This window comes from Larus michahellis, chromosome 19 (genome assembly GCF_964199755.1).
Source record: "Larus michahellis chromosome 19, bLarMic1.1, whole genome shotgun sequence".
NCBI classification, from domain to species: domain Eukaryota; kingdom Metazoa; phylum Chordata; class Aves; order Charadriiformes; family Laridae; genus Larus; species Larus michahellis.
Window position 1 is genome coordinate 8,133,379 of NC_133914.1, and position 124,547 is coordinate 8,257,925.

At 49.2% G+C, this 124,547-nt stretch overlaps 7 protein-coding genes across 13 annotated transcripts; 3 read left to right on the forward strand and 4 right to left on the reverse strand.

Annotated features, from left to right (window-relative positions):
• Nucleotides 1-1,311: 1,311 nt before the first annotated feature.
• RPA2 (replication protein A2) lies at nucleotides 1,312-5,918 on the reverse strand. The gene is made up of 9 exons (XM_074563078.1): nucleotides 5,714-5,918; nucleotides 5,403-5,515; nucleotides 5,218-5,319; nucleotides 5,018-5,131; nucleotides 4,025-4,099; nucleotides 3,340-3,453; nucleotides 2,928-3,038; nucleotides 2,679-2,773; nucleotides 1,312-1,945 (listed from the first exon to the last, which is right to left on the reverse strand). Exons 1-9 carry the CDS (start codon nucleotides 5,898-5,900, stop codon nucleotides 1,861-1,863), a joined length of 996 nt encoding a protein of 331 aa, XP_074419179.1. The 5' UTR covers nucleotides 5,901-5,918; the 3' UTR covers nucleotides 1,312-1,860.
• Nucleotides 5,919-5,921: 3 nt separating this feature from the next.
• On the forward strand, nucleotides 5,922-13,825 carry SMPDL3B (sphingomyelin phosphodiesterase acid like 3B). 3 transcript variants are annotated; one of them, XM_074563076.1, is made up of 9 exons: nucleotides 5,922-6,116; nucleotides 6,231-6,450; nucleotides 7,868-7,965; nucleotides 8,490-8,633; nucleotides 9,217-9,389; nucleotides 9,537-9,717; nucleotides 10,291-10,424; nucleotides 11,521-12,277; nucleotides 12,554-13,825. In XM_074563076.1, the coding sequence occupies exons 1-8, from the start codon at nucleotides 6,053-6,055 to the stop codon at nucleotides 11,911-11,913; spliced, it is 1,407 nt and encodes a 468-aa protein (XP_074419177.1). In that variant the 5' UTR covers nucleotides 5,922-6,052; the 3' UTR covers nucleotides 11,914-12,277; nucleotides 12,554-13,825. The 3 variants fall into 3 exon arrangements, with proteins under 3 accessions (XP_074419177.1, XP_074419176.1, XP_074419175.1); XM_074563075.1 differs by having other exon boundaries at nucleotides 6,005-6,116; nucleotides 11,521-13,825; XM_074563074.1 differs by having other exon boundaries at nucleotides 6,053-6,450; nucleotides 11,521-13,825.
• Nucleotides 13,826-16,185: 2,360 nt separating this feature from the next.
• On the forward strand, nucleotides 16,186-19,134 carry XKR8 (XK related 8). The gene is made up of 3 exons (XM_074562788.1): nucleotides 16,186-16,525; nucleotides 17,227-17,423; nucleotides 18,136-19,134. The coding sequence occupies exons 1-3, from the start codon at nucleotides 16,245-16,247 to the stop codon at nucleotides 18,873-18,875; spliced, it is 1,218 nt and encodes a 405-aa protein (XP_074418889.1). The 5' UTR covers nucleotides 16,186-16,244; the 3' UTR covers nucleotides 18,876-19,134.
• Nucleotides 19,135-23,324: 4,190 nt separating this feature from the next.
• EYA3 (EYA transcriptional coactivator and phosphatase 3) lies at nucleotides 23,325-83,252 on the reverse strand. 5 transcript variants are annotated; one of them, XM_074562576.1, is made up of 18 exons: nucleotides 83,148-83,252; nucleotides 62,132-62,226; nucleotides 55,968-56,011; nucleotides 53,620-53,699; nucleotides 51,774-51,840; nucleotides 50,834-50,976; nucleotides 44,727-44,864; nucleotides 40,122-40,204; nucleotides 38,439-38,622; nucleotides 34,714-34,853; nucleotides 32,617-32,700; nucleotides 31,931-32,020; nucleotides 29,618-29,676; nucleotides 28,576-28,736; nucleotides 26,917-27,031; nucleotides 26,381-26,502; nucleotides 26,000-26,100; nucleotides 23,325-23,911 (listed from the first exon to the last, which is right to left on the reverse strand). In XM_074562576.1, the coding sequence occupies exons 2-18, from the start codon at nucleotides 62,162-62,164 to the stop codon at nucleotides 23,831-23,833; spliced, it is 1,725 nt and encodes a 574-aa protein (XP_074418677.1). In that variant the 5' UTR covers nucleotides 62,165-62,226; nucleotides 83,148-83,252; the 3' UTR covers nucleotides 23,325-23,830. The 5 variants fall into 5 exon arrangements, with proteins under 5 accessions (XP_074418677.1, XP_074418679.1, XP_074418680.1 ...); XM_074562578.1 differs by lacking the exon at nucleotides 83,148-83,252 and adding an exon at nucleotides 82,732-82,866; XM_074562579.1 differs by lacking the exon at nucleotides 83,148-83,252 and adding an exon at nucleotides 82,772-82,834.
• Nucleotides 83,253-83,371: 119 nt separating this feature from the next.
• On the reverse strand, nucleotides 83,372-91,808 carry PTAFR (platelet activating factor receptor). Its single transcript, XM_074563245.1, has 2 exons — nucleotides 91,525-91,808; nucleotides 83,372-87,727 (listed from the first exon to the last, which is right to left on the reverse strand). The coding sequence occupies exon 2, from the start codon at nucleotides 87,667-87,669 to the stop codon at nucleotides 86,617-86,619; it is 1,053 nt and encodes a 350-aa protein (XP_074419346.1). The 5' UTR covers nucleotides 87,670-87,727; nucleotides 91,525-91,808; the 3' UTR covers nucleotides 83,372-86,616.
• A 12,425-nt stretch (nucleotides 91,809-104,233) lies between these two features.
• DNAJC8 (DnaJ heat shock protein family (Hsp40) member C8) lies at nucleotides 104,234-114,396 on the reverse strand. The gene is made up of 9 exons (XM_074562747.1): nucleotides 114,231-114,396; nucleotides 112,961-113,062; nucleotides 111,490-111,546; nucleotides 109,665-109,731; nucleotides 108,914-109,008; nucleotides 107,960-108,031; nucleotides 106,712-106,803; nucleotides 105,672-105,747; nucleotides 104,234-105,017 (listed from the first exon to the last, which is right to left on the reverse strand). Exons 1-9 carry the CDS (start codon nucleotides 114,309-114,311, stop codon nucleotides 104,895-104,897), a joined length of 765 nt encoding a protein of 254 aa, XP_074418848.1. The 5' UTR covers nucleotides 114,312-114,396; the 3' UTR covers nucleotides 104,234-104,894.
• A 206-nt stretch (nucleotides 114,397-114,602) lies between these two features.
• ATP5IF1 (ATP synthase inhibitory factor subunit 1) lies at nucleotides 114,603-115,425 on the forward strand. The gene is made up of 3 exons (XM_074562748.1): nucleotides 114,603-114,738; nucleotides 114,828-114,940; nucleotides 115,134-115,425. The coding sequence occupies exons 1-3, from the start codon at nucleotides 114,646-114,648 to the stop codon at nucleotides 115,273-115,275; spliced, it is 348 nt and encodes a 115-aa protein (XP_074418849.1). The 5' UTR covers nucleotides 114,603-114,645; the 3' UTR covers nucleotides 115,276-115,425.
• Nucleotides 115,426-124,547: the final 9,122 nt, after the last annotated feature.

A 124,547-nucleotide genomic window follows, 5' to 3' on the forward strand; every position in this document is an offset into this window, starting at 1 on the left:
CCAGGCGATGAGTTTTTCCTCTCCAGTCACCTCACAAGAGCTTTGTCTAGTCACACAACTACTCTCTTTACTGCAAGCAATTCCATTCATCCTCACTTCCAAAAATCATCAGGGATTTTCTTCCTAACCTGCACGCCCCCTGCAAAAGGGGAATGACGGTATTTTCGGCTGCTACATCTGCTGGGCTCCAGAGCCTGGAAGTTCACCTCTTCCACACCTACAGCACAACTGAGGCCCAGCAGCGCACCGTGGGCTACGGCTGCACCACTCTCGGAACCGGAGCAGGACATCTGGGTTTTGCCCCAGCACTAACGCCGGAAGGAGACGCCCTGGGCCCACCAGCCAGCCCCACAGACGTGCACACAGGGGAGAACCACTTCTTCAAAACCAGGTCCCTTCACCAGTCCCGGGTAACAAAACCCCCACAACTTGCAGCTCCCACAGCACCGGAGTCAACCAGCCCCGGCTGCACATGCTGTTTTTCCAGCAGGCCCCTGGGCACTCACAGGCAGCAGTCAAGGGACAGGTCAGTGCAGCAAACCAGGCTGCCATCTGGCAGCAGCAAGCGCATTTCGGTGTCTCAGCATTCAGCTTGAAAGATCCCGGGTCCTGCTTTTTGGCAAGCCCTTCACCACGAGAGCTGTGGTTCCTCCTGGGAGAACAACTACATGCCTCGTGGGGTCAGGGCAAAAAATACTCCTGAATATCTGTGAACCGCTGAACTGCTCCCATTAACAAACGCAAAACAGTTCCCAGAAGGTAGTTTTCAGCTTCACGTTTTATACAACAGGAAGCATATCATGACTAAGAGGACAGAAATAGGCTGAAGCAGTTGCCCGCGGCACGCTGCCTCCCCAAACAAGGCAGGATTGTGCAGAGAAACAGCAGATGCAAATCTGGTAACTCCACCCTGAGACACCGCCAACATCAACCCTGCTGTTTCCCAACCTACTGTCTTTTCTGTTATTCTTTAAAAATAGTTTAAAGAAGAAAAACTTGTTCCACGCAATGTAATTCATTTGCACTTCAGCTGAAGTACTTTAGGTGGCAGGAGTGATCCTGGCTGTATTTGTAACATTGATACAACACGTAGATTTCTTCAGTAGTACAATTATTTACTTTCTTAGTGTCCAGGCATTCACTTCAGTTTGACCTTTTAAAGCAATTTACTTCAAAAGCTAAGGGAAAAAAGTAACTATAGGTAAAGAAATTCTGAAAGCAGGGGCTCTGTTTTTACCCCCACGGCTACATTCCGTCCAAGCAGATGATATTCTTTTTTAGGGAACAAAAGCCTCTAGAGCCACACGCATATGCCAGACTACCCATGTTAAAATTTTATTGGAAACATTCAAAAGCTCTAGTAACAAGATCACCGTGCAGTACAAATATAGATTTAAATGCAAAAACTAAACCACTTAAAAATATATTCATGATTACTGTACATTAGTGGAATACTACTCTTGGCTACCCACTTTGTGAATGAAAGAGAATGAAAGCTGAGTTAGGAGAAACAGCTCTAGAAACTAAAGACAATCTGCCCACGGCAAGATTCGAAAGAGGTGGTTCTTTCTAACACCGGCGTCCTCTAAGGAAACAGAAACCAACTGAAAGCTTGGAGGATTTCGGTTTTCCCATGTCTGCTTATGCTTTCAGTCACATGGTCACAGCATATAATCGAGTCCAGTTCACAGAATCTATACGTTCTGCTTGTCCTTGAATTCCAAGGAGGCACTCACAGAGTAACTGGGACTTCCACAGGCTAGAAAGAGCAAAGATCACCTTCCACGTCACAAAGCTCGGCAGGATAACTTGATACAGGGACAAGCATTTGCTTACAGCTAAATCCAGCTGGAAGTAACTTCACTCAGCATCTGTTGACTTGTAGTGATCATCATCCACAGTGGAGTAGATGTGTCCCTCGCTGCTAAGGAATTCAACTGCTTGCCTTTGAAGAAAAAGAAAAAAAAGCAATTGTTCACTAGTTCACATTAACACCTTTCTCTCAGGGATTTCCCATTTACAGACTCCACCCGGTGGCTCCCTCCTGTGAGCAGTTCTACCACTCAGGAGGTACAGAAAATTCCTCCAAAACTGGGGCAACGTGCTCCCCCAGCAGCTCTTAGACCCCGCCTGCCACAGAGGGGAAGGCACCGCTCTCGGTACTCGGCAGGTAACAGCGGTACCTGGCTGGGCTTCAAAGGGGACAGAACACAAAGACAACGGACGTTAATTACTGCCTTTGGGCTTCACTCTTTCTCTAAGTCTCAGGGAGGGGGAAGCTATATGAGATAGTAAAGGAGAAAAGAAACAGTCTATTCCCAAGTGCTGATCGTGTGCAGAGAGCAAGGTGGTCCTCGAACAGGAGAAAGTCCTGCTGAGGCACTGCAGTACTCCCAGGCACCTACTACTTTGCTACTGAACTGTTCAACAGCTTGTTTCAGAAATAGGGCGCGAAGCATTTTATCACATCAACTGATAATGGCTCATTTTGGGCTGCTGGAAGATTTCAAACGCTCTAGCTCACTACTGCATCCTACTGGGAACATCTGAAATTACTAGCGCTGTTGAACAAGCCAGGACCTGGGGCCTGCCCACTATTTTCCCCTCTGCCTCCTTTTATCAGACACCAGGAAGGACTGCCTGAATTTCCAGAATATCCTTCGTTTCTACACACTTACTTGATTGTTGACATGCTCATATTGTGGAGCTGAACTTTCAACTCTTGAAGACTCATACCTTCTGGGACATGGCAGTTTTTAATCAAGTTCAGCACCTGGAAAAGCAAGAACCACCATTAGCACACAGATAAGCTTCTCTGTCGTAAACGACACCAAGGCTGAGGAACTATCAGTCTTCAAAGAGCAACTGAGCTTGCGTTTCTTTGTCCTACGTCACGCCACAGTCCCGGAGAAGCTGCTTGCACGTACCTGACTCTGATGCACTGTGAGTCCGTTCACTGGCAGGCTGCCACCGCCTCCATAGCCCCCCATGTCACCAATCCCAGCAGAGGAAAACGACTGAGGCGCTCTTGATGCTGACTACAATTACGAGAGTAAAATTGCTGTAGTTACACAGGCTGCCACAAGCCCACGGCATTAAAGACTCAGTGTTACTCCACAGAAACAATGATTAAAAACAGATTCCCAAAAGAAACCACTGGAAACGGACTGCAACACACTCTCTCTCCAACACAGCCAGGACTCCTGTTAGACCTTCACTGTAGCCCTTCAAGCTTTCCAGCCCCACAACTCGTGTACGATCTCCCAAAGTCCCTCTCTTTGGGAGATAACCAGTAACCCAGTAAGGGCCAAGATGGAACCAGGATCTTCAAGTACATACCGTAAGATTTTTTCTGAGGATCATATGCGCGTTGACAATCTCTAGTATGTGTGTGGTGAACTCATTCATATTTTCCAGAGGCATGATCTTAAATGCCACCAAGCTTTTCTTATTCTTTCAGAGGGGAAAAAAAAAAAAAAAAGAAGAAAAGAAAAAAAAAATTAACATCACAGCAACAGGAACACGCATAACAGCCAGCCCCACCATTCTCTCTAGGAAGAGGGACAGTGGCAGGTAGGGAGCTTGTCTGCATGTAACAAGTCCACAGTTTTCTGACTTACATTTTCATATGTGATTTTGCAAGACAACACAGACAGGGTAACTTCTGTTAATCAATTGCACTTTTCTTTAATGCCTGCACCATTATTTGAATGTTTATTCATGTATTTAGTTATAATATTTAGTTATGAGGCAACCACATCACATAATATGCTACAAGAAGCATCCCCATTAACTAGAACCTGGTCTAAGCTCTACAGTACAAACACCCAAGAACCTGGCGGCCAGTACTCTGTTCTGCTGAAAACAACATGTTATTGAAAACAACAATTCTGTGATTCTATAAAGACCACAATCAAGTGGATGTTCTAAAAGGAACCCACTAACACTGTGCCAGATCACCAATCCTTCACTCTGCTGCTCCAGCCTTGTGACTTGGAGTCAGACACGTGTAACATGATCTTACCTGGAAAGAACGAAGATGACCAGCTACTTTCACGTAAGTTCCTGGAGGTACCACAACATTCTCACTACCTGCCTCCTAACAGAGAGGAAAAGGAGAAAGGAAGGTTTTGCTGATTCGTGTTTCCATTTCTCAACTATCACAATAAATGACTTAGGAAAAGAGGCTTATCGCAAGCAAACACAAATGGCATGCATTCCTACACCCAGTAAGAGCAGTCACATAAACATAATTATAAGTGAAAAACCAAGAAAAAATATTTGCTTGTTGAACTTGACAGCAAAGCCGTCTGTCTGCTCTGCTCTCTCTATACACCTCTCAGGAATTTTCACAGAGCAACAAAAGGAAAGAACCCTCAAATAATAAAAAAAGCAAGTATACAACTACATAACTTGCCTAGAGGAACAGAAGCAGGCCAGAACCTTTTTTGAAGTTATGCAAAACTTGCAGCTAAGCCAACTGAATGTCTGCCTAATTACTCTCCCGAAGTTGTTCAACTGAACTCAGCTGTTCAGCCTCAAATACACGTCACAATAACACGGGCCAGCTTTAAAGGCTGCTATACCAGCAGTGACAGTTATCAGCACTTCAGGAGGCATGCATCAGAGAATGAGACAACAGTCATCAGTACATGTCTTCGTCTCAATCACCGAGCCACACAGAAAAGTCTCTGTTCACTCCCTCTCCTTGTGTTTCCACACAAAGGTCCTGAGCACGCACCTCTCAGTTCAGCTCTGAAGTAACAGTTGAGCTTCAGCAGCTGCACTCTGAACAACTATTCAAAGTGATTCGATGTAGAACCACACACGAATGACAGAACAGAAGAGCCACGTACAGCACCAGTGATCTCTGCTACAGCAGCATCCCCCTTGGCTTTCAGGGGCACGTTACTCTTAAGAGCTTTCAGAACAACCACACCTTTTTGATATAGGTTTTCTCTCTTCACCACTCCCAAAGCTTATAAAGAAACGCGCTCATAAGGAATCTGGTGCTTACGTCAGTATCAACCCACTGCCTGACATCCATCGGGGCTGCTGTCATGTCGTCCACTTTGTAAAGGATGTTTGTCGGTGCTTTCTCCGCGTGCCGGACGATGCCCATGATGGTGACCTGCGGGGGAAGAGGGGCGGTTCACCCGGGAAGGCGCCGGGAAACGCGCCCGCTCCCCCCGCTCGCCGCACTCCCCCCACGCCCACCTGGGAGATCTCCACGTCGCGGATCCGGAACGTCTCGTCGACCTGCTCGGCTGCCAGCAGCTGTGACACGGTGCAGGGCACGATGTTCTGGGAGCGGATCCTCTGCAAGAGGCGGCGGGGCCGTCGTCAGCGCCGCTGGGGCCGCCCGCCCCGCTCCCCCCGCCGAGGCCCCGCTCCCGGCCTACCTGCTTCTTCTCCGCCTGGGTGCCCGTGGGGGAGCCGAACCCGCCCGGCGACTGCGTGTAGCCGCCCGCAGGCCCCGAGATGCTCGTGGTGCCGTATCCGCCGTCGAAGGCGCCTGAAGGGGGGGGAGAGAGAGAGAGACCATGAGGCGCTGGCGGTGACGCGCCCTCCGTTCCTGCCGCCGCCGCCACCACCGCCATCACGGGGCGCGGCGGCGGCGGCCTCGGGCCCCTCCGGCCCCCCCGTCTCCGGGCGCCCCACACCGAGCCCTCCCCGGCCCGGCCCGGCCCAGCCCCGGCAGCCGCGGCCGCACCGTGCCCGCTCCACATGGCGGCTGCCGAACGTCGGGCGCCCGCCGGCCCGCGCGCACCGCCCCTCCCCGCGCCGCCGCCTCCTGCCCAATTCGTGGACGCCGCTCCGCCGGCCGACAGCCAATCACGGCCCTCCGTCTTCCGGCTCCCGCCAATGGGGGAAGGTCCCAGGGAAGCGTCCGGCGCCATTTTGAGTGCGGCGGCGCTGAGGTGAGGGGGGCGGTGAGGGGGGCGGTGAGGGGGGCGGTGAGGGGGGCGGGCCGAGCCGCCCAGCCCAGCCCAGCCCAGCCGAGCCCAGCCCAGCCCAGCCCAGCCCAGCCGGAGCCGATGTACAGCACCTCATGCAGCGCCTTATGCAGCCCGTCGCGCTCCTCCTGCTCTGCCCGCTGGCCGCGGCCCTGTCAGGTAAGGGGGAGACGTCCGCCCCGCTCCCTGGCCAGCCGGGCGGGGGGGCCCTGAGCGGCGCCCGGCGGCAGCTCCGCGCCCCCCGCCCCGCTGAGCCTTGGCGTCTCCCGGCAGGTGCAGGGCGCTTCTGGCACATTACCGACCTCCACTGGGACCCCGACTACGAGGCGGCGGCGGCCGCCGGGCAGGCGTGCCCCTCGGGCAGTTCCCGCGTCGACCCCGCCGCCGGGCCCTGGGGTAGCTACCTCTGCGACGCGCCCTGGCGCCTGCTCGCCTCCGCTGCCAGCGCCATGAGGAACCGCCTGCCGCGGCCGGACTTCGTCCTCTGGACCGGGTGAGGGGCGGCCGAGGACCGGGCCGGGCCGGGCCGGGGTCCCGCCAGGAGGGGATGGGTGGGCTCTGAACCCGCTCGCTGCTGGGGCTCTCCTCAGCTCACCGCCTCCGTCCTCCCGCTGCAGCCCTGGGGGCTGAGGGACCATGTCTGTCTCTTTAGAGAGCTGCTTCTCCGAGGAGAGAAACACCAAACACTCCAGGAATTGTCACTGGGTGTTCTGGGCTTGTGCGTAGTTCTTGGGCTGGGGTGCGATCCTGCCTGTTCTGGGGCTTGCTAGCGTTTGGAGGGGAGAAGGGGCATCTGGAGGGCCAGGCCATAAGGAGCTTGTGAGGGATCCAGGGCTCTTTACATGGTAACAATTTTGGAGAGGTGAGATACGGATGTGTTTTATAATGCAAAATGGAGGCTTGGGGGAGAGTATAACCATGATGAGGCCTCTTGACACCTGCAAGAGGCTCCCAACAAGCTCCAGCAGTGAGAAACAGCAAGGAAAGGAAAGGATCGCAACTCTCAGTCCTTCCTTTTTTTAATTGTTGACAGCCCTGCCTGACTTCACACAAACTCTGAGTACCGAAATGCTGGGGGGAATCGGATGTGCTCTTTCTCTTGGTGGACCAAGCCCTGCCTGTTAGAGGCAGTGGCAGGAGGGCACTGCAAAACAGACCTGTGGCATTTCTTCAGCCTGCAAAGAGGCAGCTGGGAGACTTGTCTCAAGAAGGGGCTGTTTTGCTTTAGAAGTATGAGGAACCTTGCCAAATGAAGCATGTTTTCTCCTAGTGTGTCTCCAGAAGCGGGTACCCTATTCCACAGGTCTCATGTCACTTATAGGCAGTAAAAGCTTTATTTTGCATTATTATTGTAAGTATATATGTCCTATTGTAATGTTTGCTTTTTTTCTAGCAGTGCAACATCAATGTTTAATTTGCTATAGCCTCCAGAAGTCTGCCACGCTTTTGGAGGCAGGCCTCAATGATCACTGCCTTACTGGAGGCATTCCTTTTTTTTCATTTTAATGAGTTGTTATCCCGCTGTTCAAACAGCTGTGCAAACAGCTTTGCTTCCCTATTGCTGATCAGATGTTGACCTGAGATTGCAAATACTATTCCTTGCAATATTTCCAGTCAGCTTTAGTGCCTATTAAACGCACTGAGGCAGAGTGAGCATTCACTTCTAATGCTTGTTCATAGGTTTTTTCAAGGTAAAATAAAGTGCAGACCGTTTTCACTTTGAGCAATTCCTTGAAACTCCTTCAGTGCCTTGGCCACCCAACATGGTTCTGATTACTGCTCACAAAAGCTTCAGCTTTATTTTCTAGGAGGCACACGGAGAAGCAAGCAAGTTTCTCTGCCTTGCTTATCCCTTTAGGCATATGCCCTGTTAGTCACAGACGGTGACTGTGATGCTTTTATTTTTCTAGAGATGATACTCCTCACGTCCCCAATGAGAAGCTTGGAGAAGAGAAAGTTCTGCACATAATAGAAAATCTGACTTCTCTGATCAAAAAGACATTTCCAGGTAGGATTTGAGGGGATGAGAAGGGGAGAGGGGCACAGAGTCTCACAGGTAGAGCTTACCAGGGTGGAAAAATTGTGAAGAGGAAAGGCACAGAAGGGCTGTGGTCGCTGGGACTTGTTTGTCTTCTCCCTAGTTGCTGTATGGCATGAAGCATGTCTGAATTAAGGCGTCTGATGCATACTAATTGTTTCAGGTTAGCTCACTCAGAAGAGGAAAATAAATGTTTCTGTAATTAGTCATTAAGACAGAAAAGGCTGCAAGATTTCCTCACAGTTAATCCATGTCAGCAGTGGGAGAAGGAGCATTATTGATGGTGAAAGCTCACTGATTCATCTGTAAAGCTGTGGCTTGTCTTTGCAGTGTTGTACTCCCAGTCAATGCAACCACATGGCTGGGGTGTGGATGATTCACCTTTGCAAAGCTTTCAAGCCATGCTGTGTCTGTGGGTGCCTCGGGCAGCTTTGGTGCTGAGGAACTCTGAAGCAAGCGTGGATTCTTCTGTGCCTCCTTTTCTCTGTCTTTAGATACTAAAGTCTACGCAGCGATGGGCAATCATGACTTCCACCCCAAGAACCAGTTTCCAGGGAAGGAACACAAGATCTACAACCGAACAGCTGAACTGTGGCGTCCTTGGCTGAATGATGCTTCTGTTGCCCTTTTCAGAGCAGGTATGGCACCACTGGCTCATGTTGGCAGCACTCTGGGGAGATGGGGTGGTTAGGAGAATACCACAAATAGTTTTCCCTGCTTCTGTGCTCAGAGCAACAGTACTTGTAGGGTATTTGCAGCGGAAGGGTACAATTTAATGCTGATTTCTGGCACTGAGTTCTCCTGCATGGGAGAAAATAAATTTATTTATGCTTTATTCTCACCTGCTTTCCTTGAGTTACTGGGAACAGGGAATGCAGCATGTGAGCTCAGTGGAAGGAAAAAAAGATCTTTTAAGAAAGCTGCTGATGCAGGCCGGTACTGTGGCTCTCTAGAGCTGCCCGGCTCCTGGTGCTGCATGCTGTCCCCATGCAGGGTCTGCCTTCACCCAGAGAGGCATAAGCACGACGAGGTACAGAGGGGGGAGCATTGCTCCAGATCCCCAGCCCGGAGCATTCAGAGCACTGCTGGCACCTTGTCCAGACAGTGACTCTGTCGCTATTGCCAAGGAAAGCTGAGAGGGGTGGAAGCAAAGGGATCTGGGGTCACAGCAACCAACATGAGCAGACCTCCAGCTCTTTCCTGGCCGGTTGCATTTTTCAGGAGCTTTCTACAGTGAGAAGCTGCCCAGCCCAACGACAAAGGGGCGAATGGTTGTCCTCAATACCAATCTGTACTATGACCAGAATGACGAGACAGCTGGTGAGGAAGATCCTGGAGGGCAGTTCCAGTGGCTGGAAGAAACACTGACCAATGCCTCTAGAGCAGATGAAATGGTATTGAAAGAAATAAATAAACAAACTTTGTAGAGGGCTTCTCCCAGCCTGGAAGCTCTTCTCGCTCCTGCTCTCCACTCTGTGCAGTCACAAGCCTGCCCTGGGAAGTGTGGGCTTTGCATTTAGTGCAGCTCTTCGCTTTTGTAGGTCTACATCGTGGGGCACATCCCTCCTGGCTTCTTCGAGAAGAAACGAGGCAAGCCCTGGTTCCGGAGCAGCTTTAATGAACGATACTTGAAAATTGTGGAGAAGCACCACAGAGTGATTGCTGCCCAGTTTTTTGGGCACCATCACACGGACAGCTTTCGAATGTTTTACAGTGATACAGGTACCAGTTCTGGCCACCCAAGCATTTGTGTGATAGCTCTGCCAACACCCAGAAAATCACTGTCAGTGAGAGGTTTCAGTGGCTGAATGCAGCTGGGAAGCCAGAAAAGGCTTGTGAAATGCTTTGATCAACAAGAGACAACAGTGGTTCTGATCTCCACCCCCAGCCTGTAGCTCCACCCCTCCTTCCTTTTTACCCTCAAATTTTGTCATTTCCCCTCAATGCCTTGCAAATTCTTGCCTGCTCTCCCTATTGATATGGTTTGGACATCAACTGAGACATAAGGGAGCAGTTACGAATCTTTGCGTTTGGGTTACACATAGTGCTCTGGGTCTCTTGCTGAGCGTGGTTCTCTTGCGCACCATCACTACAAGAGTCTTCAACAGCAGTGGAAAGCCGGTTCTTAGCCGCAGCAGTCCCTGATGCTGTTCGATGTGCTGATTTATGCATTCACTATTGTGACAGAGCTGCTGTTGCAGCGTGATCGGTTCCCGCGGTGCTCACTGCAGCGTGGACAGGGGGTGATAGAAGCCAGGGTCTCCCATTCATGGGTTGTTTTGCCTTTCTGTTAAGGTTCTCCAATCAATGTTATGTTCTTGGCTCCTGGAGTGACTCCCTGGAAAACAACATTACCTGGAGTGAACAATGGAGCCAACAACCCTGGGATCCGGGTGATCGACTATGATCCAGACACCCTTCAAGTGTTGGTAGGGGATCTCCATGTGCTGCACACTTCAGTTCTAGAAGAGTACTTTAATTCTTCCATGTGGTTTTAACAGGCAGGATTACAGCAGCCAAGCAGCCGTGTAGGAGAGGACGTCAACCAAGATATTTCAGCTTCATGACTAGCACAAAGATTTAGTAAGAGTGTCAGTGAGTAAAAGGCAAGGCGACTGCAGTCAGCTGGCCCAGGCCATCTGCTGGGTTGAGTTCCCCAGTGCAGGACAGGCTTTGCCATGTTCTTCATGTCTTTATCTAGTCTCCTTTGACACTTGCTTTACTACCCAGGTAACGTGGATTGCAGAACTTCTCTTTGGGGACCAACAGATTTGTCAGCTGTCCTCCAAAAACATTTAACTGCCTAGAAAATTATTTGAGTCCCCCGTACTTGCTAAATTGATTAATTTGTAGTGGATCTGAATTTAGGTGAATTGGACGGGCTGCATCCGTTTCCTTAGTCTCTTATCTGCTAAGAGGTAGAGGATGGGGTGTTGGTGCCATTCTTTGCAATCGATAAAGCATCTCTATAGATGCTCTATTTACATGTTTAGAGCATGAGAAATGAATGCTAAAATACTCTGCAGAAGGCTAGGGAACTAGTGAAGGAGAGAGAAATAGAGCAAGAGACTGAGCACAGAAGTTAAAAACTTTATTCTTTAGTTTGCTCACAGTTGAGAAAATGATGTCACTCAGTAACTAACACTACTCCAACCCTTGCTTCTGCCGGTGGACAGTGTTGGTAGTAAATAACAAGTATGATTCTGAAGCAGGCTCAAAATTCCTGATGTTTGGAGATCAAAGTCAAGCAGAGAAGAGCCCTCCCTTTATCCCTTACCAAACAGGATGCATTTGTGGTGAGCTCTGGAGGCTCACCACAGGTTCACATCTCAGTAGGAAGCACCTGTTGGGAGGCAGCTCCCCTGTCACTGGGCAGGGAGATGCACTGCCCATGGTGAATACACGGGTCTGTGGTGCTGCCCACCAGCGCCTGGGAGAAGGGGCTGATCACATCCTAGCCAAACACTTCACTCAAGGCCTGGTCCTTTCCTGATCTGTCCTCCTTCTGGTTTTCTCTCCCTGCAGGATATGGTGACTTACTACTTGAACCTAACTCAGGCCAACATGATGGCCCCGACACGGGAGGAAGAGTTCCCAACATGGGAGGAAGAGTATAGGCTGACAGAAGCCTTCCAAGTCCCGGATGGCTCTGTGGGCTCCATGCAAACGGTGCTGGAGAGGATATCAAAGGATCCACACTATCTGCAGAAGTACTACGAGTTTAACTCTGTCAGATATGACCTCACCCCGTGCGAGGAGGCCTGCGGCATTGATCATGTTTGTGCCATCAGGGAAGTTGATTTTACAAAATACGACGAGTGTGTTAAAACCAGCAGCTCTGCCTCTGCCGTCATCAGGGTTTGGCTTTTATTATTCTCCTTGCTCTTAGGACTTCTGAGTCCCCAGCAAGTGCTGTAATGACTGAGAGCAAGAGAAAACGAAGAGGGCACAAGGTCACGACACACATGAATCAGCAATTGTGAATGCTTTTGACATTGAGAACTTAGTCGGAAACCAAGACAAAATCAGTGACTTTTAGTAAAAGCTCTGTGATGTTGATTTGAAATCCTCTGGAAAAGCTTGATGTATCGGGAAATGGCGGTGGTTGCTACAAAGTCTTTTTGTGCCAGACTGACCTGCATCAGGGAGTCTGTCTCCCTTCCACTGTGACTTCTGAGATAGTCTCACAAATCAGATGAAGACCAGGCCTCCCCGTGGACTTTTAACTTACCACGGATGAGAGTGGTGGGCTCCCTTGTGTTCCCTAGGAGTCTGCTGCCAGGTGAGTTCCTCATGTTGGTACACACTTCTCCTCTGGAAAGAGCACACAACCAGCAACCTGAAAGGTCTTGTTTCAGTGGCCTTGCACCACAGCAGCCTTGCCTTTGGCTTGCGAGCAAGACAGGTGGGATTAGTTCTTCCTTTGACAGTGTATGAACTTCAGTAAGTTTGGGCCATGATTTTCACATGTGTAGGGTAAGAAGCTTGATTATTATCTCTGATAATAATTGATTATACCTCTCTGATAATAATCGATTGTACCTCTCTGTCTGGCAAGATCACGGAGCAGATCATCCTGGAAACTACTCAGGCACATGGGAAATAAGGAAGGAGGTGATTGGTGACAGCCAATGTGGCTTCCATAAGGGCAAATCACGCCTGACAAATTTGGTGGCCTTCTACAACGGAATACAGAGTTGATGGACAAAGGAAGAGCAACTGACTTCATCTACCTGGACTTGTGCAATGCATTTTGCACTGTCCTGCACGATATCCTGGTCTCTAAATTAGCGAGATATGGATCTGATGGATGGACCACTCAATGGATAAGGAATTGGCTAGATGGCCACACACAACAGGTTGCAGTCAAAGGCTCAATGTCCAAGTGGAAACCAGTGACAAGTGGTGTTCCTCAGGGGTCAGTACTGGGACCAGTGCTGTTTAACATCTTTGTCGGAGACACGGACAGTGGGATTGAGTGCACCCTCAGCATGTTTGCCGATGACACCAAGCTGTGTGGCACGGTCGACACGCTGGAGGGAAGGGATGCCATCCAGAGGGACCTGGACAGGCTGGAGAGGTGGCCCCGTGTGAACCTCATGAAGTTCAACCAGGTCAAGTACAAGGTCCTGCACCTGGGTCAGGGCAGTCCCAGGCACAAATCCAGGCTGGGTGGAGAATGGACAGAGAGCAGCCCTGAGGAGAAGGACTTGGGGGTGCTGGTGGATGAGAAGCTCAACACGCCCCAGCAACGTGCACCTGCAGCCCAGAAACCCCCCACAGCCTGGGCTCATCCCCAGCGGCGTGGGCAGCAGGGCCAGGGGGGGATTCTGCCCCTCTGCTCCGCTCTGTGAGACCCCCCTGCAGTGCTGCCTCCAGCCCTGGGGCACCAGCATGAGAATGACATGGACCTGTTGGAGCAGATCCAGAGAAGAACACGGAGATGCTGGGAGGGCTGGAGCCCCTCTGCTGGGAGGACAGGCTGAGAGAGCTGGGGGGGTTCAGCCTGGAGAAGAGAAGGCTCTGGGGAGACCTTCCAGCCCCTTCCAGTCCCTAAAGGGGCTCCAGGAAAGCTGGGGAGGGACTCTGGATCAGGGAGGGGAGCCATGGGACGAGGGGGAATGGTTTTAAACTGGAAGAGGGGAGATTGAGATGAGATGTGAGGAAGAAATTCTTTCCTGTGAGGGTGGTGAGACATCTATTTATTTGAGGCCCCTTCCAACCCAAACCATTCTGTGATTCTATGATTATTATTTTTAAATTTTTTATTTATTTTTTTCCCCAGTTGTTGAGCATGCATAAACAACTCTTCCCTTCTGTGCTCTCTTAACTTGCCTCTGCTTAGTTTCTTCCTTCAGCTGGGCATTGCAAGCTGACCTTGACTGCTTTGCCATTGAGAAACCCTGAACGGTTTGGTGATTCACCAGCCTGGGGCTTTGCTGGCTTCTCCGGAACCTCAGGGGAACCAACGCAAAGTGTTGGAAGTGGGGCTGGGACTAAATGATCTTTAAGGTCCCTTCCAACCCAAGCTATTTTATGATTCTGTGGTGTTGGACCCTTTAGAGGTGGGTGAGGGAGACAGAGAAGGAACATTTGTGTTGCAGGGGTCTGGCAGGGGGCTGCGAAGCTCAGAGCACGCAGCCTGAGCAGACCCCGGGTGGGCAGCAGCGCCAGCGGCTACACCTTTCGCCAGAGGGACCCGGGCAGGGCTGCGAGGCGAGGAGCCAGCCTGCGAGTGGAGCAGCATGCCCTGGGCACACCAGCGTAGTGGTGCGCCCAGCTGAGCGGCCGCGGGGAATGGATGTCTTGTGTTGGAAGAGGAGCGAGGGCGCAGGAGGAATTTACAGCCGCAGTTGGTGTTGGAGCCCCTGGTACCACCTCAGAGCATGTGCCGGAGCCGTGCTGCTGGTGCCCGGGACTCGGGGCCTGTGTCAGGTGTGTCACGGATAGAAATATTTGACACGGTTATGATTTAATAGCAATTTAAAATTTATTAATTACTTGAGGTAGATCAAGAGTTGAGTTTTAGCAGCACTTGATCGTTAACTGATTTAAGGATTTACAAGGTCATTTAATAAAATAATTGAACAACGACCTAATTACAGATTCAAAGATGGCAAGATTCACAGTAACTTACTATATGGTGTCCTAAATCAATGCATATAGGTATAAGCACGAACATTCAAACACACAACACTTAAGGGGTTGAGCACACACCTACACCCGAGTTTTAGCTATAAGGACTAAAGGTTCCTTCACAAGGGGCAACTCCTGTGAGCCGACGGGTGCCCCTTTTACACGTGCACAGGCAGAAATTTGGATGTGGTAAAATATGGGAACACCCGCGTGTCAGCTAGTGTGCGTCGAGAGGTGGGGGAGCAAGAGCCTGGCCTAGAGTTAAAATTGCCCTCTTCCAGTTAGGAGTGAACGCTCCCACCGCATCGACATTGCTCAGCGGGCGATAACTGGGGCTGGAGGGGGGTTGGCTCACCCTGGCTTTTCAGTCCTCAAGGTGCTTGCCTGAGCGGCTCCCGCCTCAGGGGAGGTGCTGGCCACAGCCCCCTGCGAGCCAGAAGAGCTCAAAGGGTCTCAGTAGAATCCCTACTTATAGGGTCTAAGATAATTAACTTTCATCAGGTATTTTTCCACTCTGTCCCATCTCGGACAATGGGATATTCCGGTACTTTCCACCAGCTCGCTAGATTGGCAAGTTCTGCTATCACCTGGCTTTGGGCCTTGACGCGGGCACAGATGTACCGGGCGGTCAGGGGGTGATTGTCCCCAGCGATGGGGGAGGCAGCAGTCAGGCACATTCAGGGGTGCCTCAGCCCTGCACCTTTGGCGAGCCGTGCCACGTGCCCTAGGTTGGGATGTGGCCCAGGGATGGGGAATCCCACAAAAGAACCAAAGGGGGGTTCCCAGCTGGCTCAGAGCCCAGTAATGATGCGGCTCCCCTCCTGCTCCTTGCCCTGCAGGGCTGGCTGGCAGGGGGAGACACTTGGTACTGCTGGGTTTTGCTGTGGCTTGGAGCATTCCTGTTTGGTTTGGGTGGGCTCATCCCCAGCAGCGTGGGCAGCAGGGCGAGGGGGGGATTCTGCCCCTCTGCTCCGCTCTGTGAGACCCCCCTGCAGTGCTGCCTCCAGCCCTGGGGCACCAACAGCAGAAGGACACGGAGCTGTAGGAGCAGGGCTGGAGGAGGCCCCGGAGATGCTGGGAGGGCTGGAGCCCCTCTGCTGTGAGGACAGGCTGAGAGAGCTGGGGGGGATCAGCCTGGAGAAGAGAAGGCTCCGCGGAGACCTTCCAGCCCCTTCCAGTCCCTAAAGGGGCTCCGGGAAAGCTGGGGAGGGACTCTGGATCAGGGAGGGGAGCCATGGGACGAGGGGGAACGGTTTAAACTGAAAGAGGGGAGATTTAGATGAGATCTCAGGCAGAAATTCTTGGCTGTGAGGGCGGTGAGCCCCTGGCCCAGGTTGCCCAGAGAAGCTGTGGCTGCCCCATTCCTGGAGGGGTTCAAGGCCAGGTTGGACGGGGCTTGGAGCAACCTGGGCTGGTGGGAGGTGTCCCTGCCCAGGGCAGGGGGTGGCACTGGATGATCTTTAAGGTCCCTTCAACCCGGATCGTTCTGCCGTTCTCCGGCAGTGCCCGCCCTGGCTGGGTTTTGGGGCGGGGCGGGGCGGTGGGAGGGAGCGGGGGGGCGGGGCCTGGGGCCGCGTCACCTCTCCCGGTCCGTCCGTCCCCTCCCGCCGCCGATGGCGCCGCGGTTCGGTCCGCTGCAGCTGGGGCTGGCGGCGGCGGGGACGGCGGCGGCGGTGCTGGACGTGTGTGTCGACGGGTGGGTGGCGGCGGAGTACGCCTGGGGAGGGCAGCCCGGCTTGGCCGCCTTGGTGCTGGCTTTGCTGGCCATCGCTTCGGTGGCCACGCAGGCCTGCAGCTGGCTCTGGCTCCGCTCCGACCCGCCCGCTCTCCGCCCCGACGTGCCCCAATGGCTGGTCGCCGTCCTCCATCTGCTCCAGCTCGGCTTCCTCTTCAGGTACGCGGCGGCACCCGGGCACCCCCCCGGTACCGCCCCGCATCCCCCCCCCCCAGGCATCCCCCCCGGTGCCTCCGCCCCGCCCCGGCCTCTCCCCTTCCTCCGGCGGCGGGGGAACAGGGGCTCGACCTCCTGCCGCCACCGCTCTGCGCGGGGAGACTCTTGGACGCCTCCGGGGGCCCCTCGCCCCCATCCCTGGGGGTCGGGTCCAAGGGGCTCCCCGGACAGAGCGGTTTGGCCCAGCCCTGGGCTGGAGCCAGCTCGGAAACGTTGTCGGTGGGAGCCACCCGCGTCCCGAAGCGCCGGGTTTGCTCCGTCTCCCGCTGCCGCCGCCGCTGCCGGAGGCCAAACCCTCGGGGCCGGGTGTCGGAGCCCGCGGGAGCAGCGAACGCCCTGAAGCCTCGGCTGGGCCTCGGCTCTCCCGGCTGTTCGGGGGAAGCGGGCGGCTGCGCGGGGCCTCCCCTCCGGCGGGAGGGAAACAATCCGTCGGCTTCCGCCGAGGGGGATGCTCGGGCTCACCTTTGGACTTGAAGGCTGAGCGTCGTGTGGACGCTGCGGTGTGTGGCTTGGGAAGGGGCAGGGAGAGGGTTGAGCGTAAATGGGGAGCGGTCTCACCTGTCCCGCCAGGGCGGCATGGGGACCCAGGGGTGCGCTGCGTTGGCACCCAGCAGCCCCTCACCCCTGGCCGGGTCCCCCCACAGGTGCCTCCACGCTCTGAGGGTGGGCTGGAAGGTGTGCTGGGAGAAGGCGGAGGAGGAGGAGGAGCAGAGCCGTATGGCCTTCCTCTCCCACGACATCAGCATGCTGCGCCTCTTCGAGACCTTCCTGGAGAACACCCCACAGCTCACCCTGCTCCTCTACGTTATCCTGCAGACGGACAAGGCGGAGCCCTCCCAGGGTGAGGGGTCTGGGGCAGGGGAGGGGGGCTGTGGGGGCACAGGCTTGGACGGGACAGACCAGATGGGCTGTCCGGGGCCCGCAGGACCCAGCAGGACACTGTTCGTCTGTTCTTGCTTGAGGTGTCATCCTTCTCCCATGTCACTCCTTCCTTTGACGTAACACACGGGAACGTGGACCCCTGTCCTGCGCTCACGTTTCCCAATGGACTATGCTGGGCCTGGGGTGGGAGGGTTGAAGCTGGGGGACCTCTGCGATCGTCCCCAGGGGAGGCTGAGGGTCAGGAGAGAAATCGGGAGCCCGCTGGGGAGCGGGGAGATGCTGTTGTGGGTGTGGATGGAGGGTGGAGCGCAGGCCACCCAGGAGGTGCTTTGGTGGCCTGGCGTGGGCAGCAAGTGTCACTGCGGCGACATGGGGAGCCCAACCATGCGCCAGCTGGGTGGAACCAGCACTCACCTCCTGCCCGCCTGGGAGACGGGCTCTGCAGAGCCGCTCTGTCCCGTCGCTTCTTCCCTATCTCCTGTGCAAGGCCGGGCACCAGCCTCCTCCTCCTCCTCGGGGAGGGAGGAAGGCCAGTGGAGACACAGGTGCTGAGACTCTGACCCTCTGCAGCTGGTGGGAAGCTCGTTTTAGCAATGCCGGGCAGGGGAAGGTTTGAGCCAGGCTGGGCCCCCCTTGGTCTGCCCTCAGCATCTCCGCCGCTGTGTTTGCAGGACTGGGGATCTGCACTGCGTTCCTGTGTGTGACCTGGTCTCTGCTGGACTACCACAAGTCCCTCCGCTCCTTCTTGCAGGACAAGTACGAGCTGAGCCGGCACTCCTCCATCATCTACTTCCTGTGGAACCTCTTCCTCATCTGCCCCCGCATCCTTGTGGTCGCCCTCTTCGCCCTGCTCTGGCCCTACAGTGTGGCTGTCCACTTCCCACTCGTGTGGCTGGCCATGTTCCTTTGGGTCAGTCTCCAGGGCACGGACTTCATGGAGTCGCCCGGCCCCGAGCAGCTCTACCGCGCCATGGTGGCCGTGATCCTCTACTTCAGCTGGTTCAACGTGGCACAGGGAAGGACGCTGTACCGCAGCATCATCTATCACGGCTTCATCCTGGTGGACAGCACGCTGCTGGCCTTGTCCTGGCTCTGGTGCCAGTACCCCTCTGAGGAGCACTCGTACCTCGTCCCGCTGGTCTCTGCTGCGCTGCCCTGCTACCTGCTGGGGCTGGCACTGAGAGTCGCCTACTACAAGTGGCTGCACCCCAACCTGCAGATGCAGCAGGAAGGCAGCTACGACGTGGTGGATGCCAACGGCAGGACTGACGGGCTGGAGTTCCGCTCGCTCTCGGTGCCGGACCTCGTGAACAGGCGGATGCAGTGGCTGGCCCAGGCCCAGTTCCCCATCTCCCGGACAGTGGGGATTCGCTTCCTGAATGTGGCTGCTGCTCTTGAGTCTGCTGTCTGAGGCCGGCTCCTCCAAAGTGACTTGCTGGGGAGATGATAGATTTGTTAGCCCTGCTCCTGCTTTGGCCCCCCCAGGCAGCTGGAGGGACCTGGCAGAAACCAGGGGTGATGCGCAAGCACCCAGCGAGTCCCACGGCACAGCTCCCGTGGCTGTGCCCTCGGGGAGAGCCACAGTGTTCATGGGGGGTCCAGCATGTTGTGGTCAGCTTCTCTTGTTATTTATTATTAGCCTTTTTAAAAAAAAAAAAAAAAGAGCAACAGTTTGTTCTCCCTGTGTGTGCCTCTCTGTGCCGGCTGCCGCCGTTCCTGCTCAGGGAAGTGGGTGCTGGTGGGGAAGAGCTTGTTCCCTTGGCGGCAGCAGCTATCTGCTATTTCTGTTTCCAGCCAGGATTTTCCTCCTCCTCCTGTTTTGCTGTTAAGGTCCAAGGTCGCCTGTTACAGCCCTGCTGAGGGAGGGGAAGGCAGCCGGGACTCCTCTGGGGGCAGGCTGGGCTGGGGGGTGCCTGCAGGGGGGGAGGATGGTGCAGGGTCAGGATGGGTCGAGGCTGTGTCCCTCCAGAAACCAGGAAGCACGGTCCAATGTGGATTCTCCGTGGACAGAAGTGTTGGTTGGGTCCCTGCCTGCCCTTCCCTCGCTGCCGCGGGCTCAGAGAGGGGCAGAGCTGAAGCTTCTTGCTTGGAGCTGGGCCCGGGGTCCCCCCTTTGCTGCTGCCCCAGACCCTCACTTTTCTCCTTCCAGCAGCTTTGGTGTTGGTGAGGGGCGGGCAGGGTGCCCGGGGCCCCCGGCCTCCCCAGGGCAGCGGCTGTGTCCCAGCGTACAGCCGCAATGTGGCTCAGCACCTTTGGCTTATTATGGCCACTTCGCAGGGCCTTCGCTGGCATTCCCACTGCCGCACCCCGGGCGGTGCTCGCCACGTTGTGACATGGCTGGTGTTGGCCACAGCCAGTGTCTCAGCTGTACGTGGCTGTAGACATGGCCAGTGTGGGGCTGAGCTGGCTCCTGGGCACAGACACCTGCTGCTTCCCCGGCAGGGCTGCCCCTGGCTCCATGCCTGAACCCCTGCAGGCCCCAAGGTGGCCCCTGCCTCCTCTTGCTATGGCCCAGCCAGCAGCTGTGACGCCTCCTGGCACTGGCCCTTGGCCCTCACCTCCGACCCCCCCAGCAGGATCCTGTCCCAGGGTACCAGGGCGGCAGTGGGACGCCGCTGGAGGTGCGCCAAGGATGTGGCTCCGCAGCCAGCTGGGAGGAGGGTTGTTTGTCGGCCTTGTGCAAAAGGGAGAAGGGGGGAGGGTTGTGTGAGACAATCCAAGCACCGTGGGCTCCCCTGGGCGCCACAGCAGCGCCGCGGAGCCAGAACTTCCACCGCTGGCTGCCGCAGGCTGCCCCAGGACAGTGGGGTCTGCGCCAGCACCTGTGGAAGGGACCTGTAGCACCATCACCCTGAATGCCATCAGCGCCACCAAACCCAGGCCATCGCAGGGGACAGGGAGTGACTGCAGGGGTGTAAGAGAGCAGGCTGAAGCAGTGACTATAGAAAATAAAGATTTTATTTTTTTTTTTCTTTTTCCAGTTCATAGGACAGTTCCCATAACACAGACCACGACCGGGCAAAGGCCCCGCAGCGCCCGGGGCTCACCGCGCTCCTGCTGCCGCGGGGTCGGCAGCGCAGCACAGGGCTGCTGCGGGGTCCTGCTGCTTTCCGCGAGCGCCGGCACAGACATCTCCCCCAGGGCTCTTGGAGGCAGCAAACATTAGTGGCTCAGGTGGGTTTTTCAAAGCCTCCACAGCTGCGGTGGTGCTGGAGGGGAGCCCACGGCCAGCAGCTGCTGTCGTTCCGGCGTTGGGGTTTGTCACCAGTTCAGCTACAGCCAGGTCAGGGGAAATGGGAGAGCACAGAGACAGATGCAAACCGACGTGCAGCTAGAGATGCTGTTCCTGCCACACGAGACGGGAAAAGTCTTAATTCAGCCAGCAGAGGCAAAAATAAAATAGCCAGGTCAACCTTTATTAAACATAAACACAGAAATGTACCATCAACCTCCTATTATAAAAGTATTTTACATACATTCAAGGAGACATCGTATAAATATCAGTATGAAATGTCACTGGCTGCAAGAGTTCCACACTCAGCTAAAATTTTGCCATCTTAAAATTTCCTTAAAACATTTTAAAGTAAACAAACACAAAGCAAAGCCAGCCAGCTGCCGGGCTGCTTGGTACCTTGGGTCCAGCACTCACCGCGAGTGCCTGGGCAAAACACGTCCCACCTCCCGCCGCGGGCCAGCACGGGCCCCTCTCCCACAAGCCTCTCTGGCCACTAGTGAAGCCAATGGGCCGCTTGGCCACGCCGGATGGTGGAAGGTTAAGGCACAGGTTTTAATCCCAAAGTTCAGCCGGCCGGAGCACGAGATGTGCCCCGAACAGGCTGTTTCACAGGCTGGGACACGTCCCAAGCCCGCTCACAGGAGACCTCTGGATGGGCTGGGGACCCGCCGAGAGACGGTCAGGATCCAGCACAGAGTCTTCTGTGACTGCAAAGAAGTCCTGATCTTCTGGAGACATTTCAGACCCTGGGAGCAACGGGGCTGCTTCTCGGAGCGGCTCACTTCCTACCAGATCCGCCCTGGCTGACGCGGTAACGACACGTCGCAGGGACCCCAGATGAACCGGGCTCTTCACGGACCCAGCAGTCACGGAGCTGTAGCCCTGCAGCGGCTCTGCCTTCCCCGCACGGGGGCCCACACCGTCGTGCGATACCACCGCACGCACCTGGGCTGCCCCCGCCGCCGGGGAGCACCCAGCAGCACACCTGAGCCCTCCCCTCCGTGCACACGGCAGGGGGGAGAACACCCCCGTGGGCTCCTGTTCCCGCTTCCCTTCAAGCCCTGCTGCTGCGCAGGACACGCACGGCCCCAGCTCGCCGCGGGGGCTCTGCTGGGCCAGCAGCTGCCGGCAGAGCGGCCGCTGGCAGCGCAGCCAAAAGACACCCCTTCCCCTACAGAGGGACACCCGCAGCAGAAATCGACTCCTCGCATTTTTCTAACGGCATTTTTCTCACAGGCAGCAGCTTCTCCACAGATGACGATGCTCCTAAAGCGGAGTTCCTGGGGAAATAACGCAGATCCAGAGCGTCTGCCTGAGATCAGAGCACAAGGCCAACACCCAGGAAGGCGTCGGATGGAAAGCGCGCTGCTCCCAACTCTTCTGACCACCTTGGAGAAGCTCCTCTGATTTTAATTTTTTTTTAATAATTAAAACCAAAACTGGAGCTAGGAACATGGGAACAGAGACCTCTGTCTCCAGCTCCGTTAGCTCCGGGGATCCAAACCCCTTGCTCTAGGCATCTCCTCTACGGTGCTGCCCAAGGAACGCTCCCGGGGCGCAGCAGAGCAACGCCCCCGGCACTGACGGAAATTATTCCTCAGTAATTAATGCCACGAAAGGAATGCAGCGAACACATCACCTGCTTCTGCGGGCACAGCCCCAGGGGGGCAGAGCGTCTCCCCTGAAGCAACACGCTTCCAGACCAGCCCCCTGTGGGTCCCAGAGGGTGACGCTGGGCTGGGGACCAGCGACCTGGCAGGGTTTGGGTGCAGCTGCGGTTGCAGAGGAGCGCAGCGGGGCACAGCTGACGTCTCCCCCGCGCGGAACCCCCCAGCACCTGCTGATTTGGTGCCGCCGAGGTACGGGCAGGAGGCAGACACGGCTGCACGCGGCCTGACCTGGCACGAAACCAGCGCCTTGCGCCAGCCCCCAGCCTCCAGGGCAGCTTCTGCCCGGCGGTCCTGCAGGTCACCGACTCCAGCCTTTTTCTCTGAGACGGCGGCAGAAAAAACGGCGTAACCATCACTCCCAAGGCCAGTGTGCTCCAGGCTGCCAAGTCACAGTGTCTCAGAAAATTAAGTCCCTCTTAACAAGGGTTTTGTTTCTAACTATGTAGTTAGGCTAACGCAAAGAAAAATACAAGAAAATCCAATCTGATTCTACTAAAAGGAACCTACTCTCACAAATGGAGTCAGGAAAGCAGAGGTGAAGGTTAATGAACACACCCTTCTTTGTAACATTCATGAGAATTTAGTTCTCTCAAATTACTCCTAGTCCAGACGAGGACTCCATTCCCATCTGAGCAGTTCGCAATAGCATTGTGCCGTATCTAATGTTCCAGGCAGTTTTGTTTTCCTTCAGAGGGAACATCTGTGGGATCTACGCGCTGGGTCACGGACAGCTGAAATCCAACGATCTCCCGCTTGTTAACACGGCTTGTGCACGCACTGACTAGAAGCTGCCGGATCAACTCCGAACAGCAACACTGTCCTCTACAGAAATCACGTGTCCCAGAAACATTCCCTTAACTTTCCATTTTCCAGTAATCCCACGCTGAGGAAATAACATAAGGACATTGTAATAAATAAAACTGCTTTGAACACCCGGGGAAGGAGAGAGGACACATTTCACAGCAATAGAGGTATTTTTGACATTTTCATTAATATTTCCTATGGAAAAAAAAAAAAACCACATAGCTTTTCGGCTTTGCGAAACAAGGGAGGTTCAGCTCTGCCATCGGTATTTTTCTATAAAAATAAGGTTTTGTGTTTACTTGGGTTCTACAACTAAGCTGAACAGAAAGGAGAAGGCTCTTCCAAATACTTCCGCTGTTGTATCACCCCCTCCCGCTGGAGACTACCTGCTCCAGGAGTTCAGCTGGCTTCTGTAAATCCCTTCTCCAGAGAAGCTCTAGCTCTGCTGAGCCTGGTGCTCCCTGACGGGACACCTCTGCGCTGGCAGGGCCTGTGCTCCTGAGGAAATGACCCGCTGTCGTGTTCTACTGTACAGTTTGCATTAGGTATGTTTTCTTCATCAAGCTGAAAAGTGAGTCCCCAAATGTACGAGATTCCTGCTTCCCCAGCGATGGAGAGGGCTGGAAGGAGCCGCGGTCAGGCCTTCGCTCCGGCTTCTTACAGGAAGTCTAACTCGAGGGCTTGGTGAAGGGACACGAGGTCTGCGTGATTCGTGATCCTCCAGAAGGGCATGTTGTGCTGGAACAGAGAGACGACAAAGTCAGGGCTGTCGGGGTGATTTTACAGCTAGGCGGGAGCAGCCAAGGTACGCCCGGGGGGTTGTGCCATACGGCCCTTGCGAGAGCAGCGCCTGAGCGTGCCGTGTTTGGGAAGGACCTCGGCCCTGCGCACATCGGTACCATCGGTTCAAGAGGGACAGGGAACTGCTGGAGAGGGGACGGCAAAGGGCTACCAAATGCTGAGGGGACTGGAACACCTCTCTGATGAAGAAAGGCTGGGGGACTTGGGTTTCTTCAGTCTGGAAAAAAGACGACTGAGGGGGGACCTTATCAATGCTTCTCAATACTGAAAGGGGGGGTGTCAGGAGGATGGGGCCAGGCTCTTCTCAGTTCTGCCCAGCGACAGGACAAGGGGTAACGGGCACAAACTTGACCACAGGAAGTTCCACCTAAACATGAGGAGGAACTTCTTTGCTGTGAGGGTGGCAGAGCCCTGGCACAGGCTGCCCAGAGAGGTGGTGGAGTCTCTGTCTCTGGAGACATTCCAACCCCGCCTGGACGCGTTCCTGTGCCACCTGCTGTGGGTGACCCTGCTCTGGCAGGGGGTTGGAGGGTGATCTCCAGAGGTCCCTTCCAGCCCTGTGGTTCTATGAGTCTAGGATCTTATCTGCACATCTGTTTACAACGGGCACCCGCGCTATCAGCTGCTTCGCACACTCATGATGGAAACCTCAGCGCTCGGCTGTGAGCTGCTGCTTCACCCAGGAATGCCCTTCCAGGGCTCCCAGGGAACCCGCGGAGGTGACAACTCCGGCACACAGCAGATTGCGTGAAGCCTGCAGAGATGGTGTCCTGACAATGATCTGTTCACTTTGCTGCCTTTAATTAACATGACCGAACAACCTACTCAGGCCTGTCCAAATCGATGGAACCGTTTGCTCCTTGTCTGTAACTCACACTATCGGTAGATGCTGTGTATTGATCTGATCGCTGGCAACTGAGTCCTGACTCCCTCCGTGCCTCTGAGAAATGCCATTACCCCAACTGACCACTGCATGCTGTCACCAAGACACGCTACATCAAGATACTGTCTCACAGGGCCAAGGTTCATACACAACCCTAAACAAGAGTAAAACAGAAACTTTAAACCCTGAAGAGCCAAAATACTCCCCATCTTAACACAGTGAAAGGAAAATCTCTTGCATCCAAGGCAAAGTTTCCCCCTGGCTGCCCCTGGCTTGAAGTTCAGCCCTGGAAAAAGAGTCCCCGCAGAAAGAGACGGCTGCGGTAACTTCCCTTTGCGTCCTGTCCTGGTTGGAGGTAAAACAGAACCAATTTTCTGATTTGTAATTTTACTTTTCAGCTGGGCCTCGTCTAGCTGACTAAAGCCTGAAATTAACAACATATTGTTCAGACACTGTTCGCTCTCAGGGTGATAAGACCTGATTACACCACGGAACGGTGCGCACAGAGGCTCTTGCTTAGACTTATTGCCGTAACAATCAAGGTCGGCTAACTTCGCTGTTTGCCCCGTTGGAGGGTCAGAAGTGGAGAAGCGCAGAGGGGTCCCACCTGCAGGGAGGAGCAGATGGGACAGGGGACCCCAAACTGACCAACAGGGTGTTCCATCCCATCTGCATCACGCTCAGTGTAAAAGCTGAGGGATCAAAGGAGCAAGGGGGCTCTGGCTCGCTCTTTCTTCAATGGCCGACGTCTGAGGAGGACCCTGTCTGTCCGTCTGCCTTTGATCCCGGTCCGAGCGTTCCTGACTCTAGTTACGGAATTCAGCTCCTGTCCGTTGCTGACTCCGGTCTGGGACTTTGCCGGTGTCTGCTGGTGACACGATCGTCATCCTGGGAGCTGGATATGGTTTTTGTATATCTTGTATACTTTTTTTTTCTTTGATTTTTATTATTCTATTATTATTTACTAGTTTCTTATTTATTATTGTTTTCATTAAAGTAGTTTAGTTCTTTTTTGAAACTCGTGAATCTCCTTATCTCTTCCTCTCCTCTCTGAGGAGAGAGGGCCATCTGTTGTCCTGATCGGCCAAAACCACGACACATCCGCCCACCCACAGCCCACCTCTGCAGAGTCAGAAACCCACCTGCTTGGCTGCAACCTCTTCGTCGCGCCCATCTCCAATTACCACATAGGTGACTTTCTTTCCAAATCGCGACACAATCCTCTCAAAACAGCTCTCTTTACCTGCCAAAAGACAATCCCACTATAACGACCCTCAGGCAGAGAGTAACAGAAGCCTGAACCAGGTCCCTTTTTCCCAGTACAGGAACACGTTCGTGTCTTACTGGGAAGGGGATAACACCCAGTTCAGCTTCTGAGGCCAGAAGCCACCCCTATTACATGGGCAGCTGGTCCACAGCAGCCGTGGGGGCTGCTCGGATGCAGAAACTGCATTTCCTGTGCAAAAATCCCAGCTGACCTGCAGCAGATGTCTCCGCGCCAGGCACCCAGCACCACCCCTTACCTATTTTCGTAGCGCTGTAAATATTTTCGATGGGAAACACCTCGCCCAATCCATACAGGAGAACTTTGGCAAGAGCTGGCACCAGTTGGGTGGTTGTGATCAGGATGTTCACACAGTTTTTTCTAAAAGACAAAAAACACTTATAAAAGCACCTCGATGGCCAGCGGCACCGAGGGCTACTCCGGGGAGCTTGCTCGCCTTTCCGAAGTGCCACATGCTTCGGCGTCCTGCTTGCAAGAGGCTTTTTAGGCCAGGATTTTGACGTGTGGTTTTTGCTTTTTTGTTTTAATCAGAAATTCTCTGACTGAAACGTGATTTTGTGAGGACAGCCCTATTAAGGGAACCTTCTTAACAACGCATGTTGCAGCAGAAAAATCCCAAAGGGCGCTCCGGAGCGGAGCTCCTGCACTCACTCACTTTGCTTCCCGGCACCTGTGACAAACAGCAGCAGTAACGTAGCGCAACACAGCACTGCACGCACATCCCAGCGAGAGAAAGGGCCGAGAATGCAACGCGCGCGTTTCCAGTTTCCGCACCTGGACTGTATGAGCAGCAGGGACTTCAAGGCAGTTTCCAGCCAGGAATCCGTTAGCACTTCTATGTCAGTCCTTAGTCGCTGCAGAGCTTCCCTCTTCTGCGGGCTAAGGAGGCCTGGAAGGCAAGTCAGTGTTCCAGCTGAGCTGGCAAGTCTAACACAGAGCGCGCCCTCCCTCAATTTAACAGCTGCCTCTTCGGCAATAAATAACCCGGTCTTGAAGGCACCCGAAAGGTGAAACTGTCTCGGGGCAACGGCAGAAACCAGCTTCCAGTGACACAGGCACAGGTGAGCCCAGACACCCATCTGCGACACCGACCATGGGGAACTGGGTAAGACGCTTTCTCCGATTATTTCAAACCATTTCTCAGGATACGCCCAACAAAACGCATTTCTCTTGTACGAAGCACCCACAGCAACGGGTGTTGTTCAAGGCCCCAGACGGCAGTCCTGCAGTCGCCCTCTTTGACTTCCTCCTTCCCAAGCACCCTTTCCACTTTAATCCCTTTTAGATATCTTTTTTTAACATCCCCCCCTGCCCGCCTTTTTTTATCCCTGTACTTTTTGTCTCTTTTAGATACCACGTACTCAAAGCACCCGGGTTTGAATTAAAAGCAGCCAGCAACGGAGTCCATACGCTCAAACCTGCTCCCCTCAGTAAATACAAGAGAGCAGCACCCTGAGTCTGAACATCTCTCCGCCCAATTTCCAGCCATGGCGTATGAACCCCCCAACTTCGCTCCAACCCTGAACTACGCGCGTCCTCCGACAATGAGGCCATGGAGGAACCCACTGTGGGCTGCACTGCCAACTGCTTTACCAGGTGGCTTTAGGCAGCTCCTGAAAAACTCTGCATCCAGGTTTCCCACGTGCAAAATACGGAATAACGGCCTGATCCCTACCAGGAATAAGGTAATCGCAGGATACTGAAATGCAGACTGAAAGTTACAGGTTTGAACACCTGGTTTTTAGAAAATATGTCCAAGAAAACCTTCTATCAAGGCTTTTTTTTGCGTAGGCAAAGGGTACCCAAACCCACACCCCACCAGGCCGAGCCTGCTCCAGCAGCACCCCTCTCCCAGGGATGGCAATGCCAAGGCTCGGACTAAAAAGAAAATATATCTACATTTGATATCTGTGGTTTGCAGCATTATTACTGCTTTGGCATTGGAAGGGAAACAAAACTGGGAAGATTGCAAGTGACTTTGTGAAGAGATGGTAGAGATGTCCTGTCAGACTATGAGCACGACAGCCGAGAGGGTGAACACTGTATTTCTTGACAACAGCGTGATAAAAGACAGACTTCGTGAAGACAGAAGTGAAGAGACCTCCTAAGCAGCATGATATGGACGTCATTTAGGCCCGTTCTAAGCAGGGTGACAGGCAGCCTTTCATACAAAATTAGCAACAGGACACTGTCTGCACCAAAATTGTCTCTGACCACCCCTAGCTACGTAACTCCCAGACTGCACTGGCATGCTGTTCAGTGTTGGAAGACGGACCCTCTTAGATTCCATGGAGATTTGATCTCGCTTAGCACTAGGAGAATGGTTACTTTTCATGTCCAAACATTCAGAAAAGCAAAAGCTCTGAGAAGGACGGAGTGCGGCACCACAAACCCTGTTCAGTGCCCAGATACTGGATGCAGGTGAACACTCACCTCCAACGTTAGTTTTGTACTTGTCGTAGATCTCTCGTACCCTGCGATAGCGGAAGGCCAGTTTTCTCATCCAGTCCACTCCACCCTGGACGCCAACTGATGAGCTGTGGTTTGCGTTACTTCCTGAGCCGCTGAAGCCATCCGTGGAGAAATTGTAATTGCTGTTTCAGAAAAGCAGACGCGTTAACGTGTGCCACAGCAGCAGAATCACTGCAGCTTTCCTGGCGGGGTTGCAGACTTCAGCTTGACCGCAGCCAGAGAAGCACCTTGGAGGGGAGCTCTGCGCAACCACCACTGCCCCCTGCCAGCAGAGACCGACTTCTGTTGGCAGCACCCTCTGATACCCAGCTACACGTGCTGCAGGATCTGAACTGCCCTACTGCAGCGTACCGACTCAACTCTTCTTCCACACCCTCCACTACCATACCTGCCTTTGCTCTTTGCCTGCTCGCTCCTCTGTGATACAGAGCATCCTTCCCACTAACCCCTTTCTCATCCTGCAGTGGTAAACCCCCAGGATAGGACCTTCCAAACATAACGTCTGTGTCTTTACATCGCAGCTGTAGCTCCACAAGCAGACGAGCTGCTTTACCAGTCCATGACCGCAGGAAGCAGGTCGTGCTTCACCACTTTCCCCGTATTTCTTTCTCCCTGACAGACAGGCACTTCTCAGACCTTTCCATGAGCCATCAGAAAACCTACCCTCACCCCCCCGCAGTATGCACAATCCACTCACAGAGGGATGCAAACCACAGGGAGACTTTCAAAGGTCAGATCGTGAAGTCTGGAGTGTCGGTTCTCCAATCGCGACATGGCATCAAGCACACAGGCAACACTCAGCAGCGGACAACGTAATTCACATTATCATTCCCAAAGCCTCAAGGTTTTGTAGGCCTTCAAAGAAATACCACCCAGCAGACAAACACCGTTTGCCAAGTTTCATCCCCTGCACAATGCTGCCCTCCATCCCTTTTGGGTTTGAAGACCCCACCAAAACCAGATTACATTAGCTACACATTTCACGCATTCATCAGTACACCACCTTAAATCTTGGCCATTGTCATCAGATGCCACATCTTCTATATGTACCTGGTCACACTCCTGTTTAAGAAAAAAAAAAAAAAAAAAAGTCACGCTGTTGGAATCCAGAAACATACTGAAATTTGCAGATAAAGGAAAGCGTGATATAAAACAATCCCCTCCCGTTTCCCAACAGCAATGAGCCATGCCATACTGCCTCCGCAAGCCTATACACAGCTTCCACTAGCTTCGTCTTCCAGTACTAGGTTTAACTTCTCAGCACCTACAGGTCCTTGCCAAGACTGGGATTCAAAGCAACCAGAAAAGTCTGAAAAAAGCATGTTTCTACGACATTTTGAGTCGTGTGCAAAAAAAGGAACTCCAGCACTCACTAAACAGGTTGGACTCAGAGCTCACTTCTCGTTGGAAACCCTTTTGCCATCTCATAAAACCAAACCAAACAAAACCAAAAATAGTCCCAAACCACATGAGCGGGTCAAGTATGGATATTCCATTTCATCAACCCAACCGCCAATTCTGTCAGAGAGCCACAGCACAAACCCTGGAGTTCAGCGTCAGCGTAGCAGCACTGCCAAGACCCTGGTGCTTCCCACAGCCGGTTTAACCCGAACTGCCAACACCTTAGGACAAGAAGCGAATTTTTGCCGTTTCAAGAATTTCCCCCTGCTGCTGCTAAACACCACCGACAGCAGTAAGTGCTGTTGCTGGTCACATAGTTACCGTATCAGCAACCATCTTTCCAGCACAAGAGGCTGTATTTGGGGTTTGGGATTTGGGGTTTTTTTTTGGGTTTGGTTTGGTTTTGGTTTTGTTTTTTTTTTCTTTTTTTTCTCCTGGGGCTGGGAGGTAACTGTCATCATCACCCTTGCAAAGTTTACAGCTGCAAGTAGTCACAGCCATGAAATGGAAACTTCATTTAAGTTTCTGTTTGCAGTAACAAAAACATCTCGTTTTCCCACAATTTGCATCAGTGATGCACCTACAACGAATGGTTCACTGTTCATATTCAGCCTTCCTAAGCTTTAAACTAGTCCTGTAAATTCCGCAAATTAGGTTCATGAGTCCATATTTGTGGACTCATATCAAAGAAGACATGAGTGAGGACATTTGCTATTTCCAACCATTTAATTCCAGATTCTGACCTAACTTCACATCTCCCAGTATAGACAGAATCTTCACCTTCATGGAATCTTCATGGTTGGAAAGGACCTTTGAGATCATCGAGTCCAACCATACACACACACCAAAAAAAAACCAAACCCAACAAAAAAAAAAACCCCAAAAAACAACCACAAACAAACAACCTACAATCTCTGTCACTAGAGCATGCCCTGAAGTGCCAAATCTAGACGTTTCTTAAACATCTCTAGGGATGGTGACTCAACCCCCTCCCTGGGCAGGCTGTTCCAGTGCCTGACCACTTTTGCAGTAAAGTCATTCTTCCTAATATCTAATCTAAACCTCCCCTGCCGCAGCTTCAGACCATTTCCTCTGGTCCTGCCGTTATTCACCTGGGAGAAGAGGCCAACAATCACTTGGGAGAAGAGGCCAGAGATCACGCTACTGTGTCCACTACTACCTGACAATACACAATAGCAAAGCACAGAGCATTGCCGTGATTAAAGCAGAGATTTATAATCAACCTCTGTGGAAGTGGTGCATAACAGTGAGATGTATTTATTTTGGCAGAGAATACTGTGCATGAAAAGAGGACGGGAGCTGAGCAGAAGTCCGTGAGGCGGGATGGGAAGGGGAGAGCAGCAGCAATAGCTTGCAGGAAAGAAAAACCGAGGGTGCTGCATGACCTCCCCGTGTAGAGTGTGCTTGCCGATGGAAGCAGGTCCTTCTGGGTTGTTACACAGACAAGGTAACCTGCTGAGACACCGGCTGAGATGCACAAGTTGTGTTCTGTCCTCGGCATGGTCAAAGCCCCTGAGAACTGACATTCTCAAGGTCACCCTTTCCCCACATCTCCAGTCTCCATTTCAAAACAGGATCAGTGAAAGCAAAGTGCTTACCCGTCCAGAATGAAAACGTAAGACAAAGCAGACATCACTCTTTTCATTTATACGGGTTCAAGCAGAAACCCACAGGAGAGCTAAGAGAGCGCATGACACTAGAAGTCTGCAGAATGCCTGTCTCAGACAAAAGGGTACACCTCTGATTCGGCTGTGCTTAGAACCGCTTCGCTTTTGGCAGCCTGTTACGTTTCAGCACAAAGTGGCTCTGAAGCACGACAGCCCTCACAAACGGCGCTGTGTAATTTTAACTCGGTAACGTGGAATTTTGCCTTTCAAAAACATTTGCCACGTACCTCCAAGTCATTGAAAAACAAATGAGTATCAGCTACTTCAAAAATCATCTCCTCCATTGAGAGACCCGAGCCAATCACTAGAGTTGGATCCTGGCAGAACAAAAAGAGAGAATGTCAATTTACCGGGGTTACAAGTAGAAGTAAATTGTGAGAGAACTTTCATCAGTTACACTGCACAAAGTTTCTACTGTACATCAAGCCTGAGGTAATTCCAGCTGCACTCAATGGTGTGAACAAGTTTCCCTAGTATTTTAAACAACTCAAGAAAAAAAAAAAGGTACTCCAGTGACCCAAAATTTAACAAAACACTTCAGTACTGCATAGCAGGGACCGATGCATTTTCAGAAGCAACGAAACAAGATATTCAAAAATCTTCAATATGTTTTGAAGGAGAAAAAACGCTTCCTTTCACTACGCGCTATGACCTCAGTAATTCCCAATGATGATGACAACAGGCAGGCACTGTAAGACTCGTGTTGTTAGAAGGGAAATGTTTGTGATGTCCATATGCCAGCTCTGCACAAAGCCAAATTTAGTGTTCTTTCTCCACCCCAAACTGCCAACAAGTTAAAAATATCACCTTATACGTTTAAAACAAAATATCGTTTTCTATTCCTTTTCCAAAGATTAACGTTTACTGCTGCGTGATGGATAGGGTTTTCCTTCCACACAAAATACAATATTACCTTGCCGTATTTTTGAGCGTAAGACCCTGTGAGAAGTGAATGGAAGATTATGATGGTCTCATCCAGGTCCCAGAGAAACACTCGCTGCGTAGACAACAAAAGCAGGTTAGAGCTGAGCTACTCCAAGCACTAAGCTTTGACAAACGAGCAAGTTTTAGCGTTAATTTTGTGGCTAGCTGCAGTATGCTTTTAACAGGTATGAACAGTATTTAACAGTATTTGTCTTACAGGCTGAACACATTATTAATTAAACTCTTTCAGTTTAATGCGGTGGAGTTTATATATCGTACAGTGCAACCATATGCTCAAAATACGGCTCTCTTGGTCAAACTCTTTCCAAAGCTTCTCTTCCTTTTATAGTTATAAAGCAAAAACTTAAGAGTGCTGGTGAACTTTAGAGCCCTGCGAGGGTAGTTTACCGTCTGTGATCTTGCAGAGCACAGGTAAATGTCCTCGGTGTTTATCAGAGACACCTTTGTTATGATAAACAAGGGGGACTGGCTGTCACGAGGAATAGCAGAGTTTCAATACAGACGGACTTTGATAAACTTGAGAACTGGGCCAACAGGAACTAGAAGTTCAATAACTGCAGATTGTGCGCATGGGGTAGGGTAATCCCTCGTGTTGGCCCAGGCTGGAAGGAGCTGGAGGCTACGGCGCACACCAGGTGCAGCATGAGCCAGCGGCGCTCTCTCCCCGTGGGTAAGAGGAACTGTGTGCTGGAGAACACCAAGTGTGCCTAGCTAAGAGAAGCGAGGAAGGTGCTGTCTCACCTACCTGGCACTGCGTGACCTCAGATTGCGTCCCCACTTCCAGAGGTACGTGAGCAAACTAGAGAGCAGCCAGCAAAAGGCTGTGGAGATGGTCAGCAGCCTAAAGGAGAGGCTGAGGGAGCTGTGATGGTTTATCTCAGCAAAGAGGAGAGTAAGGGTGACCTAATAGCAGATCACAACTAATTGAAAGGAGACGGAGACAAATTCTCCTCAATAGTGGCAGATGGAAAATTGCCACGGACAAAGAAGGGGAAATTTGTAGCTTGGGAGATCCCAGCTGGGGACAGAAAACCTCCTTCCCTGGGTGGACACAGCAGTCATGGGACAGATCACTAGACAGGTACAGGATCTCCAACCTTGGAGGTTCTCAAGACTCAGCTAGACAAAGCCATGTCTAGTGCTGGGGACAGGCCTGAGCAGGAGGCTGTACTGGAGACATCCAGACTGGCTCCTCCATTGACACCACTATGATTCCAAGATGTGTTTGAGTGATGCTTGTCAAGAACCACTGAAGAACTCATTTGGGCCAGTTCTCAGATAACATGGCTCATGGGAATTTCCCAAATTATCTCTCAGTATGGGAAAGACATGGACCTGTTGGAGCAGGTCCAGAGGAGGTGACAAAAACAATCAGAGGGATGGAACACCTCTCCTATGAGGACAGGCTGAGAGAGTTGGGGTTGTTCAGCCTGGAGAAGAGAAGGCTCCAGGAAGACACTGCAGCCTCTCAGTACTGAATCATGGAATTTTTCAGAGTTGGAAGGGACCTCTAGAGATCATCTAGTCCAACTCCCCTGTTAAAGCAGGATTGCCCAGAGCACATTACTCAGGACTGCATCCAGGCGGGTCTTGAAAGCCTCCAGAGAAGGGGGCTTATGAGAAACGGGGAGGCAGACTTAAATGGGTCTTATGAGAAAGATGGAGGCAGACTCTTCAGAAGGGTTTGTTGTGATAGGACAAGGGGTAATGGTTTTAAACTAAAAGAGGGTAGATTCACTCTAGATGTAAGGAAGACATTTTTTATGATGAGACTGGTGAAACACCGGCCCAGGTTGCCCGGAGAGGTGGGAGATGCCCCATCCCTGTAAACATTCAAGGCCAGGTTGGACACGGCTCTGAGCAACCTGATCCAGTTGAAGATGTCCCTGCTCATGGCAGGGGGTTGGACTGGATGGCCTTTAAAGGTCCCTTCCAACCCAGACTATTCTATTATTCTAATGATCTTCTTCCATTTCCATGGAGATAGGATGAAAGAAAGAGAGGAGGCCTTTTACCATCACGCTATTCTGCGATGCTACCTGTAGAAAACAAGATTCCTACTTACCTCCAGTTCACTGTCCTGTGAGGAAGAGGTATCTGCTTTCCTCTTCCCCCTGTTCTTCCCAGGCATGTTTTTTCTTGCCTGCTCATCTAACTCTTTACTTGCTGTTGCTCTTGATAATGAAGGGCTTGTGGATGCATCTCCTAGAAGAAAAAAATCACACAGCTCTCACCCCCTTATGCCTCAAAACACATCAAGATAAAGCTTTCAGCATTTGGCCACAAACCTCCTTTGCAAAAGGTAAGATGTTATCTTGCTTTATTGATGCAGTAGTAGTTGAACGCTTATTAGAACATAAAACATGATTTCTTTGTCCCACTGTTTCAAAACAGCTCCGTGTCCGCAATTCAGTCCAGCAGGACTGAGCTACTACAGCTACAAAGCCAACGACAGAGCACCCTCCATCCTAAGCCCTGTAACCCCTCAGATGTCTCACTACCCTGGAACTGCTTTATTACTCAATTGTTTCTTTTTTAAGAATTAGTGAAGAGTAACAGGGATGATCTCAGCCCTGAAGGCGCAGAATTGGCCAAGCACCATGGCCATGACTGATGGGGACGGAGCCTATTCTGTGACTGGTAAGAACACCCTTCCCCAGGGAAAGAGTAAAGCACCACCATGAAAAAAGAATTAAAAAACCAAAAATCAGTGCTTTGATGTGCAGAATATTACGACCCTAATGGAAGATACTTTCTGAATCCTTTACTAGCAGGCAAAAGAGTTAACCAGCTCAGAAACAGGACCAGAACTGTACTGGGATGGCAGAGGGCACAGGGAACTTGAGAGCTTGAATTCAGTCTGGGTCTTGAAGATGAGACCTTGCAATTCCTATAAAAATTGATGCAGAGCTGTGAACTTGGAGAATTCCTGAGCTAAGAAAATGGCACTGAAAACATTAACAACCGGGCCATTCCCTGGCCAGTGCCCTTAAACAACAGGTGAATTCCTTAGGTTTTCAAGATCAAATAAGAACAAATTCTCATGGGTAAATCCACTGTTGCTCACCCCAACTAGAGGGCAACTGCTTCCTGAAAGAGGACACGTGCTTGAAGCACCATGCTTCTTGGTTTACATGTCACAGCACGGTGTTTGTCATCCCCTGTCTGTAGCATCCCATAATGTAAAGGTGAGAGAGGTATGGAACTTCACTGGGTTCAAGACTATCGACCTGTGTGCTTTGCTCACTGGCAGCCACCCATCCCTGCTTTCAGGTTGCAAGAATGAGTTTGAGGACCTGGCATAGCTCAGGTACTACTGATGGACTTGGGGAAGACGCAGAAGGCAAAGCGCCGCAGAGGCAATCACCAACCTCCCACAAGCAGGATGATGTCCAGCAAATCTCCAAGCCAGGGCCACCTTGGAAGCTAAACCCCATCCCACCCCTTCTTCATCTGCTTCAGTTTGTATTGATGAACATGACATGTTCTGGGCTCCCCGGGTCAAGAAGGACAGGGAACTGCTGGAGAGGGGACAGCAAAGGGCTACCAAGATGCTGAGGGGACTGGAACACCTCTCTGATGAAGAAAGGCTGAGGGATTTGGGGCTCTTCAGTCTGGAAAAAAGACGACTGAGGGGGGATCTTATCAATGCTTCTCAATACTGAAAGGGGGGATGTCAGGAGGATGGGGCCAGGCTCTTCTCAGTGGGGCCCAGCAACAGGACAAGGGGCAACGGGCACAAACTGGAGCATAGGAAGTTCCATCTCAACATGAGGAGGAACTTCTTTGCTGTGAGGGTGGCAGAGCCCTGGCACAGGCTGCCCAGAGAGGTGGTGGAGTCTCCGTCTCTGGAGACATTCCAAGCCCGCCTGGACGCGTTCCTGTGCCACCTGCTGTGGGTGACCCTGCTCTGGCAGGGGGTTGGACTGGGTGATCTCCAGAGGTCCCTTCCAACCCCTGCCAGTGGGATTCTGTGATTACACGGTATGGGATATCCCTTTGGTCAGCTCAGGCCAGCTGTCCCAGCTGTGTCACCTTCCAGGTTGTTGTCCACCCCGAGCCTGCTTGCTAGGGCTGGTGTGGAGAGGAGGAAGCCTTGACACTGTACAAGCACTTTTCAGCAGTAGCCAAAACACTGGTGTGTTATCAACACTGTGTCCAAAACACAGCACCAGCGGAGCTGCTACAAAGAAAGTTAAGTCCACCCTGGCCAGACCCAGGGCACCAACAAAAATCAATGGAATCTGTATTTTTTTTCTAGCCTACCGATCCGTAACAGGCAGCAGATTTCAGTTTAATACTGTCCAACATCACAGGATGAATCTCATACCTCCTTCCGTAAGACACTGGAATAACCACTAAGTCTTTGCTCTTGTTAAGTTTAGAAACCTGTATTTTTGGTGAGGAAATTTTAGCCAACGCCACTGCGATTGATACATGACACGACAGTAGTGGAAAGGGCCAGCGAAAGATGTGACGTCTTTACAACAGTCAACGAAACGCTTTCAATCCACTTTCTGCATCTCTTCTCTTACCAGCTAAAATCTTCTCTCCACAAGTGCCAGGTAACGTAATGCTATGCAGATGCAGATCCGCTCACATGCACAGCAGAACAGGTGTCATTTCAAAACCGGATTACACAATGAAGCAGACGCAAGGAACTAGGTACTCCTAGGCACATCAGAGACCGACGCGTCAGGAGGCGATGGCTGAACTACAGCTCTTGAAAATGCATGAGCAGTCCCGGAGGACTCCCATAACTGGGACTGGCAGCTCTGTCATGGCTGTCAGGTAATCTGCACACCTGCCTGCGGGAGGGAAAGAGCTAGCAGGAGCTACTGAGACTGGGTATCACCAACTGGCCTGAAGCACAAGAGAACACCCAGCCCCGACTCAGGACAGAATCAAGGGTCCCCAGGGAGCTGCTGTTGGCAACTCTTAAAAGTCAGCCCTGGAATTCCATCTCCCTAGGGCATTCAGAGCATGTGGTAAGTGTCTCCTGAATCGCAGCAGCTAAGACTTCCAATATGGTAAGTTTGGCTGGTCCACCATAACACCAGTCTGACAATGGAAGGTAAATGCCCTGTCCGGGCCAGCAGGCAAAGATGCTGCAATTACCTTTGGAAAATAGTTTTCCCCATTAGAAATAGTGTGACCAGCAGAAGCAGGGAGGTGATTGTCCCCCTGTACTCAGCACTGGGGAGACCACACTTTGAGTATTGTGTCCGTTTTTGGGCACCTCAATACGAGAGAGATCTCGAGGTGCTGGAGCGAGCACAGAGGAGGGCAACAAAGCTGGTGAAGGGCCTGGAGAATAAATCTGATGAGGAGCGATTGAAGGAGCTGGGACTGTTCAGTTTGAGGAAGAGGAGGCTGAGGGGAGACCTCATCACTCTCTACAACTACTTGAAAGGACATTGTAGAGAGGTTGGTGCTGGTCTCTTCTCACAGGTCATTAGCGATAGAACAAGAGGGAATGGGTTCAAGCTGCAGCAGGGGAGGTTTAGGCTGGACATTAGGAAAAAATTCTTCCCAGAAAGAGTGGTCAGACACTGGAATAGGCTGCCCAGGGAGGTGGTGGAGTCACCATCCCCAAATGTGTTTGAGTCGTTTGGATGTGGTGTTGGGGGATATGGTGTAGGGGAGAACTCTGTAGAGCAGGGTTGGTGGTTGGACACGATGATCCCAAGGGTCTTTTCCAACCTGAATGATCCTATGATTCTATGTCTGCACACTGTACTGTTTAACACAAGTGTTTTGCAGCCACCCTGTTCAAGATTCAACCATTACCGGAGGAATGTCTCTGCACTGTCCGCGTAGGCACCATGGCGTTTGGTTTTTCGGTTGGGTACGTAGCTGTTGCTAACGCAGTACTCTCCGTGTTGCTGTCTGCTGGTGTTACAACTCCAAAGCCAGAACTTGGGTAACATGTCTGGTACTGACTCTGGCCAAGGATCGTGTAGGTAGGGTATTCCTGTTAGAGGAAAGGATTAGTAATGACAGGACACTTCTTTCCGAAAACACTCTACATTAAGATGACTTTTACGCTAGAATATGCCTGCCAGAAAGAAACCCCAGCAAGAGTGCAGTCTGATGTCAGGCTGTTTCTTTCTGCATATGTTAGGCACCTCCAAACAGGGTCAGGAGATCTGACTTCCCAATGGCCCCCACACAGGCCGGTTCTGCAGGCAGGAGGCCAGCGGTCACAGAGCCCCTCCTCTGCCTCCAGTTTCTTCAAAAATGAGTTCATTATGAACGGTGTGGCAGTAACAGGGGAGTATCGAGCGGATGCCACGGCATCAGTCCACACTGTCTGTTCTGGAATTTGTGGGTTTGTCTTGTGTTTTACTTTCTGATACCAAACATACTGAGAGCAACAGACGGTGGTCCTGGCACTGGCTGAGGGTGCAATCCCAGCCACTAGAGCTACAGGATAAGCTGCCTTTACTCATGTCCTGACTTCACCAAGCAATTATTTCGCACGCTGTGATGAAAGGTATCCACTTACGGAGACTATTTACTCATTTAGGAGGAGATCACTGAGCACCTGAAGCTGTGCTTGAGGATTTTGATTTTCACTATCACTCCTGATAGTGAAAAAAGCAGCCCCCCCCAAACGTCAGGTCACAGCCTTCTGGCACACTGTGCACTTCTGATTCCCTCAAAGAGCAACCTGGACTTGTGAACCAGGTACCTTGATCTGCACCACTGAAAGAAAATCTTTTTTTCCCCTTACAGCTTCAAGCAAGTTTATGTTAATTAAAGAACCTTAAAAAGCAACAGCATAAGCATACAAGGATTTTGGTGCATCCACTGCGTTTTCCGCCCTTCCTATATTCTCTTGCTGCAAAGTTGTGACATTGCAGGGTTCCTTTGTGTATCTAAATATTCAGAATAGCCGTTAACCACTGACAACAGTATGTATTACCCACAGCAGGTCACAGTCAGGGCGAAGGGCTCTGTCCTAGCTGCAGGAGTTTTTGACTTTGTTTTATTCCAGCACCATCAGGATGCCTCTCCTACTTTACTGGGGTGGTTTTGTTTGTTTTGTTGGTGTAATATCTGTTTTCCTTTTCTTGCTGAGGGAGAACAAAGGCATTCAAAAAATATCCACCTATAGTTCTCCCCGGAGGTTTGACTCTCAGAACAGTTCTACTGTTTCTTCTCCAACGTCTCTCAGAGATCTCAGCACCCTGTTTAAGATTCACCACACAACCTGCAGGCAAGGGAACAGCTTTGAACAAATGAAGTGAGTTCGTTGCAAAGGCCAAAGGGAAAAGCATCACAGTCAGAGAGCCCGCAAGAGTAATTTTGCTGACTTTGAGTAACATACTGAGCCCTGTAACTCTAGTACCGGTTGTGCTCCATCTGAAGTGATGCAAGTATTTGCCCTTCCTTTCTTAGCTTTGGGTAACATGTTATACAAAGGTGAAGGAGATGGTGCACATAAATATAACAAGGAAAAAGTTTTACCTGTGAGATGGTGGCTACTGCCGACGTGGAAATATTGACAACAGTTGAGGATGTAGAGACTGGACTGGCATTGGTAGTCGATGCTGTAAAATTAAGAATTACTGCATTAAATGCTTCTAGAAAAGCACAAGAAGTGAGACCAATCCAAGCTGTGAAATAAGTACTTACTAGGCTTTTTTTGTACTTCCAGCAGCACTCTGCTTCTAACAGCCAAAAAAGAGCTGGGATGTATTTTGAAACCAATTACGTTTCAACTGGGCTTACAGGGAAGGAGAGCTAGCGTATCTTTTAAAACAATACTTTCAAATGTTTCAGAAACCTTTTCCCTCCACGCCTGCTAAGCAACTGGAGTATAATTAGAACGGTTTCGCATCTTTACTATAAGTTTTGAGAAGGCAATCACATTTTCATGTTCAATCAGTAGCAGCCGAAAATCAATCCGAATAAATCAGTAAAATGGATATGAACGTGTTTAAATCATCTCTGATAAAAACAATTCTCTCTGCATTGCAATCAGCACATTTAGTCTAATTACAGAAAAAAAATTAAGGAAACATACAAATATTTCAAATAGTATAAAAAGGGTGCTTCCTACTGGAGAAAGCACACGTATCTCCCCACGTTTCTATCAGACTACAACTGTTTTTTGGATGCGGCTTTTTGAAATAATTTGTCAACAGCTTGTAGGACAAATTGTTAGAGACGTGGAGCCGTTAGTATGAGTTTTAAGAATTTTAATAGCCTTCATGGCACTGCATTTGGTTCTTCCAAAACACAGCAGAGGCTGCTAGAGCACCCCCTGGGAACACCAGTCATTAGCAGATGCGGTGGTTTTACAGCCACGGGGCCGCTCCATTAAACGTTGCTCAACACGGGGCTTTGGGATTCTCAAGGATTAGTGAAAAAAATAATTTACGAAATCAGCATGAACAAAATCAGGTACTAAACCTGGTGCCACCAAGAAACATTTTCTTTTGTTAAACCTTCCTTCTCTGCACACAAATAAAACCAAAAATCACTTTTAGATGCTTATGAAAAGACCTGCAGAAACCCACAGTATCACCTACTTTACCGTCCCTCTGAGAAAAGCCCTCACTTTCTGCAAATCACACCCACGCGGAATCACCCCGGGACCGAGGAACTCAAGCTTCTGAAGGCTTCAGTCTTTCTAGCCCAGGGAAACAGACCCACCGCGATCTCTTAATCAATGTACGACTGTTGCGTTACGGCAAGCACAGACACTACCTGGTGAACAGCTCCTGGAAAGAGGAATGGATCCAAAACATGCCTCCAAAAAGATGAAAAACAAAAGAAATATATCTTAAAAGAGTTGCAGAAATACACAGTATTTACAAGAGGTGAGAAATGTGAACGGTGGCATCTCTGTGGAAGCAGAAACGAAGGCAAGTAATTAGCCCCGGGGAATCCCCTCATAAATAGGAGCAGTAGTGATCAAAAACAGATGGGAGAGAATTTTGGGAGAAGAACATTTAGGAAGAGGGGAAAAAGGCTGCACTGAACAGCAATAATGGTAATGAAGACACTCAAGTACCTATGCAGCTACTAGAAGCACAGCTGTGAGAGTAAGGTATCTATCAAGATGCTCCTCATAAGCAACTGCTAGAGAACAAGGGTTAGTTTCCAAATAGAACTCCTTCCAACTATACACGTTACGGAAACCATCAAGGCTGTCATTACCTTAAGAAAACGTCACTTCCTCGGGCACTGCAAAGAGCAGCTCTCCAGAAAAGATCCTTGCTAACGCGGAACAAACCCGCTGCAAAGCTGGAGGAGATGAACTACCTAGAGGGCAGATAGCTCATCACCTCTCTCAAGATCATCACAAACAGAAGGCGCTCTTCATTCGTGGTGACCTGAAGAGGCTGCTTCTCCACTGAGATAGGTAACAGAAGTTAAGAAATCATAGAAAAAAGATTCCAAGTGTTGGGATTCTGGTAATAACACAGATTCCCTCGTATGAACTTCTTTCTTTATCTTAACTCTGGTCTCCTTCCAAGATTTCTTTTTTAATTACCCTTTATCTATACAGTGTTACACACCAGATCTTTACAAACAGCTCCCACTACAGAGATTAACCAGTTCTTTCCACACTGTGGGTCAGCTCCTTTTACCTGGGAATGGGCCAAAAGCACGCAAAAAGTGTTTGGCACGGATGTGCCAAAGGGACCACTTGCTGGGACTATTTCATGGCCTCAGCAAACACAAGTATTGCCTTGAAACTGCTGTGACTCTTTTTCTCTTCTCCCCTCTTTCTTCCCTACTTCCAGATCTCCTCCTCAGACCTTGTATCCCTACCTCCCCTGCCTCAGTCACCCCATTTGCTGTTGCTTCAGTTGTTTTCAAAGATGTTTCAACCTGCTTCGTGTGCTAGGAAGGGAAATTGCAATTAATGCATTTTATGCTTCACTTGGCTGCTTTGCTCTCACAGGGGAGGAAGAGGCAAGGCAAGAAGCAGCCATTCCTCCCACGTCGCCCCCAGTGCTTCCAAGTGCCCCTGTGACGTACCACCATGGCCATCGCTCGGGCGAGTACAAGAAGCAAGGTTCTCAGTCACTAAGTGCATCTGACCATTCACCAGGGTTCAAATATGACGTTACTTCGGTCCAGCATCTGCAGACTAAACTATATCCGTGCACTGCCACGCACGCTGGTGGGACAGCAGCACCGTACAGCTGTGTGTCACCCTACTGTCTTGACTGGAGAGAAAAGACAGATTTTCAAGAGATTACTCATAAAGCACCTTTGTTGATCCTTCCAGCTCCTGCTCCCCACCACCTCCAAGTACTGACCTGACCCCTCAGTGGGCTGATTGCTAACTTGACAAAAAGGAAACGTAGCAAATCTGAAAAAGGAAGACCTTCCTGCCACTTTGCAAAAAGTTTTTCAAAAATCAATAGCATTTACACAATTCCAGTGATTTTTTCACACTTTCAAAGGGCAGCCTGCAGGGAAACTCACACGTCCTCACAGCAGTGTGGACCAAATGGTTTAAAATCCTTCCGCAGAGCAAGGCCTGACGGTGGCTCCGTCACCTCCCCGATCCCCAGGGATTCACACGTGGTACATCACTGGCAAACCTGCCCGCAGTCACGTTATGCAGATCCATTTCTGACCCTTGGCAGCTAAAGCTATAAAACTATACTGCACTCTGCCCGTCGGAGTACCTGGAGGAGAGTTATGTCTGAAGGAAGGTAGTATTTCCAGCGTCGTACTGCTCATTTATGAACGTGAAAAGTGAACTGAGGATAAACATTACGCTGGGCCATTTACTGTCACAATGATGCAAGCATGACATACTGCATGGCTTTTAGCATATTAGATATGCTAAAACCCACTTATTGGGCTAAAACCCACTAATTTTAAGAGTTATTCCCCGTTACTTGGCACCCGTTAGACCGCATCTGGATATGGCATTCAGTTTGGGGCCTCAAGCACAAGAAACATGTTGATAAAATTCAAGGAAAAAATTCAGGCAAAGATCCAGCAAAACAGCTGGAGAGCTGCGGCACGTGCCCCGCGAGGGGCAGTGGGACCGTCCAGCCTGGAGAAGAGATGGCTCTGGGGGACCCGAGAGCAGCCTGCTGGTACCTGCACGGAGGTTATCGAGGAGTTGGAGCCAGGCTCTTTTTGCAGGTGCACAGCAGGAGAAGGAGAGAAACGGTCACAACATGAAAGAGGGGACGTTCCAAGTTGACAAAAGAAGAAAAGTTTCACCATGATTGGGCACCGGAATTAGCAAAATCTCCATCCTTGGAGGTTTTTGACACCCAACTGGATAAAGCCCCGAGCAACCTGGTTCTGAGTTCAGTGTCAACTCTTCTTTGAGCAGGAGGCTGAACTAAAGACCTCCTGAAGTCCCCAAGTTAGTCTATTAAAATATCACATAAGAAATAGATTAAAAATCCCTGAAATGCTTTTTAAAAACTACAGAGAAAGAAACAAATTTTCCCCACTCATGACGAAAACATAAATGGCAAAATTCCTGCCAAGCAAAAAAGTATCAATCTGCACCCATTTGCCATAAACACCAGTACTGCGTTATTCAGCTAAATTGCTTTGGAAGCTGGTGAAATTCAGCACCCGGCTCCATGTGGCACTTCCAGCAGCCGGAATACTTGTAGGCCAGTTCTATACCGAGAGTCCCACTCTCTATCAGATCTACCAACCCGGGCTGTGCGTTTAACATATGAGAGCCATCTACCTCCAGAAGTAATTAACAAAAAAATTTAAAAAAATCCAATGCCAGTCAGCGTATTTCCTGACATCAAGCTAAAGACCACCGACAAAGAGCTGGAGCTGGAACAGCATTCCCAGTAAAGGCATGCAAGAACGTAAGTCTCCTCTCCCCTTCCCATTTGCTCTTCACCCCGTTAAGTCCATCAGCATGGCACTGCCAAGCCAGCCTGGTGCATACAGAGGTACGTAGCAAATACGAAACCAAACACATACACACGCACAAAAAGAAAAGAGGCAAAGCATAAAGAAGCATGCACAAACCAAGAACAAACGTGCAAGTCTCTCTACTTGTGGTATCTGGACTCGATTAGGTGGAGAGAGATGCAGATAAAAACCATGCCAAGTTACCTTCAATGGAATAAGAATAATGTGCTGGGCTGGGCTGGCTTGTGGTTAACCCTGTAGTGCAGGTAAGAACACTGTGCTGACTTGTAGATGGAGTCTGAATTAAACCACTTTCAGGTTTCATACCTGGCCACAGTGCACCTGAATCAGATAAATTGGACCAGTTACAAACAAATATGCTGGGACCAAACAGCATGCTGCTACCTCAGATTAAGGTTGTTGCTCATCACAAAAGCAAGTAACAAATCACACACGGAAAATGTTTAATTTCTGCAAAAGTGCTGACTGTCAGGCTGTGCGTGGATTAGAGCTGCTGACAAAACGGCTGAAAAAGAGAAAATTAAAAGCACCAACAAGACCCATTTCCAAAGCTTTCAACTAAAAATCTGTGAGTGTCACAGTAAGACTCGCTGCCACATCGGCACAAAGGAACTGCTAATCCCTCTTTGCACGGCACTGCAAACGACCCCAGCTCTTACACAGCCAGGCTGAAGTCACTGTCTGTTAAGGTCAAAGTCAACACTTCCACTCCTTCACTGGGATTTGGGCTGAATATTTGAAAACAAGCTACAAGTCAGTAGCTTTCATAGACTGACAACAGTGAATGTAGAGCTCAAAAAAGAATGGGGAAAAAAAGTATAATCTAAACGTTTCTTCTAGATGTCCTGCCATTGTGGAAAGCATTTGTAACAACACTGGGCAAAGCACAGAGACAGCAGAGCGTCTGTAAGTCGTGTGTGTGCAGAAGGCGCACGTCAGCAGTGGGGTTTCGACTCGGGCGCTGTGCTAAGGTCTAGCCTACTGCGCTGCCGGGGTGAAAACAGCACCTGAGAGAAGGAGCTCAGCTCAGGCCTGGGTCTTCACAGCTCTCCAGGCTTTTGTTTAAGTGCTTCCAGACCTACAGCCAAAGTCAAAGGCATTTCTCCCGGGCCCTCGTTGGAAAGCAGGAATCAGTTGAGAGGATCTACTTAAAAACAAGCAGGAGCGTACAAAGCGGAGGGATAAAGGACGTTTGGAGCTAGACACAAAGTTCAGGGCCAGCAGAAAGACCACCCTCTTCTTAAGCCCCAAAAAATCAGTACCAAGGCTGCGAAAGCCACCTGCAGCCTTTCACCTGCTCTAGCAGGATGAGCCATGGGCTACGAGCTCCAAGTCTCTTACCAGAAGACACGGGAGACTCCACAGAGCCGGACAAGAGCTCGCGCCATGCTGCGTCTTTGTCAGAATTAAATTCTGCAATGGCTCTGGTCTATTTATATACCTGATCTCAAACTGTCACCTATGAACCAAATTAAGTCACTCGCCTATCGGTACAGCCACACCAGGGCTTTGGTTCTTTGACTCTCAAGTTGCATCTTTGTTCCTGTTTCAAACCTCAAGAACTGTGATAATTAGCAAACAAAAGGGAAAGACTGATTTAAGAAAGACTGTAGATATACTGCAGAAACTCCAGAATAAAATGTATGGGAAACACATCCTGTAAGGAGAGGGGGAGTAGCTGCATTTGTTTAGTCTGGAAAGGGAGTGCCACAATTTTCAGGTGAGCAGTTTTTAGAGGGGACAGTAACCAACAGCCCCTTACAGTGCAAGACAGATGGACAAGGAGCAGACAGCAACATGACGAGAGGGTCCCAGGACACACGGAAGTGCCAAATGGCTGTGACAAAGAAACACAAACCAACTCCAAACGCTGCCGGGTAACACCAGGTCAGACGCACGGGGCAGAGGCGCTCACAGGGCGGGCTGTAGGCAAGCGTGGGAGCTGGCTCAGGTCGCGCGTTAAGGCGCCTCTCAGCCCCTGCTTTCCATGACCGTCTCCGCCATCTCCCAGGACAGACACGTTCTGCTTTCCGTGCAGCAAGGCACACTCTCGGCCTGCTGGCACACCTCCATCCCTCTCACTCTGCCAGGCAGTGCGCATAAGCTGGCAGAGCCGCAGGGATGACAGAGGGGAAGCCAGGCGAGGATGGAGGAGACCCCTCCATGTCCAACGGCAGCACCGCAGCTGGGGCAGCAGAACACCACAGGACATGTGTACATACGTGGGAAGGCCCCACAGGGGATAGCCCATCACCCGTAGGTTTTTCCTGAGTTCGTGTAAACTATCACATCCACGGTGTTTCCAACACCAACTTACAGCCGCCCGTATGCAGCTTGTATGTCACTACTCCTATTTTAGTGCTTCTTTAATAAAATCTCTCCAGACCACAGGCAAGTCCTATGGAGAACAATGCACTGAACGCCATCAAAAAAGCATTACAGCACAAGGAGAGGAGACAAACTGGCAAGAACATAGGTGATCTCTTCTCTGAAAGCAGCATTCCGACCTGAGCGATCTCAAGACTACGCTTGTTGTCAGCTTGCTTGAAATTCGTACTTAAAATACATCTGCTTTGCTCCGGATAGATAATCCATGATGCGTTCTTTTTGGCATAGAAACAAATACACAGCAGAAAGTCGCGCAAACCTCTGGAACAGGCCCTTTGATGTGGGTGAAACATTTGGCTAAGCTGCCCGAGTCCTCGCCTGCTCAAGGGAGATTTTGTGAGCAGAAACAACTTGTAGAATCTCCCCTGCACTGTGCGTGGTCAGCCCTCCACCCTCCACCTGTCCATCACACCAGGCAAGGTCCATCTTCTCAGTACGATCGAGCAGGTACCACCCCAGGATGACTTCCATTACTGGAAATACGACTTTTAACATCTTCCTAACACTTAAATTCAGACTAAAAATTTAGGTATTTAATAATAGACCTCAAAATCCATACCAGTAACCGATCACATTTCAGGAGGTGTTTAACAGACAAAAGTTCCTATGAAGTCAGCAGAAAACGCCGATCTCTTGCCTAGGTCTTCAGAAGAATTTTTACTGTTACATTGAGAATACAACACTGAAGCAGTTAAATATCCCTGAATTCCAAACCCTTTCTATTAAAAAAAGCCAAACACCCACACCCCCCCACCTACACCACCAAAACATCCCCCACACACAAAGCACTAAAAAAAACCCCTACCTCATCCGTCCCCCCAAAAATTTTAGAAGTCTAAAACACCTTTGTAAAGATCTTGGCCCTAACACTTCAAGGGAGCATTACACATATTACACATTTTTTAAAACAAAAAAAAAGTCGACGTAGGCAAAATACCAAGAACATACAAAGCAGCCTTGGTGCGCCGTCCTCAACAAACTACCAACGAACACCAAATAAATGAAGTAAAGGAAACTACCGGCAGCTGTTCAGATACAGCAAAAACCAGCACAACAAAGCATTGAAACCGAAGCGCAGGCACCCAGGGAACAGAATTACACTCCAGCAACCCTTACGTGGGGTTGGGCACGGTTCGTAGGTAACAGACTGTTGTGAGAACACCCGACACTACAGCGGGACAAAAAGACGAGGAGCAGAGCGTTGAGAGAGACAGCAGACAATCCGCGCCGGCAACCGCAGACTTGGGTATGGACACAGAGACAGGCTGCTCCGCACCGGCTCAGCTTTCCAGGAGGAATGAAGGGAGCTCCGAAAACACAACAGGCAGAGCAGGACACGTCACACAGAGTCAACTAGCTCCTCGCTCGCTAGAAATCCTGAGACCGCCGTCATGCCAGGTGGTGATGGGGAGGGCTGGTTATTTTTAAAAATCTCTGCACCGGCAGCCTTCCCTGAACCTTATTGGCAGGGGCTGAGCTAGAAATGCAGAAGCAGCAAGTTCCAACAGCCACCCAGATGACCCTATTCTCCTGAAGAGCCCCAAGTTGCCAATACAATAGCCCTGAGTTGCCAATAAAACAGCCCAGCACTCACACCCTGCAAAGCTCCCACTTTATGGCATTCGAGGGATCAGGCACAACAACATATCTGAGCATTAACACAGGGTAAATGAGATCTGGGAGATGCTGTTTGATCAAACCCTTGTGTCCCAGTTACTACAAAACCATCGTTTCCTTCCTAAGGATCCCTCAACCACAAGAAAACTCCTTTTCATGAATGCCAGGTGTATATATATTAAAAAAAAAGGTATGTAGATTCATTTTGCATATTGACCTCTCTCATACGGGTAATAATTTGTGCCATATTACTTTAAACAGAATTAATAATGTAACTTATGTCTAATAAAACTGAACCTAGTTGTGTCATCTTTTCTACACCACCTTTCAAAAATACCATGACAAATCAATTGTTTTGTAATTTATATAGAAGTCTGTCCTGGTTTGAGGGACACAGGACTAATTTATCTTCTAATGCTTGGGAAAACTGCACGTTTGTAAGACTCTAGTGTCTGAATTCGTGAAAATATTTACTTTATAGCCAGCTAGGCTATGTGGGATTCAAGGTCTCAGTGTTTTTGAGCTCACCAGGTGCAGGGATGAGGAGGAGCGAGACCCGGGCACTTGATCCAAGCTGCCGACTGGATTATTTCATTCCATGAACGTCACATTCAATATAAATTAGAAAGTTTGCCGCGTGGTGCTCTCTCTCCCTTGACGGCTGCCATCCTGAGCACTCCTCGCCCCGGTGCCGGACCCCCGCGCCCTTCCCTTCCTCCCGCAGCCGCAGCGCTCGCAGGGTCCCACATCGGCTGTCCCTGCTGGAGCGCACGGCTTCTGCTGATGGAATGGGCTGGGTACAGTCCTTGTGTATTTTACATTGGTATCAGGATCAATACTGATTCTTTAGTATTATTAATGTTAATTAATTAGTCTGATCCTATTAAATGTACTTATATTTCAACCCTCGTGTTTCCTTGTTTTCCCTCGATTCCCCTTTCCGGGTGGGGAGGGGTCATTGGGTGAGAGAATAATTGTCTAAACGACAACAAATTGTTGTGGGTTTCTCAAGCCATACCAAAGTCCTTGCTCTGTCAGCAGCTAACAAAAGCCATAACGTTGCTAGTTTTACTCAAAGACATCTAGTTTTCCAGAGAAGGGAAAATTCATCCTTTTACATTTCAAGATAGGAAGATTTTAGCACTGCAGGTAAATCTGCAAGAGGCTCTGTTCCTTTTGTTACACAGCACGCTGACAAACCCCCAGGGCAGAGCCTTCACGGCGATCTCCCAGCTGCGCCACTCGCAGCCGGCGCGCGTGGTGCTCCCCACGGGACCGGCATGGAAGGGCGATGATCTCCCCTCGTTACAGCTGGGTGCTGCGAAACAGCCTCTGCCACCATACGCTTTTGAGAGCCGGCAACAACATTTACATACGAAACCAGGCAGGTATCACCAAAAATGATAAAGAAGTTAAAATGTTAATTTTTAATAATCAGTTGTAAAATTTCACACGTGCCGGGGATAGTCAATCCTGTGGGTTTTCTCCCTAGTGCCTGACGCTAACATACGAAGGGAAGACCAGGCAGCTCCTCGCACCAGCTAACCCGCCCACAAGCTAGATTTTTTTTCTGTCTGCACTACTCATCCTCAACTCCCTTTATCCAGGATGGAGAAAGACGGCCATTAGCTTCCAAAACGGCCCAGCAGCCCAGAGCGTGTCTCTCCCTCCCTGCAGCCCAAAGGACGCACGGAGTGACTCACACCCTCTCCCGGAGCGTTACCTGCTCAGTACGACGGGACTCTTACACCTTCCAATCATTCGCAGAAACTGCAACGGCTAATAGATGGCTCAAGCAGTAGAGCGACTTAAGCAAACTTATTTGCCTAGTAAACTTGGGAGACATTTTAGCATAAAACCTGTATTAGGTGAAAGCTGAGATAACAAAAAAGTCTTAATCCTAGCCAGGAAAAGGAAAGGAAAAACACCTTCAGCAGAGACGCTGTAGTATGGGGTCTTGTGTGATTTCACTGCCAAGGAAACTGCACAAACACAGCTATACCACGACTGGAGGAAATAATGACCCCAAACTAAGAACGATCTGCCAAAGCTTCGTGGGGAGACACCCAAACTAATGGCCAGGAAAACAGCTTGGAAAGAAATAATACGTTATAATATGAAGTCCCATCAGTTCTGTAGACACCGATCTACAATTTAAGTTAGTCGTGTGCTCTCCTACGCGCCCTTCTCTCCAACACACCTGGTTAAGCTTAACATTGGCTTTTTAATGAGACATAAGACAATAATTGCAGGCACTGAGAAGACTTTGAAAAGTTCCTTCTTACCGAAAGGAGGTAGTCCGTAGGTTTGGGTGGTCTGGGGGTAGATGGTGTAGGGCTGCGACTGCTGTAGTGCTTGGTACTGAGTCTGACCTGGGTAAGGGCTCATTGTTTCCGAGACAGGTACAGAAAGGATATGTGCATATGGCCTTATTAAAAAGAAAGAACAAAAGTAAAAGAACAATTTACATTATGCATCTTTCGGCCTCCAAACCAGAAGACAGATAAAAAAATCACTTTAGGAAGAAGAACCAGTACACACTGACACGTGCTCTTAGTGTAATACCTGCCTGTGTTTCTCAACACGACAGGCGCTGGTGTTACACGCGCTGCCTGTTTCTTGCCACGACACCACGGGAAACTCTCTCCTCCACGGTGCCGGAGTGCTTATTCCCAGGACTGGGAGAACAGGGTGGGAGGGGAAGAACAAACTCCCTGTTCTTACAGGCACGAGCAATTAGTCTCACTCATCATGCCTGACAACACCAAATCCTAAAGCTAACACAACGTAGTAGTACGTGTCAAAGCTACTGCTGCACACAAAGAGACGACACAAAAGCAAGCGCGGGGGATTAAGGCCTACTGTGCTGCAATGGGAAGAACTCGTAAGACCCCCAAACATGGTAAAGGAGCAGAAAATCCTATATTCCCCTTATATTCCTTTACGTCTAGTTTGTTTATTCCTCACACATTATGGGCATTATTCAGCAGGATTATTGTGGTGTTAATTATTTGAAGTGTCTCATTTATCCTTGTGATCAAAAGCCAACAGCCACCGAAGCCAAAGGGTGACTTCTATCAGCTTCAGTGTCCGCAGCAACGAGTATCTGTTGCCAGAAGATACGAAAGCATGATTTACAGCGTTACAGAAATGCATAAAGATGCAAAAAGATAACTTCAGAAAGAAGTAAGAGTTACAGAATTTAGTAACAATTGCTCGACTTACTTTGCAGAATACATTTGTGAGGTATAATCATTTGATGACCTTGGGATATAATCAGTGCATGCCATAACTGAAAAAAAATAGTTTGTATAATTACACAGGCAATTTCAAACCCCAACAAATAACGACAATAAAATATCAGCAGGCATAGTACATTTTAACCAACACACTGGACTTACAGAGGTTTTTTAGTGCCTTGAATATCTGTTTCAAAGTAAATTCTCAAAACCCGCACTGTTAAAACACCACAAAAATGTTTTTCTTGCCAGTTCACACCAGGTAGATGATTCAGGCAAGACTATTTCTCCCTTTCTAACAGTGTTCTTTCTCTTTACCAGCTGGTACCATCATCTCAAAGGAATCACAGAATAGAAGCATAGAACCATTTGGGCTGGAAAACCCCTTTCAGATCACCAAGTCCAACCGTTAACCCAGCACTGCCAAGCCCACCACCAAACCACGTCCCTCAGCAGTACGTCGACCCATCTTTTAAATCCCTCCAGGGACGGCGACTCCACCACTCCTGGGCAGCCTCTTCCAGCACTTGAGAACCCTTTCAGTGAAGAATTTTTTCTTAATATCCAATGTAAACCTCCCTTGGCACAAAACTTGAGGCCGTTTCCTCCTGTCCTATCACTTGTTAGTTGGGAATTTGCTCCAGATGCCAGTGATGTGCTCCAACAAGTTGGGCTTTCCCTATCTGGAAAGGCCCTACATCATTATTGCTCTTGTAGTTAACTTTCTTACCAGTTACACCCGCTGAGGGGAGCAAGTTAGTTTGCACAGCAACCCTGACTGTAACATTTGCATTCTGCTACCCAAATAACCTCCTCCGCGCAATCTGAGCGTAAGCGGCTGAGAAACACAAACCATCAGCCACACGCTCCAGACCTTCTGAACATTCCAGGAACCACCCCCCGCCCCGGTCCTCAGTGTTTGCCTTTCCTCATGGTGTGAAGCCCACCTAGCGCACGGATACAACAGGAAACACAAACTGGGAACTTCTGGACCTAAAGGCTTTCACTGAATGTATGTCAGATATTCCCTTATCCCTCCTCCAAAAATGTCCCCCGCCCTTTTTTTTTTTTTTTTTTCCAAAAAGAATGTCAGTATTTCTAGAATTTGTATTCTTTAACATAGCACATAAAGAATTAGGTAATGGCGTGAAAAATAAAAAAACCCACACCACAGTATTACTGCATCCAGTCGCACAGCAGATTTTGCCGGCTAAAACTTCTGGTAACTCCTGCAACTGCAACATCATCGCACGCTGATTAGAACAGCAAAGGTGCAAGCAGTCAGCAATGAATGGAAAGTTACACGTTACATATTTTCCATCAAGTTGAGCTGATTTACACTTATAAATAAGTATCGGCAGTCAAAGGTGTTCTACACAGGAATCCTACTTTCCTAATAATCCCCAGCCCTCTTTTTCCAGAAAAAAGGACACGTTCCCCCTCTCACTTACTATACAGTCTTTTTATTTTCTGCCTCAGTTTCCCCTCCATTTATTTCATAAGGAATTTCTGCAGACATTCAATACAGTTCAGAGTCTAAGATTAAGACCCTACTAGCTCAACCCCTTCCCTCGAGAAAAATCAGGTAGAAGGTGGATAAGACATAGCAGTACCCAGGAGCAAGCTGGGGGGTAGTGACACAAAAGTGTTTGTTAGAAAGAGATATCTGGTTACCACCAGGCATTAACGCTTTGTAAGCACCACCGCAACCTTTCACTCTACAACCGACAGGCTAAGTATTACAAGGAGAAGACAAAGCTTGTGCTTGATGAAGCAAAGTAACGAGATGAGTGGAAGAAAAGAGGAAAGACAGAACTCCAGAAGATACTTACTCTCACTGGACATGGGAAGGTTTGAACCAAGGCTTGAAGATTCAGGTTTCTGATCGCTGACTTCCGTGTTGCTCACGTGACTGCCAGGACAAACAAAGGCTAATCATTAGCACCATGAACTCTTAAATTAACATCCTTGGGCATCACAACCCCTGGGTTCAACCTTCCTAACCGAGGCAAACTGACTCTTAACAGAAACTAGCTCTGCACTCTTTGATATTTCACACAGCAGCTCTAATTAGACATTAAACTGTCGCCACCTCCAGCATGTTTACTCACCACCAGTCTCTCAAGATAAGGCTGTCGCTTCACTGAGAGCTCAGCAGACCCCAGCGTGGCACGGCCACCTGCAGCAGAAAGCACCAACCTCCTTCCCCTTGCCTGGGCACGGCCTCCTGCTCCCCTGCCTCAGCTCAGCCACCCTTCAGCCTCTCCAGCAGAGTTTATTTTGCGCGTCCAGCACAAAAACTGCGCTGTTATTTTTGCTGGGATGCCGAACAGACTCAGCTCACGGAAGGACGCAGCAAGCACCACGCGGAGTGCACACCAGAGCTGCGCGCAGACCTGCCCTCTGCAGCAACAAGCAGTTACACCGGCTCCTTCACCCTGTAAAACTGCAGCCTGAGGGTATCAGAATAACACACAGATGCCTCAAAACTTCATTAAAAGCTGTGTTGCAGAACTAGCAACAACAAAACGAAAGCCAATAAGGAGGCGCAGCTCTCCTAGGAGGGGGTATGGGGGGAGCTGGCTAGTGAGTGCCACGGGTTTGGTTATAAGGCAAGTGATTTGCCTTCCTTTGGCTGGTGAGAGGGAGCGAAGCTTAACCAAAATGCATATTCTGGCGTTTTCCCCCTGAAAACCTTTACAAACAAAATCCTTGGAAAGCTTTCTCAATACTAGTAGCTGAACCGACTTCCACAATAAAGCGTGAGTTTTGCAAGAAAATAAGACGTTCCTACGCAGACTCGGGGTTACTCGTGTACTATTCTCCTTGGTGGAAAAAACGGCCGTGATTCTGTGGCACGGACAGTCCACCTGCGTCTGTTAAATGGCATGCGGTTTGGGAGCAGGTTAAGAGCTGCTCGTTGTGATCCTTTCCTGCAGAAAACGCAACAGATAAAAAACCCTTTCTGCCCACAGCATACCAGCCCGTGTTTCTGCTCTCCTCCTCACCGCCACTCTCAGCGCACCCACCTGCGGCTCTTGGGACACATCCATCCCAAGCGCTCTCATCCTCCATCATTTACAATTTTTCAATCCTCACGGACTCGGCAGAAAATTCTCACTTGCCCTGGGGCTGCCTCGCACTGCCGAGGGCATCCCCAGCACGCTGTAGTCACAAAAGTGTTAAGATCCTTACGGATGCTTAATGCTCCCAGGAGAGACGACCCTCCCTGGGTACAGCTCTTCCCTTCCCCACTTCCACGATCCAACTAAAACAAATACAGCCCGAGTATTGACATTGGCTGAAAATCACCTTGGCTGAGGAGAAACAGGTCTAATAAATTATTTTAAACTCTTCCTGTAGGTCAAACTTAAACTCATATATAGTTTTATCAAAACAGAGCCAGAATATTTATAGAGAATATTTAAGCAGGTTAGAAATGCGATTTTAACCCTCCTCTCCATTCTATTTTTAAAGACTATATAAGGATGGTTACACTCAAATCTGGAGGCTACGGGAGCCTGTAGGGAAGCTGTGACTGCACTGGAGCAGGGCAGCGCACCAAAGGAGCATCAGCACGTTCATCCAGCGCGTTCAGACCTGCCCATACTGCCCTCAGCTCCCGGGACACCAACCGAGAGCAAAAACCCTCCAAGGACGTGGATCATCTCGCCTCATACCGGCTAGAAAGGGGGCTTGCAAGGGCTCAAATTTCTAACTTTTGGACATAGAACGGATTTCACACGCTGTTTGCTCACCATTTCCTGGTAAAGTAAACACAGAAAAGGCTATCAATTTGAGAGGGTTTAATTTCTCAAAACAGTTACCCACACAGTTTTGCTCAGCACAGATATTATTAAAATATTCTAAGCTGCATCAGAATAACTGCACGTTATGTGCAGTACGCGACGGTCCCACCAGAGTCGGTGAAAAACAGGATGCTCGATGAAGCAATTGAGACTCTTTGTAGACACTTTGATAAAAGCTTCATACCAAAGGGCCAGTTAATCTTTTTTTATTGGGAACTTAATCTGTAAATTATATCAAATACAAAAGTGACTTATATTTGCCGTATCTCAGTGAAAAATAAAATAACACGCAAGCTTCTAAAATGGAAGCTTATAACGATAAAAGAACATTAAAACCGCTCCACGCTAAAACCAAATTCAAAATTACGTACCTCAAGCTTTGTTCTCCGGATTCCTGCATTTTGGCTTTTTTCACCTGCAAAGACAAAAACGTTCAGAGACACAAGTGACGAGAGCCGTCCTTGACAGCACGTGTGCAGGCAGAGCTCCCTCAGCGGATCACCACCGGTTACAGCAGAGCGGGCGCTGGTGTTCAAACTCAGAAAGCCTTGCGCTGAACTCCAGAGCTAACCCGCGCGACCACCGGCTCTTCATCTCAAAGCAGGCTTTCTCCTAATTAGCAAATAAATGTTAAAAGCAGAACGCATTAGCAAAATTGCCACGTTATTTAAGCAAGTAACAGATAATGGGATGGATACAGAGCTATGAATGTCCGATAAGGACAATTTCATGGAAATTGAAAAAAAAAGAGCCACAAATTTTAAGAAAATCGTACTCTGCAGAGATTCAGCACGACTGCCATGAACTCGGGTCCCTTGTTTTTTCCCCCATATATTTAAATATTATGTAAATATAGGAACTCGAATATTTTTTCTGCAATAAATTAGGAGTTCGACTTTCATTTCTGAATAAAAACAATACAGCATGTATTCTGGTTTTGCAGGTGGCCAGCTGGACCCAGGTCCTGTACAGGATCTCACACAGCAGCAAGCACTGACTTGAGCCCAAATTCGGTTTTCTGCATGCAGGCTACAAGCACCGCTTTGAAATCCCGGGCAGGGTGACAGGGCTAGTTTCTGTAGCTTGTAGTCTTTTGAGTGAGACGTTCCTGTGATACACTGGCTTTTCTTTCCCCCGTCTTCTCCCTCTAGCAGAAGGTTTTGCAGCCTCCCGCATTCCTGGAAGATGTTTAGATGCCAGACTTGCTGCTTCGGTACCCAGGCGCGCTCACGGTTCATCCCGGTCTCAGCATTTGTCTTCTGCGAAGGGGGCCTGGGAAGGTCCGTGTTGGTATCGGGCTGCAGGGATGACACCCCCCGACTCGGGTACCGCGGTTAGAGAAAGCCTGCTGCCACATGTGACAGCCGCTGGCATAAATGCCTCACCATGCGATTCAAGTTTGTCTCTCTCAGGTGAGTACAAATAAAATGCCAGGAAAATGCGATTTGAGTCTGAGAGGTCAAAACGTGCTCAAAGCTTTTAAAAAAAAAATAAAATTAATAAACCACAGGTGAATTCCTGATGGGTAGGGGGAGATGGAGATGGGAGGCAGAGACACAAAAAAAGGATAAAGGCCCAAGGCAGCAGCAAGGGGAAAGGACTAAGTAAACAGTAAGGATGGAAAGGAGAAAGCTGAAAGGACAATTTTCTCTCCCTCATGATTAGAGCTCAGCCTGCTTTCCCCCCTGTGCTCATCCTGCCAGCAGCTACTCCCTCACGCAGTTCCCAGCAGAACGCTACAGACTTCATCAGCACTCACCATACACACAAAAACGGCAAAGGCAATGACAAAAGACCGAGGCAGTACAACGGCCTCGACACCACGTTGCCTCAAATCTGGCTTTCATCACTTCAACCTAAGCAAAGAGCTGGTAACGCTGGCATTGACATGAACTCCTCTTGAGGTTCTTCAGCCCCACAGATTCACAGGCTTCTCCAGAGCCCCTCTCCTGCCTGGCTGGGAACACACACTACTTCTGGTCCCCACTGCCAGGAGGTCCAGGTCCTAAAGGAGCTGTACGAGTCCTCCCCGCCTAAAGATGATGGGGAAAGCAGGGACAGGGAAAGCAGACTAGTGTCCCCCCGGCTGCCTCGGGCACAGAGCTATCGGTGCATGACTGCCGCCCACCCATGGTGCCCTTCATCTCCTGTCGGCATCCTCCTGTCCCACCGCAGGTGCTCCAGCTCCTCACTGGGACTCTGCCACCTGCCCCTAGCAGGGACCTCAGACACCGACACTGCACCAGACAGCTCAGGGTGCCAAGCTGCCCGCAGGGCTCTTAAGGACAGGAGCCAGAAAAAAAAAGAATCACATCAGAAACAGCTTCAGACCAAAGCTACACTGAGGATAAAAATAAAAATTAACTTAAGAGCTGGCAGCTTGAATTTTAGATTTCACAGGAGGAATGCCGCTGTTTCCAGTCAGGTACTCTGTAAGATCTGGCTTCTTCAGTTCAGTAGGTTGTTGTTTTTTGTTTTGTTTTTTTTAATATGGGAGGTGGACAGAGAAATCAGCTCACTTACAAAACAAAAAACCCAAACAACAACGCTTCCCCCCAAAAAAGCAGCGAGGTTTTGCAAGAACACATCAGTTTTATTGACGTTTTCATCACAACCAGAATGGAACAGTTGTTCCTAAACCACTCCTCCATAGTTAGGGCTCAAAGCACTGCTCTGCCGCCCTCGCTCCCTGGGCTGGAGCTCTGTGTCGAGGAGTATCTGCACCGCCAGGCCATCCTGCCTTGTCCTCCTCTGATGGGAGACCTTCCCTCCCTCTGCCAGAAACGTGCCCTTGGTGGTGTACAGAGAACAGTATTTTTACTGAGTTTGCCTTTAATAGTTGATTTCATCTAAAAAAATCAATAAATATCTGGAGAGAGCTTCACAGTCTCTTTAAAGCCTCTGGAACGGGGGATCCGCAGTGCAAGGATGCAGTCAAGTCAAGCAAAACAGCAATTGCCAATTTCAGTCTATCACATCCCTGCCTCAACTGACTAGTCCCCATCTCTGCAGGCTTTGAAAAGAAATTCTAATCTCTTAATGCTAAACAATAACATTTACAAAATCTCAAAACTTTGGTGGGATTCAAACCCTGTCTTCTACCCATCACTGATCCCTGCAATTTACGCTACAAGTTTAAGTGGGAGGGAACAGTTTTAAACAGTCTTCCATGGGAGTGGAAAGCATTTTCTCTCTCTCCTGCCACATGTCATAAAACAGATCATCTAGTAACGATAATTCCAGGATGCTGCTCGGGGCACGGGAGAGCTCAGCCCTGCACTATCACACTCCAACCCCAGGCCCTCCCTGCGTCAGTCTCTCCTGCACCAGCCTCAGCAGCGGCTGCCGAAACCTCTCCAAATGCCTCCTCTCAACACACGCTCCCCTCCGAAAACCTCCGGAGAGACGCTGCCGGGGGGCGGGGGGGAATTCGTCCCCTCTCAAGTGACAGGATCAGAGTTTGAAGACTTTTCATGCAGGAGAAGTGAATTCATTGAGTTTTTTTAAATAAGAAAAAAAAAAAAAGAAAAAAGAAAAGAAATTAAAATAAGGAAAAAGATGTGGTCTGCCTCGGTGATTCAAGTTGCAGCTTTAGCAACTTCAGCCATTATCTCACTGAGCTGTTCTGCTGCGCTACGCTGAATGATCTCCCGTAAGGTACATATTTGCTCCTACCTCCATCTTCTTATTTCACTAGAAGTTTTGGGTTTATGCTGGGTTAAAAAAAAAAGGGCGGGGGGGGGAGAGGAGAGGCAAGTGATACATACTAGCTGATCTCTGCCCCCAAATTACAAATTTTTACAACTGGAAAATCCAAATTATTCTTTGTGCTGGAAAACTCTGTTTCTGCCCCAGATCTAACAGCGTCGGAGTTCAGTTGTATTTATAGAGTCAGAATCACAGCAGAAATAAAGTTTTCCTCCTGACATCAAGGGAAGAGTTGCTCTGCGACTGAATCCAGCTCTCAGGCTGATCTTCATGGACTCATTTCCTAGCCCGAGCAGAACCAGGAAAGCCCCGCGCTCGCAGCCAGCCAACAGGTCAGGCCGTGCCTTGTTGGAGCAACGGCTGCCAAAGCCACTGCAGCCCGCAGCAGCGCCGTTGTGCACGGATAACTGAACACAAGTCAGGAACGCAGAATTTTGTGGCAAAGCCTTTGCAAATTTCGATTAAGAAAAATCCGCAGCCAAAAGACGGGACCGTTGTTTTTTCTCTAGCCTTTTGGAGGTGTTGGGTCTTTCCGTCACCGCGCTCTCCCTACCACTGACCAGCTTTGCCCTGGCTGTCCGACAGAAGTCATTCCGAACGGAGAGCAACCCAGTGGGTGTCTGCAGTGAGTCTAACGCAAGTTCACCGTCCCTCATGAAAAAGGAGATTTTTCTCATTTTCTAGCATTAAGGATTACATAAAGTATCGTGAAAATCAACTACATGCATCCAAAATGCGTTCAACAAGCGAGAGAGACATGATTACTTCTAAGAACTGATCCAGCTTAAGAATTTACTATAAAACAATAAATTTTTTGTTATGAAAAGATCAGGGGGTCACTTCTGATCATTTTCCCCCAAAACTTCCCTTTGCTCTCTTATTTTCCACATCTGTTTCTGGTTTCTAGCACTGCAGTGTGCACAGAAACTTTTCCCTTCTTATTCAGGCTTGAAAAGGGAAGAAACACTCAAAAACAGGGACAAAAGAGAGGGCTGTTTAACGTGCCAGGCGGCAGCACATGGGGTAAGGGAGAAGTCTAACACGCCTTTCGAAAAGACATGCTGGATACATTTGGACCAATTATTACCATCAGTCGACACCAATACAAGAAAATGACCCAATTTCTTTTTTTTAATTATTTTTCTGGAAGTAAAATACATTGAACTCAAAGCCTGATGAATTCTCTACAGGCTCATTTCTGGATTCAGTTGTCAACAGTTTGCCATAAACATTATTTTCTGAAGTAACATACTAATTTTGTTCCCACAATTAAGAAAAGCAAAATTATTTGAGGGGAAAAAAAAAAAAGTTTGTACAATACCAGTGTTGGGCTACTAGGCAGATGAGCTCTTGCAAAGCTGACGTCAATTTTTTTTTTTTTTTTTTTTTAATTAGGAAAATTCACTTGTTTCAGGAACGGTCTCACTACAAAAACCAAAAAAGGTTTTTCTTTTCATTTCCTCCCCCAAGAATGTGCCCCCATACTCAAAACACCGCCTCAGGTGCTAGTTGTGATCAATACAGTCTCAGTTTTCTGCCTCGGAATGACTGTCTGGCATAAGATACTTGGAAGAAATTACCAAGAAAATCTTCAGCTGAAAATTACAGCAGAACCTCCTCACAGCGGATGCTGCCACGTACTGAAAATTAGCTGCACCCTGTCTCTCATGCCCTGAAGAACAAAATTTTGTAAAGACAGTTTTTCATCATATGAGGATGCAATTACAGAAATTTCCTTTTTAAATACGCACATTTGATTAATTTGTAAATCCTACACAAAATCTGACGTTCAAATTATATGTTTTTGCTGATTGGTTTGACGTTTTGTGCATATTGACTCAGGCGCCTAATCTGCATGTTGTGTCAAGCGGTATTTCGAGCAGTTGTAAATTTACATTTCTGTTCCATTCAACGTTGTTCCTAAGTCATAAAATTGCATACGTGACACTACAATGTATTTTCTAAGTAGTTAAGTGAAGAGCATAAAATTCTCACATTAAAAAAACATCAAAATCCTTCCAATGGGAACATTACCAAATTGCCCTCGGCCTGTTACTCTTTTTGTGTGCATGTGAGACGGTCTGCAAAATTAAAATAAGCTTCACTCTCAAAGTAACTTGGCAATTTCTTGCTGAGTTTGCATCAGGTTACATTTGGGAATATAGCATTAATGCAAACCTTTTTGCTTAATTCCTACACTATTAGATTTTAGATATACAAATTTAACTTCATCTCACGCTGTATTAATAATTGCTCTACCCAAAACTTCTGTGATGTGATATTATCAGTTACTGATGATACAGACAGTGGTGCAAATATATAAGACGTCTGGACAGCAGTTTTTAACTTAGTCGAACACACTGTTAAATTAAGAATTTAAAAAAAAAAAGCTGTCCACCTGTGGAGATGACAGACCATGGGACCTTTTCAAGATCTTAAGCGCAAGAAGAATTAAAGACTATATACACTGTAATAACCGGCATGCTGATTCTGTCATTAAAATAGTGAATTTTAATTTCTCTAGAACAGGCTTGAAACGGTCTGGCTTTCTGAGCATAACAAATAATTATTAGGCATAATTTTGCCTAGAAAGATTGTAGAGTTTAAGCATAGATAACTATTCCTTTTACTGCTATTGCCTGTATGATTATATTAAATTAAATGTACAACGCATTTTACTAACAGCAAAATGGCTTTTTCACCTCTAGGTAAATATACTAAGTATAAGCCTTATTTTCCATTATTAATTAAAATAACCGTATACTGAATTTGTGAGATCACCAGTTCGTTTTATATGTTCATTTTTAGCCTTTTTAAATGTACTTACTGGTTGTTCGGGTAAGTCTTGTGGCTCTTCCATGGGTATTATTATTTTAATGTTTAAATGAGTCAAATCGAGTGTTCCTCGGCAGTCTTCAAAGCCTGTCAAAAAAAGGTGTTCATAGCTTTATGTACTTTTTGGGGGGGCTTATCATTTAGGCTATCAGAGAATATTAATTGTTACATATTCCACCCACAAGCTTTCTAAACTCGTGTTGCCATCTCCCAAGTAAAAGACGAAATTCATATACGGAAAGATTTCATAAACAAGGGATTTAGCTTTAAGCTTCAAGATACAAACAGACTTTTTCACGCACGTGGCACATTTCTGCATCATTCACTTGTACCATTCCAACTACAGAAGCTAATGTATCCATCAGACATGTGCACCATGATTTTAAAGACACTTTAAATGATCAAGTCGCGTCTACTAGGTCAGTAAACAGCGTGATTCAATCTAACCTGTTTTAATTTAGAACATTTATATAACGAACAAAAAAAAAAAATCAGGACAAGACCGTACACCTAAATGTATTTACACACAGGACTGTTCATTGTCAAATTCACAAAGGAAGTTCATTATTTCGATTGCACCCTTCAAAAAGAGAAGTTTGATGAAAATTCATAAAATAGTTTTTATTTTGGAAGCTAAGTAACCCAGTAGCATTTAGCATTGAGACCTTGGATACTATACCAAAGAGCTGCTATCCCCCCAGGGTTTTAAAACCACAAAAAGGAAATTTTGGAGATTGCCTTCACAACCTGATTAATTTTTTGCAATTTGCTGGGCAAAAGCTAAGGCAGGTGTCCTCCGTGGCATCCCCCTCTGCGCGACCAATGCTGACGAACAGCCTGACCCGGGCATTTGATTGCTGCTCTCATCTCAGAACCAGGGAATTAAAATCCAGCCCGACCCTCTCCGGACCAGTCCCGTCCCAGCTGCACCCCGAGCCCGTGGGTGCTTTGTCCCCCCCCAGCAGAGCTGTCCGTCCATACGCACGTGTGCGGCGCCGCACATGGAGCAGAACGTAAGTGGATCGCACAAATCAGAAGAAATGCTGAAAAAACACTTAGTGGTTTGGAAAACATTCGATACAGCGACTGTCTGTGCCGAGGTACAACCTACTCCTGCCTCCACGGCCATCAAGGTTTCGCTGCAAATCCCAGTGGAAATGCAAAAGGCCGTTTCCCCGGCTCTGCCTTCTCCGTGCCTTTCTGTTCTCCCACCCCGTCAGGCACCTTCACATCACGAAAACTGTCCCCGTGCAAAGTGACTAAACAATTCACAGAAACAACTTTTCCCGCATCCTGAAAACAACTGCCATTTCCCCCCCGGGGCCCCTGCCAGACCTACTTAACCCAGCAGCACGTGCAGCCAGCCTGCGGCGGAGCACCACATGCCAAGCACGGGGGCGCTTGGCAGCCTGCAATAATTTCATATTAACCATGAAAACACAAAGGATTTCTTCTCCCTCGTTTGAGGGCAGGTAAAGGTCTTACATACCGGGGTGTATCATATTTGCCAGGGTAAAATTTCACAAAGGGTTTGAGTATTTTCCGAGGCCGCCTCCCCTAATCAAAGCCACTTAAATGTAAATCAACTGAATTTATACTAAGTCTCTTCAATAACTCAGGGTCTTTTGAAATGCCCCTATTCCCACCACACACAAGAAAGTATACGATGCAAAGTACTACTGTCGCTGTCATTTTAAGTATAAAAGCTTATTTCCTTTTTACTTTTTTTGTAGGAATAACAGAAAAATCAAGACTTAAGAGAAACTGTGGCATTCAAAGATTATGAATAGGAGCGTAGAGTACAATAGCGAACAGCAAGAATGCTTGAAATTGATACCAACGGGTCCTGTCCTGTCCCTTGTCCTTCATTGTTGCTATTTGACACTGTTTCATTGTGTAATTTCTTAGAAAATTACCAAACTAAACTCTTCAGTATGGAAAAAAGATTCCAAACGACACTTTGATCCATGCAGCAATAACTTCCCATTCCACGCTTTGCTTAAAAGCTGTGAGTACTTCTTTAATGTTGTTTTTGAGAAGGATCTAAGTAATTAGAAAGACAAAAAGATTCCCAGAGTCATGTCAGAATATGTTAGTTACACTTGTCAACAGAACTGTCCTCCCAAATGAGCAGGGCATCTCCTAGCACCTGGAAGCAAATGAAAGCAGCAAAGCAGGCGAGCAGCAACCATGTGCCAAGATGGAAAGTGAAAACTTGACCTCTGGTGGCTTCATGCTTTCTTCTAGAGAACGCTCCATACCTCCAGAAACAGCAGCGTGGGGAGAAGACCTAGTGCTCATAGCTGTCGTGACATGGCAGGGGGCAGAACGACTAGAAGGAGCAGCGTGCGTTGGTAGATGAAAGGGATGTAGGTAACCGGTACCCCGGACTGCCCGGGAGTCAGCAACGGCCTCCTCCACCACCACCAGCCTAAGCTGCTGCTGAGGGAAGAGCTCCTGCCCCTCCGTACCTCCAGCAACCCGCTCTTGCTCGCCTGACACCCCTTCCTCTGTGGCCACCAAAGTGCTGGTGCGGCTGACCAGCAGTCTGGATGTGGGACCTGACCTTCTTCTAAGGAAAAAGAAAGAAAGGGAGGAGGGGAAAAAAAAAAAAGAGGCACCCAAGCACAACCTTTCTGCTGAGCTGCTGCAAGCGGGACCGGCTCTGGGCTCACCCAGCCCCACGCCTGGGTAGCCACCAGGATGGGGACCAGGCAGCGCACGCTGGCAGGGTAGTAGGATGCCCCTTTTCAGTGGCGGCTGTAGTAAATGAATCCATAATTTTACCATCTTATTTATGTTTCACTTTGGCAAAACAGAAGATGTAAGTCACAGCGGTATACACACAGCTCCGCAGCCTTTCAACCCGTATCACTGTCCACCCCATCTCCCCGTTCTCCTCTAGAGCCGCCACACGGCCGCTCCTGGCTGGCCACGGAAAGCAGTGGGACACCAAGCAAGGCCAGAGCCTCTTCCAGCCATCACCTGTGGAGCGCGGAGCCAGGCAGGGAGCTGCCTGCTCTCTCCTCCTGCAGGGAGAGCGGAGCAAAGCTGCTGACAGCTTCAGCGCCAGGATCCGGGCAGCAGCTGCTCCGGCCACGCGCGTTTCCTTAACAGCACCATCCACGACGGCTGACCCCCCCCCGCTGCCCACCTGGCCCCGGGGCTGGGGTACCCTCAGGGCAGCACCCAGGGCAGCAGGCCCAGCCGGGGCGGCCACCACACGCCGCCTCTTCGCCCGGGAGCAGAGGGACGCACGACGCAGCGCCCGGGTTTCCAAAAAACACACGCCGCCTCTGGCACCTCCTCAGCTGGAGCCACCCCAGTGTATTGTCTTACTCAGCACGCAGCTCACCATGAACAAAGGTGATTTTTAAAAACTGAAGATAAACAACACTGATTTTTTATTTTATTTCCCCCCCCCCCCCCCCCATCTCAAAATGACGTTTTTAACTTGTATAAAACTCAAGGCGACTGTGCTTCAGCTAAGCTTATCTCACAGTTTCTATCATGGAACGCTTTAAAACCGTAAGTGACTGCAATGGAAGAGATATCGACACAGATCTTCAACACCCTCAGCTCCACAGAGCCCACATTGCTGCAGCTGCACTCGGGACAGGGGCTGCCAACGCAGCCGCCATCGCTCTCGCTCCCCATCCCAGGCAAACCACAGCTTCCAAATGGGCACCGACGCGCCTAACCTCGGAAGAGATCAGTGATTAACAGCTTTGGGAGCAGCGGGGGTTTGGTCACTTCTTCCATCTATAGATCTATTTCTAATTATTTTTTTTTTCCTGAGAGGGAGGTCTGAAAAGTAGATTCCGGCAGTGAGAATATTTCTGTGGGCCACTGGCCTTGTCAATGAGAACACCAGTACAAAACGTAACCGAGCGTGCAACACGCCATCACGTGAGCTGCCGCAATGAAAGAAACATTCAGAAAAAGGAGTCAAGTGTTACACTCATGAAAACCAGCAAATTACCATATTTTTTTCCCATTATGAGGTGGTTTTCATTATTTACCTGATGAAAATTATTTTGTAATACCTGAATTAAACAACATTTTTTATTTAAGCTAGACTGGTTTTGAAAGCCATCCTGGTCCAATTCCGACTTGCACAGAACACCAACAATGTAAAACTATCAGAGATAGGTGTTTTGCACGTCTTTTCATTTTGCTTGCTCAATTTGTGGAGACACGGTATCTAAACTCCAAAACAGAAGGCATCAAAGCACAGGAACGGAGTGCAGAATCGCACAGATCAGCTGCCTGCCTTCTGTTCCACGCGAGACTGCTACGCCAGTAATTCCCTTTTAAAAGCCCTGGCAAGCTATGTACAGTTTCTTGCTCTAAATCCTGTTTTAAATATCCTAAAACGCAAAGTCTACTTTGCTAGTCTAGTCATAGCGATACTATGGATATAATTTCTGAAAGCCACCCGCTGTTAGCATCAGGCCAGACTGCTATTTGCTTTCATTCTGCTCTTTTCGAGCCCGTCTGCCTTGGCTTGGAAAATTTCGGCTCAGTTCTCCCAAGCTGCAAATAATTAAAGTCAAGGATACTGTGATAAAACCAACAAGCAGTAATTATACTGCTGAGAAAAAAAGCTGTTTGAATATGGTTTTATGTTACTTTAAAATAGCCACTACTTAGCTAAGAACAAAGCTTTCGTTAGTGTAGTGAAAACCCATTTATTAAACAGAAAGTTAAAATAACTGTGCATACTTGTATGCACCGTAACGTAATCTATACGGTTATTTCCACTCCTTATTTACTCAAGAGCCAGCACCTTACCATGAAGGGCAATGGATATATGAATTAAGCAGCAGCAGCAGCAGTGTCTAAGCTTCCTATATTTTCCAGTGGAGCGTTCCATGGTAATCTCTCCCATGCTGCTACGCTCCACGCACACAGGATCAGAGAGTGCAGCCAAAGGGATCCAAGCCATCGTCAACTGGAGCAGGGTTTTTCCTTGCAATATGTTTTCACGCCGGGCCGCTCACCATGTGACAAATTGCTTCTTTCAGAGAAGAGCAGAACTTGGCACAGCGGGATGTGGTGGGTCCACCCCCACCCTTTTTTTTTTTTTTTAAATTTAATTAAAAATATCCCAATAAATAAATACAAAAAGTGAAGAGAGGAGAGACACGTACTGACATTACTACGCACTGCACAGCTGCTGAGTGCTTTTTTTATTCTGAAGGTTTATGAGTTAAGTTTTAATCTTCAGGCAAAATACGCCATCAGCCATCTCCCACGCCAGCAGTGACCCGTGCCCCTCCACATCAGAGTGTGAGCCGGCTTATGGATATCACAGAATCATAGAATGGCTTGGGTTGGAAGGGACCTTAAAGGTCATCAAGTTCCATGGCACAAGCAGGGACACCTCCCACCAGCCCAGGTTGCTCCAAGCCCCGTCCAACCTGGCCTTGAACCCCTCCACGGATGGGGCAGCCACAGCTTCTCTGGGCAACCTGGGCCAGGGGCTCACCGCCCTCACAGACAAGAATTTCTTCCCCAGATCTCATCTAAATCTCCCCTCTTCCAGTATAAAACCGTTCCCCCTCGTCCCATGGCTCCCCTCCCTGATCCAGAGTCCCTCCCCAGCTTTCCCGGAGCCCCTTTAGGGACTGGAAGGGGCTGGAAGGTCTCCCCGGAGCCTTCTCTTCTCCAGGCTGAACCCCCCCCAGCTCTCTCAGCCTGTCCTCACAGCAGAGGGGCTCCAGCCCTCCCAGCATCTCCGGGGCCTCCTCTGGCCCCGCTCCAACAGCTCCGTGTCCTTCTGCTGTTGGTGCCCCAGCGCTGGAGGCAGCACTGCAGGGGGGTCTCACAGAGCGGAGCAGAGGGGCAGAATCCCCCCCTGGCCCTGCTGCCCACACCGCTGGGGATGAGCCCAGGCCGAGGGGGGTTTCTCCACTGCCAGCCCACACTGACAGCTCATGTTGAGCTTCTCATCCACCAACACCCCAGGTCCTTCTCCTCAGGGCCGCTCTCCATCCATTCTCCGTCCAGCCTGGATCTGTGCTTGGGATTGCCCTGACCCACCTGCACTTGGTTCCCCAATGAACCTCCTTGTTCCAGAGGGAAGTTTCTTCACAATTTCATCCTTCCCCATATCTCAGCATTCCCATATCCAACTGTGATAATATTTCATCAGCCAAGCTGCTGAAATATTTCCAACTTGGTATTCAACACGGCCAAACCAGCATCCTGCCAACACCGAGGAAGCAAACCCAGTTCGCTGCCTGCTCCTGCAGGATCTCTCATGAGGGTTTGGCAAAAACAGGCATTCTATAAACTTTTGAAGAATCTCCCATTTTGTTTTTAAACAGCTTGATTAAAGATCACAGGAAATGACAGCGTCAGCCTGGTTCCTGGTTTGGTCTCTGTCGAAAAACAGCCCCTTAAGGAGCTGTCAGGAATTAACAATTTTGTGTAGTAAGCTTCATTTTTCTTCCCTTCAGGCAAAAACAAGATAATTGGAATTCTTCATGAAGATGCATCACAGTGATGCAAACAAAATGAGTGAGTAGATGCCTGGGTGTGTAAAATGTTCTATCTGGGGAGTCTGAATATAAACTCAAAAAACTTTAAAGGTACCTTAAAAAAAAAAGGGGGAATCACGGTATTTAATATGCTAATGCAACTCCAGTGACAGGCGAAGAAAGGCGCAGGAGAGCAAAAGAGGAGGGGCCCATCCAGCCTTCCTCCTCCACTACAGAATGAAATACTTAAATCATTTGCTTTCACAAGTAGACCTGCAAGTAACACAACCAATGATCTCCTTCCCAGGGTGCTCACAAGTTCATTTATAAATATCACACTAAGGCTGCACATTCAGTATCTGCCAGTCATCCCACGGCTGCCAAGCGGATGAGAATAGATGCACTGCTCCGGTGTTTGACAATACATACGGAGTAAGAGGGCAAAGGAACTCAAGTTTCCAACTTCAAATTGTGATAGCCCCAAACCCTTCTTTCAAACACTATCAACAATCAACTCCTCAGACAACAGACTCGCTCTCCAAAACAATTCTTAAAAATTCCCTCTAAAATCCATCCTTAAGGTGCCATACCTCAAGCTTTGTTTTGTTTGATACCCCCTTTTTGTAAGTACAGTTCTCTCCTATTTTCCTTTTTCAGCAGCAGAGAGCGGCCGTTTAAAAAAACCCACCAGAACCGAGTTAATGAATGAAAGCTGCACTACACTCCAGCCTGCTGATTTCGTATCTTTAACAAATCCGGTGGATCTCACGGCAAAGATTTATACTCTGCTATTCTTTGCTTTTTCCTCACTCTCCACACGCACACCCACACACCCAGATACACACATGGATATTTGCAAAATACTATGAAGAATATCAAAGAATAAATCTTTGCCGTTATATCCGCGGGATTGTTTACCGCTCTCTAGCCGTGCTCTCTCTTCCCTTCTTTGTTAACCGGGAAGGCTCGGAATAAAACACTATAGAAGTTACGGGGAAGGCAGATTGTATGCCCTATTTTTGAAGGTGCGAGTGTCCATGACGAGCCTGTAAACACAGCCCTGTGATTGAAAAATCACGGTTTGATTAAAATTTCATAATCTTAAAATGGGAAAAAAGAAAAAAAATTTCATTAATAGGAATTTTCACATTATTTTTACATCCTGGAAAGGTTATCAACGTTAAGACCGTCTGCAGTTCACTTCGCTTGAACAATGACACACACGCAGCTTGGCTTTCCAGTTCTTATGCAATTCTGTTAAATTCGATTTTGAAACACAGCAGGGAAATTTTTAATGGGGAAAAGAACTGTTTTCAGAAAAGGAAAATTTGGAAATAACAGCTTCATCCGAGAAAAACAACTCCCACTGAGCCCAGAAACAAGTCGGCAATTTCTTCTAGATCTAACATGCTCGGCTCACATGGCACAAGATGACAAAACTGCTATTAACCTTTTAGTTACAAAACAAAGACAGTAATTTATGTAAATGTAACAAAAGCAGAAGAGTCGGTTTCCTCCTCTGTTCATGAGGATTCAACTTGTGCTGAGACTTACCGGATTTTTCCCTGAAGACCACAAGTTCTAAGATACCCGGTATCTTGGGGCTCACCTAAGTTTTTGTGGTTTAGATAACCAATAAACGGGTGACAAATCCCTAGAGCTGCAGCTCCGGGGGAAAAAAAAAAAAAAACCAAAAAAACCACGCTGTTTGTCTTAAAAGCTTTTTAAAATAAACCCTCAGACAGCAGAGCACGCTGCCCTTAATTTCGAGAAGCCACTTCAGACATATTCAAATAGATTAGGAAATTTCCTGAACAAAAGACTGCAATTCTTAATCCTCTGTCAGTCAAACAGCAAATCTGCATTATATTAACCACAAAAAAAAGGAATTATTTATATTATGCAGCTCTAAACTTTATTTTCAATAAAAGATTTCACTAATGCATATCAAAAAGCCATATAGCTACCGCCATGGGCTACCAGGAAATTAATCTGTAGTTCTGTTTGAAAGAAACTGTTTCAGTACTCAACTTTCACCACGATTTTATTAAAAAGGTTGTGACTATGGTAAATTTACTTATTTCTTCTGTTATTTTGCGTTAGAGGCAGCCATGGTATTTATCACGGTGCAATCAGTTCTGAGAACATCTGCAGCTATTTGAGTCTTAGCAACAACAGTTGCTAGAGTAACCGGCTCGAAAAAATTAAAGAATAAAGTACTGGATATTTGAGATTTTTTACAGGGGAAAAAAAGGTTTAAATGATGGTGTTCAACACGCAGCCGCTCAGTAAGAGCCGCTGCTTTCAGTTAAGCTTATTTACGCTTCGCACAGAACCAGTCCTGCTGGCAAGGGCAGGCGGGAGGACAGAAACACCCCACTGGGTCAGACAAACGCTCTGTCTCGCTCAGCGCAGCGCCAGCTCCACCAGCGCCGCCAGCAGCAGGGACTGGGGGAGCCCGGCCCCTCTCACCACCCCGCAGGCCCGCCGGCATGGGACCACGGAGGGGACATCCCTGCCTCCTCCTCCAGCAGCCGCTCACGGATCTGCTTCCCACCAATTTGCCCGCTGCCTCTCTGAACCGGCTGCCGTCAGCAGCTCCCGACCTGCCGCATAAACAATTTCTCAGCAAGGAGTTCCCGAGTGCCTTCGGTCCTAGTGCGGCAGGATTGGGTGAGCAGCTCCTCTTTCAACACGTCCCCTGCCTTCAGGATTTTGTGAACCTTGATTACATTCTCTCTCCAAGTCAGTCCCAGGCCTCAGCTTCTCTTCGTGAGGCTCCATCCCCTGCGATCACTGCTCCCCTCTTGAGACGCAGCGGCCAGAACTGCACGTAGAATACGAGATGTGGCTGCAACCGCAGCTTTACTACCGAGCAGTAAAACGATGTCTCTGGTGTTTTCAACACCCTTCCTAATGACAGCCAAAATCATTGGCTTTTTGTTTGGCTGCCGCTTACACTAAGTAATCATTTCAACGGACCGTCACCGTCCTCAGGTTCTCCTCCTGGAGCAGTAACTGCCTGTTCCGAGTTCAGCCATATGCAGATAGGGTTTAGCTTGCTTTTCCCTAGATGAATTACTCTTAATTTAAGGAAAGCAATCTAAACCATACTTATGCTAATACCGTAAGTTCTCGTAAATTCATCTACACTGAAGCTCTTCTGCCACCTTTTTGATCACTCAGCTAGGCAATATTCTTCCGCCTTTGGTGTGGCTTTTTATGACTCAAAAGTTCAGTAACATCAGTAAAGTTTGATCCGGAGAAACAAATGACCGGTGAAATATCCAAGGTAAAAATGCTGGACAAAAGCAGCTTAAGTGCAAACATTAAGTGCACCACAGTGCTGTTTCTTCTCCAGCCTTTGAAGTGACCATTAAGCCCTGTCCTCTGCTCCCTACGCTTGCTAATCATAGACTCATAGAATCTTCATGGTTGGAAAGGACCTTTGAGATCATTGAGTCCAACCATACACACACACACAAAAAACACCACACGAAAAAAAACCCAAAACAAACAAACAAAAAACCCCAACAACCTCTCAAGTTAGAGGGCTTTCTAGTAGGTTTGTCAGGGCAGACCCACCAAGCAGGGGATGGCACATGTGAAACAGCGACAAAAATGCTCAGACAAACCAGCTCTGCTATGGACCCACAGCCAGAGCTCTTGCGCAGTCAGAACAAGGGTAGTCAAAGAAGTGGAATATTGTGGTGGATGCTCACTACAGATCCTCTGTCAAGAGGTGAATGAAGCCATCTTTAAACAGCTGACAAAACCCAGTGATCGCAGACCCCAGTTTGCAGGAGGGACTTTAACCACCCCAGTATCGACTGTAAGAGCAACGTGGTGGGGCAAACAAAAGTCAGGTTTCTCAGTGCATCCATTTTTTTTTTTATGTAGTGATGTGACATGGTAACAGTTCAAGATCCCAGAAATGAAGACGACAAGTAACAAAATTAATAGCCATATTCCAGTTTGTTCAGGAGACTGATCTGATAAGTACGGTACTACAGGAGGGCCTGAAGGAGCAATGCAGCCCAGGATTGATGGCTGATCCTCAAGGACAGCTTTCCACCAAGAATGCATCCCAACATACAGGAAAATGAGCAGATGAAGAAGGACAGTTTGGCTGGACAGTGAACTTCCAACAAAGCTCAAAAAGGAAGCAAAGACCAGATACATGTGAGGAATTCACCAGAACTGATGAAGCACGCAGAGATCAGAAGCTTGGCTGGCTCAAATCCGGCGGGGGATGCAAAGGGCAACAAGAAGGGCTTCTAGGGCTCCTGTGAGCACGCTGGCAGCAAAAGACCAAGAAAAACCACTGGCTGAGCAGGGCAGGCAATCAACTGACCAAGGACGCAGGAAAGGTTGTGGTATTCAAGGTCTTCCTTGCCAGGCTTTACCATCAAGGTCTGCGCTCAGGCCTCCCAAGTCCTTGTGCCTGGTGGCAGAGCTTGGAGGAAGAAAGTGCCACCTGTCAGGGCCCCCAGCTGATATCCCTCCTCCTGGGGGTTTGGTTACCTGGGCTCAGAGCCAAGATAGTACAGCTGGTGACCTTGGGGACAGCTTTTCCAGAAAGCTCTACTGAAGGCTTCAGCAAAGGTCACCACTTCCTGCCTCAGGAGCTGCTTTTTAGCTGCAGCTCTCACCCTTGGCACCCACCTGAGCTACAGACTTGACTTCCCAGCTTGACCTCACCGTGGATCCATCTGCCAACCCGGGCTCTTGCCTTAACCCAGCTACCTGCCATCACCCAGCCTGCCCGGAGGGACCGTACCCTTGCTGGTGAGGCCACTGCCACCACCTGCCTTGTACCACACTTAGCATCCCTTCCCTTAGGGACCAGCATGTCCCAGCTGCTCCCACACACTAACAATGGTACAGAAAGATGAAGTTGGAGACCACCTTAAGAGAACTGGACACACACAACTCCGTAAGACCAAATGGGATGGAAAAGGAGCTGCTCTCTATCATTTTTGAAGGGTCATATCAAGCCAGGAGGTGACCGATGACTGCAAAAGGGCAAATGCCACCTTCAAGACTGGCAATAAGGGAGAAAAAGGCCAGTTAGACTTGCCTGTCTCCCTGCAGTGCCTCAGGGCACTGCGGAGCAAATCCCCAGAGACCATTCACATGCACAGGAAGGACAAGAAAGTGACTGGGAACAAGCAGCATGGATCCACCAAAGGCAAATGGTGCCCGGTCAACCTGACCGCCCTTTCTGATGAAATTATTTGCTCTGGGGAGTAAGAGAGCTGTAAATATTCTGCATGCCGTTTTAGTAACGCAGAGTCCTTCAGCATCCTTGCAGCCACGCTGGGCAGGTACAAACTATGGACACACTACATGGTGGACGAAAAACTGTCTGCGGACTGCCAGGTTCAAAGGACTGTGATTACACGCCTGCAGTCTAACTAGTGGGTGGTAACAAAAAGTCCACCTACAAGCGGACACAATATTAACATCATCATGACCAGTGCAACAGCACATAACACCCCTTCAAAAAAAAAATATCTGTGGATAAGACCAAACTAGGGGGGGTGCGGTCCAAAAGCCTGAAAAGCAGAACCGTGATGTGCTGGAAGACTGGACCAGCAGGAACCTTGTGAAGTTCAAGAAGGGCAAGAGCTATGTGCCACCCTAGGGATGGAGGAACCCCATGCAAGGGGACAGGCTGGGAACAAACTGTGAGGTCACAGTTCTGCAGGAAAGAAACTGGAGATCCTAGTGGACAAGTTCAACATGAGTCAGCTGCGAGTCCTGGCAGCAATGAAGGCATGTCCCAAGCTAGGCTAAAAAGATATCACAGAAAAGACACAGCCGGATTCATCTCAAGCGCCTAGAGAAAGAGGTAACTGTCACAAATTGCAAGAAGGAAAATCCCAGCTTGACATAAGGAAAAATTTCCTCACCTTGTGAGTCTTCTGCACTGCAAGAGTGACCCAAAGGGGTGGTGAAATGTCCACTCCTGCACATTTTCAAAACCCCTGTGGACAAGACCCTGAACAACCTACCTCCTGTGAGCAGGAGGTTGAAGAAGGCCACCTTCTGAGGCCCCCTGCAGTTCAAATGTATGCTGTCACAAGCTTCCCACTGACAGAGAACCTCTCCTCCAAGCCTGGGGAAACTTAGCTTCTTTAATACAACTTTGTCAAATGTTTTCTGAAAAGTTGATTATACCTGTTGCTTCTGCCTATCCATACACTTGCAGAACTCCAGTACGTTAACAATGTGGAATTTCCCTTTACAGAAGCCATGCTGACTCTTTTCCAATGGACTGTACTTTCCAGTAAGCAGTGCTTTTGTCCTTTATAACTATCGTCTTATTGCTGCTGGAAATCTGTCACCTGTATGGTGTTCCCAGGATGTCCTCGAGAGCCCATCTTTAGCAGTAAGAGTGACAACAAGGAATTCACTGTGCTTGGCTGTTATGCCTTACTATCCCCAGAGGCCCATTCCACCACCCTCGGTCACGAAACAGTCCCACACAATCACTACCGGGATTCCTGTTCTTGATGGATCTGGAGAATGTATTTCTACTGGTTTGAGCCTCCTGTGCAAGCTGCTCTTCAACTCCCTTTTCACCCTTTTTAAATTCTCCTTTTACATTTCACCTGCCACGCTACAGATTTTCCTGTTCTCACTGGGTTTGCTTTCCATTAAGCGCTCATCTTCTCCCCATGATGGCTTTTTAGCTTTTCCATTGAGCCACGCAGAGATTTTGGGGAGGGACGATCATTTTGTTCACTTTCAAACGGTATACCTTGGCTTCTGACACAGTATTTTTTAAACAATCTCTAACAGCGGCTCCCTGTAGGCTGCTGTTTGGGCAGATCGTTTTATGATTTGGGGGATTTTTAAACCACTTGATGTATTTTCATTTCTTGACATTTAATATCCATGTGCTGGATCTATTTTGTCTGCTGTCCCCTTCTACTCAGTTATATTTAATTGTGCTGTGGTTGCTATAAGCCGTCCCACTACTAGCTTTAAGTAGGTCCTATGTACCACAACACTCCAAAAAGCAGCTTCTCTTGTCAGTTTAAACTTGGTTGTTATAGGAGGCAGTCATTTATTGCATTAGAAAAGGGTTCTCTCTACCTCGCCTCCAATGAGGCACAGACCCGGTCTCTCTCCAGTAGCTGAAATCTCCCACTATAACTCCCAAACTTCCAGCTCCTCCAATCTTACCTTCTAGCTCCTGACCACTATCACTGCCCTGATCCAGGGGTTGCCAGTATAATCCTAGTAGTATATCTGACGTCTAGGATTTCCACCCATACAGACTCAACAGTGCTTCTCTTTTCCTGTATTCGCAACACTATTATTACCCTTTACAAAAATCCTTCATGCCCAGTGCCCGTGTCCCACTCTATACCCTACCCCTATACCCTATACCTACCTCTATACCCTACCCTACAGCTGGTACCCTGGCACTACAGCATCCCGGGCAGTCTCCTTCCACCATATCTCAGTGGCACTTGTTACAGCACAGATAGCATCACCGTGGGGTTAGTTCCCCATAATCACCATCAAAAGAGCATCTCTAATGACATTGATACAATAATCAGTACGATTAGAGTATCTACAACTAGCTAATACTATTGTGTCACAAGTCACCCAAAAAAGAAAGAATACGCTCCGTTTGTAATTCAACAACCCCAAAAACTTACAATTAGCATTACAGTACTATCAACAGGTATCAAACAAATGCAGACTTAGAAGGTAAACGATTCACTTCTTGCTACAGGTCACCGGCAGAATCCTCTTCCCTCCCTACCCTGGGGAGGTCAGCTTCAAATAAGAATTAACATTTCACGAATGGAAGCATCATCTCCTCTGCTAGGTACAACTTTCACAAAGAAAAGCATGATGACTTTTTTTTCCAGATCGATCCTAGAGGTTCTCTTTCTCCAAATTCTCTTTTTCTTTCATGTTAGTTCAGGTCCTCTTCAGTGTGAATCAAAATTAACATGTGCTACCAGTGACCAACTCGCATGCAACCCAAGAACCCTCTGAGCTGATGACGAGTATGTCGTGCATTACCTTTCAAAAAAGAGAAGGGGCTCTTTATTTACTGTCAGTGCTTCTAGCTTCCCTATGCTCCAGACTAGGACAATAAGTAAAAAAGCTACATTCAAATGCACAAAAACAGTACAAAGTTTCTACACAATCCTCAAAAGATATTGCATCCAGGACAAACAACTTTCGCAGTAAAAACCAGATTCATACTTCCTTTCTCTTCCCGTTGTTGTCCTCCCATCTATTTCAATTTCTTTTTTTCTCTTTCATGCCATTATTTATTTATTTGAATTATCTAACTGCCAGTCTAGTCATTACATAACTTTGTATTTAGCCCATGCAAAATATTTTCAGTGCAAGAATCCTCAAATATATTAACTTCTGAAAACAATGACTCATTCCAATCAACAACTCTCTTCTCCAGAAAACAAAAATACACTTCTAGTCAACAAAACTGTGGTGACATAAGCTTTCAGTTCTTTGGATCTGTCCTACTTGAAACCTTTTATTTACTACAGAGAAAGACAGCTTTAGCTCTGCGCATTCTTCCAAATCTTCTTCTAACCACAGAAAAGCAGTGTACTCAGTACCCAACGTGGGTGACTACTCACTATTGCAATTAGTGAGCCTCTGGGTTCATTCACAAGCAGCAACACCAGAGGGTCACCACATGCTGCTACCATACAGAGAAAAATCATTTGAAGGCCCTGAAGCAACAGGACGACACACACCAAAGATCAGGACAAAGGAAACGCAGCAGGAAAGGCTTCATAGAATCATAGGGGTTGGAAAGGGACCTCTGGAGATCACCCAGTCCAACCCCCTGCCAGAGCAGGGTCACCCAGAGCAGGTGGCACAGGAACGCCTCCAGGCGGGTTTGGGATGTCTCCAGAGACGCAGACTCCCCCACCTCTCTGGGCAGCCTGTGCCAGGGCTCTGCCACCCTCACAGCAAAGAAGTTCCTCCTCATGTTTAGGTTACCTTTTAATAACATAAGAAGCCTTGTCTGAGATTGGTTTTGGTTCACAGGGGTCTCAGTCAGGCTATTTCACCAGATTCAGCCAAATGGTAACTACACATATTACAAAGAGCAACAAAACAGTCAACAGGAGTTGATGGAGAGCCACCAAGGGGGTCTTAGGGGTTTTTTTTGGTTTTCTTCTTCTCTCTCTCTTTTTTTTTTTTTTTTTTTTTTAACCTTACTGCATTTCCAGAGTTACAGCTTTTCGGGGGAGGAAGAGGGGGTGGGAAGAGGAGGTGAGATAAAGAAAAGCATGAGACTTCACAGTTCACACAACTGTGGTCATACAAAGAGACTCAAACTTTGTCTCTGCACCTTTCTACACTGTGTGTGAGGTTTTCTCCGGTCAATATTTGAAAAACAAACAAAACAAACAAAGAAAAGCGAATGAATTACTCTGCTTCAGGCATCATGTAAGCCAGGTCCTCTAACCTTCTGGTACATGCAAGTGTTGCTTGTTTCCAGGAGGAAACAAACAAGATCATGATGTTCATTGCTATAAATACAGCTTCTTCAGACCTTGTCAGTGAGAATTAATCTCTAACCGGACAAGAAATAAATCCTAGCAAAAATAGTGCTGTGTGTTCTGACGTTTCTGATGCTTGCAGAAAATCTAGAACACAAAATGAATGTGCACAGATGAATGACCAGGTCATTGTTTCACTCAGATATTTGTAATCGGTCGAGTTGTGGCAAATGATAATATTGTGCATTTCAATTTTACCTGACACCAGCTGCAAAGTGAATCACATTATGCAAACTACTGCAGTTGTAATCGAAGACACTTTAACCTTACACCCTGTTAAGTTACAATCAGTTTTATCTGACAACCAGGACGGGCAAGGAACGCAGGCACAACTCATTTTCGCAGCTCCAGGAGCCCTCGTGGCTCTGCCCCGGTGACCGCGTGCCCATCCCCGGGGCAGCCAGGGGCCCAGGCGAGCGACTGCCACGACAGAACCAGGACTGCAGAAGCAGCAGGATGGCACACGCCTTCAGGCTAAACGAGAGCCCGCAGAATTAGTATCTTCTTGCTCACTGTATGTAACAGGTAACCTTTGAGAAAGAACAGTCCACAGTATTTTCTGCTGCCTTTTAGCTCCAAAACTGGCCAACATCAAGGAATTCCCCAAAAGGCTGTCTTCTTTGACGTAGGCCTATTCCAGCCCATGGAATCTGCCAAAAATTCTCTTAAACTACTCCACTTTTTACTATCCTCATTGGAAAAAGACACTGCATGACTTACACTGGATTCTGGTAGTAGTTCAGCAAGAACTAACACTTCCAGTAAAGACCAATTATATAAATATATGTATCTATTTATTGTAATGGCATCCACAAAAAAAGTCATTTCAAGCAGAGATTAGAGAAACTTACTCAAGAACTTAGTGCTGTTTTTTCTCCAGCATGAAGTTAAATTCTGTAGGCCCTGGAACACTACTACACAGATTATAATTCATAGAATTGTCAAACTACTTGTGCTATCTTATTTTAAAATGCTGATAGCAGTGGCATCATTGACTCATGGGGACTTTTTGGCTTTCTTCAGGTCAGGCAAATTCTGTGAGAATTTTGTAACTTTTTTTTTTTTTTAAGCCAGAAGAATTTTTTTTTTCTCATATCCAGAAAGGTCAACATAGCAGCAGGCTTGGCATGAGAGCTAATTACTGGATAGGGAAAAAAAAAAAAAAAAAGATACAGTAGAAAAAGAAGACCTAAACCTCGCGTGTCTTTATACTTCTCCAGAACACCAGCCAAGCTAACAAAGAACATAAAGTAGTCCCTGTTACCTTTGAGTCCCTTTATCTTCTAGAAAGGCCAGCTCCCCTCCCTAGACCCCAAAAGTTCTGGATGGACAGGACATGGGGATTTAAAGTACGGAGAATACTCAAGGTGATGGCTTCTGAAGTTTCAAGAGCTCTTATAAAGGTACTGAATGAAACATCAGTCATATTGCAAAAGGGACCAGACTTCTATGTTAACCTTCAAAGCCTTTAACACAGGGGGTTGTTTTCTGTGACAGTATTTTCCACAATAGGTACAGGAGAATAACTATGCCTTTACCAAAAATGCAGCAGGGGGAAATTTTGATAGGAAACCAGTGATCGAGCCTACTTCAGAATACTTCCACGTGGTTTTAAAAACAGCTGCCACTTTTCTTTTCTGATCTAAAGAATAATTAATCACCTGCTTTTTCAAATTATCCTGGCCCTGAATACGCATTTTTCTTACCTGATCATCTTAAATCAATCATATTTAAGGAAGAATTTCTTCAGCCCTCTCAAATAGAATAGGGCAAAAAAATTGACACAGAAAAGACATTAGTAGGAAACTGATTCGTAAAATCTTCAAAGCAGAATTACATATGACAGTACGATATTTATAGAAATACGAACCATCACCCAAGGTTTAAAGCTGCCATACACTCTATGTTGTGTTCCAGCTGGTGACTGTCAGAGAAACAGGACTGTCATTATTCAAACACAAACACCACAAACTACAAGGCTCAGAAGGAAGCTTCTGGAATGTGAGAACAGCTCTGTACCTGGGTCTCAACTCAGGAGAGACTCATCTTCTGCAGAACTGAAGAACTGTTCAGTCATCTCTGAAATCAGACTAGCCATACCTTTAACCTCAAGAGTTTATCTAAGAGATGGAAAGAGTTCCCAATCAGCTTCATCACGATACTAAATGATTTTTTCCTTGTTTCCTAGTTATATTGCCCAGTTATGGGATAGATCGGTGACAACCTGGAAAAGACAAGACAGCAGTGACTGGTGTGGTGTGGATCAAAGTGACACCATACACTGAAGAGCATGCCATGACACGCTGTATCTTCTGCCCGCAGCTCTCTCCTAGACATCAGGTTTGGGTAACTCATTAGGAGGAGAGCTGACCCCTTGCCAGCACCACCTTTGCTGAAGCTCTAGAGGCAGCTACAAGAAGGAAGAAAGGATTTGAAGCTACACCCTCAGGTACTGCAGTGCCTCCAGTCATTGCATCTGCATGAACTAGCCTTGAATCACTGCTACAGAGGGGCCACTGCTGAGGAGGTGCTTGGCTTGTTGCCCTTGAACCAATCAAAGGAAAAACTTCCAGACAAATTAGGATGAAGGAAAGAGAATAAATTAAGGAAAGGATAAGACAAAGCAAGAAAAAGCTGAAAAAGACCTTCCTCAACTTACAACTAACCAGTGCGTGCCACTGGTCATGGTTTAGTTTAGGTGACAAAAACACTCAGGAGCCACTGCAAGAGACAATGCTGCCTGTAGGTGCGTTGTCTGTAGACAGTGCGGGGTGCGAGATCATACAGAAAATACCAATTGCTAAATCCTGACATAATTCCATTTAAGGCCTCAAAGGCTTCCCGTACATTTCCATCCCGACAGCTCCTTTTTCGATCACAGGGTTTTGCAGACCCAGTACAAGTTTTAACAAACATCCATTTTCTAGGAGCACCTTTCAGAAAAAAAAAAAAAAAAACAACACTGACTTGCAGGAATGGGAAATATAAAATCCTACTTCTGATAACTAAGAACGGAGGCACTGAGTTACTCATGTCCACAATGACATATTATCTGCTTTTAGCCTCGAATCTTTACGCATAACATTTCTTGCGCACGGGAACACACTACTTGCTAGGTTTTTCATTCAATTAAAATATTTTAGTGTATTTTGTCCAGTTTTACCTTTAGTCATATATAACCACCCTTTGTTACAAGAATGCTAGGAAATCATACATTAATCTGCTGTAGAGGTACTCCAACCCATGAACACAAAACACGGTAATAAAGTGTACTCTGACATACTGAATTCAAAACTCATTCAACATCTGGGTATTTACAGGGCAAAGTTTTGAGAAGCTATAAAACCTTCCAAAGTCACTGGTTATTCAAGAATTATTACAGCTATGGCATATATAAGTGATGAGGAAGTGACAGTTTTTCAATCAAATTTGTCACACAACCCAACAATACACAGTTCCCAAGGTGCCACAACTGCTGCTGAGGTTGCATGGAAAAGCTGAGCGGGAGGCAGAAGCTGCAGAAAGACACTGTGCGGTAATTCTAACGGCTTGGAAACTGCAACACCTTCACCTCAGCTACCCTTTAGACAGAGCAGTGAGAATGTACCTGCATATCACTGTCTGAGTGGCAAAAAACTGGACTGCAGAACACAGGTCAGAAGCATCGCACCATGATGCGATACGAAAAAACCCAAAACATGATAGGTAAAGTCTGATAGGTCAGCGGTTTTGCAGGTTGAGGAAGCCACTATCTTCATGCATTTTTAAAAGTAGTTTATTATGTGAACAGCATGTGAATTGCCATGATTCTCAACAAAACCTATCTTATTCGGTATCAGGACGCTAAGATAATCTGCAACAGACAAAACTGAAGGAAACCAAACAATAGAGGCAGATAATGATAATAATATAAGTCTTATCTTAATCAGTATGGTTTACTTTTAATTACCAGTTGATTTAAGTACCAGTATGTACTACCCTACAGATTAAGCGCATCACAGAAGCTGAAGCAGAACGACTTCCATACTGAAAGCGAAGTCCACCAAGACTTATTTGTACGATGCTCCATCTGAATTACTACAGCTATGTTGCATCAAGGACTAGCTCTAGTCTGGAAACAATTTAGTCGCACCATGCAGTGCAGAAACCAAACTAATAAGGCACGCTGTGCTTGAGCTGGCTCCACATAAAGCTCTGTGCAGCATTCCAGAACCAGGAACGTCCAGCAGAGCTGATCCAGGTCCAACACAGTTTGTGAAGCCCAACTGATCGCGGCCCTGCCAAGCCCAAGCACATCCTCTTGGACCCGTCCACTCCAGCGTGAGCGACTAAACCCATCCAACCACTACAAGGTGCAGATATGTTTCACTGTCTCCTCGCGAAGCCAGCACAGCCTGAGCAGGGCTGCCCTGCGCCGAGGCCACCTACGGCTGCTGGCGCTGTGACCGGCCCCCCAAGCCCTGGGCACGAGCCCAACCACCCAGAGAGTCCTTTTACCTGGTCACCTCCCCCCCCACCAAGCCACTCCTCATTACCTCAGCTAAGCTAAAGAAGTCGGTTAGTGTCTTTCTGCACCTTTTGGCTGCTTCCCAGCTCTTCCACGCACCGCCAGCAGCGGCTGAGGCACCGGGACCGCTGGGAACGCCGGGCCGGGCCCCCGCCGCGCTGCGGGGCCGGTGGTCCCCGGGGCAGGGAGCCCTGGGGTCTAGCCCGGCCCCACCGCTCCTGCCCCGGCCGCCGCCTGCAGCCCTTCCTCGGGCCCGTCTTCGGGGGGCGGAAGCACACGCTTCACACGCGCCTCGTCCCCGCCGCCTCCGCCTGCGGGCCCGCTGGGCCCCGGCCCGGCCCGAGGCGGGGGAGCAGTGCCGGCGGCTCTGCGTGGGGGGAAGAAGCGCGCTCGGGGCGGGGGAGGCCGCGCGGCGCAGCCGGGCCTCCCTCAGCCGGCTCTTACCGAGAGGCGGCTCCGGAGCCGGGCCCGGGAGCGCGTCCCGCAGCGGACATGGCAGCGGCGCCCCGCGCCTCCTGGCCCCCGCCCGCCGCAGCGCTCCCGGAAGCGGCGCGCTCGGCGGCGGAAGTGACGCCGCTGGCCTGAAGGCGCCTCAGTCCGCGGCGGGATGGCGGCCGGGGAGACCGGGCCGCCTGGCAGTGCCGAGCGCGACGGCGTGGAGACGGGTAACCGGCCCCGCCGTGCGAGAGCGGGTGGACGGGGCTGCAGCGGCCCCGCTTCGGCCCGCGGTCACCGCTGCTGCCGGGCGCTCGGGCTCACCGGCGGCCCGCTGCAGGCCCTGGGTGGCGGTTATTTACAGCGGCCGGAGCCGCGTCCATCGGAAATCCCCGTGTGCGCAGGTCCGCGGTCGGGGGTTTTGAGGAGCTCCAGCGGGTCTTTCAGAAGTTGTTGCCTGTCAGAAATTAGTTCTTTCCCCTTCCTTTTTAGCGAGTCAAAACTTGCTGAGCCTTTAATTTCGCTTCTCCCGAGAGTTCACATGGTGATTTTTAAAAAAATAACACCAAAATCAAGCTGTGTCGGCGTGGTACCCTTGAATATAAATACAGAAAGATGAGAAAGGGGGAGAAGTTACAGGGCAAAACACTTGGGGAACATGGTTTTATTTAAAGGAACTTTTGAGGACCGATTTTATTGCAAACTAAAGCAGAGTAATGCAACATTGCGGTAATCTGAGAAAGCAATTCCAGGAACAGAAGTAGAAGCTCAGACTGGTTTTTAGAAACGCATTGTTACTGACTTAATTACTGCAGCATATCCTCCTGAAGTGTCTTCGGGGCTTTTTCCTCCACTCAGCCTTTTCCTTAAATGCAAGTTTTCCTCTGTTCTCTGAGCCCACACTGGCCTTACAGCTGTTTTCTGTGGAGTAAAGCATGTGATTTACGCACAGTAAGTAGCCTATACTGTAAACTCTCAAATCAATAGAAGATCATGCATTTACCAGATCCCCACGTAAAATCCCTTTCCATTTCCTCTAAGAGTTACCAAACTCCATCTGTTCAGTGCTTAGGGGCTGTGAAGCAAGAGAGCTGCACTGTCACATCGGGCGGCAAAGGGAAAAGGGGAAAGCTCCACCCCAGCTGCAAGTGCTCCTCAGCCAGAACCTGCTGCCTGGAAAGGCAGAAACACAGAGGCAGATTCCTCCAGCAAGCAAGATTTAGGCTTTTAAAATACAGAAATTGCCCCCCTTGGTGTGTGCTGTGGCTCGGATGACTGCAGATTCAGGGCAAAGCTTTGATCGAGGCAGAGTGACATAGTCGGGGAATTATCTCTCTGCTAAGAGGTGCCAGAGGTGTTCTTTATGGGTGACCATTACTGGAGCAGTGTCCAGGGCCAGGAGGGAAATGCATTCATGTTGTGATCAGGCTCTTTGCCCGGTGCTGGTCCTGCAGCGTGTGGCTGGCCCTGGCAGACAGCGTTAGAAAAAGAAGCATCTTAGTTCTTTTGTGCATTCACACAAGTAAGCATAAAAGCTGCCTGAGGATCTTCAGGAGAGACATCCGAAGGACCCATATCTCCACTGAATGTAGGCAAAGTCTGATACAAACATTGGTCCTATCTTTGGAAAGACTTGAGCTTATCTTTCACGTTCTCTGGTGGGTGTAGGAAGGCTGCTGACTTCCATATGAATAATCAGTGTCACAGGTCAGATATACTTTTCTTGTCATCAACCAGACTCTTCTATGTAGTTTAGGGAACAAAAACTGTTGTGAAAACTCTTCCCTCCCCTGCCCAATTTCCTGTGCTGGATTGAGCAACCTGTGTCAGAAAAGGAACCTCAAGTGTCTCATGATGCGTAACAGATCTCAGCACCCTGGAAAAACACTTTGCCCTCGGCCCCAACTGACAGCAGCCAGCCCTGAGTGAGGAGTCTCCCGTCTTGTCAGAGTGCTTGAATTAGATATCTATCAGCTCTCCTGTGTCACTGTGCAGCGCTGGTTTACTCAAAGTGGCCATGACCTGTTCTAACACTTCACCTGTGGTTGGATATGAAGAACTAGTCAGCTTAATTTCTTGGTAGCAGAAATAGAAGGGCTGGGGGAAGGAATAGTCTACAGTTGCTTGCTACAAGCCTAATTTAAATAAATAAGAACAAAGATACTGAAGTGTGTTAAGCTTTTCTTCTTATCATAATGCCCATGCTGACTATAGTCTTCTGTTACTGGAGCCTCCAAAGTGAGATTGGATTTCCACAGACACATGCAGTCAGCCAAAAATTACTCAGCTGAGTGCAAAAGGCCACTGGTTTGCCAGTTCGGCTATCATAGAAGGCGGCAGGTCAGACAATAGTCCCCTTTGGACATAGTGCTGATCTGGGGATGGGGGCTGAGGCACTGCCAATTTATCTTCCTTTTCTTGCCTATTACTTGTCTATTACCATTACTTGTCCAGTTACTTGACTGACTCAGGAGCTGGGAGCAAAGGCAAAAGTTCGTAATAGCTACTCCCAGACATCTCAGTACTTATCAACACTTATAAATACTTAAAGGGGGGGTGTCAGGAGGGTGGGGCCAGGCTCTTTTCAGTGGTGCCCAGCGACAGGACAAGGGGTAACGGGCACAATCTTGAACATGGGAAGTTCCACCTAAACACGAGGAGGAACTTCTTTGCTGTGAGGGTGGCAGAGCCCTGGCACAGGCTGCCCAGAGAGGTGGGGGAGTCTCCGTCTCTGGAGACATTCCAACCCCGCCTGGACGCGTTCCTGTGCCACCTGCTGTGGGTGACCCTGCTCTGGCAGGGGGTTGGACTGGGTGATCTCCAGAGGTCCCTTCCAACCCTATGATTCTATGATCCTATGATCTGTCAAGTATGGGCCCCAGCAGACCATGCGAGTAGGTAAGATGGGATCAGAGGTGCAGATCTCTGATGGCATTTGAGGAACTCCTTGGACTACGTCCCTTCTAGCCACGCAGGAGCTTCTTCAGATCAGACTGTCTTCACAGACCCATGCAAGCTTCTTCAAAAAGTCATTTCATGATGCTAGCAACTCTGTTCTTCCAGGTCTTTTAGAAGTCTCTTACAGCTCTGATACTGGAATTTTCATGGGAGCTGGGCAGGCAAAGGACCAGGGATGGTGCTATCTGGGCTGACACAATGCGTAGCTTCAGTTGCATTTAGCTTCTAGCTGCTCACTGCAGAGACTCCATGACATTTCTTCCATGTAAAAGCAGATCATCTGAGCTGTTCTCAGTGCCCCTGAGAACATGAGCCCAGACAGAAGGTGCTTTTCTGCCAGATTATTACAGGTTCCAGTTCTGCCAGTTGCATATGATAGAAGAAATGAGCGTTCATTCTTCTGTCTAATGGGAAAAAGGAAATGTAATATCCTGGTTCTCTCTTGTGTCCCTCAGTGCTTCTTGAGAAAAGATGAGTGACTAATTCACGCATCTCGGTCTGTAATCAGAACAGGGCTGACCTAGATTCTGATGGCATCCTCTTGGTGAATGGTGCCCTCAATCACTGTGTCTGTGGTTTGTCTGGAGCACTTGCGACTCCCTTTCATGCTTTTCAGGTTTTCGGAAAGATGCTTCTGGAACTTCTTGGTGAGAAAGCAGTAGATGATTGGGTCCAACACACAGTTCGTACTCAAGAGGCACAAAGTCACCTGGTGAGCATCATTGAGCTGTTGGCGCAACTGACAGTTTTCCTTCTTCCAGAACTCCAGAACAGTCAGGGTCCAGGGCAAGTGCACTATGTGATGAGGTACAAAGCTTAAGATGAACACAGCCAGCACCGTGCAAACCATCCAGAGCGCCCTTTGCTTAACATGAGCACTCTTCCGTGGCTGCGCTGATTTGGAGAACAGGGTCCTGATAATGATGATGTTCCAGCTTAGTATAAAAATGAAAATTATATAGAAGAGGATACAGATGATGACATGAATGGCGAGAACAGCTGAAACGCCGCTAGAAGAGTCATAGCGCTCAAAGCACCGCGTAAAATTCTTCGAATTGATCTCCTCTTGATTAGTATTATTGTCAAAAAGGTAATACAAAGAGCTGCCCACTATTATGATCCAGATAGCTGCTGATAAGTAGATACCCCTTCTCTGGGTGGTGAACTGAGCGGCTTTAATGGGATTAGTCACAGCTTGGTAACGGTTGTATGTGATGACCGTCAGAAAGGCAACGGAAGAGTAGGTGTTAACGAAAAATAAACAGCCAGCCACATTACAGAGGAACTCAGGCATGATCCAGTCTCCCTGGTGGTGATAGTAAACAATCCACATTGGCATTGTAACCAAGAAGAGCAGGTCAGCTACTGTCAGATTCACCATAAATATCTTGATTTCATTGAGTTTCTTGGTGGGGTAAATGCGGCTGAAAATCCAGAGCACGTAGCAGTTGGCGACAAAGCCCAGAATGAAAATGATGCTGTAGAAAACAGTGAAGAGGTTGTAGCGGAAGGCAGAGTCTATCTGGCATGAATCAGCACTACCTTCAGCACCACCTTTGTCCGCTCCAGACATCGTGGTGCTGAGTGAGCACGTCTGAAGCAGACCTTCCCGACGTAGCTTTTCTTCTTACCTAAAAATACAAAGCATAAAACGAGCTGATTGGTATGGTGCCATTGCTAAACCAAACCCCACCTTTCATTTTCAGCTGTCTGTGACCACAGGAGTTCTGCTCCGTGCCTTGGCTCCAGCCACAGACACCTCCCCTGACCACTTGGTCCTCTCTTCAATGCCATTTCCACACCATACTAGCCTTTGTGTCTTCAGCCAGCATTGTTTGCTGCAGCGCGGATCTGAGATCACTAATCTCTAATCTCAAAAGACTTTTCTGTATGAGGGTTCGAGGGTTCTTAGATAAAATCATCTGTTACTCCACACCGTCTTGTCTAAAGCTTCTTAATCTTTTCCTATAAGCAAACAGGTTTTCTGGGTCTCTTTTCCCCCGCTGTGGTTCCTAATGCTTTCTAACTTGCCTACATTTACTTTTACCTAGAAATTCCAGAAGTGAAACAATATCGGGAAAAATGTCTCACTAGTGCCATTTCCAGAGTCAGCCTCTACTTGTTGTTTTCTGACATTTTCCTTCTTACACTTGTAAAGATTGTATTTGTTTTCTTAGTGGCAGGCGCCATAGGATCTCACATTCACTTCGTAGGCTACCAGCATTCTCAATTTTATTACTCAGTGAATGAGGTAAAAGATGAGTCACTAATCCTCAAGGGTGATGTTTTGTGGTACATTGTTGATTTTAACTACGGTTTATTTCTCTTAAAATCCTGTCTGTTGTCTATTGTGCCATCATTTTGAATTCAAGTTGTCATCAAATCAGCCTGGCTCCTTCCCACCCCCATTTCTGCATCAAATACAAGTGTCAGCAGTGGCGATTCTGTACGTTCCTGTGTCACTGGTGAGGCTGCTGACAAACACTGTCCCTAAAGAGGCGCCTTCAGGTTGTAATATTACCAGTCCCTACCTCAGTTAGTGTTTCTCCAAATCTTGCCCACAGTTTGGACATATCAAATTCCTGCATCATCAATACTGTATGTGTTCCTGTATCACATTTACATGGATTCGGTCTAATCCCTTGCATACTTTAACCTGCTGCTTTTACCTCCCAGAGGACACACACGCCTGTTCTTGCCTTTAGTGAGAGCTCCCTGCCTGGTGCTGGGCAGGCACTCACCTCTCCGTGACACAGTCCTGTAGATCTGCCTTTTTTTCTCTCCCTCTTCCTTCGTGGAAAGATAAGTGACTGATGGAGGTGAAGCAGCTCGAGAACCGCCAGCAAGGACACTAGGTTGCTCGCTGATGGGTTTTTTACTTGGGTTTTAAACATGCTGGGTTTTTTAAGCTAATTTGCAGAACATAGTGGTTTTCCTTGAGAGGGAGTAAACTGTACCGCCAGTCACGAAGCCTAAACTTCTCGTGCAAGATATGATGGGAATGATGGGTGCTGCACACTGAAATGTGCTTGCGCCAGCTCTGCCACCTGTCAGCTCTGGGTTGAGTCTCTCTTTGTGCCCATGAGCTGTTGGTTCCTCATTTACACATTTGCGATTTTCCTCTGCAAATGGGGAAGTCAGCTCTAGCTCAAGAAAGTTCTCCCTTTCTTCAGAAAACTCTGCAAACCCCTTGGTACTTCTTTCCAGTTGTTAGGAGAGGATGGTAATAGTCATCTTCTCAATCCTGTCCCTCCTTACCCCTCATAAGTCCCCTAAGGACTACAGGTATCCATAACTTGCCCTTGGACCTTCACAGGCTGCTGTGTGGTGGGCAACACTGGGCTTTGAGTGTCTTTAAACTCAATCTTTCAGCCATGTTCTATGGGAATTAACAAGTAGCTCTGGCAGTACTAGCAGTTGGCCAGGTGACGCATGTACCTGTCCTCTTTCACCTCGATGTCTGCCACCCTGCTGAGAACCCACTGATGTCTGAAGGGTAGGAGCTGATTCAGACGGTGGTCACCAGGAGCTGAGGATGCTCTGGGCTATGACATCTCGGGGTCTGTCCACAGAGGTCTGGCACATCCCTGAGGAGGAACGTGTGACTCCCCGCTGCCCTGCGCAGAGGTCTCAGAGCAGGCAGGGGACCACGCTCTGTGCCCTGTTCTGCCTTTGACCCATGCAGGACCCAAGGCAAGTCCTGCTGGTCACAGAATCACAGAATGGTTCGGGTTGGAAGGGACCTTTAAGGTCATCTAGTTCCAAGCCCCCTGCCATGGGCAATTTATGGATCTGTTTTCACACCCTCATCTATGTATGAAAAGTGTTAATTGTCACAACATGGACTTCAATAAATATCTGTGTCTAAGCCCAGCTCTCCCACCCACTGAGGGACCATCGCTGGAAGGCCATGCGCCAGTTGGAAGGGTTTGCACCTCTCAGCTCCAGAGGGCACCTAGCAGATACAGACATTCGGGGAAGGGGTGGGACTCTGCAGGGGCAAGGGAAACTAGTGGGAAGCTTTGTGTTTGATACGCTCTTCTGATGTTAGAATAAGAAAAAAAAAAAAAAGATGTCCTAATTACCTAAGATCGTTAGAAAACTTAATTTTTTTTTTTCTCAAATCTGCACAGTAAACCCGCTGTTCTGACCGTCTGCCAACTTCAGCAAATAGTTCTGGTGGTTGGGTCTGGAATCTTTGCAACAAAAGGGCCTCTATCGCTGTAGCACCAGACTTGAATATACCAAGAGTGGGGAAAAAAAAAAGATGATACATCCTACTAGCAGGATTCGTGAGGAGAGAAGTGCCCACATCCAGTACGTCGCCACAACTCTTATTCACAGAGTCCCCCCAGGCTGTGCCTCGGGGCACTGTCCATCTACCCCTGCCTTTCTGGTGCTGTGCGTGGGCATGGCAGCCTCCAAACTTTGCCCAGGAGCTCTGGTGAACTCTACTGGTGGGGTCTCCTGGCCTACCCATCAGCTGCCAGATTTAGCAGATGGGGTGGAAGGGAGAATGAACCTGCACACCCCCCTCCACTGCAAAGCCCTGTGCAGAAGGTGGGTTTGAGCTAAGGGGCTGCGCTTTGATGGAGCGATGAATGCACGGATGTGCTCTACGTTGTTAAGTCTGCTAGGAATCTCTGGCAAAGGTGGGCTGTGGGATGGCAGTGCCGTCTCCTGGCCCCAGCAGCACTTGGCAGAGCTCATCTGTCTGCATTAGTAGGCTGTGCAGTGCCAACGCCAAGGTCCTCAGGGAATCACAAGAGAGTTGTTTTTCCCTTCTCACTTGTCAAGCAGATATTCTACCAAATACAGCTAGAAACGAGCGTAGCACCATTGCCCACTAAATTTACTCAATACCCACTTCCTTCTTCAGCCCAAGGAACTCAAACTCACATCTCCCATGTACTTGTGAGATGTCTTAAGCCCTAAACTCTGGAGTACCCTGCGCAGGACCTCACTCGGCCTCCCCTGTTGAAGCGGTTCCCCTTTGTATAAAGCACGTACATATTCTCCACGCCAGCAGAAGGGAGCACAGGAACAGTGGCCAGGGTGCGGGCTGGCGGGTGTGGGTCCTGTTCTCTGCAGCAGCAGCCTGCGCTGCATTACCAAAATCCCTGGCAACTCTAGCCCAAGCCACTACCGTGCACACTAGTACACCAGCTGATGATCCCAAGAGGTTTATATCATCAGCTCCATTGTATGCAGAACTAGAGGTGGAAGTAACCAGCTGCGCAGCGGAGCATGGCCAGGGCAGCTATGGACTCTGCCCACAGCCTACGCCGACTCCGTGGGCCGTGCTCTCCCAATAAGGGTTTACTGGCTCATGGCTGCAAGGTGCAAAGACCACGCTAACACAAGCTATGCTATCAGCAAAAGTATATTCCAAGAGGAAGAGTACCGATAAAGTATATTTTCTGCTTACCACAGTTGAAAGGATTCAGCTCAATATGTCCGTCTTCAGCTTCAGTAGCGCAGTGATGGGTGTTCTACTGAGGGTGCTCGGTCTTCTTCCAAGTGTCACTTTCTCTGACCTGGGGCTGGGAGGTCTCCACGCAGACAGCTCTCAAGAACAGGACACCAGAATGGGAGCAACTGCAGCATGACTGCAGAGTCACTAGAGAAGAGGAAACGTATGACATCAGCTCAAAGGAAATGAGAAATAAAATAAGCTGTAGGGGAAAGGCAATTAACCACAGCAAAGATCTGGAAAGTCCTTAAAGCTGTTTCCTCAAAGTATCTCTGATGATGATCCTAAAGGAGGACAAAGTTGGGATTTTCCTCTAAAAATAGAATAAGAATCCACTCTGTGTCCCTGGTTAGATCTGGGATTAGAGAGTATTTGAGCATTCTTCTTCCAAAGAGACGAATGGCAGAAGCCAGAAGAGCTTTCACTTAATAACTTCGAGGAAAGGAAGTGCCAGAAAAGTCACATATCCCATGGACAGACTCATTCCCTCACAGAGACTCCTTCACACTTGAGTTAGGGCTAAACAGGCCCAGGAATGCAGCCATCCCAGGTCTCCTTTTGCCTCAGGGACCTTCAGTGGATGCTGATACACCACAGCATGGCAGGTGGCCATCCACCTGGCCCTTCCACCTTCACGTCATAACCACTGTTATTTGTGGCAGCCTGAAGACCACTCATCGCAGTGATGGAAATTGGTGGGGTGCTCAGGGAGACACCAGTGACAAGCAAAGCTACACATGTGATCCCAGCTAAGCCATAAATCCCAAGTTGGAGCTCCCACGAGGATGGTTAACTTGCCCTCCATGCAGACACTGCTCTTACACCTGTACACAGTGCAGATATGAGCTTGGAGCACCTGTACCATGTCCTGCATGAACCTCACATCTGCACGCACCTACAAGAACCGAAACACTGAGTCTGGTGCCTGGATTTAGCGTGAAACACATAGGAATGGAGACACAAAGTCCATCATCAGCACAAAGAAGTGCCCGAGCCTGCAACAAGGCTGCTGAAGAGCAACGTGGGCCCAAGCGGAAGCAGAAGAGGCCAGTCCACATTGGTGCTCCCCTGGGAAGGCTGCCTCTCCCGTCTCTTGTCATGGAATGCCATCTACGGCAAACAGCCCATGGTACGCCTCGGCCATGTCCATGCTGAGAGGAGCACCAGAGACCCCCATGGTGTGGTGCCATGTCTTGACATAGCCACCAGGGACAGGCTGAGGTTGTGTCCCCTGGGCCACACCAGTTGAGGGCACCAGCCAAACTCCTCTGAGAGCCAGGAGCAGGCACAGACCCTGGGACATCTTCAAGTCATGCTTTTGCTGTTGGGCTGGTGAGCCCTGGCTCTGAGCCGGGACACAGCAACCTCCTCATCAGCCAGGAATATGAGGCACTGGCAGAGAGGACAAGGTGGACGGAAGAAACGCTTCTCCGCCAAAACGCTGACTTTTGGCTTGTCTGACCTCAGGCATCTCAAGGTGATGGGCTGTGCAGCATCAGGGCAGCCAGTGCGGTGCCAGAAGCCACCCTCTGTCCATGCTGGTGGCTGGATGTCCCCAGTCAGGGACAGACAAAGCCCCATCACTGAGCTGGGCTTCTGCGCCTGGGTCAGCTCTTTCCTGGCTCTTCCCCAGAGGGTGCGAACAGCCTTTCCCAGAGCCATTACAGAGGGAAGGACCTGGCACGCACTTCGGCATGGTGCCCCGGGTGAGCAGCGGCAGGATGTGCACCCGGTGCCTGGCAGCCACCAGGAGCCCCAGCTGAGCCCCCGGCCCGGCAGGGCGTCCTGCAAGTGCTCAGCAAACTGCTGCGCAAACCAGGCTGTCCTGCTGCTCCGGGCCCTCCTCCTCCGGGGAAGCTCCAGAGCACCCAGAGGTGCGTGGACACCACAGCTGGCGCCGCAGTTGGCCATGCCCTGAGCTGCTGTGGGATCACCCTCGTCCCCCACAGCAACGGCGTGGGGTGTCCAAGGGACTCAGAAGCCACCTGAGCTGAGCAGGACCCAAACTGGCGCAGCGCGAGGGAGCCCAGCAGCAACAGCACTGTGCGCAGTGCAAGACCCTGCTCTACCTCGTCAGGGTGGGCTGCACGGGGGGCCAGCTCTGTGGAGCAGCGGACCAGGGAACAGCCAGGCTCTGGCTCCATCAGGCCACGCCAGGGTGATCTTAAGGGTGAGGTGAGGTCCTACAGCGGTGGTGGAGGCTGCAGCCGTCCCCTTCCCTCTGCCACCATCACTTCTCCCTCCCCCTTCCCCATAAGCCACTGGTAAAGATGGACCAAGGAGCGTCACCCTTCATGGAGCAGACAGAGCCCTGGTTATGCCTGCAAGACTGCTTCTGGGGGCTTAAATTAAAAATGAAACAGAAGCATGCTAATGAGGTTGGCTGGCAGCCAGTCAGTGCCTTGGGGAAGGGCAGCCAGCGAGGATGTCTGGTGACGAGGGAAGGGGAGCGCTCGCAAAGGCTGTAGCAACAGCCAAACAAAGCTTGCTGTCCTGCCGCAGCCAAGTTCTTGGAGGAAATGAAAGCCCAGGAGGTTTTGGCCTGGGGAGGAACTCTCATCAAATCTTCATCCTTCCTCTGCTCAGCCCTGTGTCAGCTCTGCCACTGACGGGACACTCGCACACCACCAAAGTTCAGTGAAAAAGATCTTCCATAAAACCCAGAGAACCAAACAACAACATCACGCCAAGTTCAGTGGCGAAAGACAGAGAGACCTGATGGGTGGAAGCTCCAGCAGCGACACAAACTTTGCTTTCTGATTTAAGCACTCCCACTGGAGTCAGGACGCCTCTGGCTGCCCCGAGCTGGGACCTGACCACATCCACGCTGGCCAGGGCCTCCTTGCTGCTCTCCAGATTGACTCATTTTTCAGCTTTGCCTCAAATGCTGAGCTTAGGCCTCAAGCTGTTGAGATTCACAGAAACGCCCAGAACAACCAGTGGGTCATGTAGACTGGCCTCTTGCCATGCTTGCCCTTGTCCACCTCTGGCCCAGAGAAGCTGTGTCTGCCCCATCCCTGGAGGGGCTCAAGGCCAGGTTGGACGGGGCTTGGAGCAACCTGGGCTGGTGGCAGGTGTCCCTGCCCAGGGCAGGGGGTGGCACTGGGTGGTCTCTAAGGTCCCTTCCAACCCAAACCATTCTGTGATTCTATGATTCAAAGCATGAAAAGTAGAAGGGGACCCAGATTCAGTGCTCCCAGTACGAAGGCAATAGAGAAAGGGTGAGAATAGTCTCCCCCTCCCTCCTGCACTGCGTCGTCTCTGGTTTGCGCTGATGGGTCCCATTGCCCCCGCAGCCAGCACTCCTCCCGCTTGCATCCCTTCCAGCCTGGGGACTCCGATCCCCGGCTCCCCTGGGGCTGCTGCCTGCTTCCAAGCACCTAACCGTGAATCCGGTGTTAAGATGCGTTTTGTTGGCGGTGGCCTGACTTCTGAAGTGGTCACGGCAATCTTTGACTGCCCTGTTCTCAGTGTCGTTTCCCACTCTTCCAGTCCAGGGGTTGCACCCAGTCTGACACCACTGAATGCCATGCGAGGCCAAGTTAACAAAAAATTCCTGAATGTGCCTTTACTTTTTTGAACCAAACTTGCAATCTAATACATAAATAAGCTTCTTTTACTGTAACTGATTCCCATATGATGCTGTTAAGTAGCCGTAATGGTACTTTGGGTTGTTGTATCAGGACGCTGGATCCCTGCAGCTCTTCCAAATGACATTTTGTGGGAATAACTTCATGCAAGGTGGCCAGTAGGCAGCAGGCTGTTCCCCTCAGTTCTGGCACTGTACCAGCAGCACGCGTGGGAAGTGCACCCTGCCTCCCTGTACGCACTGGCTGCCTCTGGCATGTTTCCCTCCGAGACAGAGCCGGTTAGCAAATACCCGCTTTTGATGACCACGTATACATTTTGCGGGTATCAGAAACTCTTTCCGTTTTGAAAATACAGTATTATAAGCAAATATCCAGAGATCTCTTTCCAAGAGCAAAACCATGCTGCGTTAGCGGAGAAGAGCTCTCCGCGAAGTGCAAACGGAGGGGCAGCATTTCAGCTGACAGGCTCTGTGTGCGCCGTTGACTTCCCTGCTCGGTGACAAGAGCAGCGAGCGAGGACAAGATGAGCCAGCACAGAGCTTCTGAAAGCACCAGCCGCTGGCTCCGGGCTCAGAGTTGCGCGGTGCACGCAGCGTGCAGAACCAGCACCCGGGTGAGCCCGATCCCTGCCGGTCCCGCTCACCAGGATGCGTTCTCCGTTGCCGGGACAGGTCTTTGAGAAGACATGAAATTCCTTTTGGGCCGGCGTGGCTGATGGGCTGACGCTGAGCATCGCTGCCTGTGAGTTTCCACCGCTCGCCTCCCGCCCGCTGCGCGATTTCCTTTTGCTTGGTGCAGGAAACACCTTCTAAATAAACTCCGCAGCTTTCCCCTGCGAGCACTTCAGAGCCCGGCACAACACGTCCCCCACCGTATCACCAGCTCTGCGGGAATGCACCCTGGCGCTTGGATTGCTCGGCAGGGAAACGTCCACCCCAGCACCGGAGGGTCCCTCCCGGGGCAGCGAGCGGCAGCGCTTCCCGGTGGCCATTTGGCAGCTACAGAGGCGGGACGGAACGTCTGCCGCCGCCGGGATAACCCGGGCCGGGAGCGGGACCGGCTCCGGCTGCTCTGGCAGAGGGAGCCCGAGCGCAGCCCCGCCGCCCCGGGCATGGGATGAGACCCCGGGCATGGGGACGAGCTCCCGGGCATGGGATGAGCCCCCCGGGCAGGGGGATGAGGCCCCCGGGCAGGGGGGGCAGCTCCCCGGGCATGGGGATGAGCCCCCCGGGCAGAGGGATGAGCCCCCCGGGCAGAGGGATTGAGCTCCGCAGGCTGCCGCGACAGCGTTTGTGTGCTGCAGCCCTGAGCTGTCTCCACTGGAGGGGAAACCCCCCCCGCATTGAGCTGCCCACGGCCGGGTCACTCTGCTCCACGCTGTGCGTTACCTCCCGACAGCGCTGCCTGTCCCCTGCCCTGGGCAGGCTCTGCCCCGTCCCCCTGTCCCCCCGCCTGGCAGGGGCAAGGGCAGGGCCACGTACCAGCGGGATGAGGGACCTGGGCTCCTTGAGACGCTCTGAGCGTTGTCTTCTCTCCCTCGCGGGAGGAGGGTCCATGGCAGGGCTTTGCAGCGCCCGAGCAAGGCCGGGGTCGTTCCTGCCCCCCAGGGTTGGGATGGCACCCAGAGGAGGGCAGTCCCCACCCCCACGGCCCCAAAGGCAATGGCAGCGCTGGCCTGACTTGTGCCATCACAAAACACCTCATCCCTGCTTGCTGGGCACGGGGAGTGAGCGTGCGTCTTCCCAGTGCACCGGGGACGGGAGGACAAGGGTGGCTCTGAAGCCCCTGGAGCTGTCTGAGATGCCACAGGCCAGAGACACAGGGGGGACGCGCAGCCAGCTGGTGTCCCGAGACACCCACAGGCAGGAGGAGCCGGTGGAGCTTGGGGACGGAGGCCAGCACCCCAGGAGAGCAAGCAGAAGGGAAAAGAGCCTCTTACCTCTAGGCCACAGAGCTCCTGGCCCAGCAGACCCAGCCTGACAGGTCCCTGCCACAAGCGGAGCCACTGGCAGGGCCGAGCCATCAGTGCGCTCCCGCCTGGGAAGAGGCTCGGACGGGAAGGAGGGCGCTGGGCTCGCTCGCAGGTGAGTGACTCACTTCCCTCTTGGCTCTTGCGACACGGCTCAGACGTGCCCCGGCTGCGCCGTGGAGCTCAACACCGGCTTCTGTGGCCCTTCCTCGAGCAGGTCGCGGGAGGAAACAGCAGCAGAGGCTCCGTGCTGGCCAGGGGCTTGTCACTCTCCCATGTCACCCTGTGCCTCGCAGGCCTGCGATGGGGCTCCCCAGCCTGGCCAGGGGGCACGGAGGTGGTCCAGTGCTTGTTCAAATGCTTCCATTGGAGGTGGAGACTTGCTGCAGCAGGGCAAAGCGTCACGGTGAGACTGCTTTGCTGCGTGAGTCCCCGCACGGGGAAACGTCAGCTAGAAAAACATCGCAGGCTGTGGCAGCTAGTTTCCCTGCCCTTTCTGCAGCATTGTAACCCCCCCTTGGGGCTTGTGCCCCTTCAGCCTGGGAAGAAGGGGTGGACGGACACATGGGGACCCACTCCCTCTTGCTGCCACAGTCCCAGGGCAGCAGCTCTGGCCTTGCTCTGCTCAGGTTTCACACGGGATTTCCTCAGAGGCGTCCTGGGGCACTGGCATCGCTTAGGTCACAGGCATAACATTCGCCTGAGTCACTCATGGTGTAACAAGAAATCACACGTGTTTCTGTCTGCTCCCTGTATTCATCGTGGGCTGTTTAACAAGGAAAGGTTGTTGGCTTTTCTTTGCCGTTAAGGACTGGCACTGGCTTCTGCAAGGAAGGAGGCATGAGGTTTCTGAGACAGCCCTGAAGGGACAGATAATCACAACTGGTCAATGCATAAAGGCATGTTGCCAACGCATCAGCGCAGGCATACGACCTGCACCGCTATCAGAAGGAAGTGGCTCTTTCCACGTCCTGCAGTTCCCCCATCTAAGCCGGCCAGACACCCAACTGCCGCGCGCAGAGCTGCCGCAAACACCCAACTCCCCAGCCAAACAGAAAAGCTGCAGCAGTTTATGGTGCAGGTAAGTTGTGGCCTTTCTCTGCAGAGGCGGCCGCCAGCATCCTCTTGTGAATAAGGCAAACTGGGCTACGCCCGGAGGAGCGTGGCCGGCAGAGGGAGGACAGTTCATATCCCCTCTGCTTGGTACCGGGGATGCTGCACCTGAAACTGCGCGTGCAGCTCGAAAGGGATGTGGAGAACTGGAACGGGACCGGCAGAGAGCTGCCACCACGGCCCGAGCCCTGGGCACGTCCAAGGGAGGGAGCCAGCCGCACCGGCCCGGAGGCCAAGGGGCAACGTGATGACTACCTGCAGCTGTCGGAAGGGAAGTTGTAAAGAAGAAGGAAGTGAATTCTTCTCAGTAATGGCAAATGGTGTGAAAAGGGGCAACAGCCACCAGCTGGGGTGCGGGACAGTCAGGATGGACACCGGTGAAATATTTTTGCTAGAAGGGCTGCGCGTCCCCGGGGCAGGAATCCGGAGAGGCCGAGGGTCTCATCCTTACCACCTGGCTAGATAAAGCCACAGCTGACCTCACCTACCATTAGTGACAGCCCCACTTCAAACACGAGGTTGAATTAAAGACCCACAGAGGTCCTTCCCCAAAACATTTCAGTTCTGTGATTTGAAATGCAACAATTGCACCAGCACGTGTGCCGGCGTTATTTACCTTTGCAGGTGCTCTCCGTGTCATCAAAATGTGCTCCTGCAAACACCGCTCCACCCAGAAAAAACGTACCGAAAGTTAGAGAGGGCCTGCCAGCACTTGGAAAGGAAACAATTTGACCAGATACGAGAAGATGGGTAACAAAAGAGAATGGGTGACGCAAATCCCATCAACTATCTTCAGGTTACATCCTTGTTTTCTTCAGTGAGAATCTGGTAGTGGCTGTGACGCAGCGCACTTTGCACCTTAATGTCAATATTAACGCTACGTCTGCACTTCCCTGCTGCTGCAGGACAACTGAATATCCCAGAAAGGGAACATGAACGGAGCAACCAGGTGGCCAGGGAAGACCATAATGCAGGAGAATCCACTTTAATGTCACTAAATCGGCTGAGGCAGAGATCTGCTGCTGCAAAGGAAAGACATAATGGCCCCAAAGTACGTGTCCATTCTTGCCCTGGGAGTCCGAAGCCCTCCGGCCGGTGTGACATGGAGGTTTCCCAGTAGGAAGGCCGCCGAGCCTCAATAGCAGCTCAGCTACATCCTAGATCTACCCGAAGTGTGTACGACACTCTCTGCATCCCTGAGACGGGAGCGGGAACGACGGGAGCCCAGCCTGGAGGAGCAGCGCTCCCCGACACCTGCCCATTTTGTGCACAACGCGAAGCCGGGGCTGAGAGAGCTTTACCTTTCAAGGAGCAAAAGGAGTCACCCCCGGCGCTGAAAGCAGGGCAGCCCACAGCAGCAGGAGGTGCACTGCCAGCAGGCGTTCCGGAAAACAAAACCGAGGACGTTTCGAACCGAGACGGTGCAGCCCTGCAAACCGTCGGGCCCAGCCACGCCACGCTGGTGGCCAAGACAAAAGACAACGCCCCTTTTCTGCTTGTGAATTGTTGGGCTCAGCTGCCTGAGCAGGAGAAGCTTGCTCAGACGGCGGCTTGCTCGGATGGCGGCTTTCAAGAGGACAAGGAAGCTAAGACAGCCATTTGGTCTACATGACGCACTGCAACCGCCCAGCTCTTTCCGAGGGAAGCTTCCTATGTTAAGGCCAACTTCTCCCAGTTTCTGTGGTTTTAAGAGGGCAGAGAAAGAATCATAGAATCATTTAGGTTGGAAAAGACCTTTAAGATCATCAAGTCCAACCCTTAACCTAAAAAAAACTAGCAAAAGAAACTCTCACCTGGAAGGAGAGGAGAGCACAAGCCCTTGATCTCTCCCACCTGGGTCCCTCTACCCAACACTACACCTGCTGCAGTCAATCCCCCAGAACTCCAGTTATGCTCCTGAAACACAAATCACGTACAGTGAAAGAGTTGTTACTGCCCAAGGAGAAGGGGCGGAGGAACGAGGGGTTTTCCGTGCATTTACAGACAGCATCTCTTTGGGGAAGAGGAGGGCTGGAGGGAGGCCCAGCCACCCAGACAGCGTAGGACGGTGGCGTTGGATCCAGGCCACCTAGTTCAGTACTTCATGTCCAGCAGCAGTCAGCAGATGACGACCAATAAAGAAAGCGAACACGGTGTGATGGATCCCTCATCGTTCGCTCCCAGCATCTGCCAACACGGGGCAGAGACTCGCGCAGCGAGCAGTGACACCAGCGTCTTCACGTAGCTTGATGGCATTTATTTGCGTGAACACATATACATGGATGAAAATTAAAAACTTCCGACCCCAACAATAGTCTATGTTGAGTTCTACAATCCACCGCAGGAAAAGCGTTTCTGTGTCTCTTCCACCCATTTCTTGCTGATTTCTCTCCATAACCTCTCGTTCTCCAGTTCAGGAAAAGAGCACCCTTTGATGCCCTGGTTCTCCTCTGTCCCATTTTAAAAAGCTGTGCAATAAAGCTTGCATAAAAATGGGCATCCACGTGAACTGTAAGGCATGGCCACAACGCGGCTTTGTAGCGCCAAAGACAGTATTTTCCCTTTCGCACTCTTTGCCAACAGCACTCTGTTTTACACAATCGCTGCCGCTGAGTGACTAAGAAATGGCTCCTGAGCCGCAGCACCTAATTCAGAGCACATCGCTGTGTTCACCAAACTATCATAAATGCTAAGTAACACACTAGTTTATGTCTTATCAAGAACAGATTTCACCTCTGGCTGATCAGCCAGGCTTTTTATACCTTCCCTAACTTGGTCTAGCCTTTACCCAGTATTTTTTTCTACCCAGTGAAATCTAGCTAATCTGGGGAACACCTGGTGAAATCTAGACCTGGGCCTGTCTAGATGCTCAAGGGATCCTCCACTCTCATCCCTGGGCTCCAAAGTAGCACCAGACAGGAAGGTCTTGCACCTGGTTCCTGCTGCAGTTTCCCCACGTGACTTGCAAAGGTTTTTTTCCTTTCCCATCTCACCGTGGCTGAACAGCAGATACACCCGAGCAAATCACAGATGGAGGGGACGGCAACCCCCCTGCCTCCGAAGGGAACCAACAGCTTCGGGAGCGACCTCTGGACTCCCAGCAAGGAACAAGGAGCTGAGTTGGGATCTGGTAGACCCCCATGTACGTTCTGTGGGAACTGGACCTGGAGGACAAGTTATTTGCACAGAAACCCAAAGCCAAGACCCTACTGAATGGTGCTTCTGCAGCTATCTGGGACCTTTTCTCCTCCAGAAAGAAAAAAAAAATTACCCCTTATTCCCACCGATGTATTTTCTTGTCCTGCACATCAAGGACAAACATTTCAGTCTATGAGGACCGCTCACCCAAAAAGACCTCCAAGGAGGAGGGAGGCCTCGAGATCTCTCCCTCTGCAACATTTCTACCTCTTGAGATGAAACGTTTCGCTCAATCCACCCCGCTGCCTCGGCATGCGTGGCAGAGCCCAGGCAACAACAGCCCAGCCGGCATCTGTGGGGGCCCACATAATGCATTCACTTATTTCCACCCAGGGAATTCAAACCAGTTTGCTTTTACAAAGCTTGAATACCGGTGGAGCAGAGAAATACCGAGCAAAGGGCCAGGTATTTCACTGCTGCTAACGCCCGCCTGGCAGGTGGGAAGCTTCATGGGGCTTGGCTGCGTAAATAAGAGAGGAGAAATACTGCGTATTCAGACACAGAAGCATATCGTAGGCAGGACAGGAAGAAAAGGAAGCAGGAAGAGCTGAACTGACAATGAAACAGCATTATTATAAGCTACACATTTTGCTGCCCCAACCAAGACATACCCAGTGGGAAACATGACTCCAAACGCAGAAGCCCACAGGACTAGTACTTCAGTGACTTTGGCCGCAGGCTGCAAGTGAGCCACTCCACTTGCCAAATTCTCAAAAACATACACGTCTCTGAGAAGCAGAATCATAGAATCATAGGGTTGGAAGGGCCCTCTGGAGATCATCCCGTCCAACCCCCTGCCACAGCAGGGTCACCCAGAGCAGGTGGCACAGGAACGCATCCAGGCGGGTTTGGGATGTCTCCAGAGACGGAGACTCCCCCACCTCTCTGGGCAGCCTGTGCCAGGGCTCTGCCACCCTCACAGCAAAGAAGTTCCTCCTCATGTTGAGGTGGAACTTCCCATGTTCCAGTTTGTGCCTGTTACCCCTTGTCCCGTCGCTGGGCACCACTGGCAAGAGTCTGGCAGAAGCGTAACACATAATTACAAGCATTTCAAGTTCTCACAGGATTCATCCCGAGCTTCTTGAAAAAAAATTTAAAGAAAGGATCTGCAAGATCAGTGCCATTGGTCAGCAAATACATTACACCATCTGACGAGAAATGCTACTAGAAAGACCAGCATTTCAATAGCAAAAGGAAGGACTCTGGGACAAGAGTGACTGGGACAGATCTCTTCAGCTAGAAATACTTTGACAGGGGAACAAGGGGCAGACAAGTCAGAGGGACAGCACGTCCTCTGGGCGAGAGACTGCGCTTGGAAGTACCGTAGTACCCGAGCACTGCCCATTTCTTAAACCCAGGAACCAGAAGAGATTGCATTTGAGAGACAGCACTGCAAAAGTTAACGGACGTTTTCCCCAGAACAAACGTGGCTAGTCGTTGCCTTGACAAGGAAGTTGTGTCCTACCAACACGTTCCCAGGGAATGGAGGGTCAGGCTCTGCCAACACAAAGGAATTCCAGCGCCTGAACAGAGCAGTGCTGCACAGTTCAGTGTCTCCCAGGCCTGTCGGCCCACAGTAGTCTGCAGCTAGTTATTGTTTGGCTCTTGTGTGCTACCCAGGCACCACCGACATGTTATTTTTTAAGCTATATTTCGCCCTTTGAGGTTCAGCTCAAGCTGTCTGTCTAGCAGGTTATACCTAGCAGGACAAATAAGGTAAAGAAACTGTATTCCTGTGTTTACACAGAAAATAGGAACTGTATTCTACTGTTCTAAGCGTTACTTAATGTATAAAACACCAAAATACCTTCATTTTATTAGGGAAGGACGTTTCACTTCACATCTGGTCACACGGACCAGGGCATGTGAGGAAAAGAAAAGGCAGCGAGTGGAAAGCACCATCCGCCTTCCAGCACATTCATCTAAGTCCTAGGCCCTGTCAGAAAGCACTGCCTTCCTTGGGAGCTGCTTTTCCTGCAGCAATCTGTTTGGTAACACAACAATTTGATCACGTCGCTCCTCCCTAGCGGGCAGAAATTCAAGGCAATTACTCAGAATTGAGAGTTAAGACACCAGAAGATGGAAGCTCTGCAGGGGCAGCAGACCCAATCTTTCTGAAGAGAGACCTCGTCAATGGCCAAGACACCAAGAGCAGCGCAAAGGAGTGCGCTCATTTGAAGATCAGGGCACATAAGACAGCAAGCCCAAGTGAAAGGAGCTGGCTAAGAGCAGTGAGGAGGAGGAAAAGCAGTATCTTCACAGAGGCAACTACCCACAGGACCCAAGCATGGGGATGGCCATCAGGACAGATAGCAAGAGTTTGCAGAAAGGTCTCCAGAGGAGTCTGCCAGGCACACGTGAATCTGTAGCATACTCCATTTTGAACATCTTTCAACAGTTGAGAATCTCCTAAAAACTTACAATCCACACACAAAGCAGGACTTCAAAAATGAAAACTCATGACTGAGCGCATCCCACAGCTCCGAGGAGTGACACTCCACGCAGGCGCCCAAGCCCTCCTAACCCATCCACGCTCCCCAAAGGCACAGCAACAAGCTCAGTGTTCAGCACAGGGCCCCAGCCTCCACCCATCCGGGCAGCACCCGGGGAAGAGACACCCCCTCCCCACCCTCCCGGCTGCCACTCCGCAGGACTGTCACTTCCAAATTGAAGTCAGAACAGACTTTGGGATGACAGCAGACCCTTACCAGCAAACGTGTTCACGCTGAAGAGCAGCAACGCTTCAGTGGCCAGCACTCAATTCACACCCTTGCAATTGTATTTTTTAATAATTCCAAGGAAAAAAAAAAAAAGGTAACTTGGGTAAAAATTTATTTTACATACAGACCATTGCAACTTAACTATTAATCGAGAGAAGTTATTTTTCCTTTACAGGAAGTGCCCAGCTGGCCTGAGATCAGCAGAAGTCTAAGCCTGAGAGCTGTGATTTTAGTTTGGAAATCAGATCTTGGGGGAAGGGTCCTTCCAAGCACCATTCAGTTCAGTGAGGAGCTGCAGGATTTTAACTGCAGGTCAGCTGCACTGCACAGTGCCGGAAGCAGATTCCCAGAGTCAGTTCAGACTTTTCCAAAGCTGAACTTGCTGAGAAGGATGACCTGGAAAGGTACGGATGCACTTCCAATATTTTTATCAGCTCTCAAACTAGAAATGAAAAGTGGTGAAACAGCACAATCTCTGTGAAGTACAAAACATCAAGTTACAGGGCAGCGGACAAACGGGACAGCAGTAATGGCGGGGACCCTCCTAAGCCAAGTGTTCTACATGTAGCGGGTTCCTGGCCGCGTTCATACTATGGCCCTAGTTCAAATGGACAGAGTACAAAAAATACTTTGACCAATAATTAATTGTACTGGAAACAAACAGTCTACTAAAAAGCAATTCTTACTCTAGGTGCCAATGAGTCCTTAAAAGCAGGGAGGGGACTGAGGAGCTGCGCTTGGGCAGTGCTGCCAGGATCATTCCCGCTGCTCCATTTTTACTTTGGGAGGTCGCAGGAAGGTCCTGTTTTTCTTTTCTTTCTTCCCCTTTGTATTTGCCTGGAAATTTCTCCAGCTGTCCACTCGACCATCCCGACTTTCCTGGGCACAACAGAGAGGAAATGGAGTTGAGAAGCGCCAGAGCCCGCATGTCACAGCATTTCACCTCTGGTGCATAATGAGGGAAGAGTTATCGGCTCAACCAAATATTTTGGCAGGCTGTAGGTTTGACCCCTAGAATAGCAGCACAACCACCACAGGGCGACCCCTGATACACCTAAACCCTGAACACAGGGTGGACAGGTCGAAGGGAAGTGACCAGCGCTCAGGTCTCTGATATTCACAGGAGATACAGATCCCGTACGTGTTAGCAACCAGGCTGAAAAGCACCAACGACAGTCCACGCTACTGGTTAAACAGCTGCCAGATGAAGTTTCACTGGTCACCAGTGACCTGGGCTAAGCAGCAAGTCAAATTTCTGACTAAGGACAAGAACGAATTGCTGACAAAGCTGAGAAAATATTACACCTTAATTTACCAGACCTGTTTCTGGAAAGTGATACCAAAGCCCCAATGGTGGGCTTTTCTCCCCACACAAGGGCAAAACCCAGGTTTGTGCAGGATCTTTTACTAAGTGTCTGCTTAAATTATCTTATAGCACCTGCAGACAAAATGGCTCTGCCCTCTCTAGGGGCATTCCCTGCAGCATAGCCAAGAATTGCTGAGGCCCATCCTGTAAGTTAAGCTGCTGATTACCTCAAAGTTCTTCTGCCATTCTCGCTCTCGTTTAGCTTTCTCTTGTGCCTCAATTTCCTCTTCCCTCTGTCGCTTCCTGGAAGGGAAGCCACAAAGAAGTTATGAACCCACAAGCATCTACTTTAAAGAAACACAGTAATACTTTGAAAACATCTCAGAAAGCTCTTCTGATTTCTTGGAAGATTAAAGCGCTTATCAGAAGAGACAAATATGCACACCTAAGATAGCACAGCAAACAGAATTTCATTTTAAATCTGGAAGCGCAGAGAAGATGGTTTGGCACCACTGTCAGCATGCACGTAATTAATGAGTCAGCTTCTCTCGCTCAGCAAAACATGTTGGGCTCCTTCATAATTCTAGTGGTAAGTCTCTAAAACCGTTGAGAGTACACATTTTGAGAACTTAATACACACTTGAGTATGCAAGGTAAGAATGAATTTTTTTCACTCTAATTTTCATCTGTAATCAAAAGCTGTGCCCTGCAACCATCTCCCAGACTGCCTTCCCCAACCAGTACAGAAATCCTGCTCTACAAAGCGCATCCACACTGAGCACTCAGGCAACACGTCATCAAAACACCCAAAATACTTCAGGATCACATGTGCCACAAGGTATTTCTGGCACTTAATCAAAATAAAAAAATCAATTCTTTACATGCTAACAACATGCAGAAACGTGTCACCATTTCACTGTTTTGGCTGGCCTCCATGTACACACATAAGAGTATAAAAGCACACCAAATATATCAACGTCTTAAATACAGGAGGGCGGGTTTCCCGTTTGCGTTTCTCAAGCACAGAGCTCTACAACCCACAGGTTGCCCAGAGAAGTGGTGGAATCAACATCACTGGAAGTCAGCTCGACAGGACCGTTGTTAGTCTAATCCAAGGCTCCGCTTTCAGCAGGAGGTTGGACCAGATGATCTCCAAAGGTCCATTCCAACTTAGACTTTTCTAAGACTCTCCGATTCCTCATCCTCCCTGAGGAAACACGAGGGGGGAAGAAGAGCCTGAACTGCACAAGCAGAATGCTGCTCATACCTTTCATGCATTTCTTTCGCTTCTCTTTCTTTCCTCTTAATTTCCAGTTCAGCAAAGAGCTTCATCGTCTGTTTGTATACAGCTTGCTTGAACTGTAAAACACAAGTCCAGTCTTAAAATAATGCCCATTAACACAGCTAGAGAAGTCTGCTTTGTGTAAGAAGCATAAAATGAATGCAAAGCGTATGTATGCCCACGTAACTCTGTATCCTGCCTCGACAGTAGTCAGTAGCAGCAGCGTAAGAAAGCAGCATTGCTGATTAAATTCTGGCCCTGGCACCAGAAAACAACTTCTTATTAGCCTCGTATTGGTTTCATTTGTATTCACGAAGCTGCGCCTAAACAGAACTGTTCATGTCAAGCTCTCTTATTCTTCTGTTAAGTCCTGCAACGTTACATTTGACCAGAAAGGAAAAATGGTCACTGCTTGGATAGTAATTTCCCAGCAGATCTTCTTGACGTGTTGTAAAAGCCTAGTATCGGCTTTCCAGTAGGAAATTATCAGCATACTTAAAACAAATTTCATGACCAAAGAACAGCAAGAGACTTCTGAAAATCAACGGAAAATAAGATGGTTATGGGGTTACTGTGGTGACGTCAAGAGGAAAATGTCACTTTGTAGGGGAAAAAAAAAAGGTGACGCTAATGATGTCAGTGTTTGATAATCATCTATCATTCTGTTAATATCACTTGACTTTTTTAGACTAGAAACCAGGTAAGAAGAACTAAGTTATGTCATGCCTTTTTCAATAAAAGTGATTTCTGGCAGAACAGCGTATCTATCCTCAACTGCTACATGGAAGAAATAGCTGAAACCGCTCTTACTACAAACATGACTAAGAGCACATTTTAGACGTGCTGCAGTGGGTTCTGTACGAGCCTCTGCTGGCAGCAAGAACGCCACAGTTCCAGCACCCAGAATACAAGAAATTCAGTTAAAAAAAGACTGCATGACGCACAAGCAATGAAGACCTGCTCCACGACAAAGAACTGGGTATTCTGATCTATATAATCTCATGATGTATTTATTCTTTACACTAGAGTTAAACTATTTTCTAAAATATACAGGTATTACCCAACGCATGGTACTCTACAGTGGCTTATCAGAATTTGTTCTTCTCTAAGTGCAAGGATTTACACCACTCTTAACACGTCTAATAAATATGTCTGTACTGGTTTCAACTCTTAATTCCTCAAAACACGCTTTGTACTGCCCAGTTTCTCTGAACAGGATAGGATATGACTTACAACTTCAGGATCATCCTCTTCTACAGTGGGAGGTTTTCCATCCTTCTTCAACTGCTTCTTTTTTTCTTTTACCTAAAGATTAAGAACAAAAATAAGAGCCTAGAAAGTTTTATCAGGCTTACATAATTGTATCCAAGTAGTTCCGCATTCCTACTCCACTGTGTGGGAAGAACTCTGGATTACAGTAAAATCTTGATTTGGAATGATGTTTTATTTTAGACCAAAACCTCCTGGTCCTAGGTCCAGATAAACACATACGAGATCACTATCACATGAACTGTAGTAATTAAAAATACTGTGTTAGATACTATTCACTCAACACAATCCCTTTGTTGGGCTTTTGTGTTTGTTTTTAAGATATATTCATATCTAATATACACCATCCAAACCAGCAAGAAGTTTATTTTGCTTTGTAATATTCAAAAGACTAACAACAACAAGCAGAACATGAAGTGTTCCTTCATTTAGAGTATCTGAGTTCTCCCATATCAACTACTTTCTCAAGCTTGTTGTGTTTTAGTCCACCCACAACACTCAACTAACTTCTTCGGCCAATGCAATCCAATCTCTTCTTATCTTATAGGTCATTTTCCCTAAAACTTCCCCGTCTCCTGCTGTCACCAGCTATTTTCTTCCACCTACACACATCTGAACCGCATCATTCATTCACAGACTTGAAAAAAAAATATTTAGGTCAGATCATGTGGTTTGACCTAATTATTTCAGGTACTGAATTTCACTAAATTATCTCGCACTGAGCTCAACAGCGGTCTTGGACAAAGCACGTTTGTTCATGCCGTGAAGAGCTCAGAGTCCATCTGCACAGCTTCATTATGAGGTTCGCTCAGCTCACCTTTTAACGCCCTAAACATGCAGCGGGTGTACCAAAAAGCAAATTACGAACGACTGATTACCACTCACCCCCAGGCCTGGACATTCCTATGGAATACTTACAGTGTGTTCCACATATTCTTTTCCTGCCTGGATCACATCCAAGGCCCTCTTCTTTTGCTCCTGATCTAGCAGCAACTTGTATGCTTTATCTACGGCTAACAAAAAGCATCAACGTTAATAGCGCCAGTAGTCACGCTCACAAAGCATCACAGGATTGCTACTTGTCGGCCATACAAATTTTGCTTTCTAGAATGAGGGGAGTTGAGTTTGTTTGGCTTTTGGGTTTTTTTTTGTTTGTTTGTTTTTAACACATCTAGGTAAGTGATATCATGATTAGTCAAATGAGATTTGGGGTACAGTGATGGCAGAGACTGGCAGACACCTTTTGGAGTTAGCAGGATGAAAGTATCAGTCCTACCAAGTGATTTAGTTATAAGGCATGAGGTAAGTTTAAGGTGCATAATGCCTCAACGTAACACAAAACATACGACAGAAGTAATGCGACGGTTTTAAGTGTATGGTCTTTGAATAAAATCTAATGCACAGCTTAAACAGTTTTTCCTGAAGAATCTGGAAACCTCACAGACGTGTTTGTCCCCCTTGCAAACTGATAATGCAATTACCGCCACCTAGTGAAATTTTCTTCTGAAATGCCACCCCGCGCATCTGCTTCTCCCTCATTTAAAGCACCTCTACAGCAATTCTGTTCTCAGTGGGGCCTCCACCCCTAAGAAACATTTAAAAAAGCTACAGAAAAATAGCAGTCCAGCTACTGTCGTACACCGGCCCAGAAAAAGGCTGAGAGCATTACCTTCAAATGCCTTCTGGGCTCTGTCTGCATCATCTTGATTTTTGTCTGGATGCACCAATATCGACAACTGCAAGAGAAAGGATCTTGCTATCAAGATCATTGTGAAAGATGAAAAATATTTCAGAGATGTTTGTGAGGGGAGGGAAATAGTCTCAGATAGAAGGAATCGCACGGGATCACATTCCTTTGTATAGGGACAAATCAGCTGACAACATGTAGAAGTGTGCATTGGTAAAAGCTTATATTTCAAACACAACCCCTGTAATGAACAGGCTGTCTGAGAAAAGCTATAGCTTGGGACACGCAGAACAATATAAACACCCTTCAGCTGCAATGCCTGGGGCTGATACGAACCCAAGTTTTGTAACATTGGTCTTAAGAAGAAACAAAAGCATAAAAATCATCCTCAACCAAAGTTTTACCTTTTACTCAACAACGTCTCCCAAAAAGCTCTCCAGTATCCCTAAGGCTGTTCAAATACCAAACTATTTAAAAGAGTGGGTAAGTTTTGCCTTAGGCTCCTTTACTGAAAGGTAAGAAAACTTCTTCCTGTACTCTCTATCCAGCAGAGGCAGGACGCTGATCACTAATGGGCTAACGGGCAACCTTAAATGGGCTGGAAAGCACATCCTCTACCTTCCTCTTCCAGAGGAAGAGAAAGTTCTTTCAAACTTTCCCCATATGCCATTTTTTTTTCAGACCTCTTATTTTTGCTGTTGCTGTATGGGCTCTCCAGTTTATCTGCATGTTTCCTAGTATAACATTCAAAACTAGTCACAATGCGGCAACTGAAATTGCACCGGTGCTGAAGAATGCAAAATAATTACTTCCTGAACTCTACAGATGGCACTTTCTAGCTCACAGGAGAAAGGTTTGCCTCCGGTCCTAAACAGCAGCATGCCACTGATTTACTCTGTGATTTGCTATAACCAATGTCTTTTTCCTTCTGTTGGCTGTTCCACATTCTATATTTGGGTATTTGATTTCTTCAATACCCAATTCCATGCACTTTTTTCATTTCATCACATTGACTTCAAAACATTTCCCTGTGGTATTCTACCAGCCTAAAGCTAAGACAGACCCAGTTTATTGATTCACGGAACTGAGAATTCGGCAACAGACTAAAAGGTCACCCTCCCACTTCCCAAATACAGCAGCAGCGCGTATCCCAACACCAACTTGGCAGGCGTGTTCCTCTGTCAGCCAGCACAGCTTCCCGTCTAAAGACGGTTCTTGACATCTACACCACTAATTCAGGTGCGAGGCTACAGCCCTCCAAATATTGTGTTTCTCTGCTGCACGCGCTGATTAAAATTCAACCTTCTCCTGCAGATTTGTCAGCAGAGTAAGCCTGGGGTAACATTTCCTGCGTTGCATGGGGCAATGCAGACGGGTCAGTGAGCAGGATTGCTGCTACCCCAGGTAACCCAGTCACCAAGAATGACTGCTGAAATTCTTAAAGAAATCTCACAGAAAACACATATATTTGAGAAAAATATCTTTTCTTAGTTCTTAATTTCTGACAAATTTTGACCTTCTCTTTGAACTAAAATTCAATAAGCTGATTATACACGGGCATATGAGTTTGCAATAGCCCCATCACACACTTTACAGGCAAAGCAGCATACCACGCATGGACCAGGGACACTTCTGCAGCTCTCCTCTTGTTGATAAAAAGACTGTTCTATGCATTTCTTCCCAAAATGGCTAATCCTCTACCCAAATACAGCTTTACCACCATTTTTCTTCTTCCCAAGCACAGCTGCACAATCTCTACAGAGCTTCTCGTTTCCTTCCAGATGCTTCAAGTGCAAAAGCCAAATACCTGCCGGAATCTTTTCTTTATCTCTTCATCTGTGGCTTCAGGATCCATCTGCAGTACCTAGAAGAGACCATGAGAGCAGAGCAAGTTTGATGACACTCCCCATGTTTCAAGATCCTGGCAGCAAGCTCTCAACACCTGGTTCACTGGCATACAGACGCAACACCAGAAAGCTCCCCCCATCAGGGCGTTGCTTCAGGACACAAATTTTCATCTAGTAAGACACAAACATTTTCAGGACATTCATTCTGCTTTTAGCAATGCTAGATTCCTCTGACTGTGCCTGTGTCCTTTCCACACTCAAGTCTCATGTAGACAGCTGCCATCCCTAAACAGCCACAATTGGTCTAAACCTTCAACCAGTCCCGTAGCAATACTTACTCTGGTAGAAACAGAAGCATACGGTAGCTTTGGGACACCGTTGGATCATTCATAACTGAGAACTTTGGGCAGGAAATATGCTACTTTGTAAGAATTTATTCATTTTATTTTTTTGAAAGAAGACAGGGGAGTTTTACTGATTGGTTTCCATGAACAAGCCCCCTTGTCTACAGATCTTTAGGGATGTGGCAGAGTTTAGGAGCTCTTTTGTAAATTAATTTACTGAACAGAAGTCCTAAGCAACAACTGAGCCTACTCAATGCAGATGCACGCTGGTCTGACACTAAAAATCGTAAATAAAAACCACTCTCTCACAGGAAGGCTATAGTCTACTTCTAAATGGCTTTCTTAATTTACTCTCCAACTCAAGTACCAAGACCTACACAAAACGGAACGTTGTCAAGCTGAAGCTACTGACTGATCTGGTTGACCAGCCTAACTGGGACTACAAAAAGCACACAAGGCTTTGAAAAGGCAGATGAAGATGATATCAAGAACGAATACACCTGGGGAAAGACAGCTCCAGATGAACACAAGATTGTTTCATTTACTGTCATCCTCAGGCTTTCATACTTGTTAAGACTTTACAACTAACTGCAACTGAAATCAAACTCTGTAATATACAAGGGAATTACCTGTTTTCCAGTGACTCCTTAAAGATTGCTCACTGGTGTGAGCAGTGAGAGTCCTTCTCTCATTCTATGCACTATGCAAGTTCAGTAGGATAAACATCCAAAATAAAAGACTCAAGTAGAAACAGAGTCAAGAGTGTTCAGAACAGAACCTGACAAGCATGCCACCCGTAGATGTTACACTCTCATTCAGAAGTGGCATTAATCTGCTCAATCTTCCAGTGCGGCTACACGAGGCAAATGCGTCAAAAAAATATCGTTTATGCCTGCCATAAAACGTGAAAAAGAGAGTGAGCACACATAAACCATCCTTCTGTATTCTGTAAACCTTCTGCACAGTAACCTACATCTAGAGAATTTCATTCTTTCTTTATGTTCGGTCTTTTTACTGAAATAAATACCCAGTAAATCTGGAGGTTGGTATACCAGTTCAGAAGGGAGAATAAAACATTCAAACTAACCTCAAAAGGGTTCAAGTTGAAATAGGAAGATCCAGGTCGGGTCAGCCTGTCAATTTGGTTTTTTGATGTTAAAACAGAGTCTCGTTTCTCAATTTGCTTTACCTGAAGAACAAGAGAGGCCTATATTAACTGACCATCACCACGTGCTTACCTGTTTTCCCATGTGATTACTATACCAGCCATCATCATCCTGTGTTACAATTCACAATGCCTCTTGCTTATCCCAAGCCTGTAGCTATTTTACTCAAGCAGTAGCATAGCGCATTTTTTAGCCTTTTTCACAGGATGACAGTACTTTTAACATTACATTTTAACTATAAAAAAACCTTAGAAAGCCCATCTCTCCTATACCTTGCACAACAGCGGTGGCTCTTCCCCTCACTTTGCTCCTGCACCAGCTACATCACGACTCCTTGGAAAGCTAGTGCACTATTGCTTTAACACACAGTTGGTGGGATAGCCCATAAAACACACTAAGTCACACTGGTGCAAGAAATACAAGTCCATTTAATTCTGACCACAGGCTATTTAGTTCAGTTCACTTTTTGTTCTTTACACTATTAAGCCAAACCAAACCATGCATTTCCATTCAACGTTCACCTTTATTTACAGAAAACAGCATCCACCAAACGGGCAGCACCCTCCTGTGGGCAGGCCCAGGTAAACACATCCGAGCCGTGCACACCGCACCAGGGACGGCCCGACCTGCGGGGAGGGGACCCCACGCGCCCCCGCGAGTGACAAAAGGCTGAGCAGCGGAGCAGAGCGCAGGGCGACGCCCAGGGACCGCGGAGGGCACGGCTCCCGCCGGATTTATCCGCGGCAGTAAGGCGGAGGCCGAATGCCCGGTTCCTTCCCCCACACACAACAGGAGCTTTTCGGAGGGCGGAAGACGCGGCGGGGCCGGCGGCAGCGAGCCCGGTGAACACCCGCTCTCCCCGGCCCGGGCGCGAACCGCCGGCACCTGCCGCTCGCCCACCCCGGCCGCTCGCTCGCCCCCTACCCACCACCGCCAGCGGCTTCGCCCGCCCACCCCGCCCTCCCTCGCGCACGCGGCCTGGGGCAGCTCCAGGCCCGCCACGGCCGGGCTGGCGGCCCGGCGGGCTCCCCTCCAGGCGGCCGGGCCGGGCCGGGCCGGGCCAGGCTCCGCGCGGCCCGCCAGGCCCCAGCGCTGGGAGAGGCGTCCGCCGGCCGGCAGCGGCGGGCAGGCAGGGCCCGTGAGGCGGGGCGGGGCCGCCCGCCCGCCGCGGCGGCGCCGAGGGGCCGGTACCTCGTTGTAGAAGGTGAGGAACGCCTCCTCGGCGGCGCCCCCCGCCCCGGGCTCCCCCGCCGCCGCCATCGCCGCCGACATGTGACGCTGCGCACGGACACGTGAGCAGGGCGCTGAGGCCGGCGGGGCGGGCTGCGCCCTCGGCACGTGACCGCCGCGCGCGCCATAGCAACAGGGCCCGCCCGCCCCCTCCCCGGCTGTCGTCGTCGTCGTTGTCGCCCACCCCTTCCCCGGCGGCCCGGGGCCGGTCGGCAGGGTAGGGCAGGGCAGGGTCAACCCCACACCACTGCGCCGGCCGGGGGAGCTCCCGCCGCGCAGGAAGCGTAGCCCGGGCGCGGAGGGCGAAGACTGCGCATGCGCGGACTGTGAGGCGGTGGCGGGGGCGGGTCCCGTCCGCTCCAAGGGCAGGCGGGCGATGGCGGCGGTGGTGGCTGTGGCGCGGGGCGGCCTGCGTGGGGCCCTGCTGGCGCAGCAGCAGCGCTGGAGCTCGGGGTCGGGCGCCGACCAGGTGGGCGCGTGGGGCGGGGGATCTGGGGGGTTCCGTCCGTCCGTCCGTCCGTCCGTCCTTTCGCCGCTCACCGCCGTCTCTCCCCACAGCTGGGCGAGCTGGGCAAAGGAGCCGGGAAGGGCGGCGGCGGCGGCGGCGCTATCCGGGAGGCCGGGGGCGCCTTCGGGAAGAAGCAGGCGGCTGAGGAGGAGCGGTACTTCAGGTGAGCGGCCTGCGGCGGCCTCCACCCGGGGGGCCCCCCCGGTACGGCGGCCTAGTGCTGGGCTTCTGCCAGGCGCCCGGCCCGGCCCGGCCCGGCCCGGCCCTCCCTTCGCCGCTGCCTCGGCTCCGCGGCCCCGCGCGGGAGGGCTGCGGCGAACGTCGGGTGCTGCACCTTGTGCCGTGCTTTCTTGCAGGGAGAAAGAGAGGGAGCAGCTCTCTGCCTTACGGAAACACCATGAGGAGGAGATCGATCACCACAAGAAAGAGATAGAGCGTCTGCAGAAAGAAATTGAGCGCCATAAGCATAAGATCAAGAAACTTAAAGATGATGACTAAGCTGATGCTGTTGTTGAATGTGCATGGCCAATACTGATTGTGGTGTAAAACAGCGTTGAAGACTGTACGCTTTGGCCAACATAATCCAAAAATCGTCCAATTATACTGTGGTCTGCAACAATGTCAAATAAACTACTCACTCTCTCTTTTTCTGCTCAGTAACTGTTTAATGAAAAAAAAATACAATCCACTGTATGGTTTTAAGTTTCATTGTTCTTCCAAAATAAGGATATACTCGAGTAGGCAGTCCTGTACAGAACTTCAGTATTTTGTTTAGATATATTTGAAAAAAATGACCATTTGTACATAGTGTGCTAACTTTATAGCTAAAGCTGCAAGAAAGGATGGGTAAACAATGATAACTATGTAGGGACCTGTTCATACAGAAATAACTGTCTTGTCTGAAGGAAACTGTCAGTGTGGTGTAGGCAGGAGATGGCTCTCTGCTGAACTAGCAGAATATCAGTAAAAACTAAGGCTCTTTTGTTGCACTGAGTGTTTAGTGCCATAAACAGAGAGGAAAAATACTTCTAAGTCACGGTGATTTCACTTGTGGCGGCGCAGGTTCTGGAACAAGGTGGCTGAGATTCTGACTTCAACATTAGTGTCCTTTTCTGCAAAGACTTTTAACAAGGGCCGTGCTCAGATTTGGGCTCCTCGTTGCAAGAAAGACCTTGAGGGGCTGGAACGTGTCCAGAGAAGGGCAATGGAGCCGGTGAGGGGTCTGGAGCACAAGTCTGGTGAGGAGCAACTGAGGGAGCTGGGGGTGTTCAGCCTGGAGAAAAGGGGGCTGAGGGGAGACCTTCTCCCTCTAACTGCCTGAAAGGAGGGGGCAGCCGGGGGGGGCCGATCTCTTCTCCCCAGGAACAGGTAATGGGATGAGAGAAAATGTCCTCAGCTTGCACCGGGGGAGGTTTCGGTTGGATATTAGGTAAAATTTCATCTAAAGGGTTGTCAATGTTGGAACAGGCTGCCTGGGGCAGTGGGTGAGTCGCCATCCCTGGAGGGGATATTCAAAAGATGGGTAGACGTGGTGCTGAGGGACACGGTTTAGTGGTGGGCTTGGCAGTGCTGGATTAATGGTTGGACTTGATCTTAAAGGTTTCTTTCAAACAAAATGATTCTATTGTTCTATACTTGCCCAATGGTGTTTTTTCTGTGTCTAGTTCTCAATGTTCCTTATGTAAGTCCCGTTCCAAAGAAGGATGTATTAAGATTAATTTGATGCAGGTTCAGTCACTTGTGCCATTTTAATATAAGAAATCCATCGTAAAACATACGGCAAGTGACCTGCTGAAGTAGTGTGGCCTTACTGTGCTAAGCCCTGACAAGAAGGGGATTTTATGTAATAAAAATGGGCTGGTGAGAAACCAGCTTTTCCTTCCACACCTGCCCTGTCGTGGCTGTAGATCTGCCTGAACAGACATAGTTTCTACCACTGGCAAAAGCCACCCTCCGTTATGGTACCTTATGTTACACTGCCAGGTGTTGCAAAGAAGCTGGACTGGGGGTAGAAGTGGCTGGAAGTGCCCGGTCTGAAGCAGCAGGAGGCAAATCGGCGCCTTTGAAGGAGAAAGTGCTTTGAGGAGGGGTGACTGGCTGCCTGGAGGTGCCTGGTTTCTCCTGCGGTAACTCGCACGTTCCCAGTCAGCTCTTTCTCCCCTTGGGCCACTCTCTTTCACCCGAGGAACGCCACAGCTGGTGGTGCACCTTGTCTGCAGAGTAAATGACAGCGCTGTCGCTCTGATGAACAGTCCGTGCCCTCAGAAACTGGTGTTCAGTGAAAGCGTCACCCGTGTGATCAGCCATGCACAGGAGATGTGGCGGTGTGTTCTCCCCTTTTCCCCCCCAGCTCCTGCTCAAGCCATGGCCATCAGCGGGAGTTGTGATGAGTTGCACTTGAGCTGTGGGGGATGGCTGGCAACATAACCAAAACACTGTCTGGAGTGGGAACCTCGGTATCTTGTTCCCATGCGAATGTGGCTACAGGTCAACGCTCTTACTCCATAAATAGCGGACAGCCCAAGAGCCCTTTGAGCTCTCCTGCACAGCAGCAGGCTGCGCGACGGGATCTCCCCTTGAGTGGGGACGCTCGCTTAAGGTTCTGCTCCTCCAGGTCGAGAGATTCCTTGCCGCAACAGACTCTCGGTCAGCGACTAACAGCATGCTAAACTTTGAAATCTTCGCTAAGTGATATAAGGATTGATTGCACACATCTAATCCTTTAGACATAAACCGTTGACCAAGTCTGGGACTAGGACTGGATCCAGCCGCACCCAGACTCCTCTCTGAGAAGGAGTTTAGGAAGCCAGGGCGTCCTTTCCAAACCTCGGGACTCAACGGGAGGGTCTCCCTGACGGCTTGTCTGACCCTGGCCTCTATGCAGTAAATAACCAAGTGTACCCTGGCATTGAATCTCGTAAAACACTGTCGCATTCACTGCTAACTTTGTTAAATCACTGCTTTATGTTAATAAACATTTCACTACTCTCTTACAAGCAAAGTTAATCACTCCGCCCGCGACAAGAGGCCGCGCTGTGAAGTGTGTTTGTGCCCGGCTGTGCTCAGCCTGTGGGAGGTGGCGCTGCAGCGAGCTGTGCCGAGGTTGTGTGTAGGGCTCTCTGTGGGGTTTGTTCTTCCTAGTTGGGGCCAATTAACCTGAGCCAAAGATATTAATATCTTCCTTCTCCCCACCTCCCTGGGAATATGAAACACACTGGGAAGAACTGCCTCGTGAAAAGCAATATACTATCGACCTGTTTCGTTTTTACGCATTTAAATATCCACATTTTTACTCATTTAAAAATCTCTTTGCTACTGTATCTGTCCGCTGGTTGGCTGCCCCCAAAAGCTGCGGAGTCCCTTGTGAGATGTCCCCATCGAAGACCAATTTCTTGGCATCGCAGCTACAGTGGACTATGGAATAGCTGAAATAAATACCAGGACAACTTTATGTTCTGAAGGGAACGGATGAAGGCTTGAATTCATGGCTTTGTGATTCGCTGCATTTTTGTGCACCACTGAAACCTTAACTCTGCCATGTAAGCTCAGCCACAGAGCCTCTGCCGAGAGCCCGGAGGGAGAGGGGGTTTGCTGGGAGAGTGTTGGATTTGCACCGCCACCATCTACCATGCCACCAGGAGAGGTGTCACAAACTCTGAAGTCCCCGTCATTCAGGTGTGCGGTTGTCACGTCCCACTCTCAGTAAAGAGGGGGGGTAAGTGACTTCAGATTCGTAAATTCTCAACAGTGTGGACTAAGGTGAGATAAATCTCAAGGTCCATATTGAAACATTTATTAGCTTCCCAAAATGGTTAGTATAGGTCTTAACAAGTCCACGATAATTGGTTAGGTATATAACAAATGATGGCAAATGGGGAGGTGTGCATCGTGTTACTGAACAACAGGGACAGGACAACTTATGGCAAGCGGTACTTAAGGTTGTGCTTAAGGTCGTTACTTCACAACTCTAACTGTTACTTAACAATTCTAAGAGAAAAGAGAAATCGAGGGACAGAGAAAGGAAAAGACAGAGGAAAAGACAGAGATAAAGAGATCACCTGTCCTGGTTCCAGTGTCTTTTTCAGGGAATCTCCCCAGGCATAATCTTCTTTCTTGGGAAGAATCTTCCCAGGCACTATCTTCTTCTGTTGTTTCTTCTTTGTTCCCCCCTAGGGGCACTTATTTTCCCCTTTTATGTTTGCTGAATTAGCACGGTCCGCCCCCCTTGCCAGGGACAGCCTTGTCTCAGGTTTTTCCCTTCTCCCAGGTGACATGTGGCATGATTTGGGTGGAGATGAGTGCCATCATCATCCATGTTTAGCATGGTCTCTATAATCTTCATTAGCACATGCAGGGTGTGCGCTTTCATATGCATTTCGCAGATAATGAAGCAAAGGTCACTCATTGAACACAATGGCCTCGAGAACTGGGAACTAGCGAGCTCACCACACGAGTGGCAGAACTACCCTGTCTTCACAAGACAGTTCTCCCACACTTTCAGGTGCCAGAAGTGTGAGCCTTATCAGTTCTTTGAAGGCCAGGCCTGCATTATTTATTTCCTTGCGAGTGTTTGAGGCATTCCACTGAAGGCTTGGAGGGGCTCCTGCCCCTCGGCAGGGAATTTACAGTCTGTCCCTTACAGCGGTACGGTACCTTGCCACACAGCAGAGAGTTTTCTTGCCCACCAGCACCCTCTGAAACACGTCTCTCCTCATGTTTCCATTTTGCACAAGTTTCAGGGGGGCTCCTCTGCCGGTAGATGTGCCAGGTCCCTTCACGTGTTCATAAATCCATCCCATTTTCTGGAGAGGAAAGTCCAGTTAATTCACTACTTTGCAATCACCGTGAACTTCTGTCAGGTTATGGCAATGGAAGCAGGCACGATGAGGACAGGCAGCTGTAGATCTTGACCTAGCAAGTGGGCTGGGGAGAGGAGGCCCTTTCAGCGGCGGTTTGACCGGCAGACAATGGTTATAAAGCCATGCCCCCAGCCTATGGCTGCTGGAGAAGCCAAATGGATTAATGATGCCGCTGTGTAAAGCAGACTGTCTCCCTCCTGCTTCCACCACTCCTCCCTTTCACTGTCCCGGGTATGTTGGGCTCGTGAGGGAGTCAGTCAGCTGTCATCTCACCAGCTTCTGTTTTTGTTCTCAGCCCCAGGAATCTTTTGCTAGGTTAGCAAGTTGAATGGCTTGTGGAGTCCAAAAGTGCCAAAATCACCACCAACCGAATGCAAGAAGCACCGAGGCGGGGGGAGGAGTGCGTGGTGGGAGCAGTCTTCTCCCATCTCTTGAAATTACCTTTGCTAAATTAGAAAGGTCTCTATTTTTATCCAGCTGGCATAATTGATTTTGCAGACATCCTCCTACCAGGGATTCCACCTGGCTGTGAACCTTGATGCCTCGGGTAGCGTCTGTTCAATTTGTCCTCGTGATGAGGTTTCCCTCATGCATTCTACCCACTGACCTCCTCTTCCAGGAAGTCCCAATAACCTAAATCTCCCTGAAACCAGTTTGCTTTAGTTTAATGCCAGTGACGCTCTGGCCATTCCTAGTTAACAGGAACTGTTTCATTTCCTTGGCTGTGCAAATACCTTTGCACAGCAAAACATCCCTCTCCTGAACTTGGCTCTAGAAAGCCCAAGCACCTCACCCACCCCATCTCCTGCACCAAGGCTTTACCAGGGCAATCGTGTGAGCAGCCGAGCTCCTACAAGAGCTCCCAGCACCTCAGTCCTGGCCACAGCACCCTGTCCCTTTTCTTGTGCTGGTTCTGGTGCTCATGAAAATCTTTTATACGGAGATTCAGTTGCAGAAATGTCTTTCCTTCTTCCCTGGGGTTAGCAAGAAGAATGAGTTTGTATAGTGTCTGATCAGAAGCAAAGGTGGTTCGAGGGGGACCTCTGCCTTTTGGAAGGCAGGTGTTAAATCATCTCGTTTTGTGTAGTTTCTCTGCACTGCATCTCATCAGAGGTTGTTTTTTCTTCTATTGAAGTTTGAACTGCCAGTCTCTGCAATAAGCTACCAAATGACATAGATGGATGTTGCTTGTTACTGACGCTTATGATACAGCAGTAGCCCATCACAGGTGAGCGTACGGGATCTGGGGTGCTTTAATAAGGTTTTTCTTCCAAGTGGAGTGCAATATGGCAAAAGCACCAGCTTGAAGGCTTGTAACGTGTTTGTTTTTGGAGCTCCTTTCACAGTGCTTGAAATGAAAAACATGACAGGTAAATGCGAAAGATGTCCGAGTTTGAGCTACAGGTATACCTCTTACCAGAATTACTTCTGCTACAGGAAGGCGGAGGTGATTTAAGATAATTGCATTTGGTCTGATGGATGTTTCACCAACAGCGTTTGGTATCCTGGAGCGCACTGCGATACCATGGGGCTTCTAAACAACTGTGTGAGCATTTGTGTGACTTGGAGCAAGTAGCGTATCTGTGGTTCAGTCACCCACTTCCAGGGACAGTAGATAGAGAGATGCCAGCTACAGACTGCAGCCACTCCAGTGCCTGTGTTTGCTGGTGAACTCCATTTCAGAGCAGGAGTGCTGGGGAGTAAAAGAGGATTACACCTCAGACCTGACGTGATCGCTGGGGGGTTAAGAATGTACAAGCTGTCTGGAGACCTTCCTAGAGCTCCTCCTCACTCCAGTGCGACCTGGAGGACAGGGCTCAGTTGTCTTTTGGAGATCAGTAGATACCAACTGCCAGATGGTTTTGGTAGGGAGCAACCACAACCTGAAGCTGAGGTCTGAAGCTGGCAAGGCCGCAAGGCTGGTGCTTAACTCGGAGAACAGGCCATAGAGGGGCTCGTTGTTCTGGGTTTCCTCAATTGCTCTGGAATGGCTGATGGCATGAACAGACCCCCCCGTCCTGCAGGCAGAGGGGTACACAGAGGAAGGGATTCTTCTCTCTTCCCTGCCAGCACCGGTGCATCCTGGTCATTCAATTGTTCCTCAGGGTTGGACTGACCCCGTTCACAACAGCCTAACTCTCAGCAGCCACCTACAGCACAGATTCCGGCAGAGAACGCTTAACTTCTTGGAGAAGCCTTTACTTTTCAATGAGATGCATATCCTTCCTTACCCTCAGACCCTCTGTCCGTATCTTGCCCCTATAGATTACGGCCCAACACCACTTGGCCACTGCAGAAGCGAGTGAAGTAAACCAAGCTGGTGATTACTGATGCAGCAAACAGAGGCTTTTTCCCAAGGCACTTAGTTTGTGCTGCATCCTACACAAACACAAAATTGCCAAGAAACCTTGGGGTGACGACAGAAGTGACAAGAGAGGACAGTGATATATCTAAGATCTTTAGCAAGCTGGTTTTAGTGCAAGACACCCAGGTTGCCCAGTCTGGTCTCTTTGTCATGCTAGTCCTCCTCACTGCAGAACAGACAAGGGGAACGAGGTAGGACAAAGACAAAGCATATACTTACGTTTTCCCAAAATCAAATAATCTGGCTCTGTGCAAGGCAAAATAAATGTATGTGCAAAAAATAACATGGTAATAACAGCAGCATGGCCTCTGTAGGCAGAAATTTGCCTGAGGATTTCCTTGCTTTAGGGGGGTGGAACTTTCAGAAAGTTCCTTACTGATAAATAAAGCCTGTAATTGTTTGGGTTTTTTTAAGACAAACCTCCTCTCACTGGAAGCCGGGGCTTTGGTAAACACATGAGAAGAGCTGCATGCGGAGCACCAGAGAACAAGATGTTTGCCAGAGGCAGGCATGTCCACAACACATTATCCATAATAGCTGCACCCATAATTGGTCAGAATAAAAAGTCTAAAGCACTGTAAAATGTCATATACCATATATATATATGCTAACAGCTCACACACAAGCTACAGCAGAATCAACTCTGTCATCTTGCCACTTTTGTGGAAACAAAGGAATTTCAGTGCAAGCTTGGAAGAGGAGTGGCCGACTGATGCGAACAGGCCAAGCCCCAGCAAAACTCAACCTCTGGCCATTAAGACAATAGGAAAATGTCAACAGGTCGCAGGGTAAATACATACAGCTGCCGAAAAGCCTGATCCCTTCACCTCTTTCGCTCTGTCTGCTAATGGACACGCTCACTTTTCTCCCCTGCAGCATCCAGGGACTCCTGTGTGCTGAAGGAATCAGAAAAGCAAAGGCAGCCTCACTTCATTATCAGCTGGTGGCTGCAGGGACACCATAACCTTCTGCACGCTCACGAGGCAGCAAGACTTGTCGCCTGCCCTCCCAGACTGACGTAGGCCAGCTGTCTGCAGCAGAGATTAACCTTGTCCTTGGTTCCAAGACGGTTTTTGTTCTGCCTGGCCTTGGCCCATGGAGGTCACAATCAGGTCTTGTGTACATCTGTGTAGTTCCAATCAGGGACAGCTAGTGTCATTCCAGGATTTTCTAGCAAAAATTAAAATCGAAAAATCTATCAAAAATTTAAAATTACTCTTCGTCCCAGAGCATCTAGGACCTCCTTTCAGGCTCAGCTTGCTGGTCTGGCACTGGACCAGCCCTACTACCCGCAGGCCGTGGCTTGCTGCTGGCTAGAGGTGTTCACTGTTCACATCACTCGGGGCTGAGGCTATTGTACACCATTGTACGCTATTGTACACCATTGTACGCTATTGTACACTATTGTATAGTGGCTGCCGAAGCACACGCAGAAGCTAGGGTGGCAGTACCTGCAGGTATTCCGAAGCGATATATCAGAATCTGGTCTGTAAGCCAAAGGGCTGAGACCTACAGCCAGCCTGGAGCTCTGGCACCCTTATACGAAATGGCAATACAACAGAAGATAGCTTCTTCTGCTGGCCTGCTGCCTTTAACAGTCAAGCATCCAGAGAATAGCAGCAGGGCAGAGCTTGCTTAGAGAAAGAAAGGATGTTAAACCCCCAAAAGAGGGCAACAACATCCAAAAGTAAAAATGGAAGGAAAGGACCACCTTCAACTGGGGAAAAAGAGCAGCACGATTCACTCAAAACTAACAACGTGCGCCTGGGTGGCATAGGCACCCGACAGCCAGCGTACTGAAGGATGCAGAGGTGCCTTCATGCCACAATTCAGTTGGGCCCATCACAGACGACCACGTGCAGTCTGCAGCACCCAGCAGAGGATTTTCGAACTGTCTTTCTTAGTGTAAACAAAGGCTCTATTACCATGTGAATCAAAGCTTATAGACATCACCACAGCAAAAAATATCAACTATACTGCTCGATGGAACCAGTATTATAAGGGAAATAATTTCAATGTAATATTCTAGTGAAAAAGCAATAGCACAAGATCCTCCCTCTTAAAAAATGCGGGGTGGAAGAGTTAAGCCATGTTTAATTACAAATTCTATCTTATGAACACCAATTTATGAATTGCTTAAATTATTAATTTCTTAGCAGAAAAAAAGCACGCTCAAGTCCTGCACTGACAAAACCATGTCAGGCTCAACACAAAATCAATATTGGTTTTGGGTAGGAAATAAAAACTACCAAAAAAAACGCCCTACTCCCAAAACCTACAGCCTGCTAATACTCACAACTATCTGCATATAATTAATTATTGGGAAGGGAAAAGGGCTTGGGAAATACCAGTGCAGAGCAGATAAGAAAGGGTCAGCAATGCCATCAAGGCTTTTATTTTGGCAATTAGTACATTAGGTACTGCTGTAAGATCTGGCAGTGCTCACAACTGAAATTATTACACTGCCAGAAGCATACATACCTCAATATTCATCTATAGTCTCATCATGTTCACTTGTCAGCTGACAGGAGATATCTCAGGATACT

Coding starts and splice junctions, on each gene's coding strand:
- XKR8 (XM_074562788.1), top strand. CDS start 16,245: ATGGCGCCGCGGTTCGGTCCGCTGCAGCTGGGGCTGGCGGCGGCGGGG. Junction 16,526..17,226: donor CAGCTCGGCTTCCTCTTCAG/GTACGCGGCGGC, acceptor GTCCCCCCACAG/GTGCCTCCACGCTCTGAGGG. Junction 17,424..18,135: donor CAAGGCGGAGCCCTCCCAGG/GTGAGGGGTCTG, acceptor CTGTGTTTGCAG/GACTGGGGATCTGCACTGCG.
- PTAFR (XM_074563245.1), bottom strand. CDS start 87,669: ATGTCTGGAGCGGACAAAGGTGGTGCTGAAGGTAGTGCTGATTCATGC.
- ATP5IF1 (XM_074562748.1), top strand. CDS start 114,646: ATGGCGGCGGTGGTGGCTGTGGCGCGGGGCGGCCTGCGTGGGGCCCTG. Junction 114,739..114,827: donor CGGGGTCGGGCGCCGACCAG/GTGGGCGCGTGG, acceptor CTCTCCCCACAG/CTGGGCGAGCTGGGCAAAGG. Junction 114,941..115,133: donor GAGGAGGAGCGGTACTTCAG/GTGAGCGGCCTG, acceptor GCTTTCTTGCAG/GGAGAAAGAGAGGGAGCAGC.
- EYA3 (XM_074562576.1), bottom strand. CDS start 62,164: ATGGAAGAGCCACAAGACTTACCCGAACAACCA. Junction 40,205..44,726: donor TTATTCTTATTCCATTGAAG/GTAACTTGGCAT, acceptor TTAATTTTACAG/CATCGACTACCAATGCCAGT. Junction 38,623..40,121: donor CAGTAGCCACCATCTCACAG/GTAAAACTTTTT, acceptor TTCCTCTAACAG/GAATACCCTACCTACACGAT.
- DNAJC8 (XM_074562747.1), bottom strand. CDS start 114,311: ATGTCGGCGGCGATGGCGGCGGCGGGGGAGCCCGGGGCGGGGGGCGCC. Junction 106,804..107,959: donor AAGAGGATGATCCTGAAGTT/GTAAGTCATATC, acceptor TGTGTTTTACAG/TTCAAGCAAGCTGTATACAA. Junction 105,748..106,711: donor GCGAAAGAAATGCATGAAAG/GTATGAGCAGCA, acceptor CTTCCCTTCCAG/GAAGCGACAGAGGGAAGAGG.
- SMPDL3B (XM_074563074.1), top strand. CDS start 6,053: ATGCAGCGCCTTATGCAGCCCGTCGCGCTCCTCCTGCTCTGCCCGCTG. Junction 9,718..10,290: donor AATGTTTTACAGTGATACAG/GTACCAGTTCTG, acceptor CTTTCTGTTAAG/GTTCTCCAATCAATGTTATG. Junction 10,425..11,520: donor CAGACACCCTTCAAGTGTTG/GTAGGGGATCTC, acceptor CTCTCCCTGCAG/GATATGGTGACTTACTACTT.
- RPA2 (XM_074563078.1), bottom strand. CDS start 5,900: ATGGCGCCGGACGCTTCCCTGGGACCTTCCCCCATTGGCGGGAGCCGG. Junction 5,320..5,402: donor CCCAGGCGGAGAAGAAGCAG/GTAGGCCGGGAG, acceptor CGCCTCTTGCAG/AGGATCCGCTCCCAGAACAT. Junction 5,132..5,217: donor GCGACGTGGAGATCTCCCAG/GTGGGCGTGGGG, acceptor CTTCCCCCGCAG/GTCACCATCATGGGCATCGT.